The sequence below is a fragment of the Sprattus sprattus genome, assembly GCF_963457725.1.
Source record: "Sprattus sprattus genome assembly, chromosome: 14".
NCBI lineage: Eukaryota > Metazoa > Chordata > Actinopteri > Clupeiformes > Clupeidae > Sprattus > Sprattus sprattus.
The window spans coordinates 16,184,603-16,315,930 of record NC_137912.1 but is presented as its reverse complement, the minus strand read 5'-3'; the positions used below and the strand labels follow the sequence as shown (position 1 = coordinate 16,315,930).

The 131,328-nt window shown below is 41.5% G+C and overlaps 6 protein-coding genes across 6 annotated transcripts; 2 read left to right on the top strand and 4 right to left on the bottom strand.

The window, feature by feature from the left end:
• Positions 1 to 11,373: 11,373 nt before the first annotated feature.
• Positions 11,374 to 19,227, bottom strand: fam3c (FAM3 metabolism regulating signaling molecule C). Its single transcript, XM_080850938.1, has 10 exons — positions 18,974 to 19,227; positions 18,335 to 18,375; positions 18,001 to 18,105; positions 17,725 to 17,751; positions 16,726 to 16,849; positions 16,281 to 16,339; positions 15,843 to 15,893; positions 15,645 to 15,729; positions 14,921 to 15,047; positions 11,374 to 13,873 (listed from the first exon to the last, which is right to left on the bottom strand). The coding sequence occupies exons 2-10, from the start codon at positions 18,348 to 18,350 to the stop codon at positions 13,784 to 13,786; spliced, it is 684 nt and encodes a 227-aa protein (XP_080707064.1). The 5' UTR covers positions 18,351 to 18,375; positions 18,974 to 19,227; the 3' UTR covers positions 11,374 to 13,783.
• Positions 19,228 to 23,489: 4,262 nt separating this feature from the next.
• On the bottom strand, positions 23,490 to 34,188 carry LOC308375534 (sortilin; the record flags this gene model as incomplete). The annotated part of the gene is made up of 20 exons (XM_080851699.1): positions 23,490 to 23,646; positions 24,052 to 24,161; positions 24,637 to 24,778; positions 24,929 to 25,045; positions 25,265 to 25,457; positions 26,031 to 26,224; positions 26,771 to 26,942; positions 27,426 to 27,525; positions 27,800 to 27,897; positions 28,464 to 28,619; positions 29,579 to 29,639; positions 30,807 to 30,890; positions 30,995 to 31,131; positions 31,405 to 31,451; positions 31,986 to 32,059; positions 32,380 to 32,547; positions 33,017 to 33,119; positions 33,260 to 33,336; positions 33,545 to 33,607; positions 33,943 to 34,188. 20 exons carry the CDS (start codon positions 34,186 to 34,188, stop codon positions 23,490 to 23,492), a joined length of 2,499 nt encoding a protein of 832 aa, XP_080707825.1.
• Positions 34,189 to 35,939: 1,751 nt separating this feature from the next.
• Positions 35,940 to 42,346, top strand: cbll1 (Cbl proto-oncogene-like 1, E3 ubiquitin protein ligase). Its single transcript, XM_080851850.1, has 6 exons — positions 35,940 to 35,993; positions 36,128 to 36,295; positions 37,093 to 37,199; positions 37,312 to 37,395; positions 40,451 to 40,524; positions 40,875 to 42,346. The coding sequence occupies exons 2-6, from the start codon at positions 36,136 to 36,138 to the stop codon at positions 41,923 to 41,925; spliced, it is 1,476 nt and encodes a 491-aa protein (XP_080707976.1). The 5' UTR covers positions 35,940 to 35,993; positions 36,128 to 36,135; the 3' UTR covers positions 41,926 to 42,346.
• Positions 42,347 to 43,815: 1,469 nt separating this feature from the next.
• LOC308375533 (chloride anion exchanger-like) lies at positions 43,816 to 53,216 on the bottom strand (the record flags this gene model as incomplete). Its single annotated transcript, XM_080851698.1, has 19 exons — positions 43,816 to 43,836; positions 45,600 to 45,763; positions 46,258 to 46,312; positions 46,470 to 46,697; positions 46,937 to 47,032; positions 47,129 to 47,221; positions 47,312 to 47,381; positions 47,816 to 47,922; positions 48,261 to 48,356; positions 48,718 to 48,795; positions 49,416 to 49,529; positions 49,882 to 50,029; positions 50,209 to 50,291; positions 50,390 to 50,542; positions 50,785 to 50,949; positions 51,352 to 51,512; positions 51,791 to 51,901; positions 52,441 to 52,580; positions 53,089 to 53,216. 19 exons carry the CDS (start codon positions 53,214 to 53,216, stop codon positions 43,816 to 43,818), a joined length of 2,211 nt encoding a protein of 736 aa, XP_080707824.1.
• Positions 53,217 to 56,613: 3,397 nt separating this feature from the next.
• Positions 56,614 to 61,328, top strand: LOC308375477 (NADH-cytochrome b5 reductase 3-like). Its single transcript, XM_080851636.1, has 9 exons — positions 56,614 to 56,728; positions 57,295 to 57,420; positions 57,685 to 57,757; positions 58,001 to 58,107; positions 58,697 to 58,826; positions 59,057 to 59,140; positions 59,229 to 59,314; positions 59,456 to 59,555; positions 59,783 to 61,328. Exons 1-9 carry the CDS (start codon positions 56,711 to 56,713, stop codon positions 59,953 to 59,955), a joined length of 897 nt encoding a protein of 298 aa, XP_080707762.1. The 5' UTR covers positions 56,614 to 56,710; the 3' UTR covers positions 59,956 to 61,328.
• A 1,391-nt stretch (positions 61,329 to 62,719) lies between these two features.
• ppfibp1a (PPFIA binding protein 1a) lies at positions 62,720 to 85,019 on the bottom strand (the record flags this gene model as incomplete). Its single annotated transcript, XM_080851697.1, has 25 exons — positions 84,880 to 85,019; positions 79,192 to 79,273; positions 77,700 to 77,905; positions 74,371 to 74,460; positions 73,959 to 74,072; positions 73,550 to 73,660; positions 72,573 to 72,665; positions 71,900 to 72,017; positions 71,038 to 71,099; positions 70,812 to 70,896; positions 70,522 to 70,628; positions 70,047 to 70,165; positions 69,884 to 69,938; positions 68,869 to 69,007; positions 66,617 to 66,761; positions 66,145 to 66,270; positions 65,758 to 65,908; positions 64,942 to 65,053; positions 64,704 to 64,792; positions 64,474 to 64,596; positions 64,198 to 64,323; positions 63,692 to 63,880; positions 63,447 to 63,605; positions 63,017 to 63,082; positions 62,720 to 62,812 (listed from the first exon to the last, which is right to left on the bottom strand). The coding sequence occupies exons 2-25, from the start codon at positions 79,253 to 79,255 to the stop codon at positions 62,720 to 62,722; spliced, it is 2,742 nt and encodes a 913-aa protein (XP_080707823.1). The 5' UTR covers positions 79,256 to 79,273; positions 84,880 to 85,019.
• Positions 85,020 to 131,328: the final 46,309 nt, after the last annotated feature.

Below are 131,328 nucleotides of genomic sequence, written 5' to 3'. Positions count from 1 at the left end.
TTGTCTCTGACATGTGTAAATAGATACTGTACAAAAATATGCTATTGAAATAAAGTTAAACCAAATTTACATTTGAAAGCCAACCATGCAATAGAGAAACAGCAGTGTTTGAGTGTAAATTCAGTGTCATTTTTTTACATTGACATTGTCATCCACTGAGTCCCTTCTGAATGGCCATTAACACTATTCGGCTGTAAAGCCTACATATGAGATGTCTAATGAGGGGGTCTGTGGGAGTAGGTGGCGTGGACGGCTGTGATTTCCCTGTTTCATTAGGGGGAACAGAACACAACTCTTGCAGCTCGGGGGGGGGTGGGACCTCAGAACTTGGCCAGCTCTGAGAGCACTAATGCGGCAGAAGGCGTAGGTGGACGGTAAACAAGCATGGGAACACATCTGCATGTCACACGGGGTGGGAGCCGACCTCACTACGCCTCCCAGGTCTTTACTCCTCATACCTTCACAGCTCTGCTCGCATTATATACGGCTACAGGAAATGTTGGACACGCAGCCTTGGCCATTAAAATGCCCGTACTGAAAATGCACACTGGGCTCTCTGTTCCACCATGGCACACCATTAGTGTGGCCCATACATACAGACGGCTATTAATGCGATGGCATGCAGCTACAGAGGAAAGCTAAAGAGTCAGATCGCCACTGCGCTCACACCCACTCACTCCACACCTTTCCCCCACATCACTACTTCTGAGGCTAGGGTGTAATTTCTGGCTGCCTGAAAGATCTGGCGGATGGGTTTTTCCCGATCTGTTAATGGATGCGCTTTTTTGATCGAGGTAAAGAAATAAAGAGGGGAAAGAGAAGAAAAGGGGGAGGGGTGGTAAAAGATGAAAACGTAAACAGCAGGGGAAAAAGGATAAATAGAGACTTGTTTGGCTCTGGAGAAAAAAAACTGTGAGACTACCACAATGCTACACAGTAACATGGGTGTTGAGAGGCAAAGGGGGTGTTAGTGGTGTGCGCGTGTGTGTGTGTGTGTGTGTGGGGGGGGGGGGGTTGAGAAAGAAGAAAAATCTCTTTCTTACAGGCTGTTTTCCTCCCCGAGGAGGTTTTAGTGAGGCATCATTTCCAGTAAGCTATAATTATCCTGCACTGCACCACATGATTATGCCAATGAGAAGAGAGAGGAGGAGAGGAGAAAGGAGGAGATAGAAGGAGAGGAGAGAAAAGAAAAGGAGAGGAGAGGAGAGGAGAGGAGAGGAGAGGAGGACTTCCTTGGAGGAGTCCCTGAAGCAAACCTCTGAAGAGGGGGAGACAATTATAAAGAGCTTGACCAAGAGCAGGGTAATGATAAGCAGAACATACACACGACATACAGAGAGACATAGAGATTAAGACAGGGTTAGAAAATAGAGAGAGAGATAGAGGGGGATACAGAAGGAGACAGACTATCTGAAATATATACAACAGAGAGACAGAGACAGTTAGAATGAGACAGAAATAGACTATCCGAAATGTGTTCAACAGAGAGTTAGACAAAGAGGAAGAGAGAGGACAACACAAAGACAAAGCAAGGGATCGAGACAGACAGAGACTGAGAGATGGTGGGGACAGATAGAGAGAGACTACCCAAAGGCAGACCAAAGAAAGAAAGAAAGATAGTTAGAAACAGAGACAAAATGAGACAGAACAACAGAAAGAGAGTAAAAAAACATGTAAGAGATAAAGGGATAGAGTTCTCTTCTCTCTTCTCTCTTCTGGGAGAAAAACAGAGTGAGATTTAAGAGAGTGTTTTAGAGAGAAGAGAAAAAAAGAGGGAGTAAGGACTAGATAAAGCCACAGAGAGAAAGAGTGAGAGACAAAGAGGGAGAGAGAAAGTGTGAGAGACAAAGAGGGAGAGAGAAAGAGTGAGAGACAAAGAGGGAGAGAGAAAGTGTGAGAGACAAAGAGGGAGAGAGAAAGAGTGAGAGACAAAGAGTTAGGGATAAAGAGATGGACAGGGTTAAGCTAGTTTTGTCTTCATCCTAATGCACTGTACAGCCCTTGTAGTGCGTTAATTTTGTGCATGAATTTACTGTGGCTCTAAACGCTTTGAAGTACTGTATGTGAACCACTTTCTGCGAGGAGAAAAAAAAAAACAGTGTTTTGATTTCCTGTGTTCTTCAGTGTGCCGGGGAAGTCCGTTGGGCTTCATGCAACCCTGAAGAGGAGCCGAAACACAAAAGCAACTTCCTCTTTTGTCACCAAAGGACCAGGAGAGGGGGCGCCATGAAGCCTACTATGGCTCTGCTCAAGGAGGACTGGTCCAGGTTTGGAGAGGCAGCAGTCTGCCATGTGGGTGTACAGTCGCAGGCCTGTAAGTATTTGGAAGCATGTGGAAGCGTTCAGCCGGTTAGCCAGTAGTAGTTTATCCACATGATAGTTAAATGAGTACATGCAGTGTGGATTTTCCCCTCTCCTTCTCTGTTTTTTTCTTTTTTCTTTCTTTTTGGTCTGGGCGTTTCCTCAAAACACAACTGTCCCCCACCACACACACACACACACACACACACACACACACACACACACACACACACACACACACACACACACACAACCTGGACTCCACCCCTTACGGCGTCATCACACATCATCCGACCGACACTAAATCCAAGCCTCCACGTGCCACTCCCTTGCTCCAAAAAAGTCAGCCAGATGTTGGTGTCGCGTTCCTTGCCTGACGGAGAGTGAAACATCAGACACACACACACACACACACACCCTGAAGTCATTCCTTTCTATTCACCCTGCCACCAAGCCTCTAGCCTCTCAGACCAAACTCAAATTCAAAACACTGTTGCCAGTGTGTCTATGACCCCTGATCTCAGTGAGGTTACACACACACACAAATATACACTCATCCCATCCCCTAAGGGAGGGGTTCGGAGAGCTTGAGGAAGAACTGGAACATACACACACATCATCTTCCTGACACCCCAGTCCATGACATACATTCATACAGAAAAGTCATTCACAGCGTCACTCTACATGAAAGGTTATAGACGCCTGCTGGCTGGCTGGGAGACTTTTAAAGCAATGTGTGTTTTGGCAGTATAATATGAGTCTAGACTACCCTAAAATACTAGCCTACTATACAGCGACAAGCAGTTGCAGAGGGCATGTGTGATTTGTGGTATTTGCATTTTTTTTTTTTTTTTTTTTTTTACACATGGTGCTTTATGTAAGACTTTAGTTTAAAACATTTGAAAATGTATTACAAATAGCAACAGAATGTGAAGAAGTAACCATTTTTACATTATTGACTGTAGCATGCTAACCAGCTAGCGCTGCACCATCCTCTCTCATAACAAAGCAAAAACAGCAATGGGCTGTCATGTTACATTTACAAACAACCACTCAGTAAGCATGACCATAGACATATCTGTATGTCTATGAGCATGACTATCCTGTAGTTTGTAGCAACTAGTAGCTCAGTAGCAAGACCATCGGTTAACATTAGTGGTTAGACTATCATCTCGCTTGAGTGCTTAAATGAAGATCTAGAGGGTTCTGTTTGCCTTGTCATAGTGAATGTAACATAAAATGATCAGTCAATATTGATGGACACACTAATGGAAGCCTAGATATCTTTCAATCATATAAATGTTTTGATGCTACATGTACCCTCTATCCTACACCACCTTGCCCAATGTAGTCATATACTGCCCCAATTCTGCTTGGGGTGGACTGGAAGAAACCATTTAGCTGAGAGCTAGCCATGCTGAGCCACAAATGCTTTGACCAGACAAAGGCTGGACGTATATAAGGGCCAGCTACGATAAGAGCTGTTAGAATTCTGTAAATGATAGGAATTGGTGCTTCAGTAGCCTACTTCCTTTCTTATCTACTTTAGCATAGGGTACACTGGACCATCCTTTGCGAAAGGAAAGGAGATAATACCGCACCACAATTATCAGTGGCAGCAACGTTTAAAGACTCACATCAATAATACCACATAGTTACGTATAGTTAGTGCAGTCGGATTCTCTTAACACTGTGATTGTCTATTCCTAAACCTAATGACTTCTCTTTCACATCTTCACTTGACTTCATGATGTTTTCCATCAAGGAAAAGTGATTAGGATTAGATTTTTTGGACTATCTGACTGCAGTCAAAGTCTCTTTGTGCCTGCAATGCCTCATCTTGCCACCAGGAGGAATACATAGGTGAATCTGGGAAAGGAGGGAGGTGAGGTGACAGGCCTCATACAGGCACTGATAAGGTTGTTGTCACGTGAGGTTACTGCACTATTCAAATAATTCTCCTATTGTAAGTACTGAAAAAAGTTCACACTGTAATACATCAAATCATACAAGAAAGAAAGAAAGGGGTGTAATATTTTTGGTTATTGTGAAGTAACTGGTTACTAAACAGATGTTATGCCTGGCTAGGAAGGGTGGGGCCATATTGAAATGTTTCACCTTTGAGGAAAACTAACACTTACACTGAAACTAACACACCTGTCTTCATGAGGTTCATGTGAATACGTGGCTCTGCTGCACATAGGAGGCCTGTGAATGAGTCAAGACTTCATTCACCTGTGTAAGCACCAGAATGTATACCATTTGTATAGTATCTCTGCATTTGCCAATGTGTTGTGTCCTTTATTGCTGTCACATATTTAAGACACAATCGCTATGATTACTATTAAACTAATCACACGAATAAAAAGTGTTATTGCATTAAAATCTCATGGTGGGTAGGCAGAACTAAGTATTTGCAGGATGTTATCAGTACTTTTAAAAATCCAGAATGCAACAAGTAAAGGGTTTGATGGAAGAAAGATACAAGAGACAGAAAAGAAAGCCTATCTTTTTCTTCTCTGGTGCTGAGTGTGTAAGAGTGAGATCTTGGCACTGCATGTTCTAATAAACGAGTCAATTTTTCTGACAATAACAATATGCACCCTGACCACAACAATTTTCTTTTTATGACTCTGTTGGGAAATATCCTCGAGAACAGGACGTTCAAAACCAGCAAAGAGAAATGAGTTCTATTAAGCAGCGATAAACTGAACTGCCTCAGAGGATCATTTGTTCATAATAGAAATTTGAAGACATGAAATCTGGAAGAAGCATATTACTCTATAGTTCATTGCTTACTGTGTTTTAAGGGATCAACGAATGTTCCCTGATGCTCAAAGGAGCCTCGGGAGTACAGGCCACAAGGCATGTTCCACAGCACACATGGACACACACGCACACACACACCCACACACCCACACACACACACCTACACACACACACAGACACACACACACACACACACACACACACACACACACACACACACACACACACACACACACACACACACACACACGGACACACACGGACACACACACACACGCACAAACACACACACACACACACACAGCGACGGACACAAACACACACACACACACACACACATGGATACACACACACACACACACACACACACACACACACACACACAAACACACACAAACACACACACACACACACACACACAAACACACTGGCACACCTGGAATCACAAGCCCAATCTAAGGGTCCGAGCCAACAGGTAACAGAGGGCCCTGTGTATTTGACGTCTGTGTAAATAATGACAGTGTTGAGTTTCACATGGCCATGCAAAGAAAAGCAGTCAGCCATCCCCCATTCAGTGCACAACAGCTGTGCAAGGTCTACCCCCCATCCCCGCCTCGACAACCTCTGTGACGGGAACAAAACAGGATCATTTTCGGTCTAAAAGAAAACACACTCACATAGGAATTCAAGAGGTGTTCGCATATAAATGAGACAAGAGTGTTTAGTGAGTTAAGGACCCTCAAGGGAATATTTTGGGTCGTTGTCACCATTTCTGGGTCATCACCTGACTAAAGTACAAAAGAAAAAGGAAAAAAAAAATTGTCAATGTCACCAGATCCTATTCCCTGAAGGTGGGGTTCACCCATGGCTGGCCCTGATAAGGGTCAAACCCTCCAGCCTACACCTCTTCTGAAGACAACAATGTTATGAAAGAGAAACTGTGTTTGTGTGCGTGAATGTGAGAATGTGTGTGTGTGTGTGTGTGTGTTTGTTAAGTGCGTATGTATGTGTGTACGTGTGTATGTGCATGTGTGTGTTTTGTGTGTGTGTGTGTGTGTGTGTGTGTGTGTGTGTGTGTGTGTGTGTGTGTGTGCTCAGTGCTAAAGTCACTTGTCTTGGTTTCAAGTGAATTCAGGTGTTTTCCAACCCTCTGTCACTCCCCAGCTGAAATTCTATGAAATTCTGCTGAATGTTATTTGTAATTTCTTAGTAGAAACTGAATTTAGTATTCATAATTATGATTTCATTATTGTATAATTACCTGTAACTATGAATCATTGTTTTTTCATTGGCTTAGAATGAGCCCTTCGTATCTACATAGGGATTAAATAAAAACACAGACTCGAGATAGGGCCTTTAACGTTTTTATGGCATTTGATGGCCACAGGTATTCGTACAGGCTTGTCAAGGGAAGGGTATTCAACTGGTTGCTATTCAGCAACCTCACCACTACATTCCCCTAAAAAACTACACACCGCACCTTTACCAAGGCACAGATGGTATGATGATACTGGATTAGGCTTAGAGGATGACTCGTTCTGAATGCCTGTGAAGTTTTCAGACCTTCCCCTCATTCTAGACTGAGAAAGCATTGACCTAATCAGCAAACATCACACCTTCAAAAATTACACAACTCTTCACTGTTTTTTCAATCAGTGACCTATTCTTAAATGTCAGTGTCACTTGAGTCACTTGTCATTAACCTGTCATTTTGACATTGGGAGAACCAGTTGAACTAGTTTTAAATCCCTCTCAGCATAGATGGAGAAGGATAATGAGCCAATGTGCTCGGTAATAAATGAGGAAGCTACGGTGCGTTGGGAGGGACATTTGGCAGGCTATGAGCGTCATGTTTTGCTGCTACTGTGCCTTTTGCCTCTTTGAAATTTCTTCCTGGTTCTCTCCCCTTGAAGTGTTTACAGCTCTCACTCTCTCCCACACACACACACACACCTCTATGTCTCTCTCACACACAGAAACACACACACACACACACACACACACACACACACACACACACACACACACACACACACACACACACACAGACACACACACATGCCCACACACACACTCATACAGGTAAACAAGAATAGATTTTCGTATAATCAAGTAGCAGTATGAACAGGTCAGTTGAGCGACAGAGTTATGTAGATTTGTAAGACCTCAGAGTCCTGTCCACCTCATGGAAGGCTGCAGGATATAAAGGGTGACAGACTGATCAATGAGACCATTGTTACCGGTATCAGTACAGAAAGAGAGAGAGAGAGAGAGAGAGAGAGAGAGAGAGAGAGAGAGAGAGAGAGAGAGAGAGAGAGAGAGAGAGAGATTAACCTCATGAACTGTTTCATGCAAGTCATGTCATTTTTTATTTTTAATATATATACCTCATGGTCTCGAGGCCTTAAGGCCGTTAGCCAATGATGGTCAGATAAGACATTTGTAAACAAAACTAACTTTCTCTCAGAAGCATGTGATTTACCAATACGACCGAAACACACGCCTTTGAGGGCTATTTACAATACTGTACAACGAAGAGAGAATTTCCAGACACAATTCTCTATATCACATCTGAGTAATTTATGTGTATATACTGTACTGTAGGTATGTACAATTATATGTGCAATGATACAATGAGAGGGAGAAGTGTCAGACAATTATTCGGTCATATCACATCTGAGTCAAGTCATTAGAATGCTCCTGTTCTTCTCAGACAAACTGATTTTCTTCTTGTTGCCAGGGCAACTAAAAGGCTACTTTGGCTGACCAATAGGATCGGTGCCTAGGGAAGGCTTCAGGTCAGGACTATGGCCCCTGTGAGGGTCATGGAGGATATGAGAAAGTGGGCAGTGTATTTCTGCCCAGCAGTTTGCACTAGCTATGTGGAAACTGCCACATAATGATGTACAAATACAATAAATGTTCAGCCACTCACAAGAGGGGTCTGATCCCCTTACAGGGCTGTTAAGGGACCTCTCTAGAAATAGATCCATAGTCCTGGGGTCCATATCTGTGCTCAGGAACCATCCATACTCAGGGCACACCTTCAAACACACCAACCCTCCGGAAGAAGGGTATTATGTGGCTAAATGCACATTTGCTGTCAGCTTCAGGGAACATTTTGAAACTTGTGGATCCAAGTAGCTGAGAGTATGGCTTTGGCATCACCTGACCTGTGCCAGCCTTGGCCAAAGGAGCTGCTGGAGAATGCTGGGAACTTCATGTCTTAGTGCACCTGATCGATTCGCCCAGGGAGGCTGGGAATGCTGTTATTAGCAGGGGTTTAGCTGTAACAAGGAAACCTACACACCCACACACTCTCTCTGTCTCTGTCTCTCTCACACACATACAAACACACACACATATATATATACGGGCATGTACAGACATACAAACACATGCACATAGACATAAGCAAGTGTGTCCACAAACACAGGCTATAATTGTGAGCACACATCTGTCATAAGTTACCCTGTTGATCCCCACTTCAGGAGAGTACATCTTATCCCCAAAGCATTATTGAGTTCATACAGAAATATCCTGAAGGCCTCAGAGAAATTTTAATGTTGTTTTGGGATTACAGTATGAAAGGGTTCGCCTGACTGGTATATATTGCATACGTTAAGGTTTAACTATGTAAGAGCCAGGAGAACAGCCAGAGCTCTTCTTTGAACGAGCTCAAAACCCGTGGAATAAGCTTCAGGGCCTGTGGGAAAATATGCAAACACGCTAAGGGTTTGTTTTTAAACATGCAATGTAATAAAATAAAGCTTGACACGCAAGCTACATGGCGGGACTCAGAGAAGAGTTGAACAGGAACACGCAAACCACATGCTAAAAATCAGGAGAAATCAGGTTCTAAATGTGACGTGTTTAACATGAAAGTGTGTCTTTCTCCTTATTGTAAAGTTGTTTACCCAGAAAAAGGAAGCTCTTTTCAGTGGTGTGGCAAAACCCAAAGATCAGACCTCTGTCTAGATGGCAGCCAACAGCTACTGTAAGAGGCGTCTATGCAGATATGTGTGAAAAGATTCCTCTGTGTGTGTGTGTGTGTGTGTGTGTGTGTGTGTGTCTGAGTATATGTGTGTGTGCATGGCATCTGGGGGTATTCCAGGTGTGATTTAGTGACAAACCTGCAGGTAAACTCTGGAATTGGAGCTTTGGAACTGGAACTGGAAAACCTCCTAATAGCAGAGTTCTGTGGCCTTGTTTTGCTTGGAGAAGGTAGCCATAGAACTGTTCTGTTAGCAGGTCAGGCGCCGGTCAGAGATGAGGTGGTGGAAATTCTCTGTTTGCCACCAACACGGCCTGTGCTGAAGACGGTCTGGCTCTGATCCACACGCGCTCAGAGATGGTTCCCCTCCATAACTAGCTGCTCTCACGCTCTTGCCCTCACAAAAACAAGTAAATAAAAACATGACATAAAAAAAACATCAAAAGGTACATGAAGATAGAACAAAAGATGCAGGGACATCCTACCCAGAAATTACTTTGTGCCATTTCATGCCTCTTAAAGTACGCCTTCTGTACATAACCGCACTCCCACTCACATACCATAACCTGAGATGGAAGTTTCCACCGGGTGATTCCGTTTCAGGTGTGGGCTACTGTAACATCTGGACCGCAGAGAATAGGTCACAAATGTCAGTATTTCAAAGGGAGGCCTAATTATTTCAAGCAAATTTGCCAGTTTTTATGACTTTTATATGAAAGTTCTGTTTCATATCCTCTGTGGACTCACATAGAACAAAATGGCACACAGCTGTAGAATAGCAGGAGGTTATTATGACAGAAAGGTTAACAGGCCAAACAAAAATCTATTTGAAAATGGCGTGGTAAGTAATGATGAAAAACAGTGGGCCACAGAGGTATCAAAGTTGACTTGGGTCAGAATTTGACGTAGGTCAATGCCGCCACCTAGTGGAAGGTTTTTCAATTCCTGGTTGGAATAGCAACATGAGTCAAATCAAGTCAAGTCATATTTATTTATAAAGCACATTTAAAAACAGCTCACGCTGAGTGCTTTACAAGTAAATCACAATAAAACATATCAAAACAAATAGAAAACAAAACTGTAAGATCACAAAAAATGAATAAAAATAATTTAGTAAAAAATCAAATAGAAAACTAAGCATCTTTATACACAGTTAAAGAACAATAAAACCTATAACACAAAGCAAATATACAAATGATCAAATAAATTCAGGGGGATCCAAATGATAAGGCATAAAAGTAGGTTTTGAGCCTGGACTTGAAGGAGTCAATAGAGGGGGCGGATCTTATAGACAGGGGATGCTGTTCCACAGTCTAGGGCTGCAACAGCAAGAGCGCAGCCACCCCTGGATTTAAGTTTAGATTGGGGGACTGCCAGGAGCCCTAAATTGGACGACCTGAGGGGCCTGGTGGTAGAATCGGAGGTTAAGAGGTCTGTGATATAAAATGGAGCCTGCCCACTAAGGGCTTAAAAAAACGAACAGGAGCACCTTAAAATCAACCCTGAACCGCACTGCAAGCCAGTGGAGAGAGGCCAGGATAGGGGTTGTATAGTCTCTTCTCCGGGTACCGGTCAGGAGCCTTGCAGTGACATTTTGAACTAGTTGTAGGCGGACAGGGATGATTGGCTAATTCCTCGTGTACAAGGAATTACAGTAGTCTAGCCTGGCTGGAGGATATGAAGGCATGGATGACCTTCTCAAGATCTTTTGGTGACTGGAAAGACTTGATTTTTGGCAATGGTGGGGAGTTGGTAGAAACTGGCTTTGACTACTGAATTGACCTGTTTGTCAAATTTAAAAGCCGTATCGAATATTACACCAAGGTTTTTGACTTGGGGCTTCACCAAAGTAGACAGATTGCCCAAACTGCTGGTGGTCAGTTTGATGGAGTCAGGGAGGCCGAATAATATAACTTCAGACTTATTCATGTGGACCAAGCAACTATTCAGATATTATTTCAAATGTGGTAATTGTGATGGCAGTATTGTTACAGTTGATCCCCCCCCTTACTTGCTGATATTTTTAGATGATTCTAAACAGGGAGACAAATGAGTGAATAAATAAATAAATGCTGCATTTTCATTGTGACCGATAGCTATGACAGGCAGCCGTTCTCACGGTATGAAGATGTGTTAAGGAGATCTAACCAACAAGATTATTTCCATAAGTGTAGCCAGCTCTCTCTTCTAAGTAACCTTTGGTTGAACTGCATCATGGAGTGAACCTTTAAACAAAACATCTCCACACAACTGGTATATTGACAACTGGTTTTATTAGAGTGCCAAAAATACAGGTTCATTTGTTTGAGACATCACTGCGTGAGTGTATGTTAGAACAGTACAGTATGTACAATTTACAAGCAGACACGAACTTTGGACAGGACCAGGCACAAGGTGATGCACACATTACAGAGCTGTAAAGACAGATAAGAAAACAAAGCACTTCTGAAAATGATAACCGAAGTCCTAGGCGGCTTAAGCACTTGGAGGCGCAGTGTCCAAAAAACCCCACTGGAGGTGCTGTGCTTTTTTTTAAAAAACAGCCTTTTCTTTTCATTTACGTCACACAGGTAAACGTGTATTGCTGGATCTGTGTCTGTACTTATTCGTACAGCAGGAATCTGAGAATATCGTTATAAAGGCAAGACGTGGGCAGACGCTGGGATACTTCTTTTGGTAGATTGTATACCACACTGCAATGCTGAGAAGTGTTGAAACCCTACCCCTAATCTCAGAGCTTTATTAACAAGATGCCAAACCAGTTCACATTATATGAGGGAAACATTCTTTTTATCCTTTATTTTCAATAGTGGATAGTGTTTTGGCTGTAGTTAGTTCAGTGAATGGCACATATACTTGCTTAATAATTACAGAATAATTATCTGCTTGAATTTAGTGAGCGGGGTGATATGCTATGTCTAGATTAAAGTTTCGATTTGTAGTTAGAACTGATTCTCTTTCCAAAAACACCTGAATGCAATCAAAATGTCTCAAATGAATCAAAGTTTTACATGACATACAATTTTAAATCCTAAGACAATCATTAACAGAATACACCATGATCATATACACCATATCATATCCACATTTCTTTAAATAAAATAAAAATTGCATCGACCATTACACACATATGGCATTGGACATTCTGAACAAACAAAGAACAAAAAAGTTAAAGTTGGCCTTTCTTGTGCTTTTCCTTGTAGATCTCTAAACAAAAGTACTGTTTGAGGTTCTAGTTTTAAGGAAGCAGTCTTAAATGTAAAGGAAGCTAGTCTTAAATGTTCTACTGCTGTTAGTGCACAGAACCCTTATGGCTTATAACTGACACAATCCTACAGTTAGGGTGGGGACGTGTTGTTGTCCCAACAACCCAAAACAATCCCAACAGGCAGAGATGGGTTGTATTGTCCACAAACCCCGTTTGGCTGGTGGGTGATTGATTCTGGCCAAGGGGCAATTAAGGTGGGGTTGTGAGGTGGGGGGGGGGGGGGTTAAGGTTCTCACATGGCATGTGTCATTGTAGGGAGACCAACCTCAGTTGCATTTTTGAGTTGGATGGCTTTGTGAGTTGAACTGCACGGTACATGGTTACACACACACACATGATTTTGAGTGTGTTACTTTGGCAAATGCTAAAAGACTGTTCCCTTTCACTACATACAAAGCATGATCATGGTACAACATTACACACAATAAAAAAAGGCATTTGCTTTTGATTAACTATATTCTAAATTTAAAACTCTCTATACACGCATTTGTCCACAGTACACCACTGATATATCTTTCACATTCATAATTGGACTACACAAAGGGGTGGGGTTTATACAAAAAGAAAGAATGACCAATAATGCTTTCTCTCCCTTTTTTTCTACACATCTCTGTTCAATAAATTAGATATTTATATATTAATAGTAACAAAATGCTACAGAATTAATTAAAGGACCTATTAACGTATAATTGAGGGGATGCTCGTGGCCTGCCAACTCTGGGCTGCATTCACCTTCAACTATTCTCACTGATAAATGGCTAACACAGTCCTACGAGAACGTGTACAGGCCAGAGCCACAGACTGGATGAGGCAGCTGGGTTGTGTTTGGTCATTTAAGTCTGCTTAATAGTTACGGTTCGGGGAAAGGTGCCATTTTTGAGTGCCCCACTTCCTGCAAAATGCAAGAAAGAAGGAATTGTGCACAGAAAACAACAAAGACTTTAACTGCATGATAGCCCAAATACACATTTTGTTGCCGCACCAAATATATGAAATACCTTGGAAGGGAGGCCCTGAAAACAGCTCCTGCTACCCGCTAACTGCTAACAGCATGGTATGTTGTCCCGCCAGATTCCACACTCGGCATGGATGACCTTCTCAAGATCTTTCGGTGACTGGTTAAGACTTCATTTTGGCAATGGTGCGGAATTGGTAGAAGCTGGCTTTGACCTCTGAATTGAACTGTTGGTCAAATTTAAAAGCCGAACACCTAACAGCATGGTATGTTGTCCCACCAGATTCCACACTCTTGCAACTACTGTGTGAGAACAATCTGTCCCGGGTGGGAAGGGAAATGGAATGTATTAGAACAGGCCTGTAGGAAGAAAGAAGTGATGGCACTTAGGGAGTAGAGAGGGGTTGGAACAGTGGTGTTAGTGTTGAACGTGGGTGTGTGCGTGTGTGTGTGTTTGATTAGATGGTTGGGGAGAAAAAGACAAAGGAGGTTTAGCTCAGGCTTGTCTCTGTGGGATGCAGCCCTCCATTTCCAGCACCTCTGGCCAGCCCTCATACTTGTTGGTCTCAGCATTGTTCTTGATGTGCTGGGGGGGAAAACACATAGAGTCAGTGGGCCTGATGATACCACATGCCAAACGACACACAGGTTCTACAGGTTCTACAAGCAGTTGCAAAATTGTGTCTTCAACAGATACTCATCGTCAGCCACGTCACATTGCAAGATAGAGTGAAAACCAATCACAACCCAGTGTGTGAGTGTACAATTTTTCCACTTTCAGTGTTGGGCACAAATGTGAAGTTGACCAAATGCAGCACAAGAGAGTGATTGTAGGTGCCAGAGAGAGTGAGAGTGAGTGATGGAGATAATTTCCAAACACTGTTAACGACTTAAAAATATAATAATCAAGTGCCTTGTATTATTAATTATCTTATATGAATCATGTACTTATGTAAGCAGGAACATTGCTTTTCTGTGTTTCTGCGTGTATGTAACCTAGATTATTAGGTGCCACTTAGTTTGCATATCTACAAGAGCATGTTTACACCAGAGGTGAAAAGCTTCTTCCAACCTTGCAAAACTTTCATCCTTGCCTTGGACGTCAGAGATCCACCACGTGGTTATCCCTACTGAACACTAAACTTCTGTCTATAAAAAGCTTGTGCAATGTGTTTATCATTGCTTCACTTTCAGCCGTGTGCTGGGGGTGAGCCCGATTTCAATTGTTGTTTGTCTAATAAATCTACTTATATGCAGCTCCTGAGTCCTGAGGTAACTAGGGTGAATTTTCACCTAACAGTGAGAGAGAGAGAGTGAGTGAGAGCAGGAGAGAGCGTGAGAGATGGTGTGAGAAAAAGAGAGAGCGTGAGAGAGAGTGTGAAAGCTTGTGAGAGAGAGAGACATAAAGAGAGAGTAGGAGAGAGGGAGTGTTAGAGAGAGTATGAGAGAGAGAGCCAGAGAGTGTGAGAACGTGTGAGAGAGAGAGAGCAGGAGAGAGCACCAGGAGAGTGTGAGAGTGAGTGAGCATGTGAGAGATAAAGAGATCGCATGATAGAGAGAAAGAGCATGATAGAGAGAGAGAGAGAGTGAGAGTGAGAGAGAGAGAGAAAGAGAGGGGAGGTATGGGGATTACCTGTTCGAAGGGACTCTTTGTCTTGATGCCCTTCCCTCCTACAAATATCCAGTTGTCTCTGAAGCCTAATGTGGAAATGCTGCTGCTGCCCAGATCAGCAATCATCTTCCTGGCCTCCTCATTCAGCCTGTCACACACAACCAATAATGCATATGTAAATATATGTGTGTGTGTGTGTGTGTGTGTGTGTGTGTGTGTGTGTGTGTGTGTGTGTGTGTGTGTGTGTGTGTGTGGGGGGGGTGGGTGTATGTGGGTGGGGATAAGATTGGTGTTGTGGGAATAATCCATGTGGAAAGAATTCTATGGAAAATGTGTCAAGTAGAAAAAAACATTCCAGATAATATTCAAACTACGGGTACAGAGTCTAATTCCGTATCAATAATGAAAAAAACTATACTTCCTGTTACATGGCTGTTGACACACACACACAAAAGCACACACACACAGTTCTCTCTCTAAGTCAGTTCATAATTACAGTAATAACCCCATCTGCTGTGGCTGGAAGCCATATTCTAACTTCCATACACACAACCGCTTAACATAAAGGCTTAAGAGCAGATCAGCAACCTATAAACAATACTTTTACCATATGCCTTTTGCCTTGGTCAAAGGGCTGTCTTGTTTCCTAATGTCATATTTCATAAGACATTCATTCATTTATTCCACTTTTGTTGAGCCCCTGGTTGTGAACTGCTGCATTGAATACTTAAAGTCAAGTCCTTACTTTGAAGCTGGGTCATCAAAGGTGGCCATCATGACTAGAGTTCCGTCTTCAACAGTCTTCAGGAAATTAATTAGTTCATTGACATCTGGGAGGAGAGGAACATTCCACTGGTTGTATCAGGCAAACAAATGAGGCCGTATAATTGTGTAAGCCAGAGCAAACATTGATCTTGAACATTCATCAAATAACTAAACTCACCTCCTGCCCACATGTCAAAGGAGTCAGTCTTTATGACTTCTCCTGTTTTTCCTGTAAAAAAAAAATACACGGTCACACACACCAGTAGACAACTGACTACTTTGACAACACTATGAAATGAACACAGGAGAGGTCTCAAGTTATTAAGATGACCTGCTTTAAAACCACAATGGCAACTCAGTTTTATAATCTTTTTTTTGTCCCCTCTCAGTCTTGTCTCAATGATTTATGGCTTATTTAGTCACCACATCTTTAACATCTATTGCATCTAACCTTTTAAAACTGAAGCATTACCTATTAACTGCTACACATAGATTAACTAACCCATAGGGATTTTACATTTTTAAAAAGTGCCATTTCGAATATGTAAATAACGACGTGGCCCTGAAACTAAAGTTGCAAGAAAGGCACTCTCTGCGATTGTGTCTCCTGACGTACCGTTAATGAGGGCGATGTTTATTCCACGGCCCACATTGTTCTTGACCCCACTCATCACACTGTGGAAACAATACGGATGTGGACACTGAGGGCAGGGCTCTTTAACAGCAGTCAATATTACGCAAAACTCTGTAACACTCAATGTAAACATCTCAGCGTGCAACAGGATGTCACAGCCTTCACTCTCTACGAACAATAATTTAATGATCAGCTTCACCCCCTTTTTTAAGTGGCTAGGTCTTGAGCATGAACAAATTATGAAAAGAAAGTGTGATCATTTGATGATGTCTGTTTCGAAAAACTTAAGGTAGCAGTAAACATTAGTGGTGTGGTGTATGCGCTCAAAAAGAGAGAAACAGACAGACAGAGAGAAACAGACAGACAGAGAGAGAGAGAGAGAAAGAGAGAGTGAGTGAAAAGACATCGCTTAACTCATGAGCCTTACATGTTGTCTTCCAAGCAAATCTTTGGTCCCACAACACTCGCTGCCCCGCTCGCCATCTTAAAGGATAAGTGTCCCTCTGGACAAGATCTTGAGAGGCCACACTTGTACCTGGGTGCCCTGGTAGCTATGGAGATCATGAGAGGTAAAATCATATTCACCATTTGATCCCTTTTTTAAAGCTCAATTAATCACTCTACACCCATTGTCTCACTACCTCATTCCCTCAACCACACACACATACAGAACAATACATTCTTTAACCCAAACTAGCACAAGAGCCTTTTCCATCTCAGCTTACGGGGGGATAATTCTAACAAAACAAGCCTAAATAGCTACCTGGCTATCAAATACCATCTTTATACAAAATTACACACAGATGGCCTGTAACTGAGAAACACGCAGGACACAAGGGAACACCTCACAGAAAGGCATTTTTACAAAACCTGAACCAATTATGTACTTCGTCCTTGTATTTGCTAATACAGATACATGACCACCATTGCACTGAAGGGTAAGTATGGCCAGATTATGGCCAGAAGGGATTTCATTTTTATTCAGACATCATTACCCAATGTCCATAAATAACTTTGGACTTTAGAACCACTTTGTGACAAAAAATACTCAAGTGGAATAGCCTTTGAAATGAGATCTCACCGTGGTCAAACCAATTCAGTGCAACAGTGGATAGTGGGATATTGCTGTTTCTACGCACAGACACTGACTGAAGCTAGTTAGTAATATGGATTATATTATTTCAAAAGTATGTACACACAAGTCCTGCAGCTGCTTCAGAGGTCCTGTTGCAGGGCCAAAAAGAACACAATTGATCTCCTTTACATAGTTACCAGAAAAAGCATCATATGCATACACAAAGCACATGTGCTGATGTGTTGGATAGACATCTATGTCCTCTCATTCAACACCTATTCATGAGCCATTTGCTTAATCCAAACCACACAAAAACAAAAAATCAAGATTGACAAGACATAGGTTACTCACGGGCTGTTTCTTGGGGTGCTGATCTGGCTGTGAAAGTAACATTAAAAATAGAAAATAAGCTGTTGGAAATATGAATGACACAGCTTAAAGCTAGACATAGGCCACTTCTTCAACTAAACCACAAAAGGAAGAAAACCGGGTGTCTGAGAAACTGTCACAGTGAAACTGTGTGATTGTGCATGTCTAAATAGATCATAAGGCCTTTATGACTATTACATCATATTATCTCTGAGAGCTAATTACAAATCACTGAGTCTGTGATGCTGAAGTACTTACCAAATACCTCTCCAATGTTAAAATCCATGTTGATATCAAGAAGTTCAAAAGCAAAAAAAAGAACCAACAGACAGGCAGCGATCAGTCCAGCCAGTTTCAGGACACCTGTTAATAGATTAAAGTTAATCTAAGTTCACAAGCCTCTAAGTGTCCATGCATGTTCAACATTAAACCATAAATATTCAATCACAAACATGAAACCACAGCAGGTCTGTTAACCAACAGACAAACAGGAAGATAAATTAATAATGAATTAAGATCTGCATTATAACCTCTAGCAAGACATGAGTCAAGATACGTTTCGTTTTAGTCTAATTCTAGTACATCCTCTTACCTCCGGCTCTCATCATGCTGTTTCTGTGATTCCGACTTCACCTAGAAATGAGAGCAATACTGGTCATACGTTGGCTTTCGAAGGAGAAATCCTCAGCATGAAGCAAAGCTTCGCATGATGCATAATGTTAGCGGTACATTAGTTAATGTACAAAACTTTCCATAAAGCTTACGTCAGGTTGCTGAAGTCAACGACATACCTCGGGTATTCGATTGTGCACGTTACAAACCTCCACCCTGAATACATTTGTATCCAAAGATATCGAGAGTATAGAGCTATGGTCACTGCACATCACTGGTTGCGGTCAAACTAACTTATCAACACAGCTTCCACAATTATCGAGGCTGTCTGACACACAACGTTACATCAACCAAATGATCGTCTAAAAGGTCGATCTAACTATATTCAAAACCATGACAGCAGCCATCCTTGTCGCAGCAAGACTTTAGTCAAGAGAGAAAAATATAATGGCAGTGTAATTTGTTTCGACTGCAGGTAATGTTAGCTATACCAACGCCAGCTAACGTTAACCTACAGCAGGGGACGTGTCATGACTTGCTGAGGAACCCATTTAAGCTGTAACGTTAGTGGGTAATACATGTCTACCAAATTACCTGAGAATGCCACGCCGTCACTCACCTTTGATGTTAAGTTAACTGGCTCTAGTTCCTTGATATCCTACTAGCTAGCTAGCTCGCTCGCTCGCTCGCTGTCTGAAGTTATCTCTACTGTCAATTTGACCAAAAACAAACTACACGGCTAACGAAAATGAAACTAAAGGGGGACCGAACAAACTCATTAAAAGGGACGACTTCCAGCAATGAGTGTAAGCCGTTTCTTAGTTTAAAATATTACACGGAGACACCGCTAAGCTCAGACACCCCTATCTTAACCTTTCCTCTCCTATACTGTACTGCTTCACTCTGCGCTTCCAACGAGGCGAACTGGAGGGTCTACGCCCACCAGCTCTTTTTATTTCCGGGTAAATCATGTGCATGGCTTTTGTTTGTTTATTTGTTTGATTTATTTCTTGTTTTTATTAAAAGAAGTTAAATGTGCCATATTAATCGTAGTGCAATAGGCAATAGCCTACTGTGCTATTAACATTTATGCCATTGTGACTGAGACCAGCAGTGGCTTCAGTAGCCCAATCACAGCAGATGCAAATTAGAGGACCAATATGTAGCCAAGCGTTTAAAATCCGTAGGCTACTACATTCTAAATTCAAAATATTGGAAAGCCATGTCTCCGTAGACATACACATACGTCTATGTATGTATGTCTATGGTTGTCTCCCCCTCTCCCTCATCCCCCGGCTCGAAGCTCACGTATGCTGCCAGGTTGAGGACCTAAATCGATGAGCTCAAAAAATAGCTCAACATTTAACTTTGACCATGGCAAGCGACGACGAGATCTAAGTCATAAGTAGATTAGCTAATATATGCTTTTGCAGTTTTTGTTATATTATTTTAAATTATGTTGAAGCACTTGTCGGTCAAGGATGGGTATCCAGAGTATTGGTCATATATCAGGAAGTGAGTGAGCAGTTTTGGTATCTTGAAAAAAAAAAAAAGCAACGATCGTTTAAAAGTCAGGAAATCGACACGAATAAGTAAAGGGCCGTGTTCCATTTATTAGAGAGCTCTCTTGATTCCTCGATGTCTAGTCAAACTGGTGTCTGACGAGACATCGAGGTATGCCCTAAAAAAGGTTGATTTTCGATGATTCGGGACACTCTATTCAGACAGGATGTGGCGTCATCACGCTGTGTGTACATATCTGCTCGCACTAGCGCGCTCTGTCAGACGGCAGGAACAGAAGGGTCATTGGGACAGTCAGAGTAACTTCTTTCCAGGCCCTGATAATGTCAACATATTGTTATTGAATACGCATAAATCATTTTACATCGATTTTTGAGTAGTAGCCCACTGTTCTTCCTTGTTGCCGCCTGATGCAGATCTCAGTTTTGACGTGCCCTCACCAGTGTCAAGTGAAGCCAGATCAGGTGCCGCTGATACGAGAGGCAGAGGGCGTAGATGATGAGCTTGAGAGAGAAGGAGGACAGACTACAGGCCAAAGTGGTACAAGAGGCAGAGGATCTAGAGGAAGAGCAACAGTGAGAAAAGCGAGTGTAGGACCTGCATACCTTTCAAGTTCATATGACTGAAATCTGTGAGGTGAGTGATTAAGATCCGTGAGCCACCCCCAAACACACAAGACAACACATGCAAGCATATTGTTACATTTGCGAGGCATTCTCGAAACAGGTCTGGCTCGCCTTGGGATAAGAAGTTGTGATGCTGAATATTGAAGCTTCCCTGCCTAGTAGTCTAAAACTGCTACACAGACATAGTGAGCCGCACAGTGCAAACAGTCTCTTACAGGCACAGCACAGCAGTCTAAAGGGTTTGTAAGGTATTGGGAGTTAAATGAGATTCAGAGTTCAGTGACTTGGTGAGGCATGATCCTGGTCAAAGACAGAGTACAGAAAGAAAAAAACAGAGGGAAATCGACAACGAGAAAACAGAGTCTCAAAGCTGGCGGAATTTGACCGCATCCATTGAACGTCACAAAATTGAAAGAACTGTTGTAAAACCGGTAGGTCTATAGGTAGGGTAGGTTTCAATTTGATAAGATCGATCATGCTGGTTGTTGCCGAGGTAGGTTGTTTTTTTTTCATTCTTTTTTCATTTTGAGGGGCTCTATCTGACACAAATCCCTATTAGATGTTTCAAACTGATGAGGAACTTGAAGACCAAGTACCTATCTGTCCCCATGATCGAAGGGGGAGCTGCGGGAAAAATGAGGAAGTGTGGTGTTGATGGAGATAATTTCCAAACACTGTTAATGACTTTAGAATATATGAATCAAGTGCCTTGTTTTAATAATTACATTATATACCTTTCTTTTAACAGGAACATGGCTTTTCTGTGTTCCTCCTGTGTATATGTGTAACTTTAATTAACTGGCGCCACTTATTGTTTACTCGACCCTGAGAAAATACAAGAAGCTCGGTCGATAACCTTGTTTTGACTACGATGTTAAACACTTACGGCGTCAGCATTAGATACATTTAGGTTTACCTTGTGGTTTGTGAGTGAAATTGCTTCACTTTCAGCCTTGTGCTGGAAGTGAGCCCGATTGCAATTGTTGTTTGTCTAATACATATACTTATACGCAGCTCCGGAGTCCTGAGGTAACTAGGGTGAATTTTCACCTAACAGGTGTAATCTCCTTCTGCGTGGGTGAAGGTGAGCTTTCTGTCACTATCAAAGTTTAATGATTAAGTTGCTGATCCACCCATGGCTTCACTGCCAGTTGTGTGGGGAGGACTCTGCTGTTTATGGAAGGATGACGTAGCACACTGTTAAGCATTGAAAAGACATTTATTTCAACTTCACTTATCATATATTCAGCCAGAGAGGTGTAACTGTGCAGCTAGCAAAAAATGTTTATTGCAAAAAAACAAACAAACAGGAAATCTCTTTTAAGGCCAGTCTCAACACATTCCTGTAGAGATAGTTTAACATATTTCAATTACAATTTACATATGACTGACATTATCATGCCCATGTCATAGCAGATGCTATAAAGACTCAATCATCATCATCATCATCATCATCATCGATACATGAAACCATCTGGCTTTTGCTGCATCATATTGAATACAGGGTTATGTTCTGATCTTATGACAGTGTTGAGTCTTAGTGCCTAGGGCTTTTTTATTCATATGTTCATGCATAGTGCTTGTTTAACCACATTTGGATTATTGTGTTATGATATCTTTCTATCTGATCACCTTAAAAAGTTAGGTCTATGAGGCATAAACAGTAAAAACGACATTATAATGAGAGAAAATCATTATAACCAGACAATACTAAATATTTTATCAGTAGAAAAAAGGACCCTGAGTAGAGCAATAAATATCTGGTTTAGTAACGTATGATTTCACATTTATGCATTAAAGTTGTCCTTATAAAGGCATGACAAACTACCAAGCTGTGTCCCCATGACAAGAAATCCAAAGATTGCAAGTCACCCTGGAGTAGCTCATTCTAGAAGTTAGCTCATCGGAAGATTCCATTTCTGTACATCTGATCATTGAATAAGCTCCTGTGGACAGCAACAAGAAAGACAAATCAAGGTAAAGGATTTAAGGCCTGTCCACACTGCCAGTGATAGCTGTAACAATAACTTTAAATACTAAATTAAATATCACTCTAGCTTATAACAATGGCAATTCCCGCACCACACATTATAACAGTAACAACATGAAGAACGATAGTGTTGACAAAAGACAGCCAGTTAGAATCATCAAAATGGCAACACATAAAAACATGAATCCTATTTCTGAGAGATTTTCCCTAGGGCTGGTCAGTGAAGACACTCATTTAATTATATTTGCAGTTGTTGTTATATTTATCGTTGGCAGTGTGGACAGCCCTTTACACTGTAACTGCAGTCTGATAGTCTCAAAATTAGTGTCTGTCAGGTCATAAAATGTGATGTATGCAAAATGATATATGCAAAATGTAGTGAGACGCATTTGAATAAATCTCTAACTAGCTAACAACCTTTGGCTTTAGTGTTTCATCACTAGATGTAGATATTCATACCTATGTAATACATTGTTCTCTACAACCACAGCCGATCCACTTACGTTAAATTCAATGTGTTTTTTTTAATTATTGGTATTCTATGCTTGTATTTAGTGTTCAACATCATGTTCATTATCATGTAGTGTTCATCATTTGTTGCCATGTTTTCATGTAAGAACATGTGATCAGTTTGATTAGGTGTTTGGGCCTTCTTTTGAAAGCAGCATCCACTGGCTAGAGTTCCACTGGCTAAAGTTCCATTGGCTAGAATTCCTCTGGCTAAAGTTCCACTGGCTAGAGATCCACTGGCTAGAGTTCCAAGTGCAGTGAGGGTGTTTGCAAGTTTGACACCCTGTAGCAGAACTGATAGGGGTAGGAGTAAAGACGCTAAAGGCATTGTGCTAATGAATAAAAGAAAAAAAACTCCCTGGTTGATTTTCATAGATCAACATTTTCACTTGTCATGTTATTGCCAACAAATGACATCCCTTTTCTTGGGAAGTGGCCTAGGCTTTGTATGCATTAGCCATAACAGCTAATGTAATCACTCTTCTCAGTCAGTGATTCAATATTTTGTGGTGTGCATTCAAACACACATCATCTGAGTCAGGCTGGTAGCGTCCCCGGTTACTGCTGGTCTGGGACGCAGGCTCCCGCTGGATGAACTGATCGTCGTCCTGCAGTTGCAAGGTGGAGAAGAGATACGTGTGTTGCCTGTAGAGGGTAGAGTTGGATCGCATCACACGTTAATTTAGTTAAGTTTATTAGGATCCCCATTAGCAAAGCCACAGGGCTCCACTATTCTTCTTGAGGCCTGAACGGTAGTCTGATCACTTTAGACACATTATCTGCCTTCCGATGTATCCACATGCAATATCTTATCTTTATTTATGAATTGTTTGAGTGTTTTGAGAACAATAGAATATACCACACTTCAAGGCCATTCACAGACATTTTGGTAAATTCAGACGAACCACCAGTTGTGTAGGTATGGTGCCCCATAAAAAAAACGTACATAACGTATTATTCTAGTTTGTTGTGATTCATTATAAGATACTGGTAAGACAGTTTTCCCCTTGAAAGAAGTCACAAAATTAGTTTGGGATAAACAGATCTCACCTTTGCCTTGACATCATCCTCCTGACGATGATGATGATGATTGCAATGGAAATTACCACAGCAACAACTGCCACAGTAACACACAGCACAGTCAGGATCAATGAATCCACCTGACAGGAAAGGAGAAGTTAACACGCATCAACCCTGTGACTCTTTTGTTTATTGGTTATTATTATTATTTATAATTTTATTCTTAAATGTATCCTCTTTTCACACACATACACATACTTTTGTGGTGACTATCCAGTTTATAATTCAGTAATGTTAAAACACAAAAGCAGCCCAAAGAAAGAGACCATTCATTTGGTCGGTATGTGGCCCTTGGAGTAAACCCAGTGGCATCAATGGCATCTCCAGCCTCAGACCTACACAGTGCTGCTAGTGTGGAACTGTACTGATCTACAGGACTTCACACATAATGTGAAGGAAGGAATGAAAGAACACAGGAAGGAAGGGTTGATATGTTCTTGTGGCTCCACTGATAGAGCAACTTGACGAGGTGCTAACGACTTCTAGATAAAAATGTATATTTGCACAGTAATATACAGTATGTTGCTGTACTAAAAGCCTGCTTAATGAATATAAGTGTCCATCACTCACATGTTTCTCAGGGTGAGTGCTGTTGGACGAGGCCTGACTGCCATTCCCACAATGCTTTAGGGCTACAGTCACCCGTCGCAGGGGTTTGAAGCCTCCTTCACATTTATCACTGGGGACCTTCCGATAGCTGCAACCACACAGGAAACAGTCAGACTGTGGTGTATGTCGGTGAGGAGCACAGAGAGGTGGCGGGACAGAGATTCTAAGTATGTGTGTGTGTGTGTGTGTGTGTGTGTGTGTGTGTGTGTGTGTGTGTGTGTGTGTGTGTGTGTCATACCCAGAGATCTGCAGCTCCTCCACCACCCCATTCACACACACCTCCACGGTTTTCTCTTTGAAATCGACCTGTTTCAGACACTCTGAGCTGTTCTCATGACGATAGTAACCATAGTCACTGAAAGGGTAAAATATGAAATTAGTGACCAACAACGACTGGCCAACTATTTATTAGTATTATTATTAATAGTAGTAGTAGTAGTAATATTAGTATTATGATTTGTATTACCTTAATCATCATCATCATTATAATTATTATGTTTTCTTATTATTATTATTGTTATTATTATAATTATTAATATTATGCATTAAAACCCTAGAAAGACAGCCCACACACCACATATAATCCTCCATAGAACATGGACAAGGTGTCTGTTTCCTGATGACAACATAGTCCCGACCATTCCTGCAGACGGACAGCCTCCTCAGCCTTCTATAGGTTTCTTTGTAGCCCAGGACACACCCATCTGTCTCTGAAGCCCCGGCTTCCATTGAGTGAGCCAACCAGTTCACATAGTCCTTCTCTCCACCTGCAGAAGCACACATGTCCACCAGATGGAGATGCTTTCAATCTTGAATATGTAATCATCCTTTGTTCCAGTTAAACAGAATGCCATACGATTGGCTAAATATATAGTAGACACATAAAAGAAGGTTACTGATGCAAGGAGCATTTCAAAACACAACATGATTTCATACTATTGCCTTTCCCTGTGAGTTACCAGACAAACATTGCCTTAATTCTTGACAAATCATGCACAATCAGAATCCTGCAAATCACAAACATAATTTCAGGATACATTTTGGTTTGAGAATGTCTGTGAATTGGATGACAGGTATAAGGCAGCATAAACTCTCTACAAAGACATTATTATAACATGTGGCAGATGTGGACTGTATCTAGTGTCCATCTAACCAGATGCTAGATAGTTCCCCAATAGCTCTTCAAAGAGTTAACTTTCTACTTTTTTTTTTTTTACAATTAGGCCGACCATCATCTTATTACAGTGGAAACCCCAACCGCCAGTAAGAGAAAAATTAACACTGGAAATGTATGGTTTAGATTTTTTTTTCAAGGAGAATTATACACTGTACAGACTCACACTCCCGGGTAAGAAGACGCTCAAAATCTATGGTCACAGCAACCCACATGGGCTGGTCGTCATCCTCTGGCCGATAGCCCCACACACTGATGTTCATAGTTTTACTGCCAGGCTCGGATGCTAGGCCAGCAAAGAATATGGGGTGCTCTGTGAAATTGTAGGATTTCCAACATTGACCCTCATCAGTTGAAAACCTGTGGAAAAAGGAACGTAAACAGATTGATGTTTTTTATTTATATATAAAGTGACATTATGTTGACAATGCAGGCCGTCACGTTTTCCCTACTATTTCCACAATGATATAATGTGCTACATGGGGCAAAATGTATCTAAACAACAACATATGTGGTAACATTTGTCACAAATGTGCAGTACTCAGATTGAGCATATTTCTGCTCATAGCCAGCTATTATGCGATCAAAGAACCTCTGATGTCCGCACAACATCCAAGCTCAGTAAATTTGAAACAAACATAGTGAATCAGAGCAAGCAATACACTATTCCAGCCAATCCGCAATGTTTCTCTAGGAGGACTGAAGAGAGGATGGTATTTGATTAGTTGTGGAGTTTAAATGTGAACAATCTTTCGAAAGGATTAAAGAATGCCATACTATTGGCTAAATATATAGTAGACACATAAAAGAAGGTATAAGGCAGCATAAACTCTATACAAAGACATTATTCAACAATGACTGGGATTAATGGTCAGTATTGGCCTATGACCCTTGACTCTTCCTTACTTTATGGAGTTGATCTGCCGATCCTTGTGGGATTCCACTGCCACGATGAGGCCCCCTGAGTCTAAGATACTATAGTGATGGGGCCCCTTCAGAGTGCAGAACCAGGTGTACCCCCCATCCCTGGAGATGTACACGTCAGGCCGCATCGCTGACATAGACTCACCCACGCTTCCTGAAGGGTGAAAGGGCATGAGATGCGATGAGTGATGAGATGTGCTGTCATTGTTGTTAAGAAACTGTATAACTGCCACCAACAATGTAAGGTCACTAACTGCAGGGAAAAGAAAAGATGTGTTTAAAATCTAAGACAGGGCCAAATTAGGGCAAGCTGTGATCTGGAATCATAAGGGGCTTTTTGCACTGAAGTCAACAGTATGGTAGTATACTGTGTTTAATTTGCTTTGAAAACTAAGCTCTCAGGTGTGCGTTTCTCCACTGCCAAGCGTACCACACTGGAGTACTAATGCTGATCTTGGTTACCTTTCTTTCCATTGGGGTACCTACCAACCATACTGAAAGAGTACAATAGGGTGAAGCTAGGTAAATCTAGTCGCAGACACCACACCACATTCTTCACTACAGTATCACACCACTCAGTGAAGATGAGCCACAAAGAGGAGTGTGTGTACAGGAGAGTGTGTGTGAGAGTTGGTACCGTGAGCAATGACCAGGCCAATCGCGGTGGGGTCTGTGAGGGGAAGCATGGGTGTGATGTTGTTGTAGCGGCTGTGCTCTCCATGGATGTGCAGGTTGCACTGAAACATACAGAACACAGAAGACACAGTGTCCTCGTAACCAATGTAAGATAACACACAGGTAGACAATTATAGAACACTTCCTGCTGGCCAAATACTGTACTATATAATGCTATTATCATTATATGGCCTCTGTACCATTTTCATAATTACTACTGTTCACATTTTAAGAGTGAAAATATTCCTATCATACACTGTTGGGTGTATGGAATATAAAGATGTCAGTCACATGATTAGATGATAACGTAACAGACCAAATGGCATGCACACTCACCTTTTTAACGTTCGCCCCGCATTTGACGTTCTCAGGCTTCTTTAGAAATCTCCACTCTCCTCCCCTATTGAATGATATGACTGTTCGAATGCCTCCATCTGCAAAGCAGAGACAGTTCTATGTACTGTATATCCTATGTACTGTATATGTACTGTATATCCTTCTATATCATATATTTTCTTCAATCAAGAAGTTGGGTGTCATTGCATTGTTTATTCCCTTATCATCCCTTTATTATTTGAGAACAATTTACATAATTAGATGGGAAAATGATTTGAACTGAACTGAATTTTGTGATTTCCAAAGTAAAATCTTCCATAATTCCACTTTATCTGTTGTGCTTTGATGCACTACATGTGTAACCATATTATAACTACTATTTACTGATGGTACCACCTTTGCCTGTTTGCAAATAACTGTGCGCTTGTGATTTAAGTACACCGTTCAGTGACTCAATGAGAAATAAAATAAAATATCAATAAAGGGCAAATACCTTTACATCACTTCAGATAAAACTTAAATTCTTTTGGTCACCTTTCTGACAAATTAATTTGGCATTTCATTCATAAACGCAAGTACAGTGTTTTTATTATATTCTATCTCCACTATACATGTTTTTGAATGTATTGGGTGTTTGTTTAAGGAGGGCTGTGTGGTCTCCTACCTTCCTCCAGTACGTTAGTTAGATAAACCCCTCTGAGTGACGTGATGTTTGTGAAGTCGCTTTTTCCCTCCCCACCAAACAGGTGGCGCTCAAGAGACTTGGAGTATAGGACGCCCCGGTCATCTGATGTGTACACGGTCCCGTAATAGGTTTCCTCTGGAGCCATGGGGCACACACACACACACACACATACACACAAACAAATGTAAATGAAAAGCTGACACAGCTTCTATGATGTGTAGATAAGAAACACTCATTAACTATCACTCAACTGACTTGACTTCAAAACATCAAAATGACCTAATCTCACCTAACCCTAACACACACATACACAAACTCAAACTTTTGAAAACACTATAAAACACATCAATTGAAGCTAGAAGCTTCAAATATACAGCTGAAATACAAATATGAAATATCATTATATTCTTTGTGTGTAGTTGCCTCTTTGTAGTGTATGTATGTGCATGCAGTTGTGGGCACATGTGTGTGTGAGTGTGACTGCGTCCTGAAACAACCACCCATCTACCCTGATACACCTGTCTTTGTGTCAGCTGATCTGATATGGCCATGTGTGGGGAGTAGCCACTGCTACGCTAGGAAAGACAACACCTCCGCTGGTCTTATCTCCTAGTCTGATCTCTGCGACCCACAGAACTCCTGACACTCACGCCACAGATACAGATCCTCTCTGCACTGACCCAAAAGACACGGCCGCACAGCAGCGTTTGCTAGAAACGCTCTTTTGTGTCTTTAGTCAGCAGTATGTCGGACTTGCAAAACGAGTCTTTCCTCTTTCGCCAGTGCAACGGCGCTGTTAAGATGCTTCTGGTGGTGGTGTTAAGAGCTCAATGCACCACAGGGGCAGTTTGTGTGATGAGTTTAACAAGTGGTGTTAAAAAATACTGAATCAGCAGACCACAGACAGACAGAGGGATAGTGAACGTGTGAACAGACAAGAAAGACGGAGAGATGAGAAAGAAAAGAGAAAGAAAGACACTCAAATGGGTAACAAAACACGTAGAGAGTGAATAACAGAGGGGGTCAAAAAGAGTGAGAGAACTGAGGAGGCGAGAGACATACAAAAGAAAGAAAGGTGTGTGTGCCAGCTGTACCTCCAGGCTTGTCCACATGCATGAAGATCATGTCCTCATCCCCATCCAAAACAGAGTAGAACTGGTGGTGAACAACAGAGAGATGTCAAGTCAGATAATGGATGATTGCTCTTTGTGTGTGTGTGTGTGACTGTGTGTGAGAGAGAGAGTGTGTTTGTTTGTGTATGCGTTATATTGTGCGTGTCTAATCATCGTGTGAGAGTGCAGTTTTTCTGTATTTGTCAGCAGGATGCTGCTGGAACAGCCGTTATAGAGGAGCTGGGGGCGATGAGACACCTGTGCCACTGGTAGTGTGTGTGTGTGTGAGTGTGTTTGTGTATGTGGTTGTGTTGGTCGGAGACAATGAAGTGTATAAATGCATGGTTGGGTGGGTAATATCATAAGGGTTTGGATATATGCACACAATGTCCCCTTAGTGGAGTGACTCTCTGTATGTGTCCCAACCAGAGGCTTCTTTATCCTGTAAGGTTTAACCAACATATGTCAGAGGGCACAACTCAGAGTGTTGACAGCTGGGTTGTGGGTGACAAACTTCCCTCACTTGTTAAGAGACTTTAGTGTTTCCATTAGTGATTATTACTATAATAACTCTAAATTCTCCTTACTTGTTCTCTTAAAGCCCTATCTAAAGTTGTGTTTGAAGAACATTTACCGCACTTGATTTCTGAAGGCAGTTCAAAGAACCACAACTTCTCTCTTAACTCTTGCAGATTGTTGACAGTTGGGTTGTGGGTGACAAACTTCCCTCACTTGTTAAATTTTTTTTTTTTTTTTAAACCTTCCTTATTCTGTAGAGGCTGTAACTCTTGAAAGTGCATTGTCCTTTAGGCCCAGATCATCACAGAGAAGATTAACTTGTTTTTCGGAGATTGCAAATATCCATGAAGTTTCTAAGTGTTTAATGAACCCTTACTTGTTCTTTGGGAGCCCTAACAATTCAAAGAACCATTATACGTTCTGGAGAGACAAACTGTTAAAATGACCCCTAATTTTCTGAAAGCCCTAACCAAAGTTGTTTTTGAAGACCATTTACCGTACTTGTTTTCTGAAGGCAGTTCAAAGACCCTTTACTTCTTCTGTGAAGGCTCTTATACTGTTAGAAGAACCCTTACTTGTTTTGTGAAGGTTCTAAGTGTTAGAAGAACCCTTACTTGTTTTGCGAAGGCTCTAACTGTTGAATAACTCTTATTTGTTTTGTGAAGGTTCTAACTGCTAGACGAACCCTTACCTGTTCTGTAGAAGCAGAGGGGAGCTGAGCTTTGTTGAAGGTGTCCCCCTGGTCCGACGACACATAGATGACACGCGGTGATCCCTGGGGAAAAAAATTACACACAGATATCAAGAATGACTCAGAGTCACAGGTAAGCTCTGTGTGTGTGTCACCATCTGGTAAGCTCTGTGTGTGTGTCATCTTACCAGTTTCTCCATAACAGAAGTGAAGAGGAACCCTCCGATGTAGCCAAAGGAGAAGATGTTCTGTGCAATAGTTGTGAAAGTCTGACCAAGATCTTTTGTCCGTTTCAAAAAAAGCTTCCCTCTTCGATCTGCCTCAACTGTCCACACAAACACACACACATATGAATATAGATGGATAGACAAAAAGGGATCAAGAGATAGAGAAAGAGAGAAGGAGGAAGAGGAAGGAGGGAGTGATGGGTTAATAGGTAGTTAACTTCCTTTCCTTAATTGTTCTTGTGTAGCCTAAGTGGAAAGTTAAAATAGCACCAGGCACTCTCCATGCAACAACAAGGTTTTAATGTTTTTCTGATGAAGCGACGGGGAAATAAGACTGGTGCAACCCTAATGAAAATCTTGACAGGACTCACCAGTTCCTTTGGGGCTGGAGCTGAAGTAAAGAGTGATGTTTGCACCCCTGGAAACAAAGGCATATTTTACTCAGAGGTGAACTCATTATTGTCCATTTGAAACACAAATACATGTCATTTTCCAAATGATTCAGAGGGTCCTTACTATGTAGCTCAACTTAACCTCAACTATTAATTTCTAACACCCCCGATTTAACTCTGACCACTACCAAATAATAGAATGGCATGGAGAAACTAGATCAGTCAGACAGGTTACATTTTACATGAATGTTTTTCCTCCCATGTTTGCAATGTAATGCAAATATGATTCAGGTGTGTCAGATACGTAACTTCCAATGGCCCTGGCACACCTCTCTGTCTTTTATGTGTGTGTGTGTGTGTGTGTGTGAGTATATGTGTGTGTGTGTGTGTGTGTGTGTGTGTGTGTGTGTGTGTGTGTGTGTGTGTGTGTGTGTGTGTGTGTGTGTGTGTGTGTGTGTGTGTGTTTGTGGGTATGGGGCGGGGGGGTTTGTGTAAAATCAGAGCTTTGGATCAAACACAAATCACTTTGTGGAACTGTTCATGTGACTATTTGCTCTCACCACATGAAAGAATGGGCTCCCTCGTGGACTTTTGCCCATCTGTTCCCAAAGTCCAGCGAGAGCCACAGGCCTCCCTAGGCAAAGAGAGAACTACATCAGATCAGCCTATGAACCACCTTAGCAACATCATCAACCTAGTTTAATTCAGTATTAACAGTTTTAGCAATATAAAGTCTATTGATATATCCGATTCAATGTGAAGAAATAATAAAATTAAGTCATAATCACCTTTCATCGCTGTAAAATGCCCATGTTTATTGACATTTTACATGGTAGCGCATGGTTAGCATTTTGTCCATGTTATGGGGAAGTATAATTTGCTCTGACTAACCATTTTTTGGGTTTTATCTTGGGGTGTGCAGTCAATAAGAATTCCCTGCCAAGGGTCACTCACGTCAGTGCTTATAGCCACAAGATAGTTGAGATTCTGGAAATTGAAGGTGATTGGCTGGGCAGGGTGAAAAGGCAGGATGATGGAATTGAAGGACACACCCGTATCCTCGGAGGTGAAGATAACCCCCCCTTCAGTCTTGGTGATGGGAAGATCAGCCGTGAGGATCACCTGTGGCATCAACATGATGTCCCCATCAAATATTATGGCCTTCCACATTTAGATTCAGCAGTTTGACAGTGCTTGGTTGCCTAGGAATTGCTACTAAGGACATTAGCATTCAACACTGTAAGTTACGTATACCTATGGACATAGAGTAAATGAGTTGTTTGTATGGACAATATCATTATTCATCACACTTAGCGAGGAAGAAAGAACTGTGATGATCAAGTTTTGATAGTTTACACTACTTGGCTCTTTTGAAACTGCTGATATATCTGCAGTAAACAATGTCAGAGGAATCTTGCTGATTGATAAGACAAACTCAAAGTCCCCCCCCCCCCCACACACCATTCCTCCCAAAGACTGCAAGATAGACAGACACACACACGCACATACAAAAACACACACAAACAAACACATAAACAAGCACTTTTGTTGTTCTGTTTCAGAGCAGAGCGTGAGAGAATGGCCTGCTAACCTGTTTTGAGTTTCCAGGTCCGGCACTAACCCCGAAATCCTTACGAATGAACGTGTGGTTGATGACATGTGAGATATCATGAAAGTTCTTTCCATAGTCCTCACTGTAAATAAAAGGTCAACACTCTACAAATGAACTCTCTTTATACATATACTTATCTATCTCTCTATTGTCTTTTTGGCATATAAAGACACACTCACAGACACAGAAACATACATGCTTACTACAGATATCATCACCTACCTCCGGTAGAGGCGTGAGGATCCTCCTTCATAGAATGAGTCCAGTGGCACGCTGATAGTGGATAAAACGAGAATCACCTGTCGATAGAAACAGTTGTCAGTGGAAACATATTTCTCTTGTTTATTTTATAAGCCTATAAAAATGTACACTAGAGTACGACATTCTCGGGAAGAGTGGACAATAACACAGTAAGCATTTTAGAGGAATATTATTTATAACACTGAGTGTGTGTGTGTGTGTATGCACATGTGTGGTTGTCTGTGATTGTGTGTGTGACAGACTTACCCCAGTGCCATCTCCAACCCAGGTTAAAGTGAAGCTAGATCCATCATCACCATGGAACCCTGTCTAAAAATATATAATATTCATGGTTCATTGAGACTTGTTAATTTAGATTAGGATCAGCTTGCAGGCAATGAAAAAATGAGTCAAATTCTGACTAGCTGTTAATGTAACCTTCACACCCTGTTGTTTGGAAGTCTATGACATATTTAACCATGGATACAAAAGATAAATTAGCCTAGGAGTCTTTGAAATAGACTTTTTTTGTAGGCTGTCAGAGGTGTCAATACATTGACCAACACTTACCTTGACTTGCATATCAAAATGTTTTAGAAATAAGCAACTGAGTAGACTACTATGGGCTCTCTCCTAATGGTGTGATTATAACAAATGTATCTCACCTCATGGGTATTCTCATCCAAAGTGTGATGTTCGGATTGCGTTAAAGCCTGTCTGCAATACGCAAAGCTTGACGCGCCGAACCAGCTTTCCCTTCTGCTCCGGGAGCGCACTTGACCCAGCTTCTCAGGGCGCAGCGTCCGCGAGAAAGAGACCGTCCTGGGATCGTCCTTATTTGCACCGATGAGACTCCTGGAACTGAGAACCAGTAACCAAGCGCCACAGCAAATAATTGCCTTCCAGAGCATGCTGTTTTAATTTCTCTACACTCTGAAATGTGTCCAACCTATTGGCGCCTGACAGCTTACTTGCGCACCTGTGCGACCTCACCGTTCCACAGTGATGGTCTGGGTGGAGGCGGGATGTAAACTGATTTACGTAGGCTGTTTACAAGACCACAGCATGTTCTTGCCATTCAATCATAGGCTTGTCAGTGTTTGTCAACGCAGATACGGTTTGGTTATGATACATGCTTGTAATGGGCTCACCCCGCATTTAAAGTAAGCTCTTTGGGCAAAGAAAGGGGTGGGGCATAACAATTTCAGTAAACAAAGCCATCAAATCTTACTTTTGTTGTTGCCTGCATCTAACTATGGCCGTTTGTAAAATGTCGCACGTCCTGTAATCCAGTTTTTGTATATTTAGCTTGTCAAAAAAAAAAAAAATCGCTACAATATTCAGCTGACACTTTTTCAAACATTAGAGAGAACATTTTGTAAATGAATGCAATAACTTTCCCTAGAATTTTGCAGTGAAGCAAAGTTTAAAATAATATACATTTTAAACCTAAATGCATATGTAAGATCTACATTTAGATTTAACATTTATATTATTTTACAATTTTGCTTTACCGCAGATCATTACTTTTGGGAAAGTTATTCCTTTAAATTTACATGAATTTCTCGCGAAAAAGTGACAATTGAATGCTGCGCTGCTTTTTTTTTTTCATTTGACAAAGCTAAATATACAAAAACATGACGTGCAACACTTTTACAAACGGCCCCTCTTCTCCGGCCAATTTGAGGGCGGGGAATTCCCAGACAACATATACAGTACATCAGTGCTTTTTTCTATCGATGAACAAGTTATAAAACGTAGTAATAGTAATAAACGCTAGAGGGTGTAGTTTCTGAAGTTATATTGAACATTATATTTCCACATTCAGTTGCTCTTTGTGATTGTTGTAGGGCTAAATGCACCGAACTGCCGTCGCACAAGTTAACGTTTGTAGCTGTCTTCTATGTAAAAGCACCATTACCTAATGAGTTTGTGATACCTTGCAACCATCTAAGAGAATTGATCAGGTTAAGGTCTCCTCTTCCTATGACGATGACGGTAGTGCGCTCTTCCTGAAGGTGCCCACAGAACATATTTTCCCAGCATGCACCTCGTGTCATCATGGACCAAAATGGTAAGGAGGGAAATGATTAGCGCTAACGTTAGCACTTTTTGCTTAACATTTTCTTAGTAGAAGTGCGGTACATGAAGTATCTGATTGTGCACACAATTAATAGCATCTTGAAATATAATGTGTGGCCTTTTGTGCACGGTTCCTTCGTAGATTCTTACAGAAACCCCATGCGGCCTCCGCTACAAGCTAACCACAACAGCTAGTTTATTAGCCAGCTAACTGACGATGCTGTATTTAGGTAGCGAAATATGAGTCTTTCTGGGCGTATTAAGACTCGGCCACAGGTGGGAACTGAGTTTACTCAGCGAACCCAATAACATGTTTTCAAAAGTTTGTTGAAGCACTCTTTTAAGCACAATGTTTTCTTGGCATGTTCTCACAAATTATCTCTACCACATTAATGCTATCGCTGGCTAGCCTGCTAACTTGCATTAACTTCAAGGTGTCACCTGTAGCTTGATTGTGTTATTTAACATGACATTAAGTTGTGTGTATTATAAGATATTAATTAACAGTTCGACTTAAGACATATATCTGACATAAGGTGTTTCACACTATGTGGGTGCGTGCAGTTTATTGATGGTAATGAGGAAGCCCGTTCGAGCTAGGCTAACTTGAGAGCTCATCCATTGAAAACGCAAGGTGATTGTTTATGGGTACACTTTATAAATAGTGTGCTGCATATTAACAGTCCAGTTGTAGGCATGCTTGTTCAATTAACTTTGTTGTTTGGGTTGCAAAGACCATGTGTTGACTAAGTACGTTCCTACCAACAGACCATGATATGCAGGGCACAGAGGGTTCCGGGAGTTTGGGGGGACTGGATGTCCGTCGGAGGATCCCCATCAAGCTGCTTTCCAAACAGACAGTGAGGAGCAAACCCGTTACCCGTTCCCAGAGACCCACAGGAAGACAGGGTTCAACCGCTCAGCCTGGTGAAGAAGGTAATTTTCTTAGGCCATAAATATTCTCTGTTGCATTTCATTGTATTGTATTGACCACCAATGTCCCGATACTTATGCATGCCATACATAATCCATTCCTTAATCCCAATAATAGAAAAATCAGGGTTAGAAACGAATTTATTCCAGAGCATCACTACCCTCCAGTCCACCCCCATGTCCACGGTTCTTGATATAGGGGTAATGGTCATGAAACGCAATTATAACTAGCAGTAAAATGACATTACATTGAAAACAGGCCTTTAACAGTTACTGTCTTTGTTTAAAAAAAGGATTGAGTCAACATGTGATTCCCTTCCCTAATGCAAAAATCCATTATCATGATTGACTTTTGCCTATTGCCTTAAGTAATTATTCAGTAAAAAGTGTGTAGGATTTAGGGGGGGTGGATTTAATGTCAGATTTGAAATGTAGTATTCATAATTATTATTTTAGTGGTGTATAATCACCTGTAATTAAGAATTGAGTTTTTGTCAGCGTAGAAGGAGCCAATATCTACATGTCATATCTTCCATGGAGGTTGCCATTTTGCACCGCCATGTTTCTACAATAGCCCAGAAGGCACAAACCAAAACACTGGCCGTAGAGAGGGCCTTCAGTGCTTTTATGGCAGTTGAAGGCAACAGAAGGGTCCTCCTACAAGCTTGAAAAGGGAGGGGTATTCAGTTGGTTACAAATCTGCAACCTCACCACTAAATCCTACACAATTCTCTGCTAGGTTTCACTACTCTGAACATTTTCATTAGTGCTTAAAATCAGAGTATGCTTTGTTTGTTTAGATGGCCACGTCTTCAAGAAGGAGGACAGGTTTGATTGTGGTGCCAAGGCTGGGGACGTGTTTGGTAATCAACGGCGTTACCCCCAGCCTATGTACTGGGACTATAAGGTGTGTGTTCATGCCTAATAGCATAATCTTTTACATCTACTTTTGCACAACAAATACATCGTCCCTGGGTGTTTGCTATGTTATGACATTTGATTCACCATGACGTTCACAGCTGAACCTGCTCGGTGAAAAAGACGAGACGCCAGTGCATTTCTGTGATAAATGTGGACTTCCTGTCAAGACTTACGGTCGTATGGTAAGTAAGGGTGAGAATCACCAGACACAATTTTTAATTCTTGGGTTCTGTGCTCGTGATAACATCATCGGAATTATACAAAATACGTAATCAGTGATACATTTACCTGCACTGACGTGACTGATAAGACTGAACTGTTGTACCATATGCATGCACTTCTGTCAGATAATGCACCACTATTCCCAGAAAATGGTTGCAATTTCAAATGCCTTTGTATTCACATGTTTATTTATTTAGTTTGCATTGGAAAAACACAAAAAAATCTGAGAAATAATGTCAAACGGACTATTTCACACAAAACTCAAAAAATGGACTGGACAAAATGATTGGCACCCTCAACTTAATAATGGGTAGAACACCCTAAAAAATAAAGAAATACAAATATCTGAAATGGATTACTTCCGGTAACCATGAATGAGGTGTCTTACACCTCTCTACTGGAATTTTGGACCACTCTTCTTTTGTCAACTGCTCCAGGTCTCTCACATTTGAAGGGTGCCTTGTCCCAATTACCTGCACTGACGTGACTGATAAGACTGAACTGTTGTACCATATGCATGCACTTCTGTCAGATAATGCACCACTATTCCCAGAAAATGGTTGCAATTTCAAATGCCTTTGTATTCACATGTTTATTTATTTAGTTTGCATTGGAAAAACACAAAAAAATCTGAGAAATAATGTCAAACGGACTATTTCACACAAAACTCAAAAAATGGACTGGACAAAATGATTGGCACCCTCAACTTAATAATGGGTAGAACACCCTAAAAAATAAAGAAATACAAATATCTGAAATGGATTACTTCCGGTAACCATGAATGAGGTGTCTTACACCTCTCTACTGGAATTTTGGACCACTCTTCTTTTGTCAACTGCTCCAGGTCTCTCACATTTGAAGGGTGCCTTGTCCCAATTACTGATTTGAGATCATGCCACAGTTGTGCCATGGGATTAAGATCTGGACTCATCTCGGACACTTCAGAACTCTCCAGTGCTTCTTTAACCATTTCTGGGAGCTTTTTGAAGTGTGCTATGGGTCATTGTCCTGCTGGAACACCCATGACCTCTGACGGAGACCCAGCTTTCTGACATTGGGCCCTACATTGCGCCCAAAAATGATTTGGTACTCAGATTTCCTGATGCCATGCACACAGTCAAGACATTGGGTTCCAGAAGCAGCAAAGCAACCCCAAAACATTGGTTTACTCCACCATATTTGCCTGTAGGGACCGTGTTCTTTTCTTTAAAGGCCTCAGTTCATTGTCTGTAAACTGCTTTACCAAAAAGCTCTACTTCAGTCTCATCTGTCCACAGGATGTTCTCCCAGAATGATTTTGGCTTCCCCAGGAATGTTTAGGCAAACTCCAGTCTGGCTTTTTTATGTCTCTGTGTCAGCAGTGGGGACCTCCTGGATCTCCTAAAATAGCATCTCATTTCATTCAAAAGGCGACGGATAGTGCGAGCTGACACCGTTGTACCCTATGTCTGCAGGGTAGCTTTATTTTATTTGGAAGTTCTAGGTTTTTTATCCACCATTCAAACAATCTTTTGTTGCGTTATGTCATAAATGTTTCTCTTCCTTCCACATCCAGGGAAGTAAGTGACAATGCCATGGGCTGTAAACTTCTTGATGACACTGCTTACAGTGGACACAGGAGCATTTCAATCTCTGGAGATGGACCTGTAGCCTTGCGATTGTTCATGCTTTCCTACAATTTTGGTTCTCAAATCCTCCGACAATTCTTTGCTCTTCTTTCTTTTCTCCATGCTCGGTGCGGTATACACTGACACACAACACAAAGGTTGAGTCAACTTTGCTCCATTTTAACTGGTTGCAAATGTGATTACTATATAACCAGCATCTGTAGCTTGCTACTGGTGAGTTTAAATAAAGATTAAAGGAGCATTACATGATTGAAATTAGGGGTGGGTATTGCCAAAGAAGTCACGATTCGATTCGTATCACGATTCACATGCCACGATGCGATTCTATCACGATGCATCGCGATACTTGAATTATTGCGATGCATTGCGATGCATTGCGAATTTTCACTGAACACTGTTAGAAAAAAATGAAGCCATTACCAGTGGCTGACTGGCTGTGTATGATCTGGATAGTGTGTTCAATTGATAACTCAAAGCAACTCAGTTCATACATAGCTGTATTCATTTAAACGACTTTTGGAGGTTACTTAACACAAATATTATTATTACTGGATACACTGCATGTTTTGTTTATGAATGACTTGTCGCAGTATCGCGCGGCCAGAAATGCTTGATGTTCGCCAACCATTTATGCAATTTAAAAAAAAAAAAAAAAAAAAAAAAATTTTTTTTTTTTTTTTTTAATTAATAATCGATACTTGGCGTCAACAATCGATGCAGTAGATCGTGAAAATTAGAATCGCGATGCATCGTCATGACGATTATTTGGCACACCCCTAATTGAAATACAATAATTTCTTACAATTTTGAAAGGGTGCCAATCATTTTTGTCCAGTCCACTTTTGGAGATTTGTGTGGAATAATGCCAGATTTGTCTTTTCTTCTCTGCTTTTTTGTGTTGTTCCAATGCAAACAATATAAATCAATATGTGAATACCTAAGCATTTGTAATTGCGACATTTTTCTGGGATAATTGGTACATTATCTGACAGAAGTGCAGGGGTGCCAATATTTTTGTCCATGACTGAATATTTACTGACTAGGCATGTAACGATTCACTCAACCCACGATGCGCAGCGTTCACGATGAAGGGTTGACGATATGCGATATCCACTCATCACGCACGCGCCCTCTGCTGGTCAAAAAAGAGCATCACGGTTCATTTTGAATTTCTCTGAAGTGCATCGTGACCCAAACACAACGATTTTTTTTTGCATTGCCAGACAAACAAGTTGCAAATCCGCAGATTGATTGTTCGACACACCCTCAATAATCAGGAGCAGCAGCAGCAACCTTCAGATGTCATCTAGAACAGTTGAAATTTGTTCAGTAAGCCCCTAACCTCTTTGTGTATGTTTGTTTGTTGTTTGTTTGTTTCCTCTTCTAGATTCCATGTAAACATGTGTTTTGCTATGACTGTGCATTGCTCCATGAGAAGAAAGGTGACAAGATGTGTCCAGGGTGAGTTTCACTGTCTTTTCCCAGCACTATGTATCAAATTGGTTGAGGTGCAGTGCTCACCAATACCTCTTAGGAACGTAAAACTTGTAAAACCCAGAATAAATATAGATTATACGAGACATGACTTGCTTAAAACTCTTAGTCATCTTGTGTGAATTATTTGGTCTTGGTTGACCTCAAGCTTGCATTGGCAAATCATTATTACATCAGGACAATGGTGTTGTGACGAGCAGCTCTCCTTGCAATGGGTGGAATTCTCTGCTGAATAGTTACACAGAGGTGCCACCAACAAATGTGTTGTGTTGCTTTCTCTGCCTCCTTTTCCATCACTAACATCTCTTCGGTTTCAGGCTGTCCATATACAGCTGCACAGACCCGGTGCAGCGGATCGAGCAGTGCCTGCGGGGCTCTCTGTACATGTGCAGCATTGTGCAGGGCTGCAAGCGCACCTACCTGTCCCAGCGTGACCTGCAGGCGCACATCAACCACCGGCACATGCGCGCGGCCAAGGCCGCCGGCGGACGCATCGACCTCCACCACCAGCAGTCTGTGGATGTGTCCGACCGCTTCCGTCTGCCCCCGCCCCTCCTCCCCAAGCCGCATGTCATGATGCCCCCTAATATGGGTCACGGGGGTCACGATCCCTATGGCCAACCGCCACCGCCGTCATCACATGACGACTTGCGGGGCGGCCAGCCCCCACCCTCGCCGGCAGACCTGGGGCCTTCGCGCTCCATGGCGCAGGAGACCTTCCGTATCTCCACGGTGACCACACGGAAGCACAGCAACCTCATCACTGTGCCGATCCAGGAAGACCCCACCGGACCCGGTTCAGGCCGAGAGAACCTCCCGCAGCAGGGTCCCGGTCCGACCCAGCCTTCTCTGCATCACCCCGGAGACTATGGCAGCCAGCCCGTAGTTTCCCATCCACACCACATGATGGCGCCTCCGCCGCAGTCTCACTACGGCCCTCCTCCACCTCCCCCACCCATTAACCTCTCCCTGCAGCACCCCCCACAGGGCTCCGCCACGCCCCACATGGGTGTGTACAACCAGGCCCCCCCACCGTCCCTTTCCTCCGCACCCCCACCCATCACCCCTCCCCCGGGACACCTGATGGGCCAGATGCCCCCATACATGAACCACCCCCCTCCTGGACCACCCCCACAGCACGGGGGCCCCCCTGTGACCGGACCCCATCCGCACCACTACAACCCCCAGTTCTCAGAGGACCAGGGCACACTTAGCCCTCCCTTTGCCCAGCAAGGGGGACTCAGCCCTGGGATGTGGCCCCCTGCCAGAGGGCCTCCACCTCCACGGATGCAGGGACCTCCACCACAGGGGCAGCTGCCAGGCCCACACCACCCAGACCAGTCCAGATATCGGCCGTATTACCAGTAAAGGGCCACACATCTCTCGCCAGCGTACTCTGTATGGTAGGATGTCTTACCCTAATTTTCCTAGTCTGGATTGTGGAAAGTGGACATGCAGGTTCTGGACGACCTACGATGCTTACCTCAGTAGAGGGATGTTGGTGTGGGGGCTGTACAGCAAAGTCCAGTCATATCTCTACTTCTTTTATTATGATCTATTTTTTGTCGTTGGAAAATTGAGTGTATAAAAGAAACAATTTGTTAGGTTTTTTTATTTTTATTTTTCCTTTTTTTTTTCAGAAGCATCATTTGTCACAAAGGTTACTGGCTTAGTTGTGAGCAGGTGATGTTAATGATGTTCTTAGCTCACAAATATCAGTAGGAGTGAAAGAAAGCCATCTGTCTTTTGAGCTTTTGCAGGACTGACATCTGTCTTCTTTTCTGTATTTTTCCAGTATTGTTGATTAAAAAAAAAGCCTTTCATTCATTCTTAACACAATATTGACACTTAGGGCATTTTTATATGATTGCGATCAAATAATAAAACAATGGCTGCTACACCAAACCAACTCAGTTTAACTCCCAAAGAAAGATTATTACCTTGGTTGGAAATCTTTCATTGGAGACAACAGGATCCGGTTCAAGTGTTCCTACAAACCAAAAGATCTGAGGGATGTATTACGAAGGGAGTCCTTACCCTGATGGCAGCTCAATGTCCACCGTTTATGCACAGTGTAATACATCAATTGTTTTGATTGACCAGATTAAAATAATTGTATGTATCTCACATGCCTGTCTTCTAAACTGAGGGGGGTGCAATTGAGCTGCTCTAGCCACCCAGTATGCCCTGGAAATGTATGCTGAAAAAAAAAAAACCCTAAAACTTGAAATAAGACCATGACAAGGGTATTGCTATACAGCATCGGCACCATCCTTTGGTCAATGTCTCTACTATCTAAAACTTTGTCTCTTTAAATATTTAGGAAAAGGACCAAATGAATGAATGTACACATGAATAAATCATGACTTTTTTTTTATTGGCGGAAAATTGATTCGTGCCTCTTCTGACGTCGCTTGAATGGAGATATGTGTAGGCAACAGTCAATCGCAACAATCACCCTTGCGAATCCTTTGAAAAGTATCTGCTCTTTATATAGGCCTAGCCTTATACTAAAATCAGACCATATATTGCAAAACACCTGCGATCGCATTACAACCCTCTTTGATCTTTGGAGTGCTCACATTGCGTGAGAATACAACACGTGAGCCAACTGCATGGCATACAGCAGCCTATTTTTGTATTACCAATGATGATTGAAGTCTCAGCTGGCAAACTAAAGCATGCAAGGTAGGCTACTCTTTCAGTGGTGGGTGCATACTCCGGCAAGTGACATATGAGCCACCTGGCCCTATCAGCAGACATTAAATTCCCTAAGATAAGAATTGATGTCTTTACTACAGAAGATCATGAAGATAAGCTAAATCAGCTAAATACATAACTTTATACTGTCTTTTAAACAAAAAAATATCATTGTGACTTTCTGAGAATCCTCTATTGTGTTATTGAACACGTGAACAAGAACTCACTTGTTCTTATACAAAAATATTTGTTAGGCACATATTATTGAATACAAAATTGAGGTGAAGAAACAATACAAAATCACTGGGAATAAATAGTATGCCATAATGCTGGTCTGTTAAAAGAATTAATAAAACAGAGACTATAATTGTTTACAGTAAGTGCAGTTCATTTCATTTTTAAAAGTGTGACAACAAAAGAAGAGTTTTTAAAGGGTACTAAAGTGATTTAGTCTTGCATTGTAGTAAGTTATGACTGGATTGCCATACTGTATTCTTGGCATAGACCCTCTGGAATAATTTTTTATATGGTCTGGTGACACTGGAAGGAATCTTGTTGCTAGAGTCGAGTGCTTGTCACCTGTGGAGAAAACATCAGTGTTTATTTCACACGGTACTGGTGTATCTGAAGTGGTATTACTGGGTAGGTCATTCACAGTGTTGGGAATAATGCGTTACAAAGTATGAAATAAGTATTTTTTTTTAATTAAGTAACGCAGTTACAATTACTGAAATTTAAATAAGTACGTTACTGGCGTTACTCTCTTTTGTGAAAAATTAACAATTGCAGACAAGAAAGGCCTACTTTAACTGCTACTGATCTAACGTTGCAGGACCTTGGTGGTAGTCTGGGAAGTCCCGCCCCTCTTCTCCGGCCAATTTGATTTTGCCTCTGAAAAGGGTCTGGCAAAGATTGCACAGCCGTTCATTACAGCATTCTCAGGATCTCTGGGACCAATCACAAACTGGCTTTTGGCTACCTGGCGCGCCATTGGCGGATTTCAAATAACCACGTCTAGAATCAAAAGCGAAACGTAAGAGAAAAGCACAGCAAACTATAAACTGCTCTCGCGGCTGTCTTGGATGATTTCAAAGGCCAGTTTTCTTTGAAAATAGAACAGAAACTTGCTCTGAAACAATTCATACAGAAAAAATATGTGTTTGCTTTATTACCGATCGTTGTATCGTTGTATAGTATCGTTGATCTGATTGGTTAAAGGCGTGTCCAATTACGTGAGTGAAGTGGACCTCCATTTAGTAGTTTGCCAGACTAACTGAGCAAATGAAATGCAGTGAAGGGGCGGGGAATTCCCAGACAACCTTGGTGGCGCAATTAATGAGCATTTAACCCAGAGCCCAGAGGTTCCGCTAGAAAAAAAAAATTGCCGTCAGAGTGACCGGCAGAGTTTTCATTTTCCGGACATTTTAATTATAAGCCGGTCAAATATCTATTACTGCTTCTAAATCCGCCTATTGAAGAAAACTGACGACAGGCTATGTAGCTCATCTTAAATGACATAATCAGGTCGTATAATGCAACATGTTCATTTGCCTTAGTTTACAATGAAAAATTATTAAATGAAGCTGCTTGCAGCTAGCAATCTAACTAGCGAACTAAGCTATTGCTAGGTAATAATACTGATAACTCACTATCTAGTTGAGAGAACCTCCCCAAACCGCTATAGTTCCTGACAACTAGTACTTTTACAAATGTGTTAATGTTAATATCAAAATGTTAATGTTACGGGGGGCACTGTGGCGCGCGCAACCAGTAGCCCCGACCACATTCAGGCTTGATGCCCATGGAGGACACAGGTTTGATTCCGGCCTGATGTCAATTCTCCTGTCCACTCCCCACCTCTTCTCCCTCTCATTTCCTGTCCCACTCTTCACTTCAACTATCAATTAAAGACCAAAAAGGCCAAAAATAAATCTTGTGTTGTACTACTGCTTGATTTGAAGGCCTGTTGCCCTGTTGATTGAAATAAATAGGTCAAAAATATATGTTTATTGTGTTTGACTGTTCAGTACTGTTCATATTCATTACATTTAAAAAGCAGACATAAAAGTAACTTAAAAGTTACTTTCCTTTAGAAACTAATTACTTTTGAAATACAGTAACTGGTGAAGTAATTCAATTACCTTTAAAAGAAGTAACTAGTAACTGTAACTAATTACTAATTCTCAGTAACTTTCCCAACACTGGTCATTCACTTCCCTTAGATTACAAAAATGACATCAGTTGGTATGCAGAAAGTCACCCTGTTCCTCAAATGTTATGGCGAGACTGGGGATTGGAAGGAATATGACTTTCTGATCATAACTGAATCTGTTCTCGGGTACCTTTGTCTTGATATGTTGTTCCTGCAACTGGTCCTTTTGCAAGGTGTCCTGGGGATGCGTCCTCAGTACATACGTCATGGCGTCGTGGAGCGTTGGGAAGAACATGGACGTCCTGACCTCGTCATCGAAGAACTTACAGCTGTAAAGTTTGTCTAAAATGTCCACTGTAACAACAAAGTCAGATTCCAGTTATACCGCTTCCTAGGTCAGGCTGGTTGAAACACAGACTGGACAGAGGTGCTGATGGTAGATGTGATAAAAAAAAAAAACATTGTGTGATTGAGTTTGAATCGATTTGGGGCCTTTAATGCACATCTCGATTTTTTTTTTCTTATTATTATATTAATTTGTTAGTTCTATATGATTTGAAAAATCTAAGTGCCACCATATTATTTGATTCCTCTGTACAGAGATAACTGATCAGTGTCCTGTCAGAGTAGGGTTATGTGTAATGGTTCCTCTTAAGCATGACACTATAAAGCAAGGTCTTACTAATCCTGAGCATGGCTAATAAAGAGAATCAGGCAGACACTGCAAGAACAGTTCAGAGGCAAAGAATCAATTGCTGTTCAATGGCATCATTAGGCAGATCTGCAAGGGAAAATTGATAATATACCCATAGCATGATTGGACATACTGACAACTGAATGCTACGTACCATCACATGACACTATGTAGACCTCCACGTCCACTCGAATGAATTCTTTTAATGCCTGAAAACCCAGACGCTTGGCTTACTTTTCTTCCTCATCAAGAGTAACTTTCCATGGAAACGCACAAATGTTCTCAAGAAAGGAAGGACCCTATAACCCCACTTGTATACTCATTTCAGCCTGATAAATTATTATGAACTTCCAAAAAGAGACTAACCGTTTTAAGGCCCTTCATGGCGGACATGTCGAGGAAGGAGACGGCGGCGAAGTCCAGGATGAGGCTGTGGATAGGCACTCGGGGCACACAGATGTTGCCGGGGAGCTGGGAGTTCCAGTTCACCTGCACCGGCAGGTCGCAGGAGTCCGAGGGCAGGTCCAGATCCTCCATTTTGCAGTCGCTATCCGACTCCTCAGTGGGGGAGGAACCAGTGGTCCGAACTCCTCGCTGAGTGTAAAATGAACAAGGGTCACTTATATTTGGTATGAGATATTGTTCCAGACAAGTATTTGAATGTCAGAGTGAAAAATATATTTTGCAGTCTAAAAGAAATTAATTATATTCTAGGCTCTAGCAACACTAATGGTCAAATCCTTAGAAAAGGCAAGGAACACTACATGTTAGAAGTGCTATAGATGTGCTTAAATCGATGTTTCACAAATGGCATCGACATGTTTGAAACATACCTTTGTAACCTGTAGTGCCTCTTTCTTCAGCATTTTCCGGATCTTTCTCAAGGCCTTGTTCCGCTTCCTTAACACTCTGAGAGGACTGAACCCAACCTGAGAAAGATTCATATTTACCCATTGCTATCAGCTTGCCACATATGCAATCCTGCCTATGTATATGTACAGTAATGGACTGAGTATTGGGCATACAGCTTCCGTCAGCTTCTTCCTGAAGAACTCGATGTTGGCGAAGAACAGGGGTGAGGGGATTCTGAAGATCATCACTCCCTTTGGTTCAGAGATCTGACAGCACAGAAAAACTGTTAATAATACTGTTGCATATGACAGAGAAGCAAGGGCAACTTTAGAGCGGGTGAAGAAGTTCATACTTACGTAGATGTAATCTTTGCGATCTCTATACAGATCAGTCCCTGAGATGTTGGCAAGCACTGAGCAACGAGGACTGGAGAAAGAACCGACATGCTTTCAAAGACTTTTATATCTTGCCTATGACTTTTGTCATTTAGTCCAATCCAGTCAACTGATAAACAAAGAGTTTTACTCTGTAGAGCACTTCTGTAAATGCTTAAGCAGGCCTCATATAAAAGTACTACATCACTGAAAGGGATGGTTCACTCTTGATACGCTTTGAATGCGCATGACCACCTGTCTCCACCAAAGCTGAATGACTCCCTTCACAACTGAGTCTGAAGACTACAGTGGAGTAATTAACCACATGTAGTGAAAATAAGGACGGATTTCCTGTGTATTTTGACATACAGTAGCATCTTCTTATTCTGACATAATTGCTGATTTCAAGATATTTCTTCCTGTGAGATAATATCTTGTTGCTTTACTGTATTCACTCATTATATTGAGATGACCATGCACACTCACAACTGAGTCCTGAAGACCACAGTGAGCAGCTCGATGCCCAACCCCACAGCCAGTCCCAGATCTAGACCCAGGAGGATGGAGGCCACACACGTCCCCAGCCACACCACCTGGGACAAGAGGCCACCATGGAGGAGAGACCATGTGGTTTATTTGTCCTCCTACGCATTTTTGCTTATAGTTACATAAAGCTGATGAAATGTTAATGGCATTCGGTTAACTTATTCAAGCATGCTTTAAACTGCAAAAACTCAATAACACTTGAGCTTAAAGGAGCTCTTCATGTATTCTCTCCAAATGTTTTAAGGATTAGGATACAGGTTTGTCACTCAGCAGAGTTTAGCAGAGTAACTCTGAGTCTCATAGAAGAAATCACCAAAGCAGTTGTTTTGTTCTTGGCTGACTAGTATCGGTAATTGACTCATGACTGACTGGAGGTAACACTCACACAGTCCGGACGATCTCTGCTCCACAGGTAAGGAACCTCTGTCACCTGCAGCAGCATCCCCTTCAGATTAACAATCACCAAGGCCCCAAGAACAGACTGAAACAAGGGAAACATACCCTGAGCATGGGCGTGTCTGATACCAATACTGCATGGGCTGGTACCCCCTTCATCCATGAGCATGGTCTTATGGCATGTCTGATACCAATACTGCGTGGACAAGTCATTTACTGTATTATCCATAAGCATTGTGATTTAGGTTCCTAAATGACCTGCTGTCAATTTATAGAGCAAGGCTTTGTATTCCTTAAAATCATTATGGAGTACAAATAGTGAATAGGTTTCCATTGTATTCTAAGTTGTTTTTGAGTAATACTAGTATAAAAACAAACTCTAACAAATGCCTTTAAGTGACAGAGTTAATGGTTGGCTGAGAGGGAGAGAGTGTTAAGAGTGGTACCTTAGGCAAGGGTTCAAGCAGGAACCCTATAGCCACGGTGACAATCATTGCCATCATGGCTGAAAGAAGACCTGCAATCTTCCAACACACGCAGAGGAGAAAAGGTCAGAAAGAAATAACAAACAATGTGGGCGTGAATGTCCAGATATGAACCAATATGTGGTCTGCATACTGAATTTCAGAGTTTTATATTGGATCAAGAGGATTACATGCAATAACTTCATAGCAAACTGTAAAAGTTGGACATAAGCTTAAGACATAAGACATAAACGTCTTTAAGGTCCTGTAAAAGGGAAATATATTTTTTTCAATAAAAATTGATCCCTGTGTTCCTATTTCATCCATTGTTGATAGTTTACTTTCAAGGTTTTAATTTTTTTTTTTATTTCTGCAGATAAATGTCTACCATGCTTAATGCGAAACGACTGTGTCAGGTGGAACCATTGAATAGTACTGGTTAGAAATTGGATGCAGTAAGAGCAGAAAGCCTCTGTTTAAGCACAGTAAAGAAAGGAGTGAGAGAGTATTCCCACCCCCCACCCAGCCTCGAACACAGGTCTACAGAGTTAAGCATAAAAAAAAACTTGCACCTTGACCACATCACCAAATCGACAGGCCCATTGGTGGGGGAGCACAAAATCAGCTGCAATGATGGCAGTCATTATTAATTATATAATTCTATTAAAATGTTGGTTTACTTGTGTCTTTCCTCCTGTGCTCTCCTGCACTGCAGACCTTGAGAGGGCCGTGCTCGCCACAAATGATCTGAACGATGCACCGAAGATGTTACTGGCTCCAAAAGCCACCAGCTCCTAGCAGAGAGATAGCGAAACACACAAGGGCTGTAAAAGTTTGGAAGATTTAGAGAAGATTTTATTTAATGAATAACCTGACTCATCCTTTCTCTGTCTTTTATTGGCGATGAAACTACCTTTTATGATTTACACAATGACTGAAGTGTTTTATATCACACAACAACCATTGTTTTAGATTTCAAACATCATATTCAGCAATGTTTTCGCACGTGAAATGTAGAGATAGCTTTCACAGACAAGTTTCCATGTGCACGTGTTTCCACAAACGGCAAGTATCTAATCTGTAAGCCACAAGGTAAATAGTGATTACTTCCTTGATCAGACTTCACAGACTTCAGCAGTCTCTCACCTGGTTTCCATCGATGACATAGTCGTGTTTGACAGCATAGACCTTGGCCACAGAAAAGGCCACAGCAAATCCCACTATGGCCATGGGGATAGCCTCTACTAGGCTGTACTCCATGACCTCCACGTTTGGAGGAATTGGGGACTCATATCTGAGAGAAGAGAAGCAGATAGTCAAAGTGGGGTATCTGAACAATTAATACACAGTTTCAATAAAGGTATTGATAATTAAAGATTATATTAAAGATATTGTTTCAATAGCATTAGAATTAGTCTCTCTAAATTCATAAATTAAGTATTTTAAGTGTAAGTAAGCAATGGTCTCTTTTACCCTTTAACCATCTGTCCCACGACATCGACGCTGAACCTTTCCTTAAAGTTGAAGCCGTAGGACACGCTGCATGCAATTATGGTCTATTGGAGATAAAACACTTGTTAACATGCCATAATCAGTGGTCCCAGTCTTCAGTGTGAGATATCAGACATCAAAAGCTTAAATCTGTGAAGCTCACCATAATGACTTCTATGGGAATTGGCACGGGGAGTTTTGACTTGTACTTGTCGTTGACTATCTTCACTACAAACACAGCCAGCATGATCACGATGGACATCACCAGATCACAGATGTTGGTGGACGTGATCTGGGAAAATATTTTCTCCAACGTCTGAGACGGAGATGTCAAAAGAAACAGTGCTTTTTATCATAAATTAACCATTTACAAATATGTTTTTTTTAAACTTTTTTTATCATTAAGCTTCTTAAGTGAAACAAGGTCAGATTGAATCACAACAAAAACAGTAGTGTAAAAAAAGTTTGTAGCCTAGAAACTAGAATCTGTGCAGGTCAGAATATTGCCTTTTAATTTTCCCATAGGTGGACAGATGTCTCCCTTTCACTGAAACTCACATAAATGATGGACAGTGGTCCACTTAGGCCAGGAACAATAAGGCCCAACACAAACTTCAGCTGGGACACCAGGATGTGGACAGCAGCAGCTGTGGTAAAGCCAGACACTAGAGTGTCCGACAGGTAGAGGACTATGAAGCCTGCCTGAAGCAATCCCAGACCTAACTGAATGGAGGGGAAAGAGAGTGAAATGAGAAGCTCAGATAATTATGGGCGAGTGTGGAACAATCACAACATCCACAGGCCTTCTCTCAGCTGTAGTATGACAGCTAAAATACCAGTGCAGGCTGACATTTCATATACGTTGACAGTCATTCAATTAGCTCCTGTTGTTGGGTAGTTTGGCCTTGAATGGCCATACAAGGTTATGGATTATAGTTGAGGTCTCTGGTTATAATAGAAACCCGCTTTGGCCAAGACAGATTTTCAAACATTACAGGTAACACAGTAAAAGCCCCAGAGACAGAAGGAAACAAACCATCATCCATTTTACATTGCTCATGTAGGGGTACCTCAGAGATCACATCTAAAATGTCGTCAACGCAGGTGAGGTGTGTTCTTACATACCTGGAAGAGCCCTGTGAGGAAGGTGACAGAGGAGGCGACAATGACCCTCTGCTCATCTCGGCTGAGCCCCTCAAATCCTGTGATGTTGGCAGGAGGCCCAGTGTCAGGCACGAGACGGGTCACCACCTGTCCAACCATGAGACTCAAGACTGGGAAGGAGCCTAGAAATCAGAGGAATGTTAGAGTATAAGATGAAGGTATCAATATTGTGATAAAGCTAAAACAAACAATAACAAAAAAGTTAAATTGTGAAGCTGGTTAACAATAAAGTATGCATGCATACAAAATGGAGAAACAGTATTTGCTTAAATGTTAGCACTGCATGTGCAAACACTATCTTGATTTCGCATGTTCACCATTACTGACACGTTATCCTGTAACACCAATGTGTCTCACAAGTAATACTGAATTCTGAGGATGATTACAGTGTTTTTCTCACCCACTGAGATGTGTCTGGAAGTGCCCAGAAAGAAGTACATTATAACAGGGAAGAAGGCTGTGTAGAGCCCATAGCTTGGAGGTAACGAGGCCAGCAGGGAAAAGGCCAAGCCTGCAAAAAAACACCAGTGACTCGGAATGACACGGGAGGTAATCAGAATGCAGTTATTCTTTAACTTTTATGTATGCCTTATTACAAACAATGCTTTGTTGCGTTGGTTGCACTTGCTTGTCTCTAGGATGGTGTGGGTGTTTGTGTGTGTGTTTTTGTGTATCTGTGTACTTATGAGCCCTGCTTTTGTAATCATGTGCAATATAATATAATTTGTACATCTAGGTAATATTAAGATTAGTACATCGCTCTAAAATAGGACACAAGGAAAAGGAAAAGGTTGGTTCAATGAAAAAGGATTTATGATTCATGCAATCACTGTCCCTCACACCTACTCATGAGTATGTAAAATCTTAAAACATAAACCGTACCCTACTTTGCTGTCATTATTTCACCAATCATCACATCAGCCTGGTTCTCAGGTTATGCCATACTTAGTTAAAATGCCTCTCTGTGTCCTCTCTCTTATGATTTGGGCTGAGTGGTCACAGAAAGTGACTCCTGAGAGGTGTGATGACTAATCAGGGGTTGTTAATTACCTTGGAGCACAGCCACTAGTCCAGTACTGACCCCAGAGACGACGTCATTCAGCAACCATTCCTTCACTCGGTAGATTCTCATCCAGCCAATGATGGGTAGCAGGGATAAAGCAGCATTCTTCACACGTTTTGAGTCGCAGCTGGAATTGAAGAAATATACAGCCCGCCTCAAACACCAGCAGTGCGATGTCCGTGAAAATGTGCATTTGTCCTATTGGGAGTGCCCATTAATACATTCTAATAGGCAAACTGCAAATGTAGTTGGACCAGAGGTAAGCATACATATGCTCTGGGCTATAAGACCGTTATATCCTATAACTAAAATTCCCTGATCCTGGGCTACTTCTTCATGCTAGGTTGGGCCAGTCTTACATGCCTAATCTAAACTGGCTTCTACATTCTGTCTTTTCAGGGAGTTTTTCAATGCCACTATGAACACTGGATATCAGATTGGTGACTTCTGTGAAGCATCTCTCTGATAAAAGCGAGAAACTACCTCCATACAGATGCAAAGATGCACAGAATGCAATTACTACAGGGAGCCTAAAACCTCCTACATTCTTCTTAAACTCTATTGCCAATTATCAAACCCTTCTAAATTCAAAGCCCTAATGTCATTCACAGAGACAGGTGCATCAGCATTCTTACGTGAAATATTCCTTCACATGGTCCAGCAGGGTCTTTCGCTGTCTGTAGATCTTTTCATATGTTTCCTTAAAAGAGTCCTCTGAGTACAGCGGCCTGGCGACCACATAGTATTGGTCTGGTGTGTCCATTTTTGGATGATCAGGACCAGTCCAACACGTAATGGCTCTGGAAAAGGCAACTCCAGTTCCAGTATCCTCCTCTACTGTCTTTTGCAAGTGTGCTCTGCTAAAGCACTGGAACTTATTTGGTTGATTCTGCCAGGAAGATGTTTATAAATCCTCAGCATCTTTAATGATTAACAGCGATTTGTGAAATGCAATGCGTCATACTTCCAGTAGCTCCATATGAATCTGTTCTGCTTTATGCCTCGCGCCTGTTGTGTGTTTCCTACTGGGCAGGTGAGGCTGGAGGACTGGAGCAGAGCTAGAGAGATATACAAGTAGTGCCACGGCACATACCGGATCCATCAGACTTGCTTTCCTGGACAGCATTTAGTGAAGATGAATCCAAACCAATCCATACCGCCCTTTATTTTACAATCAAGTTTTTCATCTATTGGTTTCATCCAACATTCACTGCAAAAACACTTAATGTAAATAGTCTTCCTGAGACTGATTTTTCAAATCATAACTATTATCAACCTATCAATATAGATGATACATTAAGCTCTCAACAGGTGAGCAGGTGAACCTCTCCACAGGTGAGCACCTGTGTAGCTCTCCAATGGTGACCAGGTGTAGTTCTCTATAGGTGGCTTGGCATCACTGTTACAGGTCAGTCACTGAACTGCCTTCCACAACTCCACCAAATGGATGAATGTGAACTCTTGTCTTTTTAGGGGGATCTTAATGCCCAAAACACACTCACAGCCAGCGAGAGAGAGTGAGACACTCACACACATCAAACCTCATTGTATGTTACGTCCGACGGCTGGCAACTTCTACTATGTGAAGTCTTGTATAAGCAAAAGGTACTTGATATTTTCTTGTTTTCACCAGATCATCCTTGTGCACAGATGTATTTGAATTTAAGAGTTACCTGTTTGCTTTAAAGTGAGCATTTATGTTATTGTTCATTCAACACAAAATTTAAATCATATGGAAAACAGAATGGGATAAGAAGGTAAAGGGTAGACACCTGTACACAATTCTAAAAGATATTTCAAATAGCAAATCCAGCTACTCGAACAGACAGGAGGAGGTTTGGTTCACAAGGATGAGAATAGGCCATACTGGTTTAAATAGCAACTTGCATACAATACGTAAACATCCAGTAACAGAGTAACAGAAGATGTTGAACATGTTGTTTTATGTGTTTAAAATTTTCCAGACAACGAGGAAAGGTAAAGAGGGAAGTGTAGAAAGTCAAGAAGGTTTTTTCATTAGACACCTTATTAGGTCAGCCTAGGTCAGAAAACATAACTATTGCTTTGATTATTTTCATTAAAGAAACAAAATTAGCAGATAGGATTTAAGTTTGTTGTTTTCTGTTGTTTTTCCTTTATTACTATATACAGTGGTGGCCAAAATTGTTAGAACACTAGGCATATTTAAGAGGTTTCAGTTGTTTTTGTTGAATTGGCCATTAAAATACCCTTAAAACTAATGAAATACCTACAAAGTCATCATTATGCTCTATAAACCATAGAATAGAGCTATCATATGTAGATTAAGGTCAATTTCCGTACAAAAACAAACTAGGCCTATTTCACTGTCAATGTCACACAATCATGTTACTTCACAGAAGAAGCCAAATTACTTGTTTTATCATTGTCAGGTGTGGTCGTGGTTAAATTGATGGTGATGCAAGAGTCTTAGGACACAGCTCGTGATTCTTTTGAATGTACAAGGCCTATCTTCCGCATTAAGTGATTGGTAACATAAGGGTTTTGTCACTGAGGCCACACCACCTATTGTTTTAGATTCAAAGCCTCTAGAGGCAGTCTTAAAGCAAATGTTGCTCTTTGAACATGGCTAAGGTGAAGAATGAGCTAATGAGTAAGCAACGGGTTCGAATAAAGGCCCTTTTTGATGCTGACTGTAGCTACCGCCGCATAGCCAAGGACTTGACATTCAGTCTAAGCACTGTAAAATACACTTTAGACCGCCATGCCACCAGAACCGAAATGGGAGAGGCTGAAAAAATAAACTGTGTGAAGTGAAGCATCTCAGAATTCTCAGTCTTAAGGACTGAAGAAAGACTTCACAAGAATTGGTGACGAGATCAACACCACAATGACTAATGGTTCAATAGTGTTCCCAAGAAATGGGAGAGGCTGAAAAAATAAACTGTGTGAAGTGAAGCATCTCATAATTCTCAGTCTTAAGGAATGAAGAAAGACTTCACGAGAATTGGTGACGAGATCAACACCACAATGACTAATGGTTCAATAGTGTTCCCAAGAACTGTGCGTCGGAACCTGTGAGAAAAATAACTTTTTGGCAGAATAGCAGCACAGAAACATTACTGAAAGAGAAAAATAGAGTGAAACGCCTGAAATTTGCAAAAGAACAAGAAATGGACAAAGAAAGATTGGTATAAAGTGTTGGGGACTGATGAGTCCAGGTTTGAATAGTTTGGCAACAAGGGAAGAGTGTATGTTTAACAAAGTGAGGGGGTGGGATATAAAAATGAGTGTCTCTAGCCAACAGTTAGACAAGGAGGGGGTAGTATTATGGTGTGGGGTGCCGTTTAATCCTCAGGAACAGATGACTTTGGCGAAATTGATGGCATCATGGATAAGAAAGTATACCATAACATTCTGGTGAGGCATGGAGTACCTTCTGGGAGTGGCGTTAATGGGCCTGGATTTATTTTCCAAGAGGACAAGGACCCTAAACATTGTTGTAACTATTGCCAGTACGACCTGTGGCAGAAGGAATCTTCTGGAACATTGAAAATTATGGACCGGCCCCCTCAAAGTCCGAACCTCAAACCCATCAAGCAAATTTGGGGCGAGTTGGAAAATAAACTGGACAGATCTAGTGTACATTCAAAGGAAAGCCTTTGGCTTGAGTTGCAGAAGGCATCGGATAACATTAGTGTTGAAGTTCTCAAGAAATATATTGACTCTATGCCAGAGAGATGTGCTGTAATTGCTGCCAAAGGTGGGCTTACCAAATATTAGAGTTAAAAGTGGATAAAAACAGTAGGAATCACTTCATCTGATATTTGTTGTGCTCAGAACAACCATCTGCATGTTTCATTTACATTATGAAATTAAACAATGTTTCGGAGACAAAAAAAAGGTCAATATTCTCAGATCTGTAAGGTGTTCTAATAATTTTGGCCACCACTGTATATAATATAATTTTTTGATATATATAATATCATTTAATTCGACAATTGACAGCCAACATTCATTAAAGAAGCAAATTAGCAAATAGGATTTAAGTTTGTTGTTTTCTGTAGTTTTTCCTTTATTATTATTATTTTTGACATCCAATTGATCGCACCTCAAGTCCAGTAGATGGCGGTAGTATACATTGTTTGTAAACTGCCAGTAAACACTAGAGAAGATGAAGAAGAAGGGAAGCCAGATGTGAAGGAGTGGCTTAAAACAGACTTCAGGAAGAGAAAGGGAAAGTTGTTTGGCACATTTTAAGGGTATACGAAGAGCAAGATGTCAGGAATACTTGGTGTGAGTACCAGCCTACCTGCCATGCTAAGAAATAGTTTTTAGTCTTGCTGGTCCAGCCATTGCTAGTAACGGTATTTGCTACAATGTTAGCTACAAGTCATATCAGCAAAGCCCGTGTGGCGTAGACGAAGTTGTCAACACATTACCAGAGCCCGTCTCTGACATTACTTAGCTTACTTAGCTAGATAGGTACATTAAATATCATGCTTAACCATAGCAAAACGAATTGTTTCTGGAGTTTTCCAGAAGCTAGCTATTGTATGGACAGTGAAACGTAACTGACATAGAATACAACATGCTTGGTTGGCTAACTAGCGATAGTTAGCTAACGTTTACATATAGACGTTTTACCATCTTGGGTTCATTCACGAGAAGTGCCATGTCGTTAGATTAAATTATCAAAAGGTTATGCATGGTAATAATAAGCATAACTCTACCAGATAAATTAAACGTTAACGATACCTTGATGACTTAAGTGCAAGTAACTAACGTGCACTTCCGATGGCTCTCTAACGTTACTGTTGTTGTTTTATTATGGGTGTTCTAATGACAATTTTGATTTTCAGATTATATGCAGAGCATTCGAAAGAATTCGCGACTTGATCTTCAGTCTTCTGTTCGGCAAGAAAAAGCCTGCCATTACCTTGAAAGACCCAACCATCAAATACCCCTTGAGATTAATAGATAAAGAGGTAAGAAATGTTCAATAACGTTACACTGCTGCCGATATACAGTATGTAGTGCAAATCACTATCCCACAGGAACAATAACATGTAACATTAAATTATTCATATAGATGCGCTGATGTTGGCCTTACAACATCATATTTTAGTATGCATTTTCTATGAAACATCATAATTTGAATTTGTTCTGTGTGTTGTGTCAAATCAAATCCAGTTATTACTATATTATTTGTGAAGTATTAACAGTGTGTTATGCCTGTTTAAATATCTTAGATAATCAGCCATGACACTCGAAAGTTCCTCTTTGCCCTTAACTCCCCAAATGAAGTCTTGGGTCTGCCCATCGGTGAGTTCAGTTCAGTGTCTCAGATATTTCCAGACAATGTTAATATATGTTAGTGTTTCAGTGACAGACTGGCAGACAACTTTTGTCTGGTCATCAGATAGAAATGCTGAACTATTAGACTGAAATTAAACAGTCTGACAAATCCTAATTGCATATCGAAATTACCGGCAGTCATATTTTGCTGTCTGAACAGCTCCTACTAATGTTTATTGATCTTTCATGCAATGGTTGTGTTGTTTCCAGGACAGCATATATATCTCTCAGCTAAGGTCGATGGCAACCTGGTGGTGAGACCATACACTCCGGTATCCAGCGATGATGACAAAGGATCGGTTGCCCTGGTGGTCAAGGTAAAGCATGGATAAAGCATGGCTGGATACATGCAGAAGACAATGTTTAGATATGGTCGCTGTGATAAGGGTTTATCTCTTCATTTGAGCGGACTCTTTAACCAAAAAGGAAGTAACTCCTCATTCAGATCAGTAGCTGAAATGTAACACTTGTGCCTTGATGCTGTTTGCATCTTTTCTATTAATACTTAAAGCAGAAGTGAGGAGTTTTGGTCGAAAAACTAGCAATCCAACTACAGAGAAGGCATGCAAAAACCTCCATTAGCAAAGCAGTTGGCACTGATAAAAGGCTTGCTAGCATGCCAACCTATGTCTTATGGCAATATCGTGCTGTGAAGCTATTACTCAATTTTCGCGGTGTGGTCTGACCCAGGCCATAGATGTGCATAGTGCATAGCCTAGGCGGCTAGGAGAGGTGTGTTTATCTGTCCTTCACATGACCATATACCTCGAACATTAATTCAAAGATGACCTCTGTACCTGTTGCTTATAAATAATATGCTCCAAGGGGCAAATTGTTGCCTACTGTAGAGTTGTCTGGATGGCATTTGTTTTTCTTCGCTTTACCTTTGTCTTCCCTCACTCACAGATCTACTACAAGAATGTGCACCCAAAGTTCCCTGAGGGGGGCAAGATGAGCCAGTACTTGGAGAGTCTGCGCATTGGCGACACTATTGATTTCAGAGGGCCTAGCGGTCTGTTAATCTACCAGGGGAAAGGTCTGTAATAGAGCTACCAAGGAATTTGTGTAATACTGCATTTACAATATAATGTTCAGAGTAGCAGGTTGACATCCACTGTACGTCGTTGGATGTATTTGAGCCTTTTTCATATACATTGCATAGTTATATTATTCACTCAGGAATGATTGGAAATATCCTTGAAACTTCAAAGAGAAAGATGTTCAGAGACAAACTCAATGAACAGAAATGCTTATTTGTTTCTTCAGGAGAGTTTGCTATCAAACCTGACAAGAAGTCACCAGCTGTCATAAAGAGGGCTAAACATGTGGGCATGATTGCTGGTGGAACAGGTGAGTCAGCAAAGTCCATCTTCAAAGGCTGTGGCTACAGGTTTAGTTTGGTTGATTGGTTGAAGAAACTGATGTTCCCTTGTTTCAGGCATCACACCGATGCTGCAGATCATTACGGCTGTGATGAAAGATCCAGAGGATCCGACCGTTTGTCACTTGCTTTTTGCCAATCAGGTAAAGCAACTTCCTCCTGAGAGATTTCGGAAAAAAAGTGCATGCGAAATGTACCTGAACAGGCTTGTCAAGGCTTGGGACATGAGCCTTTGTCTTGTTCATTCCTGATGATCTCAAAGCCTTGTTTGTTTTTTAATTCAGGCTGAAAAAGACATTCTCCTGCGGCCTGAGCTGGAAGAAGTGTTGGCCAGGCACCCATCCCGATTCAGACTGTGGTTCACTGTGGATAAAGCCCCAGAGGGTAATGGCTTTGTTGCCTCATCCTGTACTGTGGTCCTGTGGACATGAACCTTCACCTCTTCTGTGATGAAAGAGTTGAATTACATTTAAACATGACTCAACATTGTCTCGAAACAAGTGTACTTTCTGCATGGGTGAAGCAATGAGATAAAGGCGTTGTCCTAATTTTTTATAACTTGCATACCTCAACTCTCAACTTTCTCTCTTTCTCTCTCTCGGGGGCGTCAGGCTGGACATACAGTCAGGGCTTCATCAGTGAGGAGATGGTGCAGAACCACCTGCCGCCTCCAGGCGACGACACGCTCATCCTCATGTGCGGCCCACCTCCCATGATCCAGTTCGCCTGCAACCCCAACCTGGACAAAGTGGGCCACTCAGCCAGCCAGCGCTTCACCTTCTAGAAGTGCATGAAGAGTGAGGGGCCAGGAAAGCAGTCCAGCTGGGAGTCTGCCACGCATGTTTGGGGGATATGGTGTGTGGCCAAGCAGCCTAGTCTATCTGCAAGTGCTGCTCTTGGAAATGGTTCATTGTAAAGCTACCATGCAAAATTCAACCTTTATTTATGCCTGAGTGATGTCTATTTATGCAATTTCTGTTTATTTAAGAACAGTGCCAAATTTGTAAGAGCAGTATATATGCATCTCTCAGGTTGCCAAGGTTATTAACAACTGTTGAGAAGGAAGAATGTTGTCAAGTCTGGAAAGCTTGGACTCTTGAAGTCTGGAGTTAGTCCTCTGTGATTTATGTTGGTATAGACAGCAGAATCACAACAGTGTATGCTCTGAATTTTGCGTGATTGCTGTCGATAAGGAAGTATTCAGTAACACCCACATCTTGAACCGAGACACAGAATTATGTTCTGACCAATAGCAAATTGTGCTAAATTGAATTTATTTTCCCCTTCTTTAATCTTAATGGCTACATTCCTCCAGTTCCTGAAATCATTAAGAAAGATTGATGGTCCAACCCAGTGACATCCAGCTGTTCACTGCTCAACTTGGGGTGGGTTTGAATTGATTAAGGTGTTAAGGCCCCTGTTTGACTGCTCCTTAATAGAGGGACCTGTCTGACAATTTGTCAACTGTTATGAAAAAAATCAAATGTTAGGTTTGTTTGGTCCTGAATGTTTTGGCTGAGCATTTTATCTCCTTGAACTCTTTGCGGTCCTTTGGGTTTTTGCATTAAACCAAAGGATGTTACACAACAGTGTACGCTGATGGCCTTGGCAACTTCACAGCTGGCATTACATATAATGTTTACTGTGTATATCATTTCTAATCAATAATCATGCCTTCAAACTTACAGTAACCCTATATTTCTTTATACTTCAGCCTCCATACAAATGAATAAAACAGAACAGAGTGACATATTGTTGCACAGTCTTTATGAAGCAGGGAACTTCAGATAACATTTGCTTGTTTTCTGTTCTGAAACTGAGTGCCTTAGCATCCTCTTCAAGATTCTCCTTTTCAGTGTAATGCCAGATTAAACCAACATGGAGCACATCACTGTCATACCATCAAAACTAATCTTTATCTGCATATCCTTCATGCACTTTGTATTAAGTGTGCTGTGTGATACAAATATCCACTCGCTACCATTATATTCAGTGAAAAACCAGTTGTGCACCACGATTTGTTTTCACCACATAACTCATGCACAGATATTTAGAATGATGTATCTCTAAGGAAGTGGTCCTCATTTGCAAGTTACATTTTTGTTTCCTTTGTGGAAAATTGAAAGTGTTTTGAATATCAGTGTATTCATGAGGCCAATAAAAACCTGTGATTCACCTGCAATTTTTTGATTTGGTCATCTTTACCTTGGTGGAAAACTATAGATTATAAACCGAAAAACAACTGTCAGCAATCAGAATGTTTTGAAGAATAGCCTACTCTTAATTTGGCCACAAGCAGCCACCTTAACTAAATAAGATGACCTCCTCTGGATAAAGTGAGAATATCTTCGTATGTTTGGATGTTTTCATTAATTGAGAAATAAGCCATGACTTTTATTTTTGGAAGTACTTTATTGACTTCTAAAGCAGTAACCGTACACAGTACATATAGCTTAGACTGATATAGTTAGATTTTGCATAACAATATCACTGTTGGCAATTTTCCTATAAAAGTAAAGAATTCATATAAGAGTACATGAATGCTATGTAGAATAAGAAACAAAAATGAGAAAAATAGGCACTGTCCATATTTAATAGTCTGCGATGAACTTTCTAGGCTTTTGGCAGAATGTGTAACTTGACTTTGACCTTTAGATCAAGCAGATCTGTTCAGATACTGATGCGAACCTTTTAAGCAAGCAGCATTAGAACGATCCAGAAAAAGGAACAGTTTCATAGAGAATTCAGCTGACCAAACACATTAAACAGTGGATCAAAGAAAAAAGTTGCTTGATCAAACTAAATTCTTGATGAATTTCAATAAGCGATGAACAAAGATCAATATGATATACTAGTATTCTGCAAGTACCTCAGTCCAGATTGATATTTGGGCTAAATCAATTTCAGGGTTTGAAATGCATTCAATGAACACACTGTAACTCACAATGCATATTGTAGAAAACAACTAGTTTTACAGGAATAGGTGAACCAAACTTGCTCAAAAGTCTAAATTGTATGGAGACAAAAAAAAATGTGGTCTTCTTCTACGTGAGATTTAAAAATACAAAAGTTAGGGGTGTCATATGTGATATGTTCGAATGCATTAGGGCCCTTTTAATCAGTCATCGTAAAAACACAATGAAATGAATGTGACATTTTGAAACACACTGGGAACAAAAGCCCAAAGATGGCACTGAATCAGAATAAATTCAGATTAAAGTTCCTGGAGTTCCTCACAGTACCTCACTGTGGGGTAAGCATGCCATAGAGGTAAAAATAGATTAACATTACATAATAAGAGATACAGGTCTAATCCACACCTATCCCAGCACTAACCCTGCACTGATTTAAGAGCTGCATTCAGAAACAACATATTTCATGGCACATTAGGGGTAAAGTGTAATATACTACTTACCCCAGGTATAATCTGATCACATTAAGACTGAGTAAAATGAGTGTATGTGTGTAAGTTCTTTGTGGTTTAGTGGTCAAAGTGCTGAGATTGCCAGTCATTTGTATACTGTAGTGGCAGACTTAAGGATATTTGTTCATATGTCGTCATCAGTGGCACTGGCGTCTGGTGACCCTTCACTGAAATACTCCTCCTCCTCCTCCTCCTCCTCCTCCTCCTTCAGCATACTCTAGGGAACAACAGGAAAGTTTATAACAGACAAAAACACAATCGCCCTTCTGTCTAGCCACACTAAGCCACAAGGCAGTGATATTTGTGTTGGCTTCTGGCAGGGTTGCCTCGCAAAAATCCATGTGAACAGATGGTTTGTATTTGTCAAATTATTGATGATTTATCAGTTTATGGTTTTTTTTTTTGGTCTCTTTAAGCTTACCGTAAGGTTGTTAATCTCTTCAGAAAAAGCCCCTATTTGTCTCACAGTTCCTTCAGAGTCCTCCATCTGCAAACAAAGAGGAAGGTTAAACTAATTATGTCACAGGCACAGATACAGATAAGCGTTGAACAAAACCTTCCATTATTACCTCAATTGTAGCCAAACCATAAAAGCATTTAGCCACACATTTACGTTTATTTTCATTTCAGAAAATACCTGAAACTGGCTACATTTTTAACATAACCACAGACCATGGCCTCTTTAGCCAGAACCCTGAACTTACTGAAGAGGTTATGGGCCATTAAGTTAGTTTAGGTACATTTCAATCTTTTAAAAAGTCATGTCACCACACAATTCCAGTAGTCTATGACCTTGTATTTTTCAAGGCTCAAACCCATTGTTGCTCGGTTTTTCTCCACATAGGCCTTGCCTGCTCCAGCTGGTCCATCTCATCTTCATAGACCCTCAGTCCCATGTGGAAGCTGCTGCTCTGGGGCATCTCCACGTCCATGGGGCAGAGGTACTCCTCGCTGTCCTCCTGCCGCTTGCGGCGCAGTGTCCCAAAGCTGCCAAACGAAAGCCTCCTTGGCTGAGGGGGAGAACCACACGTCACCAATGCTTGTGAAAACGCTATGTTGAACTACTGGTTGGAAATGGTACCACCATGCAGCATACCTTGACTTTGGCTGTGGCGGTGAGTAACGTGTAGTCAGGGTTTTCTAGACACTCTTGCTTGAGCCTTTGGGCCTCTGAGCCAATCAGGAGATGGAAGTGGGTTGCCAGGTGACGCCTAAGCAGAGTCTTACTGGGCGGAATGTTGAGCAGCAGGGCGAGGGTCTCTACATTAAAGCGGGGCTCCAAAACCTGTGAGGAAAGAGTGCAATGGAACGGCAGAGGATGGAAATGTGAATAGGGGTGAATAGGGGTGCATCAACCTCTCTATCAAGTTTCTTATCAGACTAGCATCGTTCAACCAACCTCCAGTCAGCACAGAGTTCTCAGTTACACCATGCTGTTGGTGTAGACTGTTTTGTTTACCTGCATTCTCTGAGCTCCAGAGGCAAGCCCCACACCCCCATGGTGCACTGGCCTGTCTGAGCTGTCTTTTTTTTTCTTTTCCGCTTTGCACTCTGCTCCTCATTAATGAATTGACTAATCCTCCCTGCCTACTCTCCTCTCACCATCAGTCCGCCGTGGACACCACTGCCCCTCATGTTGGGCGCGTACTCGGCCAAGTCCACTGAGCGTAGCCACTCCATCACCCGGTGGTTGGTCCACTGGCAGATCTCAGCTGGTGTGATGTTGTTCTACAGACGGTGGATGTAGAGGGGAACAAATGTTTTATTGCTAATGAACATGCACATCAAAACTAAATAAAAGTATGCCAAGATTTTGATCTTGAAATTGTAATGAACAGTAAAGGACAGGAACACATTAATGAATTAATCTGTAAGCACTTCATCTGAGGGTCGCCGGCGGAGGCAGTTGGGCTCGTAGCCGTTGAGCCGGCACACCTGGATGGCCCGTTTGATGCTGAGGTGGTGGAGCACACTGCCCACCTTCAGGCCCAGGAGGTCATCCTGTCAGAGGATTTAGGGCAAGAGTTTGTTATTGAAATCATTTTAAAGTTGGCAGACTTATGGAACACCTTAAAAAACTAAAGCTGCACTGAAATGGGTGCACTCACCACAGTGATGTAATGGAGCATGCGACCATCCACCTTCCCCTCGTCAAAGTGGGACTTGTACTGAGGAAGGCCAATGTCATCCAGCCATCCTTACAGACAGAGACAAGTAAGAAACATTAAAATAGTAATAATAATGTCAAAATATAAAGCAATTTTAAATCCACCACAATACCTATTATTACTTAAAATAAATTTAGAAAAAACTAATAAATATGACCAATAATCCACAGAAACTTACTGGTCACCCAGTTGTAGTCCAGCTTGCCCTTGGCATCCTCTTCCTCTGAGCCCAAAGCTTGAAGAGATAACTGCAGCTTCTTCTTATGAAGCGGGTGCTTGATCCCCAACTCCTGCAATAAGAAGTATGTAAGGGATATCAGCTCCCGAGGTTTCCCGTTATCCAGAAATATTGGATGAGGTTGAGCTAAAGAACTTGCATTCTCTGTTTTGCGTAATGGAGTTTCTTCTGGCAAGTCCAGTATTTTCATTTAAGGCTGTTATCAAGGTTGCTACACATGTATTTAGGCGAGTTTGTTTAGCCCACAAAGGAAACATTCAGTTCTGATTCAAAAGAAGCCAGTTTCCTAGTTCTCCAGATAAAAACCACTGTGGCAAAATGTGAGAATATTCATTTTGTTTGTTTATTAGCTTGCCTAATTACACTGAAGTAGCATCTATTAATGCGCAATTATTGTTGTTATAGTTATCACTTAAAGTTATACAGAAATATCAGAACACCTCCTAGCTAGTTAGAAGTAGAGTATTTCTCGTCACCAGGGTATTATTCATAAAATTGCACACTACAGGGTCAGGTTTCTATGAGGAGGCTATTTACTGATCATGTCACCGTTCATGTAAAGCAAGGGGCAAATATTGCTGTTTTCTCCACTGGGCGTATGGAGTGCATAGTAACCTTTCTGCCATAAAACAGGTCTCCCCCCGGAGTAATTGGTTTACTTAAGTACATGTAAACACATGTCCATATTCTGTGTAAAAGACAGCGTCTTCCAGAATCTCAGAGCTCTTCATTCCCAGTGGCTCTTCCAGGTCTTACCTTCTCCAGGTCGTGCTGCGAAGCCTGCAGCAGAGTCTGTCCCGACTGGATCCAGTGCTGAGCTTGATTTGCGTACACCCCCAGGCCCTGGTCCTGCAGCCACCCGCACACCTGGTCTTTGGTCCAGCGTGCAAACGGGGTGTCCAGCTCACTGCAGGGACGACAGAGAGAGAGAGAGAGTGAGAGTGTATGTGAAAAAGGGATACCAGCTGGTGATCATACTGCACACAGTGCATAGTATAGTTCAAAAAAAGAAAACAAAAACACACACACACACAAACACACAAACAAACACACAAACACACAAACAAACACACAAACACACACACGCGCACACGCCCACGCGCACATGCACACACACACACACACACACACACACACACACACCTGTTGCCCCGCTGTAGGTCCCTGGACCAACCCAGACGGGGGCCTGCAGTAGCTCTGACGCCCCCTCTCCTGAATTCACCCTCTGCAACATCCAGGTTGAATGAAGTGGAGTGGCTTCTCCTGAGTCTGCGAGATGTCAGTAAACATCATATAAAAAGGCACAAACATGTTACCTCCAACCTCACCAACTCTTTTTACATTGGCTGTCATTATGACTGCTCACGTGCACTTTCATCATTGTATCCTTCATCTATTTCATGTGAGCATCTATTTCATCTATGAACTCTAGCTGAATATATTCAAGATTGAGAGTCTGATACCTATACAGGAATACAACGCAACATATTTTCATGTATATTGCCCATTTATCAAAACCATACTTTTATACCGTGTATGGGAATAATAAAGTAAGCACACAATAAAGACCAGTGATAATATTATTTTTTATTATAAATAATAATAATAATAATACCTCCCAAAGAACTTTCTCAATCCACTGGGCTTTTTCTTGGTCTCTGTGGATGCTGGTAGTGCCTGTGTGGTCTCTCTGTCTTGTGACTTGCGGGTCGGTGCTCCTGCCAAGTCCAGGTGATCAGTCCCCTTTCGTTCTGTCTCAGCTATACCAACATTAACGAGCAAGCCAATTAGACAATCACCGACGACAACACCCAGAATGCACTCCCACGTTATAGGACGGCACACCAAATCTGAACAAACCAAAGCCACCACCACTGAAAAACACCTTTTCAGGAGTCAGCATGACAAGCTACTCAACTTACAAAAAACCACCACTTCAAGTACATAGACGATACTCCCACAACCATATAGGCAGAACCAAGCAGATTTTGTTCAAACAATCAGTGGCGTGAGAGTCAAGAGCTGGCTTCGTGGCTTTCAATAAGCATGTAACCATTCTGATTTACTGGGGTTTATGGCTTACAAAGTTGAAATGGCATTGCAGATGGCCTGGGTGATGAATAAGTGACAGCCAGATGTGTTGCAAAAGGAAGAAAATGGTGAAGGTCAGTTAATGCAATAGGAGCCAGAAACCACACATTTAGCCAAAGAACTCACACACACACACACACAGCAGCAGACAGACAGACAGACAGACAGACAGACACACACACACACCGACACACACACACACACACACACACACACCCATCAGCAGCAGCAGACAAACACAAACTCAGGAAAGTCACTCAAACAAAGATCACTAAAAGAAAGGGGAAGAATAAGAAGGCCAAGCCTTGCACACAGAGATGTGCCATTAGCACATGATACTACATCAAAGGCTGGGCAGTGGATGAGTAAAAACTCTGGTCACATTGCCTTGGCAACATCTCTGTGCACATCCAGCTGTGTTATCCCTTCATCACAGACGCTGACTCAAGACACAAAATCAGGTTTCCCTCCCCAAGACTCTTCAGGACAACACTGACCCTTGATCAACTCCAAATATTTCATGTTTTGGAATTTGGATTCAGTGCTCCGATTGTTCTCAATAACATTTCCACACTGGCTGCTGAGTATGCTATACAGTAATTTAGCCCTGCAAAATTAGCGAACAGTGTGCGAGTGAGGAGCTGCCTGTTAGAATGGTTAATCAGTCCCTCTAGTTTATTGCGATTCCGCAATTTCAAAATTAAACGCAAAATTTGCAATTTACAGCATTTTTTTTGTGAAGCTGCACATTTACGTATTCACTGAATGAATTGTGCATAAACTGCAGGAAATAAGTCTTGATGTCAATCTGCAACTTATTTCCACTTTCCTGGCCTCCCTGGGTGGTTAAAGGTTACCCACAGTACGCTTTGATGCTTGTATGCACTATTTCGTAATAATATCATCATCTTAATTTCATTGTTGTAAATAGTTTTACCTTGTTACTTTTCTGTACTTGTCTATCGACCGATACAAATTGTGAGTCATAATTATTTATTTCTTTAACAGTGTTTGAGTCAGCGTCTGACGATGTTCACCCAGGCTCCCCATGCTGCAGGCCAGAGGCATATGTGCTGTACTGTACTGTACCTAACGAAGGGGCACTTGCACTCCACCTATGGTCTTCAGAGCAGAGCATGGGACACAGAGGACACAAGGACAGGACACACATGTAACGACAACATATAATGGGACACACACACATTGATGCATATACTTCAAGGGGTCCTATGACTGGTTAATAGGACAGAATGGATTGAAAGGAAATATAATTAAGTCACTGTTTGTCCAAATCTGCTCATTGGTCTTTTTCTGTGAGAATCCATGAATTCATGGGACACAATCACTTAAACTGACATAAGTACACAATATCGGTTAATTAGCTATATGGACACATTAAAAAATGACAAAACCAATTTTCAGATTAATGCAGTGCTCAAAATGTACTAGTACTTGACAAACAATGACAGAGCTTGAGGCATTATGAGTACCAGTGGCCTTTGGACAGCACAGACAAGTGAGTATTCTTACCCAGGTAAGGGGCACAGACAAGTGAGTATTCTTACCCAGGTAAGGGGCACAGACAAGTGAGTATTCTTACCCAGGTAAGGGGCACAGACAAGCGAGTATTCTTACCCAGGTTAAGGGGTACAGACAAGCGAGTATTCTTACCCAGGTTAGGGGTACAGAAAGGCGAGTATTCTTACCCAGGTTAGGGGTACAGAAAGGCGAGTATTCTTACCCAGGTTAGGGGTACAGACAAGCGAGTATTCTTACCCAGGTTAGGGGTACTGGCTGTCCTCTTGCCTCCTCTGATCTTGAAGAATCCTCTGCCAAAGGAGGATCGAGCTTTCTTAGACCCAAAGCTCTCTCCCTCTGAAGGGCCAGCTTTGGCTGCTGAGATGTCCTTTAGCTGCTGTCACAAGAGAGAATCAATAAACACACACACACATGGCCTTTGGACATTCCAGGATATAATATAAAGGATATACATATATTTTATTGATTGTGACTAATTACACCACCAAAGTTGTAAAGCTCTTAGAAGTGCATCTTTGACTAAACAGAATTGCATCTGGGATTTGTAGTTATCCACATTGCCAGTAGGTGGCACTCAATCTCTGGCTGCCTGATTCCCAGTTTTGAGGGTGTCCCTGCATAGCCAGCTGAAGTGAAGACAGCTGTGAATCGGGTGTTCTGTTTGAAGACTCTGCACAATGATTTCACGGCTCAATTTAATTATTCGCATCATTGTATTTAACAGCAACAGGAAAACATGTGATACCCTGCTCAGAGATCAAACTTTTTGCAATGCCATGATTTACAGTTTAGCTCTCAACAGACAGGATAACAACTACTGAAACAAATGGCATGCTAAATCCAAATGTCTAAACACATCTACTGGACAGAAGTGCTCTGTTTGTAACATTAGCCATGTTTCAGTGAACTGAGACAGAGGGCGTCTTTAAATAATGTACTCGGTATGATTCAGTTTAAGGAAACTCTGCTGTCTAGAGACCTGGGATAACTGAAGGTCATGGCTGATATTTGGTTATTAAGAAAAGGAGGCAGGGGACACATTCAAGCCTTTCAGTGAGCCTTATATGACCTGAGGTCACAGAAAGGTGGGACTGCCTCTCGAGAGAACTCTGATGTCTGATGTAGACTAGTGTTGCGTATCTGCACATGTAGGTAGGACAGATATTTGTGTGCAAAACAGTACTCTCATTTTACATGGTCAACAAAGCCAAAAGATGGATAAAATCCGATCTATGACCACCCACAGACGTACCTCTTCTGCCTTGGTAACACGATCTGTGCTCCTTGATAAAGAAACATCCGAAGAGCTGAAGGAAAATAAATGGGAAAATATTATTGCACATTCAGTTTTCCTTGCATAAATTTGGTCATGACAGTGACTCCTTTCAAAATGTGTTTAGAAAGAGAAACGGCACCTCTCTGTGGTCCCTGGAGCCTTCGCCTCGCTGGCCTGCTCTGCTGGGGTGGTGGCCTTGGCTGTTACCATGCAAACTAACTCAGACTCCAGGAGCTCTGTGCATGGAATCAGCTGGGGCTGAGGGTCCAAACAGGAAAGACAGGCCACACACAGATTGAGAGAACATTTAAATTGATAAACCGAAGTGCTGTGTGTTGCAGGAAAGATATTCTGTGAGTGTAAACAGAATGTTTATACAGTATATTCTTGAAAAAGCAAAGAGAAAACCCCTCTATACAGTAATGTTTCTCGTTTTTTTTTTTTTTTTTTAAAGTGAAAGCAAGCAATGCATATTGTGACATGATGGGAGACTAACAGATTTCCTGAGTAAAAAGGGAAGCTCCTGAGGAGGCCTAACTTAAGCTTTCTAAAGGAAGTTTTGAGTCTGAGGTGCATCCTGTGTAAAGAAACGCAGTGACAGGGGAGGGCCATACCTCATCGCTCTCCTCAACACCCCCCGGGGAGGACGTCTCCATCTCCAAGGCAACCGAAGCCACGATATCACTGAAGCTCCCTATACAAGTGTCCTCCTTCGGTTTATCTGCAGGTCGTTATAAAAAAAGACACTCAACACACCCTTAAACACATGTGTGCTTAGCCAGTGTACACTGCACACATGCTAAACACATGGTTGTGAAACTGAGTGAATATAACGTCATAAAATAATGAAAGATTCTGAGAGGATGTTATGGTGAGGTCCATCTCCTGTTAGATACAGCCTCACCTTTCTTTTCCTGTACTGGCATGGCCATGTCCTGACCCTTCTGGAAATGCATCAATGACTGCTGAAGCTCATCAATTTTACGGTCCTATGTGAACACAGACAGTTTTAACACCTCACATAATTGGCAAATCACATGTGAGACAGCAATTCTTCTACCTCTGATTCTTGATGGCTCCCAAAGGGCCGTCATTCCCATGCATCTGTGAGGCTATATTAAAATTCGAACCTTTTCAGCATTTGCTGTCATCACCGACTCCATTGCCTTTTTCATTCTTTGCACGTCCGTTTCTGGGAAATAGGTGACTTAACATGATTAACATGACCAAACTTATTTTCCTACACATTTGTCAAGGCAAAGATTCAATTTAAGACATTTTATTATTAACAATCAGTCAAGCTATAGCTATAGCACAAAAGATATCATAGTATCTTTCATCGTGTATTCTTCTTTTCTCAGCACTCAAGTAGCAACATTGTATGCATCTGGCAATGCAGGGAACCCAACCAAACACCTGCTTTTAATGATCACAATGCTGACACATTAACTGCATTATAAGGTTGCGTTGCAAAAATACTTTTTTAAAGGAAGATCATCTGTAAAAAACAGCCTTCAAAAGAAACCATGTCTGACAATACACAGACGAAAAAAAAACCTCAGGCAGACCTAACCTGAAGACAAACAAGTCTTTCCTAGACTGCTTTTACGCAGAACCCAAGTCATATGAAAAGCCAGTGCCTATTTAACTAAGGGGAAATCCCCACTCTCTAGTGCTCAGCCTTAACTTCAGACAGTAACGCTAGAATGTTCCATTTTGCACAATGCAACTTCAATAAGACTATTTATGTACATATAATAATTAACACAGAAAGCTAAATGTATGAGAGTGACTCCATTCTCTGAAGTGCCCTTTACACAACTATATTTGATTATGTGTTTGCTTGAATTTCCAAGACATGTGAACTTATTTGACAAAAACAAACTGATCAGCGAAAGATTTTTGCACAGGGAGAACAATCATTCCGAAACAAGGTAATGACAACTACATTTCAGTCTTGTAGTGAATGAAGTAGGAAGATCAACTACATACCTCTGCCAACATTCAGGCTACCTTTTGGGGTTGCAACCTCTTGATGTGCCCAGGCATGCAGGTTCTTCAGCTCTGCCTCTTTCTCTTCCAGCTGTTTCTGCAAGACCAGCAGCTCGTCCTGCACAGCAAAGCACACAATTACCATTAGCAAACACATGGTTATCAAAACTGTGATTCTCTATGGCAAAATTGGGATATGGTAAAAAATATTCTAGTAATTTAAAGGATTCATTAAATGTCAATGGACTAGACTAGGGCTCAAACTTGTATAATATTAATAATGAAAGCAAAACACATTTGGTGAAAAGGAAAGAACAAAGGACTTTTAGCAAGAAACAAGATAGCTAGAGTTGACAAAGAAAAGGTTTGTCACCTCATTTTGAGATCTTTCTATTGTGCACCTACCAGGTTTCCTTCTCAAGAGTGAGGTTTGTTAGAAAGACAGAGTCCAGCTGTTAGCCAGGAAATAGCAATGACAGGAGAAGAAAGACAGCAGAATAATATAGATCTGGCCCCTAAAATGAAGACAAGAAGGTGAAGATAAGAAAGGAAAGGAGAAGCAAAAAGAGTTTAACTCTGTTCTAACCCCGGTCAGGAATGAATTCCGACAGACACTGAACTAAGACAATAGGTAGAAAGAAAGACACTAGTCCCGTTTGTATGAGCCACTCACTTTGGTGCTTCTCAGTTTCTTCTCATGCTGGATCCTCTCATTCTCCATGTCAACTACTCTAACACGAAGGTCATTCACCTCTTGGAGCAGACCCTGGTGACAAAGAAGCCATTACTCTTCAATTAAACGGTCATTCAAATATCCCAAATAAGAGACTCCAATTTCCTAGTGAAATGTGAGACTTAAAGCATTCCTTCTTATTAACCCAGACAGTAGATTAAATCATAATGCCACCCACACCCATATATTATTTATTTACAAGTACTCATAAATGCTCACACAGACTGAATATCTCATCAAGCCAGAGGAAACCACTGTCTGGGCTGGATAATTCATTGCCAAATATTTTGTCAAATAAACATGAACCAATTTGTATTTCATACAAAGTCATTTGTAAAGGCAATGACAGGATCTGTGGTTTTTAATCTGATGCTTCACATTCTGTGCATACATATCTGAGACCACTTGGAATTAACAGGAGTATATTTTCCATTCTAAATGAATTTACAGTCTACGAAACACGTGGCCTCAGAAGGAATACTTCTTTACTTCCCTTTCTTTTCCTCTCTCTCTCTCTGTGTCTCTGTCTGTCTTTCTCTGTGTGTGTGTGTGTGTGTGTGTGTGTGTGTGTGTGTGTGTGTGTGTGTACGCCTGTGTCTGTATCTGTGGAAACCCTGACACATTCTAGGATAGTCTCAGCTCTCAATGACCATAGAGGCTTTATAACAGAAAATGGCTTTTGGGCCTCATGAATTTCTCCTTCTCTCTTTCCAATCCTTTCAAAGCAAGGAATTTACGAGGGTATTCTGGAAAAACTGATTTATCTCATAGATGTACATGTGCAACTTCTCTTCCTTGTAGATACATTTTCTCAAGTTGCATTAAGCTTATATATCTGCCTCTGTAGCATGAAATCACAGTTCCTGCCAGAAATAAATACCCAAATGTGTATGTTTCAATGGGCTGCAGCACATTACCTCAGTTTCTCTGCGGTCTCTCTCCACAGAGGCCAACTTTAGTTTTAGGCTGGACACTTCAGTCATCAGCTCCAGCTTTTGTGTCTCAAGTGTGGACCGGCCAACCAACTCCTGCAGAGTACATAATCACACCACCATAAGGACAGATCTATGAAGATGAAATTAGCTTTCCCTACTTGAAACATCTCACAAAAACATATGGAAATGGTAAACGGGAAACACTAGCTGACAAACAACTGCAGGCACACACCAATAGAAGCAAACAGTAATCTCATGCAAATCGTTAAACCAAATTAACCCCTGATATTGGTACATAAAGTATGCCATCAAGAAACTACAATATCCAGGCAATTGTATTGTTATTTGACCTTAATATTGATGGCTTCAAATAGGGTCCTACGTCAACTACCTGTTGGAGCATCTCTTCTGTAGAGTTCAGCTTCTCACGGTGTTCCTCAAGGCACGTCTCTAGGTCCCTTATTTTTTCTCCCTGCACCTCAACCTGGTCTGTCAGAACACTCACCTGAGAAATAACATCAGTGTTATCAACAACAAAAATGTATCAAAATGTATCAAACACTTGTAATAAGCTGCAACTTCCTTCAACTTTTTTTTCATTTAGCAAACAACTTTATCCACAGTGACTGATGGTATGATGCAGCTATACATTTTCCAGGCAGTATGTATAGGTAGACTGTACATTTTCTCCATGTCATTGGACTTGTTAGCACTTTGCTATATCAGTTAAGCTACGGGAACATACTGTACAGGTTATGGCAATACTCTTACACAGATGATGGATCTCCTCATCATTTACCCACCTGGAGCACTAGGCATTCTTTATCGCTCTCGAGTCGACTGAGACGCTCCTGGTAGACAAGATCCCCTCCCACAGAGCTATGGCCATTGGTCTGGAATATGGAGAAAAACACAGTGAAATGGGATGTTTAGTGTTTACAGCATTGTTTCTTCATGTGTCTTTCAACCACAATGCTTATCTCTTGACACACCATACAAACACAGTCCATGTCTTCAAATGAACTCATAAGCTCATTTAATTCCATTCATAACAACACATAACTTCATAACTAACTGAAGGATGACTCTAATATAAAACTCATATGAGACCACTTGTGACTCTGGACCAATTTCATCTTCTCTGTAGATTAACATCATGTCACGGATTACACGTTTGCTGTCAATAGCTGTGTAGATAAAACAGTTTATTCATAGTTTATGAGCTAGACACTAAATGTCGTTTATTAGCTAGACACTAAATGTCGCTAACTAAATGTCGTTTATGAGCTAGACACTTAGGGCCTGATTTACTAACAGGATTGCGCCCATTTCTGGCGTAAAATAGCGGTCGTAAACATAAAACGGTATTTACTAATGGGCCGCAGCGCATATTAACGCCTGTGGGTGTGAACAGGGGAGGTAACTTGGAGGTGGGTGGTAACGTAGGCGTGAGGCGCAATTTACATGGGTGGAGACAAGGTAAGTGCGCCTAATGATGTCATGCGTGGTATTTACTAAACTGCCTGTGGAGCGCACGTCTCCAATTTGCAGGCTAATTCTCCGCCTCATAAAAGCACGTCTTAACCAAGCGCAATTTCATTGAGTCTGAAAACGTTGATATGGCAGCAGTGATAAGAGAAAAGGCGAAGAAAGAAGACAGAGACAGCGCACAGAAATATTTTTTTCAACTCGCATAACACATTTTCAGTCAAATGAACCACAAATCATTAGACGGTACAGGTTAACCAGCCACGCAATACTTAAATTACTGAACCAGATCAGAGATGACATCTAACCCTCCAACCGGAGATCACATTCCATTCAATCAGTTGGTAAACATTGCAAATATTGGCACCGGATCATTTCAAACAGTTATAGTATCAGCAGTTGATATATCTCAGCCTTCACAAATATTCACACAGGTACTCGAAGCATTGCTATGGCGCACTGGTCAATACATTTCCCCACTGCCACAGCCGAAATTTTAGACATCAAACAGGACTTTTTTTGAAATCGCAAAACTTTCCGAACATAATATGAACCATTGATTGCACCCACGTCCATATATATTGTAGTGAACCCATGTCCCTTGTAGAAATTATTAATCTCGCCATGTACACATCTATATTGTTATAATAGACAGTTTATGCATTAATGCCACCAATAGCATATTCTTTATAATCGTGTTCTTTTAAACATCTTGCTGTAGGTGATGGCGGGCAGAACAACATTATAGCAGCGCACACATTGAATCAGGTTCAGTGATTGAGCGAACGTGAACCAATATATCAATCTCCACTTGCTGTAGCTTCATTTTCTCTTCCTAAATAAATACCACGGAAAATACGGAAAAACACCGTGCGTTAATGTGCGAACGCAGTTTAAGCAGCGGTCGCAATGTTAGTAAATCAGGCCCTATATAGGGCGGAGTAAACACAGATTGCCCAGCGCGATCTGGTTTGATAAATACCAACTAAAATGCGCTAAAACACTGTGCGTTAATTTGCGAACGCAGATTAAGAAGCGCTCGCATATTAGTAAATCAGGCCCTTAATGTCGCCAAAATGTCTGCTCCCATTGTTGAAAAATGGCACTTTAAATGGCGGTCTCCACTACTAGTAGGTAGGTGAATGTGAAGCATGACCCAAGTATCCTCAGAGTAAATCAGGACTGTCTGCATGGAGTCCTATGCTTTTTCCTATGCTTAAGGGCAGGGATGAAGGGACAAGCAGAATTACATTTTCTCTGGGCAGTTTTTCTGTGAAGTGCCAACCTTGTGAAAAACACCCCTATATCACCCCTACTAAACAGACAGCATCTAAGAAAGTGTCTGTGTGAACTGATAATTGGATCACGTGTATTTACCAGTCTGCAAAGTCACAAGGGGCTTCAACACGTGGAAGTGTGTAACCTGAAAGACATGTGAGGGTCTAGATGGCTTTCGCATGTGAACGTTTGCTTTGTGCGGCCTGGAAATTTCATAAAACTAGTCCAGCTCAGGTTACTCTTGTGGGGGGAAAAAATGTGCAAGGAAAATGTGTAAAACGACAAGTCTAAAATGATTAATCATTGGAAAAGAGGATAGAAACCCCCCCACACACACACGTCATAGAGAAAATGTACCAGTCCGGTCAAATAAAGTATTTCTAAAATGTTCACAAAATATCACCATACGTGTTGGCTGCAATCTTGAGGGATGAGTAATGTTCAATTTAGTTTCAGTGTTACGGCTGTGAGTGTGTGTGTGTGACCAGTGTTTGGTGATCTGAAGTTACTGCTGTGCTGCAGGAGAAAAGAGTAACCACAAAGTCACACGGAACAATCGCCTTTTGACGGAAAATTCAATTTAAAATTAAAAAAAGGAGAAAGGAAGTGACATTCTAGTGATAAGAAACTGATGGCAAACAGTGAAGATCATGCGCTGAATACATGAGCAAAGGTCACAGAGCACCCTTTGATATTTACATTGAACTGTTTAGCTTTAGCTGATGTCTATATCCAGAGCTACTGGCTGCACAGTGAATGAATTCATTGTTCCAATATAAGTTCTCCCATGTGGGATCGCTGTCCTGGCCTTGGTATTGGTCCTGCTGTGCTTTGCCAACACTGCCATAGACATACACTGCACTCTGGGGGCAGCGAGTTGCTGAGGTATGGTCAAGTTAAAGCACTGTATGATGGCTGTCAAAGGTATTAATGTCTTTCAGGCTGTAGGTATGGATGTCATGTTGCTGGCGGTAGTCCAAACCCAGTGCTGAAGGAACTATATGCTTTCACTGATGCTTAGACACCATTTCCAGTTACAGAGAGAGTTCCAATAGTGGCTTCAGATTTGGTTCATAGATTAATATTCTGCTGAGCTGACCAAAACAAGTTAACCACCAACCAACAAATCAATGCACCTTCAAATGCAATGTTTGTTCAACTGCACACAATAGGTTTATATTCAACCCTTTTGTCCAAACCAGACAGTTGGCTAGTCAAATGCTGACAGATGAATTCCATGGCAACTGTATGGCCTCTCACAAACCCAATAGTATCACGTACAGTGATGATAACCTCCTAATTAGTGGACCGACGCCACAAGTCACAAAAAACTAAGAAAACGTGACGAAGCCAAAGCTGGACTCACCAGGCGTCCCTGGAGCCACTCCGTCAGCCCGTCGGCGGTGGTGTTAGACACCTGACAGCGCAGGCTGTCCCTCTCGTCCGTGTCCATCATCTCCAGGGCCCCGCGCAGGTCCTCCAGGAGGTGCAGTGCCCGCAGGCTGCTCAGGAAGGGCGAGGTCGGAGACTGGCAGTCAAACAGGCCGTTTGAGTAGTCAATGGCCTTGGAGCCTGCGAGAGAACAGGGCATTTTATAAGAGATTAAGTGGAACCATAAGGGGAGAGAGTGAATGTGAGGAATGTTTTATCTGCTAATTGCGTTACATAGAGAGCAGATGCAAAAAATCAGATGGAAATTAAGTCAAGGTGTTTTTGAAGGAGCTTTTTTGGAGGAAAACACATTAGAAGGCAGCAATCACAATGTTTTTAAACACAGCGAACAAGGTCAGAATCAGACACAGCGAACAAGGTCAGAATCATTTTCTAATTGGTAATGAAATGAAAATAATTGGCCAGAACAGCTTGCCTCGGAAAAAAAACGTGTTCATGATTGTTAATTGAATGAAAATAATTGGTCGAAATAGCTTGTCTAAAAAAAACTTGTTATTGATTGTTAATTGAATGAAAATAATGTAGTCAAAATAGCTTGTCTCAAAAAACGTGTTTATGATTGTTAAAAGATATCTTGTCGTAAAACTCTGAGGAAAGCACTGTGAATTCGCTGTGGTGGTTGAATTTGTTAGATGACACTGCTTGACCTTCAAGGCTCTAGCCACTGGCAACTTCACCTCTGTAATTATGGGAGGCAGTGGAAAAGTAGCAGTGTGAAGAGCACCCATTTAAATCCATCTCTCACTGTCCAAGTCCTCTAGCTAAGCCACTCTGGTGGGGATGGACGGTACTGTCATTGTGGGCGAGAGAGACCTGGAATATGCATTAGATCGAGCCAGTGCTTACACAATGGAAAAAGCTTGCAATGTCTCAGCCCCACAACAGAAGACTCCAATCTATAGCTCCCTCTCCATAGTGCACTAAAAGTGCTGATTGACATTTCCCATACCACCTTTAAGTGACTAGTTCACTCATAGCTTCACAAGCTTGTGAATATGTATCAGGGAGAAATTGTAAAGAAATAAGGTATAAAACAGTGATGGACAAAAACACACACAGATAAACACACACAGATATACACACACAGATACACTCACAGAGATACACACACACACACACACACACACACACACACACACACAAACACACACACACACAGATAGACACACACAGATACACACACACACACACACACACACACATACACACACACACACACAGATACACACACAGACACACACACACACACACACACACACACACACACACACACAGACACACACACACACACACACACACAGATTCACACACAGACACACACACACACAGAGATACACACACAGACACTCACAAATAGACACACACACACACAGACACACACAGACACACACAAAGAGACACCGTACCTGCTATTATTCCATCCATCTGTTCCAAGGCTGCGGCCAACATCTCGCTGGCATCATTCATCATGGTTGCTCCCTTCCGGTTCTGATTAATTAAACAAACATAATCTTAGAGGGGGAACATTTCATAATTATCTCATGACTAAATATGACGGTTGACAATGGAATTAGATTATGTTTAAACAACAAACATTTTCATAATTTAGCTGATCAAGCAAAGGAAATAACAATAGTGTCAATAAACACCAGAACTATTTGTGGAGATGTTCTAGAATGGACTAACAAATACTGGTACATTGAGACCAATGAGTAACGAAGACCCTAGGGAACAATTAGGGTTTTTAATATTCCCCTGCATAGCCATCCATTTCCACAACTGTTCTGTGGTAATCTCCCGAGGGTGACATATATCCAACAACTGTATAGGATTAGCATCTAATTTCGAACGCATGAATGACAAAGGCACTTAACAGGGGTAACAGAAACTCCAAGCTTTAAATACATTTCTACTGAGAGCAAGATGACTTAATTGCAAGATTACTTAATGACTTTTGTTTAAAAGTATTCTTGCTGTCTTTGCTCTACGAATTTCATTTAATTTAATTTTGGACTGGATTGATTACTAGAGCTAAGTACACAGTGAACTACAAAAATTTCATGTGAGAAGCTCAATTAGATCTAACTTGAAAAGACGGAGAAATACGATCAGCTATAGATGAATTAGATAATAATTACTTAAATTGGGATAGCCAAAATATTATTGCATGAACTTCAATTGTGTGAGACCTGAGAGCCAAACCCACTGTTCAGCCAAACAGTTATGCCAAAATAAAAAACTTTTTACTGCCTATTCATTTGACAAATAACAGTGCCTTTCTCCGAGAGCTCACTCTCTAACTCATGCTGGTATGATTGGAATTCCAACAACCTCCAAACCCAGCCTGGTGGCGGCATTCCTGACATCTTGACCCCCAAAGGAGCAATTCACCATCATTAGATCTAATGCCGCTTACTCCTCAAGGGGGGAGTACAACATTTATCTTTCAGCAGGTGATAAAAACATAAACACAAACAACGAGAGGTTTGTAACCATAGTTGCACGAAAATAATCTGCACCAAATACATGAAAGGGAAAGCAAGATAAATACCATAATCATCGAAATAATAAATGAGTAAATAATTGAACACTAAATAAGGAAAAACAGCAGTAATAGGTTTAACTGCTCCGTGCACAGTCGTGCAATTTCTCATTGTGGAATTCTTGTGTCGATTCTTGCTCAACACTGTTATGCAATGTAGACATAATGCAAAATGCTGCACAACAGATTCAATCACAGTTTGATGCAGATTCTACCCAGCAAAAATATAATCTTCACCTTTATGAAGAACTTTATGGAGTCTCCATAGAATAGAAATTAAGTGTAGATTAGCATTGCAGTACCACACTTACTAGCTAGCACATGCTATTCAAGCCCATTCAAATTCGCTAATAGAGCACACATGTTGGCCTTGCGAAGGTCACTTGAGCTGAGCCGAAGACACAGAGGGAACAGCCGAAACAGTTGGGAACAACTAACCCATTCACTTCCTAGCTGAGGCCCACTGTTGTGTTAAAGTTCCCCCAAAGACTACTATAAGGAGTGTGGCAGAGTTAATTCTGTTCCCAAAAGTACAACTACTTCACCATATTGAGTCACTAATTTATGCAGCAATGGCAACATGATTGCTGCAGACATAGTAACACTGGCTTCAGTGACTAATGGAACTGGGGGGTTGAGCCTAAGGCTCAATTGCTCCATTCATTCACAGCCACTCATAGTGAGGGTTATTATTCCAGTGCACACACACAACAAAGAAAAATCACCATCCATTCCTCCATTACAGGGAACATATATGCACACATCAAAAACCTTTTGATATGGCAATGGCAGTGGAAGAACAGCTTACAGATTTGAGGAGAATCTTGAGTAGGTTTAAATTGGTGGAGTTTCCATTCCCAAATATGTGCACTGCTTGGGTGAGCACTTTCATGTCTCTGAGTGTTTTGATTTCCAACACACAAGTCTGGTATAAGCTTAAGTGTAGACCACCTGCTGGATTTCTTGCATTTTGGTTTTGCTGCAGAGTCATTCCTTGTGGCATTTCCGTCTGCTCCAGGGAGGCTGCTTCACTTCCCAGCAGGGACAGCAGCTCTATTTAGTCAGCCGTCTCCTATCATACCCTCCGGGGAAGGCTGGACACTCTTTAACCTACTTGGGGGCAGCAGATCCTAAGATCCAGAAATCGAATTCCGTCTGCCTGCGTCTGTTTATACATATGCATAGGAGTAGTATTCTCCACAGCATATTCAAGGTATTAAATATCACTGATTTGGAGGCCCACGGCACGGGAGTTCTCAAATAAAATGCACAAATCGCATGACTATTCCTTTACAGTCCCAATATGAACATTTAGTTTATTTGTTTATTATGCCCCATGCCTTCATAAGCAAGTACACAACTGAATACTCAAATTCCAGTAACCGGCGGTAACCTCTGTTCATTGCCCTGTTAAAACAACATAAACTATGCCGATTTCATCTTACAAATGCTCCGGTCGAGGAAAAATTAAACAAACAAAACAAGCTCACTGCTCAAACAAGACATGGTACTCAGTTAAAATGTTCTTGCTGTGGAGTAGAGCCAACCCATCACATATACGCACACCACATGATAACTAAATGTAGCATTGTTTCATGCCAATCTAAATGACTCTGACTCAGTGGCGCCTTTATTTATCTTCTAAAGTGTGACTCCCTGAGTCGTATCTGGCTAAGTCATGGAAGCATCTAGGCTCTCTGTTTAGTACCAGGCTCCACGCTCTCCATGACCCATGCACCCACTACTATCAGGGCGACTGGCTTCCTCCCACTGGATTCCTTCAAACTCCTCCAGATGTGCAAACACACACACACACACACACACACACACACACGCACACACACATCACAGTCACATCCCCGTCCAAACACAGGCTCAGTCTCTTCCCTTTAGCTATGCCCATTAGTCTCCAGCTCAAAATTACCATCCAGAATTTCCCTTCAAAATATTCACTTCCTCTCTTAATCCGCTTCTTTCCAATTGAAAATAAGGTCAAAACCTTCTACTGGCCGACGTGATTTGCAGGACTTTGTGGTTTTAATATACAGACTCCAACAGACGACCCCCTTCCCAATTTCTGGCTCTAAGCCAAGCCTGCCATCAGAGAGCAAAGGTAGCAGCTATTTCGGTTTATTTACATAGTTTGACATCTACCAGATGTAGAGATAGGAAGAGGGGGGGCAGGGAGTTCTGAAAGAAAAACAACCTTGTGCCTGCACCGCCTTTAACGAGGTTATACGTTGTGTCACACGCACGCATGCACGTGTGAACAAAGAGAAAGACGCGATGCGGCAAGGGTTTCAAACCTATGGTGCCCACAAAAACACACGGCCAGCTGGACCACATATGTCCCGCAGAACTCCAGAGCTTACGCTCGTCTCCTCTCATTTGGCAGACTGGAACAGGGCCAGAGCTATAGGGCCACTTCCACAGCATTACACAATTGTATGCACCACTGGTCTATTCTGAGGTACAGTGTGTTCTCTGCTTGTAAAACTCTTTGGAATGGCAGTGCACATTCACAAAAGTGTGAAATGTTTTCATTCTACAGTTCATCCTCAGATTGAAGCTGAAAATTTTACCCTTTTTGTTTATCATTTCAAAAGTTCCCTCTAGCCTGCCCTGAGCGCACTATAAAACCAGACTGAAAATAAGTAAACAGGACAATTTATAAATACTTATTTGATGATACAATGACCAGTGTCACTGCAAACAGGAACATCCTATCAGCCATTTAAAGAAAAAATTAGTCACTTAGAAAAGAGTTGCTTGACCTTGAAATGCAACATAAATATATGCCCGCTAAAGGCAAAGCAAACTATAGGTCCTGTTTCAATAAAAACAAAGGCATCACCAGGTGAAGCACTCAACTGTGCAGCTGAGAGGGGTGTCAGAGGTTAGTGCCTGTCTGCGACGGCGTCTGCCATGTTGAGCACCTCAGAACGGACTGCTACAACACACAGCGCACAAGCCGCTCTTTGTTCTGCTTATGGTCACATGGGAAGCGTGGCACTCTGAGGGGTAGAACCACGGTCACATAGGAACCATAACACTGTGTGCTAGCATCATAAAAATACAGCACTGACTAAGAGGCTCCCATGTCAGGCAGTAGGAGCCAATAAGAGTAGCTGGTATTAGACATTCAATAGCTTTTTGTCAGGGAGTTGTTGAGCAATTGTCCAAAGAACTTTTGAATATGAATCAGGATTTAGAGAAAAATCAGAAATCAAGATTAGGTAGGAATAGGCCTACTGACCATCAGGGATAATATAGCACTGGGGGTGGTGGCTTTCCAAGATCAATTGTCTTTTGAGGGAGACAATGACAGGGCTGGTGACTCCAGCACGGGTCTTTAACAGAATGAACAGGAAATGGGATACCCATGCCCCCTCTGACCCACGGCTTCCCCCCTCAGGCAGTGTTTACCCTCATGGCCACAACTGGACTTTTCCCACAGAGGTCGTCACCTCACTGGGGAAATGACGTATGTCCAACTGTCCTGATCCTCCTCCAGTAGTAACTCACAGATGAAGCCATAGTGAAAATTATATACACACACACACACACACACACACACACACACACACACACACTAGTCTTTCTAGTGTGTGTGTGTGTGTGTGTATAATATAATATTCACTATGGCTTCATCTGTGAGTTACTACCGGATATATAGTATATATAGCACAGTATATATATAGCACAGTCTTTCTAGTGTAGGCCCAGACAGGCTTTGTTTAATGTGACCTTTTTTTCTAATTAGTAACAAAAAAGTGTAACTGTGCTCCCACCAGTAGCAGCAATGTTCCTGCTCCATGTGGTCACACCCATTACGAAGTAGGCTACTGTATCTTAAAATACATGACTGCAGGGACAGTTTGACAAACTATGAATGGAATGTGGGCGTGCAATGTACATCACAACACCATAACTTCTAGATCTTGATCATGAGTGCAGATGATAACAGTAGCCTACCAACACACACATTCACTCAAAATTAAAAGATGCTCAAAGAATGAACTCTTGCAAACTTTCTGCCCTTAATTAGATAAATGTGAGAATGACTAGTGGACTCACAGCTTGTGACATCTACTCCTGGGGGGTTAAAAGGACTGTCATTAGTAAGGGCAGGAAGTCTATTTCCTCTTAAAGTTATGGAAAAGGATAGGACAAACGCCAGGATCTGTCAATGAATTAACGTAAAACGAGCTTAATATTTTCTAAACTTCTGTATGAAATACATTGGTCATACGAAAACTGTTAAGATGTTGTAGGTAGATACAATTGTCTAAGTTTGAGTAATTTAATATACGGTTCTCCTATATTTTGTCCTGATCAAAATCTCAACCAAACACACTAAACGAGTCAAATGCACTCACTTGAGAAATTCTGTGAGGTGGAATAGCCTATCTCAGTGATTTCCATCTCACCGCAATCTACCCAGTTAGCCAAACAATCCGGTGAGTCATTTTCTCAATATCCTTCAATGTTACGGATGTTCTGTAACTTAGACCAAAGAAAAGACAAATGGTCGAAATAAACAAAAGCTCACCTTTTGGACTGTGGCCTGTCTACATGTAATCTCTATCGATGAACCCGTTCGTATCTGTAGTATTGTAATGGCGTTTTCCCATGTCTTTCACAAAACTCCAACTTCTGTTCAACCAGACAGCAGAACAGACTGCAGTAGCACCTTTGAAACTTCGGTTAACTTAGTGAAGTCTGTCTGGCTCTTCTGCGCTTGCGTTGGCACAAGCCAATCACTTGTAGGCGGTGTTATATCTAGTGGTCTATAGTCTACAGGTAGTATGGCAAAGTTATTGCAAATGACTGGTTTTATTTAGACATAGGCTATGCTTCACTAATTCAAGCACGCGTACCTTACATTTTCTCCAATTTTCATTGAAGTGACTGCCTTTGTTAGCCTATTTAGATGCGCACGATTGTTGCAAACGATTGCATGTAGGCCTAATATGTGTATTACAATTGTCCCCAGCCGAGCGGACCTCTCCTAGCATTTCATAAAATTATTGGAATTTAACACGGTGTTTGCAGCTTATAATTATACTAGCATCTAGATCAGAAATCACTTATCACAAGCACCCTTTCTTGTCACATCAGTTGAGCAATCAAACTGCTCTTGCGCAAAACTTAAAAATTACAAATTTGCCACACGAGACGACTTCTGTCTATAACTTTTGACAGATATTGGGACACAGGTTGATGCAATCACACATTTTGTCTTTAAGTTTAATCGTATTACGTTAGACATGAACTGAGAAATTAAGCATGTTACAACTGTCCCCTTACTATAACTTTACCGGTAGCCTACCATAGCAATACTGTCTGGTGTTGAGATCTGTCTGTCTGTTTCTGCACAATCACAATGTCCAGCACTTTGATACAACCATTCATCTATTTGGTCTTTTTATATCCTTTTTAATCGGATGTGCTCTATTGCTCAAGGTTCAGTCGATCCTGTCAGTGGACAAGCACTTTTGTAAGTGCTATTGTTGGGTACACAAAATCAAATCTACAGCAGTCTATTCTGATGAATGTTACCTCGAACTCAAACGTTTGCAACAGAAATATAATGTGAAATTCAGACATTGTCTTGCTTGAGAATCAGGCATACAACGCCTGCTGCAATTGAAAGATAGAAAAGATGGACAATGGCACCCTCTTGTGTTCATTTTCTCTTTCCATCAAATGCACAGTATGCGGCTGGAATTTGAGAGACTGTTGACATTTTCCCCAACACCCACTTACATCCTCTAAATCGGTGGTACCCAAACCTCCCAACTTTAACGATGGAAATTGCGTACCACCTACCACATATGAGACACTTAACAGTAATATGTACCTGCTATTTCACTTTTGATATCAAACAGATGTCCATGAGCTGTTGCAGCTTTTCTTAAACATTGCTTTTTAGGCTACATTTGAACAGTTAAACATTTTCAATTGCATTTCATGAATAACTTCAGCCTCAATATTTTATCAGTAAAACATGTTTTCTTTTATTTGATCAGAGCTCTTGTTTTAAACACTTAAACATTTTTTCAATTTCCAATAGGTGATCAGTCCATACAGTCCTACCCATGTTACTAAGCGCATGTCCATTGTTTTATAAGCTTGCTATTTATTCTAACATAAAGACTTAACAGTAGGCCCATTCCATATTATTTAAGTAGCATAGTCTGTAAACTCCCAATAGGCAGGTTTTAGGCTACTATGCAGTAAGAGCAATGCCATACTTCATTTAGCCTGAAGTTGGTTGTTTTCCAACTCAACCCGTGCCTATTGTACAACATCTAAGCTAGAACTACGAGCCCCGTTTCGATGTGGCTCTTCCAGACACTAGATGGTGACAAAGCATTTAGCATTCACATGGGCCTGAAGTGTGTGTGTGTGTGTGTGTGTGTGTGTGTGTGTGTGTGTGTGTGTGTGTGTGTGTGTGTGTGTGTGTGTGTGTGTGGTGTGTGTGTGTGTGTGTGTGTGTGTGTGTGTGTGTGTGGTGTGTGTGTGGGTGTGTGTGTGTGTGTGTGTGTGTGTGTGTGTGTATGTGTGTGTGTGTGTGTGTGTGTTTGTGTCCCAGGGGTCACAATAGTAACAATTCATATAAAATGTGTAGGTAACTCCTCATATTTACATGGTATAAAAGACGTGAAATGTGTCATGTGTTCTGCTAACGAAATGCATGACTATAGCGGGTAAAAGGATGCACTTAGCCGTCTCCTCCTTACCCTCCAGCCTTGTGAGTAATTGTATGTGTGGGGGGTCTTTTTTGCTTTGCCTTTAGGCATTCAGTCAAACACTCTTTCACGACAGACTGAAAATGTCCCTGGTGGAACTGATGTGTTTGGTGACATGTTGCCTCTCACTAAAAGCTGTTGCTAAGACCCTGATTTATGACCCAAAGCCATTCCAGAGAAACTGCAGTGGATACTTTCATAGATAAAAGCTTGCATGGAAACCGCAAAACAAAACCAGCTGTAAAGACTTTTTCTACCTCCCCACCCTCCACTGTTGTTCTCTATATTTTATATTTTGTGGTATTGATCATGTATTTGTGGGGTATAACATCAAGTGCATGAGTGATTGATGGGGGAAGTAAAAATGACATCTGTAAAATATGTCATGGTCTAAACATCTGAGGTAGATGTGTTTCTTCCGTGCCACATCACACGAAGTGGACCTGTGTTGTCTAGTTTTGTGACCATGGCAACCTCACTAGTGTTATGTCACTTTAAACCATATGCCTTGTCAAGGACACATTTTCTGATGATTTTGTCCAAGAGGATCCAAACAGACATTGATGCAGTGTTCAGTTAGTGTTCAGAGTTGCCAGTCTACAGGAAATCAAGTCAGGTTTTGTTCATGAAAGGCTTGAGGCAACACGACCAAGAACACCTCCTGGAACTTTTAATTGAATTGGTCCTCCAGTCACTGTTAGTCACCCACAGAGAGCTATGTGCTATTTGGAGGTTACTGGTTCTTGATGTTTTGAGATTTCACTTGTTGAAGTGTTTGGTTATTGTGATTGTTTATGAAAATGAAATAGGGTGCTTTCATTGCAAATAAATTAGCTAATGTAGCATTGTTCATTCTTTCTTTCCCTGACATACAGTATTTATCATGGAAAATGTCAGAAGAAAAGCTAATTGGCCTGTATTTCAGAGTCATGTAAATATAATCAGTTATGTACCTATACTGTTATATTCACACGGTCCTCATTTTATTCTAGTTTTAAAAATGTAATTAAATAAAAAATAGTCTTCTCAGTATGTAAAGTACCCCTAAGTTTGATGTCAAAATCAACTAGATATTTTAATCATGTTTTACAGCCTACGCTTTCCCGCCTTTCCTTCTAATGAATTTGTCATTAGTCACCCATCACTCTCAAGTGGCCTCTCTCCCATCTGTTTGGCTGCAGTCTGCTGACTGGGCTACTTTGTTTAATTAATGAAAAACTAAATTTCAGCTGCTGTAGACGGTTATTTTACTCTTTGCTTCTTCAGTTAAATTGTTAAAAAGTATTGGGAGCCAAACACCATCCCAGTAACCAAAATGTGCATGGTTAATAACTTGATTAACTCATGTGAACTATAGATTAATTAAAAAGCCATCGTAAAATAATTGTGTCAGCCTAGCGTCGCCAATATGCAAATATTAAAGTCAAATTCAGATTTTATTACAGTGAAAGTATCACATCAATAAAAGCCCAACCCAGTTCAATACATTTGTTAACATCAATAGTGGCATTGTAGCATTTTTAAGGACTGCATCAAGCTGATTTGACACATTTTGCAAAGTCTAGATCAGCCTGCCAAGACAAAAAAATCTATACCACATCAAATCAAAATATCAATAGTTCATAACATTATTCTAAATAGTGGTCCCACACTAAATGTCTCTCACTGACTGCAAAACATTGTCACACACATTTGCATACATGAAGTAAACCTGCACAGCTTAATGTGCAGCCAGACGTGAGATCCAGTCAGTCTTGCTCGCATCAACCGATCAATGGCTTGGTAATGTGTTTCTGAGGCAGATCATTCCAGCCCACACATGAAATAGCTGCAGCATCCTAATCGAGTGTTTCTGTGGTTAATTTTTTTATAATTGAGTTGTAAGGAGTGTTAGGTAGGTATAAAGGTCTAGATCTGTACGTTGAGCACAATAAAGGTAAGATTTCTACTTTCATTCAGATTGCATTCCCATATGGCTATGGTTCTTTCCAACACAATAGTTCTGAGAAATCTTTTTTCGTTCCCAGGAATCATATTCCGTCACAAACAATTCACATTTTATTTGAGATTACTCTGAATTTCAGAAATCCCAGCTAACACAGATGCTGATGGCAAAATTGCCTCCCAAGCAAACAATGATTGCTCTGTCTCTCCCTCACATCAAAGCTAATGATTAATAGGTTTAAACCACAAATATTATTTGTTTCCCCTTCACCCCGTTCAACTGTCAGAGAAGGCAACAATTTTGACACTTTTTTTGTTTGTTATAAATGCCAAAGTTGTTGTGATTGTGATTCAGTAATAAATGCCAAAGTCGTTTCATTGAGTTTCTTTCTCATTCCCCGCCCAGGCCTGTACCTTGCAAGTGTATAGACCTTTTTGTGACCCTTTATAAATAACGGTTTCAGTTCTATATGGAATGTTTCATGATGAGTACTATGAAATATTGACTTAAAAATGAGAACATGGCTTCACCCGTTTATAGGTTCTAAATGCAAGTATGGCAAGCAGTGTACACTGGCATCTAACCTCTCACTGACTTAAGATTTCTTTTTTTGTTAATTGGTTTCTGGTCAGAACCTTCGTTTTAGGAATATGTCTTTTTCTATAAATGTCACCCAGATGGTCTGAGGTGAGATTATTTTGCCTGGAGAAGGGTCTTTTGTCTCTTTTTGCAAATCTTTTCAAAGTCTGTCTGTGCCATGTCATAAGCAGGGAATGTAGAACCCTTTTCTAACACCTTGTCCCAGATTTATGAAAGAGATGAATATTGCCCTCCATTCCTCTTCTAATTAGATATTAAAGTGGTGGGTGAAATCCTTTTAGACCTAATGGCATTTGATAGCTCTTTCTTTGAAAGGCCTTTCATGAGAACTAAAAGAAAAATAACACCTCTGCTTTGTATAATACTGTCAAAAATATATGCCAGTAGCAACCTTGACAAAGACCTATGTGTCATGTGTCATTGTAGGTGTTGTTCACTCATCAGAGGCACATTCAAATGAGCAAACAACATTTTCTTCACCACGAGGAGCAGGTTATTCTTGGCGAACAAACATGGGCGTTGGATTGAGGGTTGCCATCTGATTCAAACAACTTGGAATGTAAACACAAATATGTTAAAATTATAAAGTTCAAAGGAAACTTTGTTCACCTGGAATGTTCGCCTCAGTAGGCCAAATTTGAACGAATCTCAGGTTTTCATCAGAATATTCAGCACAACAGGGGCCCAAACTACATCTGAGGACCACTGTGAGTGACTCCCTGAAGCATTGTGTATGGCGACTGGTGCCTTAGTAGTTAAAATTCCTTGTATATTAATATATTAACAGGATATATAAATATAGAATATATAAATATATTAACAGGATCGTACTCTAAGCATAAACATTTTAAGAACTCAATATGATTCTCTTCATTCATAATACGAAATATTTCACCAACATCCACACAAAGAGGGCTGGAATCCTATCTTTGCTTTAGCTGTCAGTTTAGCTGCCCATTGGGTGCCTGATTTAGAACAGTAATAACAGGCATGTTTGAAAAAGTGGAGGAGTTGAGATGCTTTGCTACGCCAGAGCATGTGGCATGGGGAGAGGTATAAATCTCCTAGAATGCAGAAGTGGGGTGAATGACAGATGTCAATCATCCCCATGTTTAGAAAACATCATTAACGCCAATTGGGGCAGAGGCAGGTTTGAGAGTCGAGCCTCTTTGGGGCCTGTGAATTTCATCATCACTTGTGCATTCTGTTCTTCTCACTGTTCATGGCACTTATTCTCAACTCAAAGCTTGGCCTTGCACTGTCCTCAGGTCCACTCTTTCTTCTGTTCTTATATATCTTTCCTTCAAGTGCTCTTATGTGCCATACATTATTTGAGGCTAACACACACACACACACAAACACACACAATACATTCCTTAAGTGAAGCCATCTTTAATCTATGAGACAGTCTGTCTTTCAATTACAAAAAGGAACTGTATTCGATTTGTCGGTGTGGGTGTGGGTGTGGGTGTCACACACCTTCTTGGTCCTATTATCTAAGAATCAACTATTGACTTTTACCCTATCTGTCTTTCATGCAGTCGTTGAAGTATTGTCAAGGGCCTGGAAGGGCAATCCCATTTAAACAGAACTTCTCACCAGCCATTTTTCCTTAACACGTTGACAGCTGTTATGAAGTACCTGAAGCCAAAATACAGTCCTGGAATATGCTTTGTTCTCCTGTAGTCATGTCTGCTGGCCTATGGAATCAGATCAATGCCATAAATATTTAGTAATCTGTAATATAGATTTTGTATCTGTAATATAGATTTTGTATCTGTGAAACCAGCTACACTTTCAAAACCTATCTACAGATACGGATTTCCAATAAGAAATGTATCTACACTTTCAAAAACTATCTACACTTTCAAAAACTATCTTCACTTTCAAAATCTATCTGCAGATATGGATTTCAGTTACGGATTTCAGTTACGCATTACGGATACGGATACGGATTTCAAGTACGAGAAAAGGCCCTTGCATGCTTCTAAAGGGAGCATGAATTGCTAGGTGCTTACGCGTTGCGTTGGGGGTGTTGCCAAGCAATTCACACCCAGAACAATAGGCTTGCGTAAAATGACACAAGTCTAGAAAAAGGGGCCGACGCACGCAAGACGTGGAAAGTCGCGCAAGGGTCGCGCAAGGGGCTTGCGCGGCCTCTTGCGCTTACGCTTACGTCTCTGAGCATAAATCAGCCTTTACGGATTTCTGTTACGAATTACAAAATCTTTTTGGCACTGTTTTTACTTCCTTTCTAAAGAGCCAATCAGCGCTTTTGGCAGATTTTCTAAAGCACCAATCAACACATTGTATCCTGTACTGATCAGCGCTAGCTTGCTGGGAAAGTTGAGTGAAACGGTGTATGCAAGCAGTCATGGATCAGAGACCGAGAAATGGCACAAGTAAGAAGTCCTATATTTGGAGTTGTTAATAAAGTCATTGTAAAACGCACAATCTTAGTCAGTGGTTTCACTCCACACTTCGTTCCACCTGTTTCAAAGATCCTTGTCGTTGTATGTAAGATATTAGGATCTGCTTTGGTAGCCAACGAAAGCTAACGTTAGCATTTTCGTGACCGGTCTCCTATTCGCATTTAATTAAGTTAACCATGAACAGTATTCATATGACCCATTATCACGATGAGAACATTTAGCAGACAACCTGCTATTGTCTTGTTCTCCAGACACATGCAAAGTGATGGTGGGGGTATACCGTTAAGTGCATATGCATCCTCAACAACTGGATAATGACCAGCCTGATTTCAAAACCACCTTGCAATGTCATTTTCGTTTCTTTTCATGGCACTTTAGGGTAGGCTATATTTGTAACCATTTTCTGAAGTCCTTGAAAACGCTTTATTGTGTATTTTTTGTGGAAGCGAGTTTTCTAGCGTCTCAGTGGAAGAGATATATGAGGCAGCAAGCTGGAGTCTTAGGCTGAATCCCATTTCACCCCTTAGCCCTTCGCCTTTCCCCTTCCCCTCCGTTTTGCGCGTTCACGTGGAGGGGTAGGGCTGTCCCAATTCACGTTAAGACAGAAAGGAAGGGGAAGGGGAAGGGCTTTCCACCCCTCCAAACGGAGATTTTCCGAGGGCACACTTCAAACGGAGGGGTGAGACCGATTTCCCCCAATGCATTGCGAACCCGTGATCATTAAAGAAGAAACATCGCGCGAGTCCCTTTAAAAATGTCGGAAAACAGCAGGAAAAGCATCACACAAATGAAAGTATTTTCTTTGTAATTTATGGTTTTAAAACTTGTTTGATGAAATGTTGCATTGTGTAAATAACAGCTGCAGGCGCCATGTTTGTTTATGTCTGGTGAGTGACAGCTGTCGCTCTCCGGTAACGTAACAGCTGACGCAGCGTACTGATGACGTACGTAAATGTTGAAGGGCTATCCCAATTCGTAGGGCTAGAGTTTCTACCCCTTCGACTACCCCTACGTTATGGCTCCGTTTGAAAAAGCGAGGGCCAAGGGGTAGGGGCAGTGCTGTAGTCTAGTTTTCTGTGGTGGGTATACTGTCTGTGATGGGTCGGTGCCACAGCTCCCCCGTGGCCTAGGTTTTAGTGGAGACATAGGTTTTAGTGGATATACGCAAACCCACGAACGTTTTAGGTGGTAATACGGCATATACTTGCGTATCACGTAGACTACAGACCTGGGTAGGGGTAAGGGTAGGGGTGGAGATTAGAAATGGGATTGGGCCTTAGTTACAATGCGTTCTGCAGCCAAGCGATCTCTGAATCGCCAGAGCCTAAGATTAACTTAATAGTACAGGTGTTCATCAGCCCTTTGGGCTAGACATAAGGAATGCTTGTTTAACTTCCTCCACAGCGTATTCAAACCGTGAGGGGGAGACCCCAGATTTTCTCCCTAGGCAGAGCGGTGGCAGATTTAGGTTATAACTATTGAATAATGAGTGGGCCAGCAGTTGCCAGCAAGCTAGCGCTGATTGGCTAGTCAGTACAGGATACAATGTGTCGATTGGCGCTTTAGAAAATCTGCCAAAATCGCTGATTGGCTCTTTTGAAAGGCTGTAAAAACAGTGCCAAAAAGATTTTGTAATTCGTAACAGAAATCCGTAATGCGTAACTGAAATCCGTATCTGCAGATATATTTTGAAAGTGAAGATAGTTTTTGAAAGTGTAGATAGTTTTTGAAAGTGTAAATACATTTCGTATTTGAAATCTGTATCTGTAAATACATTTTGAAAGTGAAGATAGTTTTTGAAAGTGTAGATACATTTCGTATTTGAAATCCGTATCTGTAGATAGGTTTTGAAAGTGTAGATGGTTTCACAGATACAAAATCTATATTACAGATACAAAATCTATATTACAGATTACAAAATATTTATGGCATTGATCTGATTCCATACTGGCCCTCTTCCTGTCTAGAAATTACACACTGCGAAAACAAGAGAAAAAAATAAAAATAATGGGGGATATATTTCTTAAAAGAAGCACACACAAAAAAAAAAGATCTGCCAACAGAACAGGATAATTTGACTAACCAAGATTTTTGTTTTTAAAAGAACCCAAATATATCTTAAAACTAGTCTGGCCAGACTAAAAACAAGTACATTTGTCTTGATTTTGACTTTGACAAAGCAGTTTTGTACTTGTCAGTGGTGATCAAACTAGTTTCAAGCATTAACTTTATTATCTAACACAATCTCAGTAACAAGTTATAATACCTATTTAAGATAATTAATGACTGAAACGCCTGAAGCAGGTGGAATGGTCTGACATAAAAAATGCGTGGTAAGAAGAAATATCTTGTCAGACAAAAAACAAGCATATATTGCCTTGATTTAAGATATTTCCTCTTACTCAGATTTCAATTTTTGCAGTGCATGGCTTCTCAGCCAGGCTGTTTTCAACAGCATGAGGTGAAATGTAACATTACAGACCTGACAAATATCTGCTCAACTGACTGCCTTCAAGAACTCAGACCACAAGCCAAATGGCAGAACTACCATTTAAAGATGACTTGGCCTTTGGGAGATATTACAGGTAATTGATAGCATCAAATGCATTTGGAACTGTCAATCCAAAAGAAAGAAGACAAGTCTATTTCTAACAATATTTTACGTATCTTAGCAGGGTGACTTCAAATGCACCATATGAGGACAACGGATTAAAACTAGCTTTCCTAGCTAATTCTGGTGCATTTACATTTGCTATGAAAATGTTTATCAATGACCAGTATCCCTTTTCAAATAAACGCATAAACAATAACCGATTAACAGCATGTTAGCCAATTCTTACAGTCCCTTTGGCCAGCTGGACGTATGAGTGTACCTTGCTTGAGCACAGGGCTCCAGGTGACAAAGCTATTCTGTTGAACACCAGAGAGCAAATTACTCTGCAGGGGCGCTTTCCCTGACCAGATGCGCATCCATTACATCAGGGGGGGATGCACTCCAGGGACCACGGCAATTGTTTGAAATGTGTGGTGTATTTGTCCAATGCAAGGGAGCTTCAACAGCTTGAGGCTGGGATATGGGACAAATTACTGCAGTACATGTCAGGACGCTCCATTACTGATGGAAGTAATGTATAAAAGGCATTCAAACAGTGGGGGGCGAAGAAACCGTGTTTGAAAAACGGCATTATGTAATGACCAATAATAATTACTTATCATTCATCTGCTTTGGATGGGGCATGTGAATGGTTCAGGTTCTCTTTCAAAATCCAGGAGAAAAGATGTATTCCACAATCCTGGCTGTGTGGGCTTTCATGTGGTGGAACATTATTGACTGTTTTTCTGATTCGTCGCCTATAGGTAGATCAAGCTGTGTTTTCATTCAGCCAGTTTCAGAAAAGCAGTATTTCATTCCATAGCTCAGCAGGTACAGCAAACCACAAAGCTGGTAAGCGGGTATTAGTCCCTGCTTTATGTTCTGCCATTAAATTAATCACAACTGGACTCAGAGCCAGCTCCTGACACCCTCACCGAAACAGTGGAGGCGCTGCTTGATTACCTCTGCTTCCTGGGTGCTGGAAATTTAATATTTAATTATTTTCTTCCCAAGGTGTGTTGGGCAGAGAGGGGTCACCTCGTTTGTGTGGGGTAGTTGTTGCGTAACGAAGCGGACAGCTTGCTAATTACCTGCCAGAGGAGAGCCAGCGTGGAGGATCCTGTGTGGCGGACCCTTGCTGTGCCACCTTGCTGAACGGTTGCCACAGCACCCGCCATCCTCATGTTATTAGCAAATTATATTTTCACCTATCCCAGTGTGAGGACACTGTCACACTGCAAAGAAGTATGCGTGCAGTGAAACTCAATGAGCCTTTCACAACCGTAACATGTAAGACACATATTCACATGCTATCCCCATTACCTGATAACCTCAGACACATATTCACATGCTATCCCCATTACCCCATAACCTCTGAATTTTCATCATCTTCTACACACACTGGTGCAGGCTCTGGCTTTGGCTTTGTAGGCTGGGTTTATATATGTGTTTATATAGATATATATATACCAAAAAGCTTGCATTATCATTTGATTGTATGCAGGAAACATATATATATACCAGAGAGTGGTAAGTTAAGATGCTGTTCTAATGCACAAGCTTATTCTGTGAGGTATTGAGATAAACAATTATGAATACTGAATGGACAATTATAAATACTTAATGGAGCCATGCCGTCCTTAGATTAATCTAAATAGAAATCCAGTTGTTGCACATGGGAAAAACTGGTTTAACAATGATAAACAATAAGACAAATAACATTAGTTATAAACATCTCCACAAATAGAACTCATTATTTTTAATAGGTATACTATGCAACTCCTCTTGTTTTCAAAAGACTTCTCTGAGTAGGAGTGTCTGTCTCCAGGCACAGTTGCCCATTTGTCTTCTAGAAGTTTTAAATTCAGATTACACTGTGGGAAACTTTATTTACTTTAACACATTGCATGTATTGTTTACACACTCATAGGTGGATAGGCTTTTACCCATGTCAATCACACACACACACACACACACACACACACACACAATAATCACACACACACACACACACACACACACACACACACACACACACACACACACACACACACACACACCACACACACAATAATGACACACATATTGCAGGAACTGGCACAGAGGCTGAAGAGTGCAGAGGGGGGAAAACATCAAGGGGTGGCTAACATGCTACAAATAGTTTCCATGGTGTGAAGGACCCCTTGACATCCCATAATTACCAAGTCACCAAGCATTGATAACAAGACAGCCAAAAGCAGAAAAGAGCAGGACCAAAGCAGGCTGTATTCAGTGCCAGTAGGCATCAGGTGGGAACAGCACCGGTCATGGACTACAGATGACGAGAGGGTCTGATCTTTAGCTCTCATTTAGCATTAAGCTTTAGCTCATCATTTGGGGGCAGCTGTGGCCTACTGGTTAGGGTTTCGGGCTGGAAACCGTAGGGTGGCCGGTTCGATCCTGGACCAGTAGGAAAATTATGGGCGGGGGAAGTGGTAGACCACTTCTCTCCCATGCCCACATCCATAGCTGAAGTGCCCTTGAGCAAGGCACATAACCCCAATCACTGCTCCCCGGGCGCGCCAAAGGCAGCGTACTGCTCCGGGTTAGTGTGCATCAATGTGTGTATCACTACCCTGGATGGGTAGAATGCAGAGATAGAATTCAGAGTGTGTGTGTGTCACTATCTCTGCCATAAACATAGTCACTAGTCACTAGGGCTCATTTCCTATTTCCTATTAATCACGCCTCCCTGGGCTTCTACAGCCTTTCAATCTGACCACCTGTTAGCAGTAAACAACCAGGATGGTTTGAGATGTACACTTGTTGATAGGACTATGTACCTTGTACTTACCCTTAGACATAGCTGAAAGATTATATATTTCCTATTTATGTATACTTAATTTAAAAATTAAGCGATATGACAGAAGTGAGAGTGGAGTTGGTTAAAGGTATTCCAAGTGGTATGATTTGGTCGTAGGCCGGAGCTCTTTTGTGCACATTATGCTATCAGTAGTAAAGCAAAACTGTCAAGTGGACAAATTCTTATCATTATCATAATCATTATAGTGCAGTGCGTTCTGCATTTTAATGGCACAAAATATTAATGATGGCCATGGACATCTATTACATTACATTCCTTTTGTACTTCTGTCTACTGCATTCAGCCTTTTTTGTCTGCAAAAGTCTTTTCCTGCACAACATAAATCATCCATTTGGTTTTTCTGTGTACTACAGAATGTACTCTCTTCATTAGGTCATGGACACAATGCTAACATGTTTGTGTTTTTTGTAGATGAAATGCATTACTGTGTTACATAATTACGTATTAAACTAATTCTTGTATTATGCATTCTGTCTTTGAAAAAAGGTCTGTTACACTAGGCACCCCATAAAAAGGGCTCCTACAACTGAAGTTGGAAAGGCCGGTGACTGATCACTTCATCTTCCCTCCTCACTTTAAGGGAAGGTTCCTGCTTTGAGCTCCACTTTGAGCTTTCAACAAAAGCCAAGTACCTATATGGTACTTGTCCTTCCACAGAAGTCCTCTGCAAATAGCAAAAAGTGCTAAAATCATTCTCACACATTAGACATACTGAGTGAATGGACAAAAGCCTTTCACAAGTAGCTTCCCATCATAAAGCATAGGGATAAGGAGTGGGCCGGAAATTATTTTCTGACTCACTCTGTTAAATTTAACATGGATCCTTACAAGGACATCAACTTGAACTTCAATGTCAGTCTCTCTCAAAGTAAGCCTTTCTCAAAGGTCGGAAGGAAGACTTCGAAATGTCCTCAAATCCCCAACCCTTTGTGAATTAAGAGAGTCTTCTTAAATGCACACCATCCAGGTATACTGCTGGATTAAAGTTTATCGACCTGATGATAAGCAGATTTGGCGTTCGGCTCTCTCAAGCAAGAACTCCTTGTTTTAATAGCAGTAGGGTCACTTCATCTCATTAAAAAAGGAGAGACATGCCTTCTCCCTAATCCAGCATCTGAAGCCATGTCGGACTGGTGTGGCTTGAATCCAAATGCTGGACACTCCATAGTAAACACTTAGAGCTAAAACCTTAACTGCTAGTGCTGTTAATTATGACCCAAGGCATAGTTTGGAAAGCCAATGAGACATCAAGCAACACACAGATTATGTCATCTGCTGTATGTCTGTGTCTGTCTAGACCTTCGACTGTCCCTGATCAGTCCTGTTTTCTGCTTTCATTCTTTGTTTAAGAGCTGCTGTAAGTAATGCTATTATCTACACATCGCTTTCATTTACTGTAGCAGTGTGTGGGCAAAAGAGTGTGATTATAGTACAAGACAAACTGCTCCAGGAATTTGGAAGTCACTATTGGGAGTCACATGATGGGTCTCAGGCAAAGCAGGAGCAGTGGGGGTGTGCTTTAGCAATGAGAGCAGAGCCCAGCGGAATCCAGAGAGGTAGTTTCATGAGTAATTCAACCCTCCAGCGTCACAATAGCACTATAGAAACACATCATGAAGCCACCAACTGGGCTGCCATTCCTCGTCATCCTAGATTCATTAAGCAACCATTAACTTTATATAATTGACTGTCGGTTATTATGAAATGCCAGCACAGAATGCCATTGCTTCAGCCAGAGGAGGCGAACAAAACTTTTTTTTTACAGTCATTTGCTGTTAATTTCACAAGTTTGGCAAGTTTAGCCATTTAAATGTAGAATCTAGAGGATTGCTTTACCCAGTTTCTTTGAGTGTCACTTTTTAACAGATTGTATTTATTTTATCAACGTGATGCAGTGTGTCTCCATACACTTTGATATTTATCATTATATATCCTTATAAAGCATGGGAAACATTCCATTAATGTCTTACTGTCAGTAAAAACTTCTTTTAAACTTAATTACTTTTGGAGGAGATATGCAAATCTTAATAAGCTGCGTACCTTTTTATGTCTGACAGGACGGAAATGGTTGTTTTCTAATGAAAAGAAAATTGAGTTGTAAGACAGCCCAATTTTCTTAAGATGAAAAAACCATTTAGATGTTGATTGCTCTCATGACATATGAGGTGAAATTCCAACGCAAACGTCTTCACCAAAACACAGTCCTACATTGAAAACCCACTGTATCTGAGAACCCCTCTGCACAACAAAGGAAATGGCAAATATTACAAATTTTAACATGGCAGAAGACCTCTAACAAACAATCCTGTAAGCATACGTAGATACATCTGTTCCCTCTTTATTCTCAAATGGTAGCTCTGGTTGTATATTGCTCTGAGAGTAGGCAGAACTAGGGCCTTTGTGATTCATATACACGCCCACGTGTCTGTTCTCATAGCTTACTTGGTGTAGGGAGGAGTGACGATGTCGGCAGGTATTCTCCCAGACTAGAATTCAACTGGCTGAAAAATGAACTATCCTACAGCTAATGGTTGGCAAAACCTTCCGTCAATCTGAGAGATTGACAGATGTCTGCAGTCTGTGAGTATTTCTTTATTAACAAAAGTTAAATCAGGGAGGCATAATAGGTGAAATGGAAAGCGCAAGTTTATTCAGAGGAGGCACAAAGCCAGATAGTTCATTTTAATACCAAAACTTAAACATCTTAACATTGTAACGAGAATGCAGACTTCATGAAAACTACCGACGACAATGCGCATCACCCAAACCTGCAAGCAGTGCCTAATAAGGCACAGAGGCTCTAGCTGAGGGCACTGCTTCAGACGTCCAGCCCCTGTTTAATTAAGTAAGGAGTACTCCTGTGTGGCTGATTGGACTGATTGCACTGTTTCTCTTATAGTCATTATTCATAAGTCTAGCTGTCATGGAATAGCCTGGGCTACTGTACAGGCTATTGAGGTTAGATTTCCATAGCATTGGGAGAACATGCCTCCTTGACTGAGCTCAGTTGATTGTTTATCGTTAGGATCTTGTCAATTACAAGAATTAGTGTTTGCACCAATACAGGCCTTTTGACCATTAAGTTTGCCCTCTCCAACTATCACTTATATTCAATGTGCATGTCTTAATGCTTCTCTGGGCTTCATTAGTGGTTGACAGCTATTGCACTGTGATGAAAACCTGGCATGGCATGAAGATAAGGTTAATAATGTTTTTGATTGATATGAATCTAGAGCAAAATCTCGCACTGATTGCCACTCTGGGTGAAATGTCACTAACATGTAGACCAATAGGCCCTCATCAGTGTTGTACCTGAACGCGTTCATTGAACGAAAGTTCATGAACTCGTTCATAATTTTGTTGAACGTGAACTGAACGTACTGTATTACTGCAATCAGAACGGCACGTTCACTCTTCTTAATTTCGTTCAATAAGGTGCCAGACTTCTAGAGACTTCCAGGCTATCCAATTGCTGCGTGTGATTTCTTTTACTGTCTATGCCTGGCAAGTGTGAGAGCGCCGAAGTTGCGTAGAGAGCGGTATTGCAGACATATAGAGATTTAGAAAAAAATATAGCTCGCAACATATTGAAAAAATTACTGAACTAGTTCATTTTTTGGCGCTGTGAACTTAGTTCAAAATTTTGAATTATGAACTATGAACTGAACTAGTTCATTTTAAAAATTGTGAACTATGAACTGAACTAGTTCATGTAGAAAGGGAACTTTCCCAACACTGGCCTTCATAATATAACTAATATTATGATTTGCAGTAAATGATAATTCATTATGTCATTGCAAGCATGAATGATCAGAACTAAACACCAAAATATGCAAGTAGTAAACTATAAATGTAAATAAATCAAGATAATTGAGATTTAAATTCAGCTTTTCTCACCTAACATGCTCCTATATTGGAAAAGAAAGAGAGATAGTTTGTTGAACAAAGTTATACTTAAAACATATATTGGCCATGTGCTCTGACTGAATGTTGAAAGTAAGAAGAAAGTTATCTTGATGGCTTTGTGAAACAAAACTAATTCAACATATCATATGATTGTAGTTCATTTGCAGTGGAGATAAACGAATGCAGTTTTTTTAAAGTAAATTATTTGGGGACACTGGGAGAAACAAAATCCCCAATTAATTATTGTACTTTACAGAGACTGAAGGAATGTAGCGAGAAACTGATACTCTGTTGAGTCCCATCATCTTTTATTCAATAAAAATGGTCTCAATTTACTGTTATAATTCATCTCTATCTGTAGCTTAATCAAATTAAATCACAGCAATTCATCGTCGCCTGCAATAGAAACAGAAGGAGAGCCCACTTCTGATCCCTCAACCCCATGCTAAATAAAGAGGAGGCTAAAGGCGTGAGAGAATGTGATCAAGCAGTCATTTTAATTCCCGTTCCGTGCAATGTTAACATATGGAGGGGCTGTGACCACCCACCAAAAGCTGTCACTTAAATCAGCAGAGCTTATTCATAATTTGATAATTGCCTTCCAGTGAATCATGCACTCACATACAACAAGACTCACTCTCTTGTTGCTAAATATACTGTTTTATATTTGATATACAGCGTAAACATTTCAGAGGTCTTCAGAAGTCTTACAAAGAAATTGGTATTCCTTCAAGCATACCACTGATGGCTGGTTTCATGAATGACAGTTTCATGAATGATAAGCGTCAAGAAAGCTTGTAGCTGAAGAAAAATTAAATAATCTTCCCAAATGCTTTCTGTCTTCGGTATTTAAAATCCTTGGTTGGTAAACTGAATGGACACTTGGAAAATTTCATGAAATGCTATGTTAGAAATGCTGTGCTTCTACTCAGCCGAATCTCCTCAGCCATATTGAATTAACTGAACTCTAAATTACATTAATGAGGGATTCGATATTCCCCTTTTGCTCTGAAGAAAGACGCCAAAGTGAATCAGCTCACATTCTGTCTTTGCAGCAGTTATGGGACATGACGTGTTTTTTGTCAAATGAGATTATCTCTATATTAGACCACCTGCCAAGGATCATATCACCCTTTCATTATAGCAATGTTCTCTAGGACAGAACAGATTGTTTTATTAATACTTTTACTTTTATATTTATTTGGATGCTTGGGAACTCTTTAAAAAAATCAACCAGTGTCTGGAGCACTGGAACACAATCAACCAGTATGTCTGGAACACTGGAACTCAATCAACCAGTATGTCTGGAAGACTGGAACACAATCAACCAGTATGCAGAGATGGGCAGTATTTCAATTACTTGTATTTGAAATACTAGTTAATTTACATTTGAGTATTTTGTATTTGATAGGGCCGATAAAAAAGCCAGGGCCCATAGACATATTTATGTCAATCTAAATAGTCTGAATAGCCATGTCGCATTGCCAAAAATACAGATGTATACCCATATTCAGCGAAAAAATTACACTGACAGGTGTAATAGGCGAAATATGTGTGCAGGGGGAGGGGCGTGGTACAAACATGAAAAAAAGGATACGGGACTCAAATGTTTGGGAACCACTGCCTTGCACCACTGACAAGGGCCCGTCATAATAGCCTGCACCTGGGCCCATGGTAACGCTCGCTAGGACAGAGGGAACCATTAGTGAGCAGGGCGGCTAGGTCCTCTCAACCATCATCACGGCTGCAGCTTTCGGTCACACTGGAGTGGGGAGGTGCCGTTGAAGATGCGGGTGGGGGCTAAACATGTGGAATGGTGTAGATTATTTTTAATTGACTCCCCAAGGGAGCCTTTGGTATTGGGGTTCCCCTGGCTAAAGACACACTCCCTCCAGTTTAATTGGAGAAGGGGTGTTTCAGTAGCTTGGGAACCAGAGTGTAAAGGGACATGCTCCGTCAAGATGCCTAGAGGACATGACGTGCACAGGACCAGTGTTCAGGGATCGCCAAGGTCCTCTCAAGTATTTCCAGAGGTAGACCTAACTTTGTTGCCTCAGCAGTACCATGACCTGAGGGAAGTCTTTTCTAAGTCTAAGGCTAGTACTCTTCCTCCACACAGACCATACGATATGGCAGTTGACCTCCTGCCTGACACTATGCCCCCACGGGGTAGTCTGTACCCGCTGTCCCTACCTGAGACCAGAGCAATGGAGGAATACATTCAGGAGGCTCTGGGTAATGGATCAATCACAACATCCACGTCCCCTGCTTCTGCAGGTTTTTTCTTCGTGCCCAAGAAGGATGGGGGCTTACGCCCGTGCATTGATTACAGAAGCTTGAACAAGGTAACGGCCAAGAACAAGTACCCCCTCCCCTTAATGTCCACGGCGTTTGACCTACTCAGGGGGGCAACGGTTTTCTCCAAGCTGGACTTGCGTAACGCTTACCATCTTGTTCGCATCAGATGCGGTGATGAGTGTAAGACTATGAGTACAAAGTAATGCCTTTTGGTTTGTTTAACTGCCCTTCTGTGTTCCAGTCGTCTGTGGTCCCACATCTCGATGGACTTTGTTTCAGGGCTACCACTGTCCGAAGATAACACTGTGATATTGGTCATAGTAGACAAAAGTAGTTTTTCTAAGGCTGCTCACTTTATCCTTCCCAAGTTACCCACAGCCAAAGAGACCGCCGAGGTCGTCCTGAAGGAGGTGGTTCGCTACCATGGAGTTCCGGCCGACGTAGTGTCCGATAGGGGTCCACAGTTCTGTTCAAGGTACTGGAGAGCTTTCTGGTCCCTATTTAAGACCTCTGTCAGTCTGTCTTCAGGGTTCCACCCCCAGTCTAATGGGCAGACTAAAAGGGTTAACCAGGAGCTGGAGAAGTACCTGCGCTGTGTGGTCTCCAAAAACCCCAAGACCTGGAGTGGCATGCTTGTCTGGGCAGAGATTGCACATATCCAGCTGGCCAACACCTCTACAGGTATGTGCCCATTCGAGGTGCAGTTTGGATTCTTGCCACCATTCTTCCCTCTGAGCAACCCAATGTAAATGTCCCCTCTGCTGAGGCTGCCATTGCTACATGCAGAAGAACCTGGAGGCGAGCTCGTACAGCCGTGAAGCGTGCCTCCGCATGCTCCCAGCGTCAGGGGACCAGAAGGTGTGTTTGTTCACACGGGATATCCCTCTGTGAGTGGAGTCCAAGAAATTCAAACCACGCTTCATCGGACCCTTCAGAATTGTGAGGCGGATAAATCCAGTGGTGTATCAGCTCACCTTACCAAGGTCACTTCAGGTGTGCCCGATTTTTCATGTCTCTTTATTGAAGCCTGTTCTAACCTCTCCTTTGTCTCCTCCAACCCCCCCATCCCCACCTTCTCATTTCGTGGCAGGCACTCCAGTGTTCTCGGTCAAACAACTCCTTGACTCTCGGCGGGTGGGTCAGGGAACACAGTACCTGGTTGATTGGGAGGGGTATGGTCCGGAAACACGCAGTTGGATACCAGCACGCCACATCAGTGACAAGTCCCTCATCAGCGACTTCCGAAGAGACCAGCCTGGTGTCGCAGGACCGTCCAGTGACGGTCGTAAGGAGGGAGGTACTGTCATGCCTCGACCGGCCAAGAGATGCCGCCAGAACCCACAAGCCCCTGAGATTCGGCCCACGAAACCCCAACGCATGTCCCAAGCCCTTGCCAAACAAACTAGGAAACCCCCTGTAAGGTCTGTGCTCTGTCCCTGCCCTGTTCCTAGTATGTATCCCTTGTGTTCTCATGTGTTCATTTGTGTTTGTTTACCTTTGTCTCCTCGTGTCTGACTCCTCACGCCCTCCCCTTGTTATTCTGCCCGGTGTCTCTTAGTTCGTTTCCCTTGTATTGACATGTGTTCGGTTTTGTGTTTGTTTACCTTTTGTTTCCATGTGTCTGATTCCTCACGCTCCTGCCTTTCATTGTCCCCCCTGTTTTCATTGTCTACCCTGTTTTCACCTGTCCCTTGTTATCCACGGTGTATATAGTTGGTGTTTTCTTGTTACTCATTGAGTCTTCGCAATTTATGTTTCGTGTTTGTTTCTCCGTGTCTTTCCATTGTTCCTAGAGTGTTCCTCCGTGTTCATATTCTTTAATTCTGTTTCCGACCCTGGATTGTACTTCGACTTCTCTTTTGCCTTTGCCCTTTTGGATTTGTTTGCCTACTCTGGACTGCTACTACTACTACTGTCTGAGTCGTGCTTTTGAGTTCACACATCTACAGTCGTAACACCCCGTGCCAGGTGATCAGAGGAATCACCTGTTCCTCATTTTCATGTGCCTGTCTTAAGCCCCTTGTTTCTGAGCTTCGTTGCTCAGTCATGGGATTTTGACAAGCTGCTCCTTGTGAGAACTCGCTCCTGTATTTTCTTGGCCCTTGTTCTCGCAGCTCACGGTCTTTTGAACTTTCTTTGTTAACTGTTTTTGTATGCTTTGTGGACTTTCGAGTTTTATTGCCTGAAGACGGCGTTTATGTTTGTTACTGGAAGGACTACTTTTAGTTACCGTGTGATTTTGGATCCTTAATGTTTTTTTCCTGGAATAAAACTCCTTTGTGTATCCTCTAAACTGGTCTCCTGCAATTGTGCTACACTCCAACCTAACATAACGGGTCAAATAGATGCCAAGGGACTCTGTTTATCCAAACATCCATGTTTGTAAGAGGTATGAGCATCTAAAGACAGCTGGCTGAAGTGCTTTAAAAGACCCGTGAGTCACTTTATTTGAGTATTCATTGTGAAGATACTCATTCTGTGTGTAATGTCTTTAGTCCTTTGGTTGGTTGTGTGCTGTATCAACAACAGAGATAGATTCTTGGGGCGTTCAAATGATTAAAGTGATGCACGGGGTGCCCTGAAATGAGCGGTTGCCGTTAATTCCTGCAGTCAAAATCTAACATTTTTAGTGTTTCCAGTGCTAGCCTAGACAGATCCATGTCTGACAGTCCCTAAATGCCAGTGTTAGTCTAGACCGAACCATGTCTCACAATGCTGAGAGACAAGCGATAATTTGGGAACTCAGTTATGTAAAACATGTGCTGGGAATACTATTCACAAGTCAGGGCCTCTACATGCTTTACACAGGACACACGCTGGGCAAAAGATGCTATCTCCACAGGTGGGAGAGTGTATGTGGTTGGGGGTGGTCACTTTTTTTCTTTATTCTTAAGGCATTTTTATGCTACTCCGTACGACACGTTTTTGGGCACATAGGAACGCCTTCAGGTAAGTGAAACGCCTTCTCCGGTAGCTGAAACGCCCTCTCCGTGCTCTCCAGAGACGTCGGACAGCTCTCCGTGTCCCCGCAAAAATTTCTGTCGGTCCGCTCATGGCGACGGATACTCCTTGGCCGTGATTGGCACACTACAACCTCATTTCCATACGACATCAACTCCGGAAACTAACATTTCTGGACCTAGCGTTTCCTGTTTAATTACCTTTATATCCATATATATATGCATAACAGCCACTGTCAAAGGCGCAGATCCTTTCCTTGAAAACTATTCCCTGTATATCACAATACATGAGCCGGCCCAAGTAGCCTACTGCCAGAGAACCAGCATGAGCGACGGCAATTAAAGATGTGTTTCAACAACGGTAGAAAACTGTGTTTGCTCCGTATTTTACTGAACTCATAATTATATGACAGTGGTATTAGTTACAGTTGAGACACCCGAAATAACGTGCATGCGCAGAAATCCTGAGACGTGATTTTTAGTCTGCACATGAATACATGAATTTCTTTGATCCCAGGAAATTTGAGCACACAACCCATCTCCCTTACGGAGATATTGGCGAAAGTTGTTTTACCTACTTCATTTCAAACGTTGCAAACGTGTCTAGTTTTTGTGCAGTAGTGAATAGAGTCTCAGTTTACTACACCGCATATCATGTTTGTAGAAAATGATTAAGGTGCAACAAATGGCAATGATTAAGGTGCAACAAATGGCAATGATTCACATTGCAAGTAAAATGGTGCGGCTGGAGCAGATACAGGGAGGGACAACGGTGACGCAGTTTGGATGTAGCGACAAACGTTTATGTGCTGTAACAAACAGTGTTAACCAGTATGTGAGTAACGTGGGTTTTATTAAAACATAGTGTGTAATGTGTAGCTATTTCATTCTGTTTATTAACCTTTCCGGCTGTCTGTAGGCTATGTATTAACTAGCCAGCAGTAGACGAAAGGGAATTAACCCCGAAGTTAAAAACATGTAATCTACTTCGGGAGCATTTTACTCCCCCGCATTCTCCCATGATAAAGATAAGTTTGCCCTATCAGGTGTATATATAGCATTAGACACAGTCACAATATTGTGTATCTGCTGACACCTGTTGCATTTGAGTAGTGGCAGCTGGTGGGAGAGTAGAAATTGACTGTTGTGGAGGAGAGGTAAAGCCAACTAACGATTTCCATCGCACAAAGACGTCATGGGGTAGCTTGTCTTTCGGGACTTAAACCGTTACTCCCCCTACTGTTGTGGAAGAGAATTGTTTTCAGCACCCACAGCCGTTGGAGTACTATAAAGGGACACAAATGCTAACTAGTACGTACTATCCGGCCGCCCGCCCACTGTCCAACCATCCGACACGACCGTTTTGTGTACTATATAAGGCCCTTAACTCTCGATTTCACACTCTCTCTCACACGCAGACACACACACACACACACACACACACACACACACACACACACACACACACGCTTTCTCTCTCTCTCTCTTTATCAAATTAAAATTAGCTTTATTGGCATGACCATAATGTTCTACAGTATTGCAAAAGCATTTGGGTTGGGTGTATTATATGTGATTATATACACAATACACTCCCTCTCCCTCTGTCTGTCTTGATCCTGATATTTTTTAATAATCAAGCTTGACAGTGTTTGGCCTGCTATCGGTATTTTCATTAGAATAGACCTAAATTTGCCAAAGGACTGTCTCTTTCTAGACATGTCAGCAGGCAACACACAGAATGGCCCTCTGTTGCCAGAGAAACCCACCAAGGGTAGCATACCTTTATGTACTGCAGACAGAGGGGATTTGCCGGTGATCTCTTAAAACAAATCTAAACAGCAAACAGCAATGCCTTATTGATTTGGCTATGGTTGAGGTGATTTGTTAGGACTTAAATGATTTCCTTCCCTCAGGTTGACGATCCTAAAGCTCTGCAGTAAAAAGTTTTCTGCGCATATACAACAGCTGGGGAATGACTATGAAAAAAATCCAAAAAGTGTTGTCTGATAACGAATAACGAGTACGAATGGTGAGAAGTTTGCTCTTGCAGTCATGGATCCAAAAGAGGCTAAGCATTTCTCAATACCATATTGTATATAAAATGTATAAGCAGATACAATGAATGTAGGATCATAATTCATTTTTACCTTCATGTTTGGAAGTAAGTGTGGAAAATAGAAGGAAAACTACTACATTTTATATTCACAACAATGGTTGGGTGTTTGTAAAGGTGACAATACTGACTTCCATACTGTGAGAAGGCTTTACCCTTCAGAGAGTGCACAGGCCATCCGTATTAGTAATCTATTCTGATATACTGACCCTTTCATTCATAAACAGTCACAACACAGATGACAACTGATAGAGATTATTTCCAAACACTGTTAATGACTTAAGAATATAATAATCAAGGGACTTGTATTAACAATTCCTTGGATGAATTATGTGCTTATGAAAGCAAGAGCATGGCTTTTCTCTCTGTGTGTGTAACTAGAATATGAGGTGCCACTTAGTCTGCATATGAACAAGAGCAAGCTTAGACCAGAGGAGATAAGAAGGGAACTGTGCTTCTTCCGACCTTGTGCAAAACTGCCATCTTTGCAAGACAGGGAGCTTCGGACGTGAGAAATCCACAATGTGATCATCCCTGCTGAAAGCTAAACTTCTGACTATATAAACCTTGTGCGATGGGTTTATCATTGCTTCACTTTCAGCCTTGTGCTGGCTGGGGAGCCCGATTGCAATTGTTGTTGTTTGTCTAATTAATATACTTTCTTGCAGCTCCGGAGTCCTGAGGTAACTAGGGTTCATTTTCACCTATCAACAACATTGTTTGGTTTGCCTAAAAAAGGGCAATTCAAACTAGAGTTCCTCTTAGATTATGATAATTCACATCTAAAGCCTCTTAAGCCTGCATGAACGGAGTCTTCAAAGGTCAGACGGTGTCTACCTCTCTCTTACTTATTCTTGGTTCAAACCTGATGCACTATTATTATGCAAGGAACATTCTTTAATTTTGAGTTATGACTTTTATATCATGAAGACTTTTCAAAGTATAATCTCAAAGCAGGAAATTATTACAGGCAGTCAAGAGCTTTTAAAAACATTGCTTTCATAAATATACACTGTCATAAGGCAGAACGCAGCACCATAAAATTATATATTTCCCTGAAGGTGGATGTGTACATCAATGTAACAAAAAAAACATATGATTGCAATTCTATCTAGTTCTCAGTGTAATGTTGTTGAATATAACAGCTATGAAAAAAATCTTTCATCTTTTCTTTGAAGCCCATAATCCTGTCTAAACAGACACCCAAACTATTTATTTGAGACGCACTTAAAGGGAATTCATTTAAAAAGAAAATATTTTCCGTCCCTTTATTGTACAGTGCTGGATGATAATACTGAGTGTTATGTCTGAAATGTCTATAAGCTTTTAAAGCAGCAACCTACAGAGAAAAAAAACAGAACATAGAGTGTTGGTGTTGTTCTGAAATGTCATGTGCCCATTAACCATAGGTATAGGTAATTTGACAACACAGTTATGTAAAACATGTGCTGGGAATACTATTCACAAGTCAGGGCCTCTACATGCTTTACACAGGAAACACGCTGGGCAAAAGATGCTAGCTCCACAGGTGGGAGAGTGTATGTGGTTGGGGGTGGTCACTATTTTTCTTTATTCTTACTCTCGCTCTCACTCTCTCTCTCACACACACACTCTCTCTCTTACACACACACACACTTTCTCTCTCTCTCTCTTTATCAAATATCATTCAAATTCAAAAGTAGCTTTATTGGCATGACCATAACGTTCTACAGTATTGCAAAAGCATTTGGGTTGGGTGTAGAATATGTGATTATCAGTGGCGGCGCCAGGGGGGGGCTAGGGGGTGCTAGAGCACCCCCTAGATTGACCATAGCACCCCCATAGCACCCCCAAGAAAATAATGGTTTATTTAGGCCTATTATTGTTATTTAATTTCATTCTGAGTTCTTAATAAAATGTATTGTGTGATAATAATATTTTAATCACAAAAGAAAATAACAGATTGAAATAAACAGATTGTTCACGTAGCACGACACAGACACGTTACGCGTGAACGTGATTGTTCAATGAGTAGTAGGCTAAGTAACAGTAATCCTCGCGAGCGGTCAATTCTAAGTCAAGCGTTCACAAAATCACGAAAATGGATCGGTATTTGATCCGCAAATTTCCTCGAGTTGAATAAGATGTTCAAGAGGAAGAAAAATGCAAGAGGTGTTGGATTCTGATTCTGATGTAGAGGAAGAGGAAGAGGAACATCCTGGTCCAAGTCAACCCTTCACCTCTACTGAGGGCGCTGCTAGCCATGCTGCTAGCACCCTGGGTGACTTAAGCATGAACGCCCAGGATGGTCCGAAAAGACCAATATTACAAAAATGTTGTGGAAAGCTTGCGCTTCACTGCTTGTCAGGGGATCTCACAGCGAGGCCACATTGAAGATGAGGATTCAGCAAACAGGGGTAATGTCCGCGAGTTGCTATCTGTTATTGGAAAATTTGATAAAACCGTTCAGAAAAAGTTAGATAACAACCCGTCAAATGCAAAGTATGTGCACCATGACGTGCAGAATGAGATCAATGTAATGGCAGAAATAATTAGGAAACAATTAAGGGATGTTTTAAGCATAGTTTTGTGCGCACTTTTTGATCTCTTATTATTGTGGTTTCTATTGGTCTCATTCATGTTTTTATTGATTGTGACCTAAAATAATATAGCCTACACTTTTTGAAAGCATTTCTGACTCTTTGCCTTTTTAAGTTAATTCTATCTGATATTCTAATCTGCCGTCTTTAGTTAGAAGTGTATTGAACTTGGTATGTTTAGTTTAATTTGTCGCACATGGTAGTGGTGACCTGGTAGTCATCTGGCGCAAACTTAAATCCACACACTGAAGTAAGTGAAGTATTTGGGATTACGTTATCTATAACATGCTGCATCCATTTTGACCGTCGGAGATGAACGCAGCTTTGTGCGCGTCCGTCAGAAGTAGCCTAATGATAATAATAATACGATCGATTTGAATGACGCTTTTTATGTACCCCAAAGACTCGTTAGAGATCAAACGTCTAAACATATGTGACGATATGGTGGGGAGGTGTTGTAGTAGAGAAAAATGAGACTCATATGCTATCACCCTAAATTCATAGCACCCTCAGTAAAACGCCGAGCACCCCCATAGCACCACCAGAAAAAAATCTCTGGCGCCGCCACTGGTGATTATATACACAATACAATCAATTATACAATAGACTTCATGTTTTTTTTGCTAAATGTGAGTTTGCTAGGCAGGAGAGCCTAGACATACAGTGTGGACACATGTGTCCAATTTCCGATTTCAGTCCGATTTAAATTGGATATTGGACACATGTGTCTCCCCAGAACTAGATTCATTGTGTCCGACTTGAGTCCGACTGGACTCCGATGTAAACCCCTGGACACACGATTCGATTCCGCTGGTAATTGGACTGGGCGCGCATGTGTCTCTCGTATCTGATTCAAATTGGACAACAACAACTTTTGCACGTGCTTGAGATCGTGCCCACAGAGATATACATGCATCATATATAATGTACATGATATGATAAACGCTGCTAGACGCTCAGTTCTTGTGCTCCCTCTCATTCACGTTGAAATACTGAAAGCGAAACTGAAACTTAGAAACTGGAACGCAACTATTTGGGACAGAACGCGCTAATTCAGTGAACAAATATTTTCATATTACTTTTCCACCCGTTGTTAGTCATGTAATCCATTCATATCGATGTGAATCAATCAATACTAATACAACTTTAACTGTGGTGTGTTTTTGTTTCATTTCACAACGTATTTACTGCATAATCAACGGTTTTGTTTCATTTCACAACGTATTTACTGTATAATCAACGGTAGCAGATGTAAACATTCCGCATTTGATTTGAACTGATCTAGATTTGTCACTTCCATGTGCTTTGAGATAGAGCAGTTAACCCCCCATGGAGACCCCATGGAGAGAATCGGATAGGATCAGAGTGCTGCCATCATGTGCCCGCACTGAAAGACATATACATTTTTAACATAGTGTACACAACTAATATTTCAAATTAAAACATTCTTTTTCAAAAGAGACAGAGCTGATAAATTTAGCTTGACCTAATTAGAGCAGTGCATGATGAGTGCAATAAATGTGTCTTTTAGGAATATATGTGTCCTACAGCCTTTTCTTTAGGGGCCCCATTACGGAACTATTTTGTAATAGGAGACCACAGTAATGGCTGACTTGCTGTCTAAGAAGTTTTGGTTTCATCAAATGCCCTTCTTTTCTATTCCTGTGTGAAATTATGTTTTGTCATTATTTGAATGAATCCACCTCGAAAAGTTGTAGAACAGTTTGAATGCACACAGGTTTGTTTCAAACAGATAATGTTAGATGTTTGGCAGAAAAATTATTTTACTATCTTTTCCACAACTAAATAAATTGACAGAATGGCATCATTTAAATTCCCATTTCATATTTTGCTGGACGCCCAATGGGTGCTTATAGAAAATAAAAACCTTACTATTTTATTGTATCATTATATGACTCATGTTTCTGTATTGAAAGATTGTCCTCCTGTGTGTGTGTGTGTGTGTGTGTGTGTGTGTGTGTGTGTGTGTGTGTGTGAGAGAGAGAGAGAGAGAGAGAGAGAGAGAGAGAGAGAGAGAGAGAGAGAGAGAGAGAGAGAGAGAGAGAGAGAGAGAGTATCACCAACCAGTAGTTATTGTTAAAATAGTTTTTTCTTGCACATTTTCGACTTTAATCTTAGAGAACTTTAAGGTTTTTTTGTCTCAATTACATGGTGCGCTTGTGAAGGCCCTGTTGGTTATAACAGGTCAGGTGTCATTACGCCTCTGGTTCTGCACAAATTGTCATTTTTGTTGAAACTGTCGTCAAAAAAGCATGACTGGGAGTTGGCACCATGACACCTGTTATGTCCCCTAGTAAGCTATTAGAGGACACTCCGTAAAGGCAGTGCACTCGGGAGGCAGACCGTGGCCCTCATCTCTGGACACAGTCCAAACAGAGCTGGATCAATAGCCACCTGAGCATCTGCTGAGACCCCTCAGCACCGCTGCTGTGACCTGGTGTCCCACAACAACAGTCTGCAGGAGGACATCTTGATATCAAATTGGCTTTTTGATGGAAGTGGACTCCCTGTTCCCCCTTTCATATATTGTTGTGTTCACACACACACACACACACACACACACACACACACACACACACACACACACACACACACACACACACACACACACACACACACACACACATACAAACACACCTGGACACATACACATAAACACACCAGACACCCACCACAAACCCAGCATAGTTTTTACTTTTTTATTAGTTTAGTATTTTTATTTAGTATTTTTAATTCTATTCTCATTTTGAGGAATGGGTTAGTTTAAGTTAACATTTTATTTAGTTTTACTGTTAGTTTTAGTTCTTCAGGTTTTATGAGAAAGTCTTGATTTATATAAGCTAAAAAAGGTAGCATAAAAGAATGCCGGATATCAAATATATATAGATAGATAGACCAACATGCCTCAAGAAGACACAGAGAACAAGACAAAGTGGTACATCAACCACAGTGCAAATCGATTGGTTAATTTTAATACGCCTGACACACACATATATACTTTATACTATCTGCCCTCATTTCACCGTCTGATAGCAAGAATCCCAATGGCTGGTATGACGTTAAATGGTTCCATACCACATCACACCATCACGCCACACTAATCCTATCTGGCCAGCTGCAATGCTGTTTTGCAGTCAGATGAGAGTGGAGCCTGACTTTCTGAATCCTGATGTTTGAACTCACCCTCAAGGGGATATAAAAGTATTAACACAGAAGCACCCAGAACAATACACAGACACCCACACGCTGCTCTTTCATGGCCAATAAGTCAATGCTGTCTGGTTGCTTGCTTATTGAACAGACAGGCATGTAATCCAAAATGATATCAAAGAGCAAAAAAGGTGCTGCTTATTTTTAGCCTATTATCACCCAGGTGCATATTCCTCTCAGCTGGATCATACTGACAGTGCTTGAAAATAATGTTTCTCTTCCATCTTCCTGCCAAACTATTAAACGTCTAAACAGTGTCAGACTATGAGGCTGCAAATATTATGAATTGTAGCTAAATTAGCCATTTCATTTTTGGTCCCTGCTTTTGCAGAGTACAACAGTAAAAAAGACATGTTTTTACATGTTTGCAAATAATAAATGAAGCCCCATATTCAAGCTTTAATCTCAGCCCAATTTACTTTCCCATTTATGCTAAGCGCTCTTTTATATTAAGCGCCTTGGCACTATATAAATCCCCCCAAAAAATGTAGGTATTGGGCTAATACTGTGGCCATATACTTGTAATCATAAATATTGTCCGATACCATGTACCAATACCACTTCATGGCAACATTACCTTAAGCACAGGGACATTAAATAGCTAAACTAACACTCTATGTTTTTGCAACTGGCTCCATCAGGGCAAAGTGCATTCCCCTGAGGTAGTAATAATATATGAGAGGAGGTCTGCTGGAGGCCAGCCCACACAATGTCATACCATCTCCAAATTACTGCCACGGACTTGTCATTTCTGCTACATATTGAATTTATATTTTAATGTGCCGTCAAATGAACTGTGCCAACTCTGTCTGCGATGGTATAACATATTCCTGAGAAATGAGAAGCTAAATATGGTATGTTTTAACACTTGGGGCTTTGGATTTGGGTGAGACATGGTAAGAACTACAGAGTTGTCATCAAAAAGCCATGTGCCAGTGATGTTGAGGGACAGATGAAACGGGACTGAAGGACGCCTTTGATGTACTTCTCTGCAGCTTCGGGGGAGGATAAGAAGCAAAGATGACCTTTGGGAGGGAGAGCAGCAGGCAACAGGTCCACTACACAGAAACAGGGAGGACGTGGCGGAAGGATGGAAACTCTCTTTGAACTGAATGCACCCGATGGACCAGTGTAGTGTGGAGGCAGGGGCTGCCAGAGCCTGGGAAGTTAAGGACGGCGGCTTGAGAATAAAAGAGAGTTTTTACAGAGACACTATGGGGGGGGGGCAAACCACTAACATGGGGAGTCCATTAGGGGAATGGGGAGTCCATAAGAGAGACTGTAACAATAAACATTGTGGATCGATGATGGTAAGCCGTACATTGTAATCTAAATAACCAATCACGTTGTTGGAAAGGGCATGACTGATGTTTCGCTTCACCTGAATGCTCTGTTTATTTCAGAGTTGCCATAGAAACAGCCAGGCTGTGAAATGTTGTGCATGCACAGTGATAAAGTGATGTAGTATACTGCGCTTGCACAGTGATATTGTGTTTCTTTATCTGATGAAAAGTTGGCATTACCAAGATGGCAGTGGTTGTTTTAAATTACAGGGAGGACAAACAAGACAGTCCCAAGCTACTCTAGCAGCTTATTAAGCATAAGATATACTCAAATGAAGGAAAGTAAGATGGCATCTGAGTCACATCTCCCAGTGTTGCTACAGGTGACTGGCTTAACAAAAGAGAAAACCAACCTTGCCGTGGAACCGAACTAACCCACCTCCCCACTAGGCTTTTTTTTTCAGAAAAAAATTCCCCCAACATCGTACCTGTGCGTCACTACAAATGAACAACTCCTGCTGCAGCAACTCTATCAATACCTCACTATACCATCGACTTTGTCATTCACAGGTTCCCCATCACTTTTAAGGGGATAGTCCCAACCCTACCAAGACCACCATCTGCACACGTAAGGAAGCAGCAGGTGCCAGTAATTCATCTAACAAAGAAATAAACCAAATATAAATGCCAAAAGGGCCAAGCCTGACAGACCCACAAGTTATTTACACTGAATGATGCCTGATTTCTCAGGGAATGGAATACTGCAGTGGTGAAATTGCCTAGATTTGTTTTGTTCTTCTTGCTGCCCCGGAGGAGAATCCCGAGATTTGATCCTGGGGGAGAGCCATACACCTCATACAGGGAAACACTTGGCACTAGCCATGTCGTACACAGTTGTAGAAGTGTCCTATACCACATGCCAAAGATGGTATAACATACTGAATTACTAACTTTAGCAGATGACAACAGCACATTAGTCTAAAGTTCTATGAAGTATGTACACGTGTGGTTCATTATGTACAGAACTTCCACAATGTTAGCACTCCAGACTTAATAACGACTGACAACAATCAATAATACCATGTATCTTATATTAATTTGTATTTTTGCCTTTTAATTAGACTGTTAGGGGCTATGGTTAGGTGCCCTGCCATTTGGAATACTGTGTCCTAGAGTGGTGTGTTGCCATGTCTTTCAACCACCTCTTATCTCAGGTAATTGTGTCATTGTATACCTCATACTCCGCCCCTATGATACAGGCTCCTGAAACATTTGCCCACGGCTTGATCCTCAAATTAACAACTTCCCTGGTGGACTTACATTGTGGCAGTTACTGTATCAGAATAGCTGCATGATACATATTTATATCGGGGCTATTTGTTGACACCCACTCTTCTGTTTAGTCGTCATGTCAGAGCCCGGACCTGCACCAGCCAAGCCCCCTTTGGTTTCCACTCGCTCACCTCCACCGCGTTCACACTCACCGGAATACTAATTCCCCACACCTGTTTCCTAATCACCCACACCTGTCATTGTCCCTACTTATACCTCTCACTCCCTTCACTCTGTGTCTGGTATCGCACTACACGGATTACTTTCGAGTTCCCGCTTGCCTGACGTCTGATGAGTATAACCATAGTTTGCATTGAAGTTTGTCTTTGTTTTGATAATAGCCTTAGTTACAGTTCTGTTAATAGCCTTACCGAGTGTCACTCACGTTTTGTTTTTCGCTATGGCAGTGAAGAAGATAGTTTGTTCCAGTTAAAGAGTTGGACTCTGTTTGGTTTCTTTCTGCACCTTCATTGCCAGTTTCCTGAGTTTCATACAGTGCTATGAGCCTGCGCCCCTCCGTGGGTTTTGCTTACGTGCAAGAGGATCTGTTTCCTCGTAATCTGTGTACCCTGTAACCTGTGGTCTGTCTCGTTTGTCCTTGGCTGTTTCCATTTGCAATAAACTCGGTTTTCCAAGAAATACCATCTCTGTGTCTGATCCGTTCCGTGACATAAGGATAGTTAAACTTGGACTGTTTCAATGTCTAATCAGAGACGCGGGTGGATCTTCTGAGTGAAACCTTCCTCTCTCCCCTGATGCGCATCATTGCAAACATAGAGCCTGTTTCCTGATTGATCATTCTCCATCTGAGTGGGTGTCCAGACAGTATGTCAAGAGTCCTTCCTTGATTATGTTCAGGTTCCCTCAATCATTCATTGCTGGAGGGGGGTTGTCTTGCAGACCTCTGAGTCTACCCCTTCCTGAATGAGCTTGAGTGTCTTGGCCTGCAGCAGCATGTTGAGGTCCCTACTCACACTAAGGGGCACACTCTGGATCTGGATCACTGACACTGCCCTAATCGATAAAATACAGGTCTACGATCTTGGTGTGTCCGACCACACAAAGTGGTCTCAATGGCCTTTACTTTTATGCTGCCTACCATTAGACCTAGGCGTCAAATGTCTTTCCGGAACTGGAAAAACTTTTACGCAGCCACTATGAGCATGGATCTCCAGCTCATCACCTGCCCAGCATCTGCATCAACGGATGAATTAGTGGAGATCTATAATACCTCCCTGAGCAGTGTTTTTGATCTCCATGCCCCGGTCAAATCACGTATTGGCAATTTCTCACGATCTGCTACCTGGTTCACTCATGAACTGCGGAAAATTAAAACAGCTGGGCGTGTCTTGGAACGGCGCTGCAGGCACTCTGGGCTCACAGTCCATAAACTGGCCTTCCGTGAGCATAAAAAAGCCTACTCCAATTCCCTTACAGATGCTAGCTCACAGTTCTATTCCAGCTTAATAAATAAAAACCCTGGAAACTCTAAACAGCTTTTTTCCACCATAAAACATATCCTGAAGCCACAACCATCCTCCTCAACCATCCTCCTCAAAAGGAAAAATGCAACTGCTTTATTGACTTTTTCAGATCAAAGGTCAACAGCATTCGCTCTGTGATGTCCAGCTCTCCATCTCTGCTTCCCTCTGACACCAACACCTTATCTGCAAGTGTGCTGTCTCCCCTTCATCTAGCTGAGGTTCAGGAGAGCCATGTTGAGGAAATCAGAAAAAGTCACACATCCCCACTCTCAGTCCTCTCATCACCAAAATTGTCAACCTTTCCCTTAAGTCAGGCTTTGTCTCACCGGCTCTCAAGGTTGCTGTCATCCGTCCCCTTCTCAAGAAGCCCACCCTGGATCCGGAGGTCCTAGCCAACTACAGGCCTATCTCCAACCTTGCCTTCCTGTCCAAAGTGCTAGAGAAGGTAGTTGCTCCTCAACTTCAGGACCACCTCAAACACAACAACCTGTTTGAAAAATTTCAGTCAGGATTTTATCAGCCCACACCAATGAAACTGCCTTGCTCAGGATGAGGAATGACCTGCTGATGACAGCCGATGCAAGATCACCCTCACTCCTCATCCTCCTTGACTGCTGCATTCGATACAGTGGATCACACGATCCTCCTAGAGCGCCTCCACACCACCATTGAACTGTCATTGGACTCTGCACTCAAGTGGTTCCAGTCCTACCTGTCTGGCAGGACTGAAAATGTCTCACTGGGAAGATGCAAATCCAGACTGCTCCCTGTCTCCTGTGGTGTTCCACAAAGGTCGGTTCTCGGCCCCATCCTCTTCATTATCTACATGCTCCCCCCGGTCGTGTCATCAGCAGACATGGGATGTCCTTCCACTGTTATGCCGATGACACACAGCTGTACATCAAAACTGCCCCAAGCCCCTCTACTGCCATGTCATGTCTCACTGCCTGTCCTGGGGAGATAAAGACATGGTTAAGAAACAACTTTCTCCAGTTAAACAGCAGCAAAACCGAAGCCCTCCTTGTTGGCACTCCACACCAGGTTCAGTCATCCTCCATAACTCATCTCACCTTCGACAATCAGGTCATACCCCTCTCCTCCACAGTCACTCATCTAGGAGTTAGGTTTGACCCTCACCTGACCTTCAATGATCATATAAAGCATCTGTGCAAAACCTCCTTCTATCATCTCAAAAACATCTCCAAGCTCCACCCCACTCTAACCCTGCCAGATGATGAGAAGCTCTTTCACGCCTTCATCTTCTCAAGACTGGACTACTGCAATTTACTGTTCACTGGGATCACTGGCAGGAACATCCAGAAGCTGCAGTACATCCAGAACAGCGCTGCCAGGATCCTGATGAGAGTCAGAAAATACAACCACATAACACCCATTTTACAATCACTACACTGGCTCCCTTTCTCATCCCGCATTGACTACAAAGTCCTCCTACTCACACATCAATGCATAAACAGTCATGCACCCCCCTACCTGCAAGGACTCATCACTCCCCAAACATCAAACCGCACCCTAAGATCCAAAAACAGTTTGCTCCTGCAGGTCCCAAACACCAAGCTACGCACCATGGGCGACTGGGCCTTCTCCTCTGGAGCGCTGCGCCTGTGGAACAGCTTTCTGGACCACTTAAGGGCAACACAGACACTAAACTGTTTTAAGACTAGCCTAAAAACCTTTTTATTCAGAAAGGCATTTCCTACTTTTTTAAAAACGTATTATTTTTTAAGATTTGCTTTTAAAAGATGTTTTTCTTCTTTAAACTATGATTGTTTTTAACTAAGTAGTACTCTGAGATTCTGTTTGAATGTAGAATGCACTTCAAATGGAATTAATTATATTATTATTTTTATTATATACATTGATGATAGAGAATGGGTGCTTCACAGTTGGTGTTTGACTACAATGCTCTGCTCAATCTATTTTTATCGCACAACAAGAACCATCACAAGGATCCCAGCTTGTCTTCATACAGGCCCCCATACGATAGGTTTCACACATAATTACTTTAGGGAACAAAGACATTTATAATATGAGCATGCCCTTGTCTGAAATACTTTTTAAATATTTTCTGGGATTGATGTGAAAAGGAAATGTATCCGATTACCTCTGCATAATCCAATAAAGAATGCCTTTGTCTGGAATGGATCAATTTTAAAAGTATATGGTTGTTTGTTTACATCACCTCCCTTGAGGGCAGTGTTTGAAACAAGATGTTGCAATAGAGTAGGATTTAAGGCCTATTTATATGTTTGCCTGTCCTCTGCCCACAGTCATGAACAAAATGACTGTCGCTCTTGAACAGCCCATAGAACAACCCGTTTCTCCATTTCTTCAGTGGTGCCTCATTAAACCTTAGTCTTCCCACTGCCATGTTTCATACACACTGACATATTCATGTAAATCTAGATGGTCGTAATGGGATTTTCTTACAGTCACGCATGTGGAATGATTGTGTGATTAACCTCTGAACCCAATCAAAATGGGATTTCTGCACGGGGCTGCGCACTGACAACAGTTCGGCTAAATCAACAATTAAGAGATTACTGAATTAGCATGGGGGAAAATGGTTGAAGATAACTGGCGAGTGGATAACCAACTTGGCAAATCCTCCGTTATAATTGTCTCTCTGTATTAACTTGATTCAGCTTTTCTGTAGAATTACATGATTGATTTTTAGCATTCATTCTGACAGAATATAAAATATGCCATTTTGGAATATGGATGCATGAAAAGATATGCATTGACGAGTTTGTTTAGCAAAAATAATGACAAATCCATCCATATCTCCATGTAGACTGTAAACTGCTTTTCCAACATTTCTACCGACAATTTACAGCAAGAGGGGACTTCAGCCTTTCTTTTTCATGAGCTGGTGACGTGGACTATCTCTGCTAAAAAGTTCAGTCCACAGCTAAGCGGGACACAACATTAGCCGCCAGCCATTATGGGATGTTTTCCATTATGACCCTAGATGACTGAGCAGTGCATGCAGCGCAGTCGCCCTCATTAGCCTGACATTTGGAGAAGTGTCTGTCTCACCATTACAGGCCAACATGAGAGAGGCAGCCAATCACAGAGGGTGTGCTGGGAAATGGCAGTTGCTGCCTTGACTGTATACCGTGGCGTGTCAGAGGATTTAGGGTGAACTAAAGGTTAATGAAAAAGAAAGAGAGAGTGTTTGTACGCAGGCTGGGTTCTGTCTCTGTGTAATTACACTGGCAGGTCTCTCAGTCCACTTGGCAGTGAATGGTGGGCATTCTGGGCTTTTTTCTGTAGTTGCATTTCTTGGTGCCCATTTTCCAAATACCCAATGCAGAAGATACAAATGAAAAGGCACAATTGAACTTCATTTAGCATCAGACAACACAATTCAATATAATGAATTTAATGTTTTTTGTTTTGTCAAAAAACAGGGCTGGATTTGTTCCAGAAACATTTTGATATCAGTGCACATTGTGAAAAGCTGGCTCTTACCCATTAGAGTTGTTTAACTGAACATGTGATAAGTAGGTGTATCTTGGCCTTAGAAGGAAGGCCTTAAGAGTCCTGAAACACTCCAACTCACAAAAGCGTGTTAAAATACCACACTGTGCACTATGACAAAAGAGGTGTGACTACTCTGATGCCAAGCTGTAATTATGCTGAAATGCATGAATGTGCATCATTATGCTGAAATGTACATCATGAATGTATGAAATGTTTTTTTATCATAAACGTTTACCTTACATTATACAGTATATAAACATTTAGTGTCCCCGATCAACATAAGCTGATTTGACCTTCAAATGAGGAAAAGGTAGGTGATGCAAAATTTGATGAAAGATGAAATTCATGAAGGACTTCTGAAGATATACCGGTAGGTGGATATTTTGTCCATCAAGCTGAATGACAGCGTCTAAATGGAGCTCTCCAGGAGGCACTGACATTGGGAGCCCCAACAGCTTCCAAAACACAAACTCCACCTTGGATAATTATTAGCTGTCAGTGGCCTGGAGGGGCCTTTCTGCCTGATTGGATTTAAGTGGTCAGAGTGCCTGGGGCAGATCTTAACACTCAAGTGCCTTACTCTTCTCAGACTCGAGATTATCCATTGGAATGTTTCTCAGTGAAATAAAAGACATTTTGTGTTCATTTACCGTCTATGGTAAATTCCATACAGCTAGCTATTGATACAATTGAAGATTAATTTATTATAATCAGAGCTAGTGTACAATAGGTGATTCACAACTGCTGTTTTTCATCAATAGTAGGGAGTTTAGAATGGTGACCTTGAAAACATTGAAGATGTATCTCTGGCAGAAAGAATTATATGTGGATACAAACTAGTCAAAGGGTAGGATTTGTCTGTGCGTGGAGGACAACTGTAAGATGCATACCTTGGAGGCTGAGAGGGCTTTGGAGTTGCACATACTGATAAGGAGGGAAGTTATCCAATGAAAGGTCCAAAATACATGTCCATTCTTGTTTAGTCACATTCAACCAGATTCTATAATCTTCATGATGTAAGGTTTCCTTTCTTCCTAACTTCCTTCCTGCCTTAATACAGTATTCCACAGTGGCAGTAGTGGGGTCATTGTTTCTTGCGGACCATTTTACATTGGTGTCACTGAGGAGGGCATTTCATCACACGGGCTCCAGTCACACTTAGAGAAAACTCTTCCTCCTCTAAAGCAAAGAGCAAGAGTCATTTAAATGATTAGCATAAAAGACTACTAATGAACGTTTGAACACCTGATTGAACAGTGGACTGAATTAACATTGAGTGGTTTCCAGCTCAAGATGCTGCTATAATATATGAATTGTGCAAGTGTATCCAAGCTGTCCTGAAGACGTCGTGGGGACTCCAAACCCTATAAACCTTGCAAATTTTAGTTGTCCTGAAGACGTCGTGGGGACTCCAAACCCTATAAACCTTGCAAATTTTAGTTGTCCTGAGGACATGCAGGGACTCTAAACCCTATAACCCTGTTCAGATCTGAGTTGTCCTGAGGACATGCAGGGACTCTAAACCCTATAAACCCTCTTCAGATCTGAGTTGTTTTTTTCTTCTTTGGTTGTTTCTTGCTCCTGGTCATTTACACAGACATCAGGTGGGGGCTTTCAGGCCATAAGGAGATTTTCGCCGTGACATTTTGTCCAAGCTTCCATGTCACCGACAACACGACCCTGTCACTGTCAATATCAGCGTCAGTGTTGCTGTGGCATGTTTATTCCTGCTGTGCTGGATGCTCGTGACAGGTCAGTTACATAAAGCATGATGCACGATCCTGCTGTTGCAGACCGAGAAATCAATTTGCCCGGTGTTTCTCTTCCCTGTCAGCTCTCTTTTCCTTTTTTTTCTTCTCCTCTCCCACTATGGAGATTCACTCCTTTTCTGTGCCAGTCTTACATGTCTATCCAGTCTTTCATACTGTCTACCCTTTGTCCCTATATCAATGGCCTCCCACCCAATGGAGCTTTATCTCTCGACTCTTTGCTCCACTTTTCAGTGCTCCTGCGCTATTTATATTCGACTTGTCTGGCTAAAATGGTGGCTGGGCTGGCAGTGCAGATCTGATCTATTACCAATCTTGAAAGTTGACCATTAAGGGAGAGTCTCTGTGTCCAGCAATCAAATGTGGCACTCATGACCTTTGCCACCCCTGCTGGACAGTTATTCAGACTGAAAGCAGTTTCCTTGAGGCGTAAGACTTGTGGATCGATTGAAACAGACCCCATGCAGGCTGCTAGCATGGATCTTACCACCTGCTTTGTGACCAGGTGAAACGTAAGTGAATGCACTTCTCAGTGAGGAGATAGACGTACCATAGTAATAAAGGACAGAGCTGAGTACAGAACTGAGCGGCAACGAGGCGTATGATCAGACTTTACTCCACAGGAGGCCAAACCCATGCAGTCAATATTATATGAGCTTTCGGGGTGGATGGACGCCCATTCCTGTTACAAAGCACTTATTCTGCCAGAGTCTGAGAAGCATCCTGCAGAGACAGTGAATGGTTTTAAGCAACTTTTTCTCTAGAAACCTGAATGAGAATTATGACAATGTCTTCAAAGCAAGAATAAATCACATTTGGAAGCCCATTACACCTGTGGGTATGTGTGGCCGGCTGAAGGCGCATGAGCTGAGTGTTGCTTTTGCTTTTCAATTATAGTTCTCTGTGGTTTCAGCATGAGAGTAGAAACACAGATATTCGTTGAAAGGGGGAAAGTGTTAAGCAGTCTTGCACTTTCATTCCAGAAGAGAAAAACTGATTTTAGCCTTGTAAACAATATGATGTCCTTATTGTAGATAAGTAGATGAATATTTCAGCATGGCTTTATTTAATTACACTTGCTACACACGCCACTACGACCTAACAGAGCAGGTCGAAAATGAATTAACCTTTTGCGGTTCAGTGGCAGCATCAACACCTGAGGGAAGAGATGCTGCAGAAAGTTTGCAAACACTGACAAACACACGTACCTACAGACTCAAGCACTTATCAATTTCTCCACTAAAGACTTGTGCATGTCTTACCAGGAGCTGTCTGTATCAATTCTCTAGTCAAAGTTGAGCATTTTGTGCTTTTACATTTTAACATAAAAGACATCATGTAATGAAAACTGAACCATAGCCTCTGGTGATGCAGCTGCAGACGTTAACGACTTCTCATTTTCAGTGCCTCAAAAATCGGCAACTGAGTAGATCACTTTGTCATGTAATTTCACTAAAACATGCACACAATCGGTTCGGCAGTTATGCAGTCAGCATAATAAGCCAATTCTCAGAATACTTGCTAAGAATACTTCAGAAATTTTTCCAAAGTAAACCTAATTACCTTGATTAGGTAAATCCCAAGTACCAAGACCACATCCATGTTTTCGTTGATTTAAAAAAAATTCGGTGCACTAAACTGTTTGAAAAAATACAGTAATTATTCTAAAAATGAATTATTTGCCAAATATATGAAAATGTTGTGATAAACTGAAGAAATATATGATTTTTTTCCCTCTTCTCAAAATTGTCACTGGGCACAGGGTAGATCGTATAATATACACATTGTCTTAGACTTGTTGATATTTGGGTAAGTTTGTTTGTTGTGGTTGAGGCTAGGATTGGGGTTGGTGTTATGTTGACATTAATGTCAGGTGAAAATTCACTCAAGTTTCCTAAGGTCTCCGGAGTTGCACATAAGTATATTTATTCAACAACAACAACAAGCTTGTCTAGCTCAACCACGTCCTGGCAGGCCAGATAGGGGCACAGGTCCACTCACAGAGAGAGAGAGAGAGCCCAAGCTCACTCTCGGACTGCAGGAGACAAGAGAGGAGCAAAACAAAACACATCACATAAGGTTTATAGAGAGAGAATTTTGCGTTATCTGACGGCAAAACACTTTGTCAACAGGGACAACCACGTGGTGGGTCTCTGATGTTCAAGTTCATCTTATTATGCTTTTTGCAACGTCATGCCTCAGCAAGGCAGAACATGACTACTAGTGCTTCTTCTCAGCCCTCACTTACACACACACAGAAGGTACATGTTTAAGCACATACACAGAGTTGAAAACATCCGCACTTAAGAACATAGACATAAATGTCATATTTCAGCTCACAAAGGCATATGATTAAACCACATACATACTTGATTAGTCAGAGTTTCACATTTCCTACAATTAATGTTTCCATTCCGTAGGTTATGATTATGTGTTTATGATTATTATTATGAGTATGCCAAATAATATTTGAGATATCCAATCGTGCAGCTCTTACCACCTCGCTGTGAACTGGGACTCAGCTCTCTTTCCTTCTCCTCTCTGCTAACATCTGCTAGGCAAGGGCAAGTCTAGCTGGGAAAATAGAGGGTAGCCAAGTGTCATCAGGGTACCACAGACATGGGCTTTGGATGGTGAAGTCAAACTACATATTTGCTAACTTGCTATCCTCCATTTACAACTTAAACTATTCAGATCAAAGTCAGAAAAAAGTGCTTTTGTGCTATTTTGTGCTTTTGAAAGTCTTTAAAAAAAAATATCTGAAGGCAACAAGAAATTAGATCTTTTACTCCTAAATGCCATTGAACTCCTGTTGCTTTAGCACCTAATGATGTACAAAACTATCCAAAATCCATTGTCTTAAAAGCATGCTATTATGTCCTCTAATTGAGATCCATTATGAGGTCGTTGACATGAGGTTTTGCAAGTGGATGCAAAGGGTCTTTGGCAAGCCTCATTTGGATCTCAGAGCAAACGAGGACAGAGAATATCCCATCTTTGCAGCTTTCCAACTGCAGGCATATTTACAGACCTAATGGAGAATGCAATTGTTGTCTACAGAGCACAATGACAAAAGATGGCAAGAGACATTATTCACTGAAATCTTCATCCTGAGGCCAGATTGTGGAAAAAGGGTAGCTACCTGAAGGCACGATTTGACAGATATTTTTGCAGGTTACAGTTTATGCCATGCAATGCTTAATGCTATTACACTATGAAATGCTGATCATAATGTCAAAGCATATTATTCTTAAACCAAGTTGCACTCTGTTGAATCAGAGTGTGTTCCTAATATTTGAATGCAGTTTTATCTTTGTTGCCATCAAATTGTTTTTATATGTGACTTAAAGTCACTGTATATACCAAAGCCTTTCATTATATATAGATCTTAGCTTTGAGACTTACATACTGTATACAGCAGAGAGCGGACTGATCCACCTAATTTCCAAAGTGATTAAAAAAAAAACAGGAGAAAAGAAGCTTTTGTCTGTTCGTATGTCTCCTCCGGCCCACAAACAGTGAATTCATGAAATTCACAGGAAAACAGGTCACACAACAATGGGCTGCATTTTCGGCCATCTCTTCTGAACTAGTGAGTGGTTGTTATTTCCCTTGTGTGTGAATAATGTGTCAGAAATAATTGATGCAATCCAGGATGCTTTTCTGAATCCTGTCATACTGAGAAAAACATATTTACCTGTTCCTTTAGCTGAATCAGCCACTGATGATAAACAGGAACGTAGTACCTCTATTTAACATATAAATGTTAATAGATATATCTCTAGATAATAGATATATCTTGATTAAACACTTGCTTAAATGTTATAGAAACAGATATAACTGTACGTTTCATCAACTTACTTGTCTTTCAGTCCAAATGAATAGATATTCTTCCCTGTTAACAGTCTAATTCATTACTCTCCTTTGTGGTTTCATAGATTTCTAATCTATTTTTGGGAAGTCCATGCTTGAACTCCTCTTATCACTTTGTCAAGTGTCCAATTATGAAAGTATTGACAGTTCCAACCAACATAGACTCCCTAATGGAGGACCTCTTTATCGATAAGAGGATTTTGTTAGCAGTTTAAATATTATCATATTAATGATCATATTAATGTCCAAAGGCAGTCTGGGGAGGTGATTCAGTCAACTTCATTTTTTCTCAGTCAGATAGAGTTTAAGAGAGAAGCTACCATATTACCATATAGAATGGCTATACAAGACCTGTTTGCATCCTCTCAAGTTGTAATTTACACCCTTTTTTCAATTATATTGACTTTGGTGCACTTCAGCTTTTCCACCAGGATTTGCAACACGAACAAATGATTGCTGATCTGCATGCTGAGGTAGTGTTTACTGTGAAACTAGAGTCACATGCTGCACTTAACCTTGGCATACACATCCAGTGATTTTAATAAGTGCACTTAAATGCTTCTTCCATCTTATGGCATTGTCATGTCCTTCAGTTTAATTTGAATGTGCTTCAGAATGTTCTTCAAACCCCTTTCTTCAAATTTACAGATGAGTCCAATACAGCACCTTCGCACATAATGAGAATACTGCATTAAAATGAGGTAGGCGGAAAACAACATGTGCAACTCAATGACAGTATATTGAATTGTATATTGAAACACTGAAATATAAACAATAGTGTGGAGATGTCTGAAATGTCATAATGTCAAGTCAATGGTTCATAGTGTAGGCCCACATCATTTAATAATAAGTGTTGACTTGTTATGTTCCGGCCAGCTCATGATTGAAACAATAACATCAAAGACAACAAAGACACAACGGTTTTCTTACAAAAGTTACGCGTGTTTTTTTTCATCCATAGAGAGTAAAATGCAAACAATGTGTCTAGGGGGTAATACGTTTTAATGCTGAATGCCAGCTCTCAGAGAGAGAGACAGAGATGTCCACTGGTCCATTTTATCCTTCACACCTTCCCAGGTTTGGAATTTTGGAAAAGAGGGTCTGTGGTAGAAAACACATCAACAAACATCGGACAAGTCTATGAAGCCATGAAGCCATGAAGCCACGAAGCCACGAAGCTACGGGCAGGGATGACAACTACAACAATACTATATTACTATGTTATTACTATATTACAAAGTTATATTCCTGAAAACAGGTTAAAATATTCTTAAGGATCTGTAGCTCCTCACAGATGTCCCACTTATCACATTACCACACAGACAACTCTGGATGAATAAATGTATCATATGAGAAGGCTTTCATGATTAAAAATAATGAAAATTATGTGTTGTGTCTGGCATTAACTAATGTTGGCGCTGTTTACAAATATATGTGCAAGGTATACATAATGTAATATACAAGATGTCAAATGTGGGTGTGTGAAAATGTGTCCATATGTTGGGTGTCACATGTATATTTGTACACAAGGCCCCTGACAAGAATACTGTATGTGTAGGTGTAGCTGTTAAACAAGAAATGTTTTTGGTTGCTTTTTATTATCTGCTATCTCTAATTATCTAACAGAACATCTAATTGGTCTGTGTGCTGAGGAGGTATAAAATGAGAGACAGATCTCACTGCAGCCCCCACCTCACCAGTGTCCACCTCACCAGTGTCCCCCTCAGCATATCACTTCACCCGTGTCCCCCTCAGCCTCTCACCTCACCAGTGCCCTTCTCAGCGTCACACCTCACCAGTGTCGACCTCACCAGTGTCCTTCTCAGCCTCTCACCTCACCAGTGTCCACCTCAACAGTCTCCCCCTCGCCAGTGTCCCCTCAGCCTCTCACCAGTGTCCACCTCACCATTGTCCCCCTCAGCCTCTTACCTCACCAGTGTCCACCTCACCAGTCTCCCACCTCATCAGTGTCCCACTCAGCCTCTCACCTCACCAGTCTCCCACCTCATCAGTGTCCCCCTCAGCCTCTCACCTCACCAGTGTCCACCTCACCAGTCTCCCACCTCATCAGTGTCCCATTCAGCCTCTCACCTCACCAGTGTCGACCTCACCAGTGTCCCCCTCAGCCTCTCACCTCACCAGTGTCGACCTCACCAGTGTCCTTCTCAGCCTCTCACCTCACCAGTGTTCACCTCACCAGTATCCACCTCACCAGTGTCCACCTCACCAGTGTCCCCCTCACCAGTGTCCCCTCAGCCGCGCACCTCACCAGTGTCCACCTCACCAGTCTCCCACCTCATCAGTGTCCCACTCAGCCTCTCACCTCACCAGCATCCCCCTCAGCCTCTTACCTCACCAGTGTCCCCCTCAGCCTCTTACCTCACCAGCGTCCCCCTCAGCCTCTCACCTCACCAGTGTTGCCTTAAACCAAGCAAATTGAATGAATTTGATGCGAAAATATAAAAAATATAGAGATTCATTCTGAGCATTTGTGCTCTAGACGGATGTTATTTTTGTTTGTGTAGCATTTAAAGGCACCCAGTGCAACATTAGGGCATCAAAATGGAAATATTCTGGATAAGACAATCTTTATGATATTGACATTTACTTCACCATATTAGCACATTTGCATCATTATTTGATACTTTGGGCGTTAAAAAGAGCGCTAAAACTAGCCGCAAGAGCGTAGCCCTTTATTTATTGGTGCCACCAATAAATAAAGCAGGATTCCAGTCAATGGAAAAATAGCCTCTCCCCACCGGCGATTGTTGTTGTTTACGATTTTCTATCAGTTCTCACCACACAACGACGTCTCATCTTTGCTCCTTGAATGTCGATATGTAATGGTATGGAGTTATTGAAACTTACTATGTGAAATTGAATGTTTATTTTTTCGAGTCTCAAGCCTATAAAGTTGCACTGGGTGCCTTTAATTGCTCAGACATTAATTGTATGTATGACTATGAGTATTTTATTGTTGTTGTTTATTGTCATCTAATTATGTGATGAGTGTTCTCTAATGACAAGCTAAATGGAAATAGGTTTATAGGGAGATGGGGTTCAATGGGGTGGCTTGTGTCAAGTGTCTTTGAAACAGCTGAGGCACAAACAGTGCTTGACCAGGATCTCAGTTTTAAAATAAGAACAAACCCTTGTTTTGTTAGTTTTTTGCTGACATAGGTGTCAGATGAGATAAAGAAGAAACCATTTTATTTTCATACTGTGATAACAGCAGGTGAGGAGCCAGGGCTTATACTGCTGTAGACTGTCCTCTCTATTGTGATATATGTGGACAAGGGCCTGGCAGAATACAGCTGATAACATCAGTAGGTTTGACCAGCAGGACAGGCTTGACAGACCTGGGTGTACAGCAATTGCTTGTTTCATTCAAAGGAGCTAGACACTGTGTTTATGGAGGCTCGGCTGGGTTTTATCTTCATAGGGACAAAAAAGGCATCTGATTCTGTTTAAACATAGGGCC

What these genes read in the sequence shown, in the direction of transcription:
- fam3c (XM_080850938.1), bottom strand. An exon ending in TAACATTGGAGAGGTATTTG is followed by an intron (nt 17,752 to 18,000) that starts GTAAGTACTTCA and finishes TTACTTTCACAG; the next exon opens with CCAGATCAGCACCCCAAGAA. An exon ending in ATTTGCTTGGAAGACAACAT is followed by an intron (nt 16,340 to 16,725) that starts GTAAGGCTCATG and finishes TTGTTTCCACAG; the next exon opens with TGTGATGAGTGGGGTCAAGA.
- cbll1 (XM_080851850.1), top strand. Translation starts at nt 36,136, where the DNA reads ATGCAGGGCACAGAGGGTTCCGGGAGTTTGGGGGGACTGGATGTCCGT. An exon ending in CGCTCAGCCTGGTGAAGAAG is followed by an intron (nt 36,296 to 37,092) that starts GTAATTTTCTTA and finishes TTGTTTGTTTAG; the next exon opens with ATGGCCACGTCTTCAAGAAG. An exon ending in CTATGTACTGGGACTATAAG is followed by an intron (nt 37,200 to 37,311) that starts GTGTGTGTTCAT and finishes TGACGTTCACAG; the next exon opens with CTGAACCTGCTCGGTGAAAA.
- LOC308375477 (XM_080851636.1), top strand. An exon ending in TGAGATTAATAGATAAAGAG is followed by an intron (nt 57,421 to 57,684) that starts GTAAGAAATGTT and finishes TAAATATCTTAG; the next exon opens with ATAATCAGCCATGACACTCG. An exon ending in CATGATTGCTGGTGGAACAG is followed by an intron (nt 59,141 to 59,228) that starts GTGAGTCAGCAA and finishes CCCTTGTTTCAG; the next exon opens with GCATCACACCGATGCTGCAG.